Source organism: Poecilia mexicana, unplaced genomic scaffold (genome assembly GCF_051168715.1).
Source record: "Poecilia mexicana isolate PSO_F unplaced genomic scaffold, ASM5116871v1 scaffold_5, whole genome shotgun sequence".
Lineage (NCBI taxonomy): Eukaryota > Metazoa > Chordata > Actinopteri > Cyprinodontiformes > Poeciliidae > Poecilia > Poecilia mexicana.
In genome coordinates, this window is record NW_028263374.1 from 19,977,978 (window position 1) to 20,122,156 (window position 144,179).

General features: G+C 37.5%; 4 protein-coding genes across 8 annotated transcripts; 2 read left to right on the plus strand and 2 right to left on the minus strand.

Annotated features, from left to right (window-relative positions):
• Nucleotides 1–5,590: 5,590 nt before the first annotated feature.
• On the plus strand, nucleotides 5,591–12,114 carry tamm41 (TAM41 mitochondrial translocator assembly and maintenance homolog). Its single transcript, XM_014997015.2, has 8 exons — nucleotides 5,591–5,985; nucleotides 6,505–6,687; nucleotides 6,774–6,866; nucleotides 7,021–7,171; nucleotides 7,456–7,601; nucleotides 10,267–10,432; nucleotides 10,663–10,725; nucleotides 11,057–12,114. Exons 1-8 carry the CDS (start codon nucleotides 5,719–5,721, stop codon nucleotides 11,146–11,148), a joined length of 1,161 nt encoding a protein of 386 aa, XP_014852501.2. The 5' UTR covers nucleotides 5,591–5,718; the 3' UTR covers nucleotides 11,149–12,114.
• A 1,841-nt stretch (nucleotides 12,115–13,955) lies between these two features.
• On the plus strand, nucleotides 13,956–49,713 carry vgll4b (vestigial-like family member 4b). 2 transcript variants are annotated; one of them, XM_014997018.2, is made up of 6 exons: nucleotides 13,956–14,168; nucleotides 16,025–16,098; nucleotides 34,756–34,969; nucleotides 42,945–43,206; nucleotides 43,459–43,576; nucleotides 44,722–49,713. In XM_014997018.2, the coding sequence occupies exons 2-6, from the start codon at nucleotides 16,035–16,037 to the stop codon at nucleotides 44,976–44,978; spliced, it is 915 nt and encodes a 304-aa protein (XP_014852504.1). In that variant the 5' UTR covers nucleotides 13,956–14,168; nucleotides 16,025–16,034; the 3' UTR covers nucleotides 44,979–49,713. The 2 variants fall into 2 exon arrangements, with proteins under 2 accessions (XP_014852504.1, XP_014852503.1); XM_014997017.2 differs by lacking the exons at nucleotides 13,956–14,168; nucleotides 16,025–16,098 and adding an exon at nucleotides 26,409–28,692.
• A 146-nt stretch (nucleotides 49,714–49,859) lies between these two features.
• Nucleotides 49,860–119,179, minus strand: atg7 (ATG7 autophagy related 7 homolog (S. cerevisiae)). 4 transcript variants are annotated; one of them, XR_015762874.1, is made up of 20 exons: nucleotides 118,716–119,144; nucleotides 116,746–116,952; nucleotides 116,584–116,638; nucleotides 113,955–114,072; nucleotides 113,721–113,798; nucleotides 113,483–113,599; nucleotides 112,037–112,183; nucleotides 111,675–111,763; nucleotides 108,790–108,911; nucleotides 107,802–107,892; nucleotides 107,257–107,401; nucleotides 106,701–106,859; nucleotides 102,688–102,882; nucleotides 100,384–100,629; nucleotides 98,632–98,747; nucleotides 94,348–94,423; nucleotides 87,149–87,229; nucleotides 82,751–82,873; nucleotides 50,514–50,627; nucleotides 49,860–50,311 (listed from the first exon to the last, which is right to left on the minus strand). XR_015762874.1 is itself a non-coding variant. In XM_088005716.1 (19 exons), exons 2-19 carry the CDS (start codon nucleotides 116,915–116,917, stop codon nucleotides 50,595–50,597), a joined length of 2,163 nt encoding a protein of 720 aa, XP_087861842.1. In that variant the 5' UTR covers nucleotides 116,918–116,952; nucleotides 118,716–119,144; the 3' UTR covers nucleotides 49,860–50,594. The 4 variants fall into 4 exon arrangements, 3 of the variants coding, with proteins under 3 accessions (XP_087861842.1, XP_087861841.1, XP_087861840.1); XM_088005716.1 differs by having other exon boundaries at nucleotides 49,860–50,627; XM_088005715.1 differs by lacking the exons at nucleotides 49,860–50,311; nucleotides 50,514–50,627 and having other exon boundaries at nucleotides 82,688–82,873; nucleotides 119,132–119,179.
• Nucleotides 119,180–125,019: 5,840 nt separating this feature from the next.
• On the minus strand, nucleotides 125,020–133,911 carry hrh1 (histamine receptor H1). Its single transcript, XM_014973013.2, has 2 exons — nucleotides 131,614–133,911; nucleotides 125,020–127,684 (listed from the first exon to the last, which is right to left on the minus strand). The coding sequence occupies exon 2, from the start codon at nucleotides 127,529–127,531 to the stop codon at nucleotides 125,846–125,848; it is 1,686 nt and encodes a 561-aa protein (XP_014828499.2). The 5' UTR covers nucleotides 127,532–127,684; nucleotides 131,614–133,911; the 3' UTR covers nucleotides 125,020–125,845.
• Between the last annotated feature and the right edge of the window lie 10,268 nt (nucleotides 133,912–144,179).

A 144,179-nucleotide genomic window follows, 5' to 3' on the forward strand; every position in this document is an offset into this window, starting at 1 on the left:
TGTACTTCCAGTCTTTGTCATTTAAATACAATTATCCAATAACCTGCAGCATCACAGATGTTCTCTAGGAACAGATAAAATCAATGTGAATACATAAGATCCAGACACTATGTTACTTCCATAAAATATTCCCTTCTAAATGGAGTCCTTTGTCTCAATCAGGCTTACTGTGATAGAAACATGATTTGAGAACTCACTGAAAGTACAAATGTGTCATTTGTTCTGTAGCGTCTTCATCTGTGGATGGGTTGACTCCAAACAACCAAACACTTTAAGAAGTGTCTGTGTGCTGCATGTGAATCTACTTGGCTAAACAAGGATGATTTTCTGTTGATTTCTGAGTGTGTGGGTGGACGTACAAAACCTCCCATGGCTTCACTGGTGCAACTAAGATAATCTTTCTCATCTGGTGTCCATTGTAGTAGCAAATTTACCTGGAGTACCACATTGTTCCCATTAAATTGTAGAAATTTAACAATCTTTTAAGGAATTGCCCAAATGTTTTTTTTTTGTTTGTTTGTTTTTTTTTTTCATTTTGGTGCTAGTTTTAGGTAATGACTAGTAGTAGTAGAGAAGCAGAAAGCTGATTGGATGTTAATCTACTTGCTGTGCTGGGAGTAATTCTAAGAATTTACATCTTTATAGAACCTGAAAAGGCATTACACAGGTAGGTAGGGAAATATAGGACAATATTCATATAACAAATTGTTCTTCTTGTTGCCATTTTACTTTTATTCCTGTAGACATAATTGGTAATGCTCTGAATTAGCAAAAGCTTACAGTTTTTTATTTTATTTTTATTTTATTTTATTTTTTTTTAGCACAATAGGCTTTTATTCTAACTAAGGTTCAGCTGGGTGATTACATAAAATATATCTTTTTGAATGAATTACAGCATTGTAGATGGCTAGATGGAGCCCTGAGATTAAAACACCCACACACAACATGGAGATCTGAAGCAAATCTCCCATTAATCCAAACACACACACACACACACACAAATAGATTGAGAAAAAGTACAGTACTCGAGAGACTGATGCTTATATTTTTACAAAAGGAGGATTTATTAAGTTATATTTTAGGCAGAACAGAAAGTACTAGTTCAAACTTGCCATGGAAAGAAATGGAAGAAATGTTGGCTCACAGGAAAGTCATCAGAACAACAATAAAAAGACATTGGATAAGATTTTTTTTTTTCACAGGATGAGAAACACTTCATTGAAACTGTAAAATATACAAGCAAAATCTAATTCCCTGATTCTTTGAAAACGGATAAATAAGTAAAATATGCAATTTATAATGCTTAAATGGAACAATTAAATCATTGTAACAAAATTATATTTTAAAGCAGATGCGTAATTTATATAAACTAAACACTACTCCATAATGGTTAGGCATGAATGAATGAGTCGAGCAGTGTGCTGAGATGACATGCGTTGACAATATATGAATTAACGGAATTGATTTTTTCAGACAGCACTGCTCAAAGAGTCTCACATATTGAGCAGATTGTTTTTACTATTATTTATACTTTTATCTTGCTAAATTCAGAAAGGTTTAATAAGATACAGAATTATTCATATTTTCAATGTAAATAAAAAAAATAAAATAAAATAAAATAAAATAAAATTCTATTAAATTTAATTTGTTAAAATGTGGAAAAGGCCTCAAAGAAAAGGAAATTCTTTTAAAAAAAGGCTTTTGAATGAGTCTCTGAAAGAGACGTTTAAAATATTTAATTAATTTACCTCTGGCTTTATAATGTGACATGATTGATGCACCTACTTCAAACTTTTGAACATGTGATAGGTTGGTCAGTCCTTTGTAGTGATTCCTTCTTACTACTATTCCCTCTGAGTTGTAGAAAATCTGATCAAACTATAGAGTCCATCAAGAAACCAGCTGGACTGAGCTGGAGATACAGCTGATGAGCCAAGCAAGATTAGGCTGGATAAATGTTTGTTGTTGTTAGCATCATTCACTATGCTACGCTAGTCTACTTTTGAAATTTTTTCCCCATCATGCAAATAATGGAGAGTCTGGAGCTTCAGCTGAACAAGTTATCTATAGAAGTTTCTACTCGTCGTTTGAATTAGCTTGTTAAACACTCAGTCAGTGCTATGACATGTTCAAGTACGGCTAGTCTCAGAGTGATTTTTCAGTTGTTTCAAAATACAGAGGGTCAGAACTACATTTCTATGCATATGTGAAACAGGTTAATCAATGTCCTGCCAATCAGGATGTTCAACAACACAAAATTTCTATGCTGTATTCTCTCTGTTGTGGAGCAGAAAAGGCATCTTCTGTCATGTTTTTCTTTTCTTCGGGAGGTTTGAAGAAGTAATGCAGCACAGGAGTCTTGTGGGGTTAATGGTGCATTTTCTTTTGATGCTCCAACACTGGGCATGGGCAGCAATAGCCATTACCATGGCAACAGTAAGATAAAAGTTGAAAAGCTTCTCCAGGTTTTATTGTTGGGTGTACATGTATTTGTACTTGCATTTTATATCCTGCACATTAGTGTATTTATTAATGGATATGTGAGCTTTAATTATGTGTATTCTAATGGAATAATAGATCTTTAAATGTATTAAAATACGGAGCAACTGAATTGCAAAAACTGTAATTTCCAAATATTAGAAATATGTTGCTATGGATGTGTCCCCCACTCAAAACACAAGGAACACTTTCCAACACCTGTTGGAGTGTGTGTGAATGGGAGAATTTTACTGGCATAAGTCGTGAGCACACATTTTCAGTTAGCAAGCAAGATTTCATCTCTTTGTTCTCAAAAGTTGAAATGTTTGCTTTCAAAACTTCTCTTTCAAATATTCTAAAATCTTTGTGTTTGCGCTCTTATTTTCTCCTCGTGCTCAAAACTTCCTATCGATCTTAGCAACCTGTCCCGTCCACTGGATGTTGGGAGAAACAACTTCAACTTTCTGCTCCATGTTAAAACTTAGAGATAAGGAAAATACAAACACAGTATTACAAGTTTTGAGAACAAAGAGATGAACTCCTGCTTGCAAATTGAAAATGTGTGCTCTTGACTTATGGCAGTAAAATTCCCCCACAGGTGTGCCCCAAAGAACAGCTTTCCTTTCCTAAAAAATGAAAATTTGTTCTGCAACCAGTAAAATGGTGAATATCTATACTTAATCTTGTAGTGATCTAAAAATCTATGTAGATTATTCTTGGTACGTACACCCGCATCCACCTACATAGCTAATTTTAGTGTTTTTTCTCTCTATTGAGTCATTTTCACATGCCACCCACTCAGTCATTGTATGGAAGTGTGACTGCAACACTGCTTAGTTAGAAATCTGTATAAATACTGAATTTTTCAAAGTAATTTGCACACTTAGAAATTGTTTTCCACACAAAGCTTTCAAATATTAGATAATCAGTAAGAACATTTGGCTGAATTTCCTTTTCACATCAAATAGCACAAAATCTTACATTTGTCTTTAAAAGGTATAAAGTAGCTTCCTGCTTTACAATACAAAAAAGTGAAGCAGCCTAACAGACCATAAATAGTGTTCCAGTGAAGATTTTACTTACAGGCATACATGTCAAATTGACTGATTTGATTGATTGATTGATATGTTATTTTCAATTATTTGAGATGTTCTCTTTGTCCGTATGAGATAATAATCCGTAATATTGAGCCAGTTCTGAAAAAAACAATGTTTAAGAAACATAGATTTTAGTTTTCCTTTTTGACATCACTAAGGCTTGACATCATCACCTAGCGTTTCCAGAAATGGTGAAAGGTAAAGCAGATTTTAAAGGGTTTTATGTAAACTTCTGAATTTAAGCTAAAAAAAAATATTTAAACATGATCAAGTTTGTACAGACGCCCTGCGACAGACTGGCGACCTGTCCAGGGTGACCCCGCCTCTCGCCCAGAACGTTAGCTGGAGATAGGCAGCAGCAACCCTTCTGACCCCAGTAAGGGACAAGGGTGAACAGAAAATGGATGGATGGAAGTTTGTACAGAATGGGAACTCCTCAATCGGGCCTGAATCACTGATCCACTTTGGGATATTCTGCACCAATCCAGCAGGAATCATTTTGGAAGTCCTAACTGATCTAAAACAGGAAAGCTTCTGTAAAATTGAATGTCAGACATTGAGGAAAAAATGTTATGTCACTTTTTGTAAACTATAAAAATGCACATTAAAGTCAGACATCTTGATTTCAAAGTTTTTCCTACTTCTTTATGTAATCTTTCCAACTTTCTAAAAAACATAATGGTTCTGATAATTAATTAAAAGATCACAATTATGAGAACAATTATGAGCTAGTATACAAACTTATAAGAGGATCTGCACATAGTTCCACAGGCGACAATAAACGTGAGTTATTGTGGAACAAAATCACTAAACTGAATAACAATAATTCTTTTCATCTTCTTTTCCTGTAATAAGGTGTTCAAGAAGGGTGAGCTATGGTAACTAGATAAGATTCAGTGCCCTTATCAATATATATTGGATGAGAAGATGGCCCTCAGCAATTAGTCAGAAGATAATATTGATCCCACTCTTCACAATCCAATAATTAGCCGTAGACATATTACTGACAGACAGGAATTTATATTAATTTTTAATTCATTCAATTAGATGTGAGCAGTTGGCTAATGAAACTAACACCCGCAGCAGTGCTTAAATTCATCAGACATTTTTCTTTCTACACTGTTATTGCATTTTTACTTATTGAAATGTCATTAAGGATTTATTTATAAATGTGACATGTCCTCTGCAGCTTTTATCCAATATCTAGTTTCATTTGGTTTGACTAAATTTGTCCCTTATGGACACACACTGTTTTCAAATCAAGACTAGAAGTTTACAGGAGCAGTCATTGTCATTCTGCCAAATACTGTTCAATAAATGTAGAAATGCAGTGTTTTATGTGGAATCCAAACTGGAATTTGTATAGATTGTGGTTACACTGAAAAGCTGCATTTTTAGATTGTAACAGAAAATATTTACCCCAATCTGACTTTTCTCTTACCCAGGACGTTCTGTGTTGGACGCAGAATCACAACGACCCTCTCTAGCGCCTACTTTATATTAGTGCAATGAGAGCTGCTACTGAAATGTGGCTATACAATGGAGTAAATGCAAAATAAGGCATTTCTTTCATAAAATTAATTGGTTTTGACAACTTTAATAAAGAATTTTTGGAAAAAAAAATTATCACATGTATTATGTAAAAGATGATATTATATGTAATATTTATCACAAAAAGCCCATTTCATAGTTGAATACAGTGAATTAGTATACACAGTACTTCACTTTTTCCACATTTTCACAATTTGCTAAAAACAGACCAAGAGGTCACATCTTCATAACCATTCACAGTCTTTGCCACAATACTCGAAATAGATTGTATTTGAAATGTTTCTTCAACTTAAAAGAAGTCCAGCTGTGGTAAATCCACAGATTCATCAGACTCCTAAACTTAATAAAACACCACCCTCTGCTGGCCAGAAAAATATCAACTGTCTATGCACTATACTTATCCATTTTCAGTCTTGCCTACCACAAGTAACTACATTTCCCATCATCCGTCACATGCGCCGGCTGAATCTGTGACGCACATTTTAGTCGACGGAGAATCACACATCTTATCCGTCCAAGCAAACCTAATAGATGGAGTTAAGTGAGATAACCTGCTAATTTAAGACATAATACAACGCATATTAAATACTGTATGTTAAAGTTCTTCCATATGAGATGCATCTCTTATTTTACTCTGTCGGAATTTTGTTTTCAACTTTATTTGTGCGGTTACTTCGTCCATAAACCTGTCTGCACGCTTGTTGTGGATTGTCCCAACAAAATGACTCTTCCAGCTTTGCAAAACACCGGCGTGATTTACAGGAGGATCCTGTCACAGTTTCCTCAGGACATTAGCTTAGCTTTTGTGTACGGATCTGGTGTTTTTAAACAGCATGGGACCAGCCAAGGTCAAATGGAGGTAAGAGTTTCTGCACTATTCTGGTCATAAGAAGGTGACAGTTTGGTTAAATTGGGTAAATCTGTTCTAATCAGAGCATCAAGGAAGCAGCGTGGATGAGCATCTTCTTATCAACTCTACATAATGTCTAATCGTCCCTGTAAAGGTCTACAAGTTTTAATATATCACACATAAATTTGAATTTCATCAAAACATTGATTTATTTTAGTAATTCAGTTAAAAAGTTGAGTTTCGCACATGGAATAAATTCATTAGACAGAAAAAATACATCTTATTTTTCTGTTCATTTTGATGAACTTGGCTTAAAGCTAATGCAAACTAAAATCCAATTTCTTAGAAAAGAAGAATATTTGTCACACTGTCAACTGTCCCACTGACCAACAGTTAAGTCTTTTTGCTCTGTAAGACGCTTGACATACACTGGCTATTTTTCAAGAACAACTTAGGACAATGACCATAAAAGTCCTGAAGCCCATTTTCAGGATACATAGCTATTGTGTTGTCCTCTGATGTGTACAGAAAAACATGCTGGACTTTGTGTTTGCGGTGGACGACCCAGTGACATGGCACACCATGAATTTGCTTCAGAATCACAGACACTACTCCATCCTGAAGATACTGGGGCCCACCAAGATCAGCTCCATACAAAATGACTATGGAGCTTCTGTTTACTACAACACACTCGTGCCCGCTGATGGAAGGGTAACTCACAAGATCATTACAAGACTGACGTTTTTTAAAAACATTTCTTATTTTATCTGTTTTCTAAATGCTTCCCTGTATTTTAGATAATTAAATATGGGGTGATTAGCACGGACTCATTGATTGACGACCTCATGCACTGGAAGACCTTGTATGTTGCTGGACGTCTTCACAAGCCGGTCAGTTTGGATTATATGAGATTTCTTTTTGTACATGAAGCAAACCGATTGTTGACCAAAATAAAATCTACTTCATGAACAAGGCTTGGACTCTGGCTAAATAGTTTTGGCATAAATCCTGTTCTCAGGTGCTCGCTGTGTATTGTCCTTGTAGGTGAAAATGTTGGTACAGAACGAGAACGGGAAGCTCCGTGCTGCTCTGGTATCCAACCTGAAGAGCGCGGTTATGGCCTCCTTCCTTATGCTGCCAGAAAGCTTCACAGAGGAAGAACTTTTTCTGCAGATCGCTGGACTTTCTTATGCTGGTATGAATCTTGGACAGCTTCTTGAAGCTCAACCATACTTGCTTCATAATTTATAAGATTTGTTTTTCCAGAGCAGTTTTGATAATTACAGAGCGTTAAGTGTTCAGCAGAAGAGATATTCAGGTCTTTGAAAAAGTTAGTGCTTCTAAAGTTTTTATACTGATTTATATACTGTTGCATAGAATGTGCAGCATTGAAACATGTAAAATAACCAGGATATTGTTGACATTTCCTTTGCCTTTTATAGACTTGTTTTGAAAGATAATATATTTGTGACTTTGAAGGAGATTTTCGGATGAAGATTGGGGAGGACAAATCCAAAGTGTCCAATATTGTCAAGGACAACATTCAGCATTTTAGGATTCTTTACAGCAACATCCTCCGGGACTGCCCTCAGGTAGTCTACAAACCTCCACAAGGAAGACTTGAGGTACGGCAAGCTTAATGAAGTAGCAAAGCAAATTTGTCACCGCCACAAGAATTGCATTTTATCAAGATTTTTTTCGTACTTCTTAAAAGTATTCCCACAGCATGGTACTGCTATTGCTGTTTTAGTTTGTCCACCACACATCTTTCAAAAGTAGCTTTTTTCCATGCCAGTCTATTCCATAAAAGCCATATTTCTGGAGTGCTTCACTAATACGTACTACATCTTATCAACAGATTCTTCCACCTGAGCAGTGGATTTCTGCAGCTCCTCTAGAGTTAACATAGGCCTCCTGGCTGCTTCTCCAATTAACCCCCCTCCTTAGCAGGGTTTTTAGTTTGGCTGTCGGTGTTGATATGGAAAGTCAAAACCTAGTCATTGGTTCAGTCGGACTCGGAAGATTTTGTTTCTGGATCTTCTGTATGAATTGATTCTAAACCAGTCCAGATTTGTTCTGTATTCACTTTAAGGGTTATAGAGCTCCATAAATCTGTATAGTAGCAGATTTGTTGCAGAACGACTTCAAAAAGCCCTAACATGCTTATCTTTTACTTTGTTCATTGTTTGTCTAAATACAGTATTGTGCAACCCTAAGTAGATATTCTTGCAATTTTACTTGTTTACTCTCCACCTGCTGCCACTCCTTGTTGTACAAAAGAAACTGTCTCCACCTCCAGGCACCACACCACCTTGGATTAAACTGTCTCATAAGGGAATAGGAGGAGCGTTTAAGAATCTGGCACTACTGTGTATCTATTGTTTGCATGTGTGTTGGATCTTTTCAGTGAACATTGTAATACGTTTGCACAAAGTACATTCAGTCCCCAGCAGTATGCATCGGATAGAACTATTAATCATTGTCTTTGGGTTATGGACCAGGTTTAGCTAAAAATTAGCAAATGGAAATTGAAACTTTTGCTCTAGAGATTTTGGAAGAACCACATAGGAATAATCAAAAAACTAAGCAGGTTGCAACATGTTGGAGTCCATCATTACTTTGGGGTTAATATATTTTTGAATTAAGTCCTTCAGTTTTTCAATAGCACTTGGATCCAGTGAGCTGATTAAAGTTACTATCTAACAATGTTCTTTTTGTACGCATCAGTGTACATAATGATGGCGTTGCATATTAAGCTACTATTAAAACCTGAGTTTTGCTATTTCATCTTTTTCAGAGAATCCCCTGGTGTGAGGTCTGTTAATGAATTGCAGCCATAAAAAGAGTGTAAAAACATCTTTGGTGAATGTTTTCTGTAAAATGTTTCAGACAGAGCCTCCTTATGGGCTCTGTCTGAAACATTTATCTGCTGCATCTTACTAATTTAAATAAACAATAGTTACCACATTACTGAAATCTTTAAGGATTTAAAACCAATAGTTTTAATGTTTTACTTCTTACCAAAAAATATTCAGCTAAGAACATGTTCAGAGAAAAACCAGAATGTGCAGAACTGTACAGCATGTTCGCCTAGAAGCACAGACAAACAAGTTTTTCCTCCACAACCTGTGCATAACTGGAACAGTCAGATGTAATTTTCAGGATCAACAGTGTAAACTCAGAGAGTCACTGAAAACAAACAAAAAACTCCTAGTTCTGTATGAGAATATGTTAGAACAGGTGGTGCTTCTACTTCACATGAATCTCTTTTATTCTTTTCAGAAGTCAAGAGGGACAGGTTTAACAACAAGAGCTCAAACTACTTTTTATGTCTCAACATAATTAAATTGAGTGTTGTTTCAAAAAGCAACATTTTTGATTCAACACATTGAGTAATACCTTGGGAATATGTACTGCTCAGTGGTCACTTTTCTGTGACGCAGAAATAATATAGGCTAACATATGTGCAGTTACTAGGCAGAAAATATGAGGAAAAAAATGGTGTAGTTTTAAGACTACATAAAAACATTAAGTTTTCTCTTCAGTCAAGTCTAATTGGACAGCTTTTCATAAAAAAAAAGGTGGAAAATGCATAACAGTATGTCTGTTCTGCACCATGGATCATTAACTATAATACAGAATTTTTAAAACATGTTTTAGCACAAAAAATATGTTTTAACGCAGTAAATCAGCTCCATTTTTACACACCAACTACAACTTGCAACAAACATATCAGATCCTGCTTTATTGGTGTTCTATGAGAAAGAAACATTTTGGATCATCAAGAGACTGGTGTTGCACTCAACCTGACAAAGAAATGTTCACTGTTCCTCTGTCCTGCTTTATGTGCCTGTCAGATTTCAGCACCTTCTCACCAGAAAAGAAGAAAATAAGTTAAAAATAAAAAAACTGCTAAAGCCCGTCACAGTCATCCTACAGGTGGCTAGAGGTGAGATCAAGGTGACTGCTAGCTCTAGCAGGAAAAAACAGGTGGGTTCTTTGATGGGGCTTGTCTATATCTGATTATACTTATTGCAAATAATTCATCAATTGATTGGGTGGATTACTCGATTACTTGAAGCAACTTCAGTTTTACTGAAGCGCTTTTTAAAATAATAGAAAATCCAAAAAAAAAGTCAAATTTAAAACAACACTCCGATATACGTGAGACTTGAAAATATGTAATTGGAACTGTGGCTCCTAGCTAAAAACCTGTTATTCAGCTCAAATAATTCCTATTGTCAATCAAGATGTCTGCATCTCTTAATTATTCTAATTTGTGTTCTGTAGGTTGACAAAAGTCCTGAAGGCCAATTCATCCAGCTGATGGCGCTGCCCAGAACTCTTCAGCAGAGGATCACAAAGCTGGTTGACCTTCCAGGGAAAAACCGGGACGTGGAGGAGATCCTGCTGCAGGTGGCTCAGGACCCTGACTGTGGAGCTATGGTGCATCAAGGTATGTGGAAAATGTGATAGAAAAAACTAGAACCTGGTCTAAGATAGGCTCTAGTACGAGGATTTATACTGCTTAAACAAAGTAGATGAAATCAATACAATTGTCTTTCCTTAGACTGATGAGACAGGTGACTTTACTTCAAGAGACCACTAGATGAAGCAAATACTGTTTTTTCTGTCCTTTAAAAGCAGTCGTGCTGCTGACTGAGGTGTTCTGTTGCTCCTCCACAGGTATCTCATCTATTGTTAAATCCTCCAGCATAACACAGAGTATCAAAGGCATTGCTACAGCTGGTAAGAGCTCCTACAGTGTCTCTGTAATCTTCCTAATAAGCTAAAGTAATAGCACTACACTTTTGATAAAGCACTTTTTTACACTTTGTCCAGTTTAAAAGCTACAAGTAGAAGTTTAGTTTGGTTTTGAAAGATATGTTATCTAAAAAACAAACAAAAAAAAAAACTATTTTTGCTGAATCTGTTATCTTTCCTGATACTGATCCTTAACATTTACAGCATTTTTCACACTTTCTTTCTATTCTACCATTTTTTAGGCAGTATGTTTGTAGGTATTCTTTTTACCATGCGAAACTGTCTTGATGAGGATTTTGTGTCCTGGTCCCGTCAGGTTTATGGAAAACCGTCTCCTACAGCTCCAAAAAACTGATGAAGATGTGGAAGGGCTGGAAGAGGAAGCAGTCAGTCTCACAGACGTCCTGATGCAGATTACTAGGAATTTTTCACTTCTTAGTTATAGATAAATAATCCAGCATATGTCTTGTATCACTCTGTGTGTTTGGTGTGGAAGTCTCTCTGCACTTGTCCCGTCCCATTAAACCGCCGATGGCTGCAGAAGAAACCATTACATTTCCAGAACAAGACTGAAAATAGGTTTTATCGTTGCACATACGGCCGTCGGATACTGCTGAGAGGGTCACAGGAAAACTCTGCTGATAAAAAAGGTCACTGAACCTGTGTGAACATTTACCTCAATAAGTTTGGTTTCAGTTAAGTATTACATTTGTGTTTTTTTTTTTCTATTGATTGTGGGTTTCATCCCTGGCAATCACTTTGCCAAAGACTTGTTGAATTTGTATATCTTTCCTTGTGTTTTTATTAATTCACTGCAGTTTTCCAATGGGAAGCTGCATCTACTGGATTTACACTGTAATTATAGAATGATGCAGTAAAAATAATTTATAAAAAAGTTTATTAAACCAGTTTTTAAAACACAGCAACAAGTCAGCTGCTTAGTTTTGCAAATATGTTCAGTAAAACTGAAGCTCCTGATTTAAAATAGGAGAATTGTGACCTGACATTAATATCTCCACTCAGCATTTCAACATTGTGTTTCTGCCTTCTTGTAAAATGCTGGTTATCATTAATGTAAACTTAACTCTAGTTGCTCAACACAGAGGTTCTGTGTTTCAGAACCTCTGATTACACAGACATGCATTTTTTATTAATCATTTTTTATGTTGTGAGTTTTCAAAAAATAAAATCATGTTTAATTTGTTTCATAACAGTTTTTAGTGAAGTGCAGTGGAGACAGTAGGAGACAATTTTGTACTTCAATGGGATCAGGCATAATTGGTTAACACATTCACGGGAAAAAGAAAGTACACCCTGTAATAAGGTCAAGTATGAGAACATAATAAAAGTTATCTGCTCTTTGTCAAGTTTAAATATTTAAAGCTGACTTCAAACATATATGACAGATTTCTGCTTTTTGTTGTTTAACAAATTTAAAACAAAAATGACAAAAAAAAAAAAAAACGGGTATAGGAAAAAATATTTTGAGCAGCAACAACTTGAAGTAGTCATTTCTTTCCATGAGATAATCAGACTAGTGCCAGAATGTTTGGTCATCTTTTTCAAAAGTTTCATTTTACTGCTTCTGATTTTTTTTAGGTCCTGCAGAGCATTTTTAATTTGCTGAGGCGCGGACTTTGAGCCATTAACTTTCTTTTTCTGACATTCATTCAAAAACTGCTCATTTATTCTAGAATATAATTCAAGAATACCTACCTATGCAAGTTTCAATGTTTAGCTCCAGAGAAAAAAATGTAAACTTATTTTTTTTTCCCCTAACTGTTTTTTTTTTTTCCAATGACTGGCTTCTGCGGTTTGCATCATGAACGGATGATCTACAAAAGACACTAGACCAAGTCTGAAATGCCACAATAGCAAATGTGAACTTCCTACCCACTGGCAAGAAGTGGGTAGGAAGTTCACATTTACTGCTTTGAACACATTTAAAGCAGTGTTCAGCACAATTAATGTAATGAAAGCACTGAAGACAATGAAACAAAATATAAAACTGCTGTGATAGTGATACAGTTCAGTGAGTCATCTAGTTCAACCACTTGCGTTTGTTTTGTCCACCTAACAGCATTACATCGTGAGTCACACTTTACTAATGGACACCTGAGTCATCTTACAGCACAGGAAACGCCTTTTTCTTTTCTCTTTAGCTGTTTGTAATTCACCAGCTATTACTGTATGTTTCTTGGATGCATGTTTCTTGTTGGTCAACATTTTTTGTAGAACCATGTTATGCAACTGTTCTGTTAAAGACGGAAGACTAAGGTTGCTGGATGTTTTTGTATTGGCTCTTGTGACCTTTGCTTGATAGTGACTTGACTAGAGTGAGAGATAGAAGAAGACATGTGGGAAAGGTTACCAGGCCAGGACTTGAACCTGCGACATCTGCTTTGAGGACTAAGGTCTCCACACGTGGGTCATGCCCAACCCCTGCATCACCACAGCACCCCACATGTGGAACTGTGACAAGATTGATCTTAAACACCATCTCTGTTTTATGCTCATCTATTCTCATCTGACCAAAGCTCCTCTTTCCACATACTTGCAGGTGCTTCATGGCTTGTGGACTTCTTGAGGCTTCCTTAGAACAATGGTGTGCTTTGTGCCAGTTTTCCATATAAAACACACACTGGAGTACACGAGAAATAGAAATCCTACCAACAGATTTCACCCACTTGATCTCTACTCCTCATCTCTACCAGTTATGATGGGCATCTTTGTTCTGGATTTCATTTTTGAGTGTAAGGGTAAATTGGGTTGAATGCAAATACAATTCAAATATTGATGTTTATGGCTACATAAACACAAAAGTGGTAAAGAGCTAATACTCAAATAAAACCCCTTTTAAAGTCTAGAATAATATACTTTTAAATGTCCCACCTTGGTAAAACTACTTTCTCTAGATGTGGAACTAAAATAAATGTTTCAGCAGCAGATTTACACCTTTAGACAGTAAATGTCAGCATACTTCCTGCCTGGTTCTGAGCCTCGTTCCCTGCTGTTGAAGGAGATAACGTGAAGCCCTCCCTGGGTCATAGTAATGCGCACAGTGACAGCTGTGTGATGCAATGCCCCGCCATCATAATGTATGCTGATATCACTGCCTCAGAGCTCTACCAATCAGCGAGCTTCACTTTCACCACCTGCTAGGAACTGAATTCCATCATTCCAGGCATTCCTGCTCCCTCCCTCCCTGCCTGCCTGCCTCTCTCCCTTCCTCCTCCGCCTCCTCCTCCTCGTTTACAACCAAGTTTGTCCCGACAGCTCTGCTACTATTGTCTGTGCTCGTTTTCACCGCCGCTTTTTTTGTTTTCTCTCTCTCTCTCTGGGAATAATATTTATGATAAATATCTATTCTGTTTTATTTCTTACCTGGATATTATACTGGAATACAACCAAAGTGGCGATTGAAGGAGGTAGGTGTTTGGTAAATAAGAAGTTAGGTCTGACTGACTGACTGACATTGTTTCGGGTACGTAGGGTTGAGAGTGCGATTCACATGAGGCATTTAAGGGCACAAATTCAGTCCAGTTTCTGGGAATATTCGGCGTGGAAGTCGACTCTTTGCGAAGACATGTGCGATAGTGGGACGGAAACACTGTTCACGAAAAGGGTCGTTTGAGATTTCATTCAGGAGTTGACGCTGCTCTGGCGGATTCCCAAACTTTCCCATGTCAGTAGCTTTAATTTAGCCGCATTCTTTGGATATCTGTTGTAGCTACCTCAGTGTGTTGGAAAGCAGAGAGAGTGGAGTCCCTTATCACAAATCAAGTGCATTTCCTGGTTGCTGCTTGTTTCATTTTGCAGGATCATTGCAGTAGTATTCCTTCCTGGATAAAGGGCGCACTGAGTCAGGCTTGTATAAATATACCGAACCACCTGTAAGCCAATATTGGATTTCATTGCAGCACAGTTCAAATAATTAAAACGTGGGGCTATTTCTTAAAGCGCATTACTGCAAAAAGCAAGGACATTGCTATAATAATGTTGCCTGAGTTCCCCTTTTCTTGCAGGATTGAGGGAATGGTATCTTAGGAATGCCAGGAAAAAGGAAGAGAAGCACGCTGGATATTTCCCCCATTTTTTTAATTCTTAAATATCTTTCATAGCTCAGTCGGTTTGACATTGCAGACAAAAAAAAAATCCCCAATATACTCCAACCAACAGTAATTTAGGAAACTAATAGCAATAAAGTATTTGCAAGATTGTAACATTTCTGCTGTTGTCAGTCATGGTCTGAGTTAAATGCTGACACATTGAGTTAGGAAGCCTTTCATTGTTGTAGATCTGTTTTGCCAAGTGGGCACTTAATAAGTTGCTTATTTTTTATAACATGTTTATTCCTTTTCTGTGTGCTTAGGATCTTAGTGGTTGGATGGATATCACACTTGCATTTCTTTGCCTGCAAAGAGAACAAAAATACACAGACAGCAAATTTATGATTGTCTCATGTAAAGCAGGATTTAAGATGTTTTGTAAGCCATCAAGAGTTGTCGTTAAAGTAGCAAAATCAGAAGTCTGAATTTCTATAAAATTATGATAGTTGGCCTGTTACAAACACACCAGTGCATCTTATTTGCCGTTCTTTTAAGCTGACATGACATGGTTTTATAAAAAAACAAACAAACAAAAAAAAAAACTATTACTGGAGCTACAAAATATAGTGCATCACAATCTTTATTTCAATATTGTCTGCAAATCTCATTACATGTGATGTCTGGTAGGATACTGTACTGCAAGCAAATATGCAGGCCAGTAATAAAGTCATAGAGGGGTATAATAGAGCATGCTTTCAAACATTATAAGTTAAGGCTTGAAAAGCTAACTATTTATTGGGCTGATAATAGACTAATCGTAACTTGTCAAACTTGTTATATGACATAAATTGATGTCAATCAATCAATTACATAGTGTTTTGGGCCTTTTTATTGTGCACTTACTGTAGGTTATTGGTTTAAAAAATAACATTATCCATTAGATTTAGCCAAGACAACAAAGTCTGAGATGTCTTCTAACAATATGTACTCTAAACAAAATTGGGTTATTTTATGACGAATGGTTTTATATATTGTTTTGTATGCATTATCTGTTGTAAACAAGTTAAAACACTTAAGGTGTAAAAGTGTGTGTTTTTTTTTTTTTTACATTCAGAGACCTTTGGAAGAGTTTTGCCACCTAGTGACTCGACTTCCTCTCAAATTCACTGTCCTTTGTGTGTAGATCCAACTCTGCACACAGCAGTTTTGAAATTTTGCTCTCTCCTGTCTTTCAGGCATCCAAGCATGGAGACCCCACTGGATGTTCTGTCAAGAGCAGCATCATATGTTCATGCAAATGAAGAAGAGAGTGAGTACAATCAAACTAAGCTCCTCCTGCCTTTTCATGCCCGCAGAGGTGGAGCTCCACCACCTCTGTTTTACTCCCTTCCTCTCCTGTTAGGCTGTTTGAAAGTGATTTATATAATTAGAGCCGCATTACATATAGACAAAGTCCAGCAGTGGGCTCAGACGTAACCCTCTGCCTTGTTTTCAGCTCTGAGACAATAGGCGGCTTTGTGCCACTCCAGCTTGCAGTTTCAAGTTCACAGGCAAATAAGACCAACCGCCTTCAACTGCCATTAGCTGTGATGTTTGCTTTCAGTGGAATCAAGGCGGGGTGTCTGTGTCCGACATCCTTCCTTGTTCATCCAGGCTCCAAACTACCTGCATCTATACTCTAATTTGTGCTTAGAAGCATTTGAGAATGAAAAAGGAATGTCTCAGAGGATGATCAGTGGTTTGCAGCAGGCTGTTGGGAGGTCTCAGACCTGAATTAGTAGATGCCACTGATGTATGATGTGCTCTATTATAGGACATAGTTCAGTGTTTTTAATGGTCTGAGATGCAGTTTTCTGTAGTTGCTGGTGATGTTACACAATTCCTCTGTGCATGTTTAATATTATTACACAAGCTTGTAACAGGTGGATATTTTCAGTTGTTGTTTTATAAAACCTCTTATTTATGTTTTCTACATTTTTCTTAAATTTTGACTCACAAGAACAAAACAAAAGATGCTTTACCTCATAACCAAATTTGCTGTTGTATCCCTTTCACAGAGGAAAAAAAAATCCAAAAAGATGAAAGACTCCAAACAGCTAAATATACACTAGTATCGTGAAGACACAGTCTTAAGACCACCGGAATCCTGCATAATATATTTACAATAATTTTGAAGTCTTTTTAATGCAGATCTCCTGTCCTTAAAGGCAGATGTTGTCTTGCAACTTTTGGATGTGCTTCTGCTTAACCATAACCTAATTAAATAATTAGTTTATTGTGTGTTTTGATGAGGTAACTGTTTTCAGATTCAAGTTTGTAGTACCAGGGACCCATTTACAAACTGCAGGAAATTGGCCAATTGAGGCCTGAGCATCTGGTAAATTTCTGCAGTGATTCATGTGCTGTACCAAAAGAATGAGGTTGTGGGTACAAGTGGCTGAAATATTTTTTCTTCCCAGAATGTCCAGACTCTTCCTTAGAAATAGGGTGAGAAGCTTGGAGCTTCAGCATTAACTCAGAGTAGAACCGCTGCATCTGTACGTCGAGAGGAGCCAGTTGAGGTGGCTCGGACGTTTGGTTAGGATGCTTCCTAGACACTTTTGCTGTGTGTCACATTTCCCACCTGGAGGAGACCCAGAGGAAGTCCTATGTTTCTCGGCTGCCTGGGAATGCCTTGGGATCTGTTCCTAGTGGCTGGGGAGAGGGAAGCCTGGCCTGTCTGCTTAGGTGGCTGCCCCAGCAACCCGATCCCAGATAAGTGGAAGACAATGGACAGATGGGTAGTGTAATATTTTGTGGTTAAAAAAGTAAAATAATAATAAGTAATTACTTACAGAGAGATTTGTCTGTGTTTAACCCAGCAAAATGAGCTGAAAATCAACTGCTCTGGAGTTCTGATTAAGTTGTCCTGGGAGTCCTTCAGCCTGCTCCCCTGCAGTGCTTTTGTTTTTTTCCCCTCAGCGCTGATGCCACTTTTTGTCATGGGCTGTTCATGGCCTGTTTGTTTGAAGACAATGAATGAACTTGATTTGCCTGCACAATGGTGTAAAAACTAGAAAAACTAAGATGTGCCAACCTTGCCCATGAGTTAGTCTAAGTAAACCAGGCCAGCAGTCTTTTTTTTTTTTTTTTTTCTTTTTAAAGTCAACAACCGGAATGCGTTCATGTGCAGTCCTGGTAATGAGTTGCTGCAGAACAGGGAGAGGCTCAGATTTGCCTTCAGCTCACTGGGACTGAGCCAAACATTTCAAGGCCAGGATACCATGCAAAACTTCAAATGAAGAGCTTTTTTTTTTAATACAAGTTCTCTTTTAGTTGCTTTCACAAATGCTTTCTGTGAAAAATTTAATCAAACATGAATGTTGCATTGTTCTGAGATTCTACAGCTTGTCTGTACAAAGGGAAATTTACTAATGGCTTACAGAAAGATCTGTTGATTAAGACCAAGATCTTTTTGAATATAAGCTCTTATATCAATCGAAAACAATCTGTCACTATTTTGTAGTTTTTTTATATGTGTATATATAAAACCAGTCTTCTTTAAGGATGTTTTTCATACATGTTTTTAGTTAAAGCTGGATTTCAACATTTTCATCAGTTCAGTGACATCCTCTGTACTGATACATACATCACCCCTGAAAGAAATATATGTCCTGGAAGCTTTTTCACAGTCTTAAAATAAACTGGTTTTTGGCCAAATGCACCCTGATACTGCACACTGTGTACTGAAGCATGTGTCTTCAGCAGCAAAGTTATTTAGTCTGCTCTAATAGACCTGCAGGAGGAGTCAGAGAAGGGTTAGTCTGGCTGCTCTGGTGAAGAGAACTTAAAAATGATTTATCTTGTGGTCATTGTCCAGCATCTCTGTGTGGTTTTGACTGAGCCACGTCAAAAGGTGTATTTTCTTTCCTGACAGTCGTTTTTTAGTTTGCATAGTCTTGATAATTCCAGATGGACGGCAATCCTGGCTTTATCTTCTTTTAGATAACTGTATAGCCATAACACAGAGCTTTTTAGATTGAATTCTTTCTTTCTTTCTTTGAGTGTTACTTACGATACATAAACTTTTGCATATGTATTTTGCATTTCTGTGGCATATGAATACAAATGACTCTTTATCTTTTTCTTACTGCATTCTGTGGCATACACTGGCTACCACAGAATTTTTGTACGTCTAAGTAGTAATTGTAATATTCATCATAGATGCAAGATAATATTCACCACTTTCACAACATGTACAGACATGCTGTCAATGTTGCAGCAATAGTCCATTAACAAGGTTACTTTATATGCTGCATCCCTGTGGAAAATTACAAAAACCTTTTTAGAGCTAACAAGTTTGAATGTTTAAACTGATTGTAAAGATTGCATGCTTATAATTTAGTTCTTTTTTCATTTGTTTGTCAATCCAAAAAAGTAATTTGTCAAAGCATAGGAAAAAAAAATAAAATAAAATAAAAAAAATTGGGCTTTAATTATAGAGGCACATTCTCAGTCACAGTTAGCTACCTTTCAAACCGTCTGGAAGAAACACTAATCACAGGTCCTAAGTCTGGCCATCCTGACCATGGATGTACAGTAATTGTACTCTTACTAAAAAAGCAAAACAGGAAGTAAACTATGCCTTATATTTAATGGTGGATGTGGGAAATGCTTAATATGTGTTGTGGACCCTCCATAACAATTTTGGTGACTGCTTGGAAGATCTTGCTGCATGTGCTCCACCCTTCCTGGAAGCAAACCTGTATTTGAAGATGGTCTAGCTTTGTACTCCATATCCATGGATGATGCTTACAAGTTTGCAGCATAGTGTTTTCTTTTTATACATATATATTTTTTATATTAATTTCATTGTTGTCTGCTTGACTCTTCTCAATCAAGAAGAATGTTTCTGATTCCTTATTGTCAGACATTTCTATCATCCAGATACGGCGTTTTAGCCTATGTGGAATAAATGGAGTATAGACATTTTTTTTATGGGAACCAGAACAAAAAGAGGAACTGGTGCCAAGAGAAGGTGGTTGGCTGAGATCTCTGCGGTGCCCTCTGCTCCAGTTTGCAATGCTGAAATCATTCTTGTTTGTTTATGGAATAGACGCACAGTCACAGACACACACCCTTGCCGAACGCCCCCTCCTCATTGTTACAGTTTCCATGGTTTGTTCAAACACTGACAGGCTTTTCCTAACTTTTTGTGTGGGTGTGCTCCAACAAAAACAGGTTTCTTAAAACAGATCCTGGGTCTGTTTCATGAGGTAACACTGTGACGAGTCGAGAAAATGCCTTGGAACTTGTTTTTTCTCGAACAATTCAGTGCATGTTAGTTATCGGTGTTATTACTGTTATGACTGTTTGGCCTGAGGTGGGATGAAATATTTTGATTTACTTAGCTTCTTCAGCAAGGTGTAACTTTTCCTTCTAATCTGCACAGATTCAATGCAGCCCTTGTAATAAAACCCTTACAAGTCAATGTAAAAGTCTGTGCTGCAGATGCCAAGGTACATTTGTCTATCTGGGAAGACAAGTTTCTAGTTGTTGCTTTGTAGGGGGTTTTGACTGTAGATTAGCTTAATTTGTAAGATTTGCGTGGTGCATTGTTGAATGAATGAATAACCTCACTTGTCAAAACAAAAGGAGAAAGAATAGTAAATCATTGAAAGCAATCTTGACCACCTCTTTACTTTCTTTTTATGCTGCATTAAACAACCATCGTCAAATATAATATGAACAGGACAAATGTATTGTAGTTGACATTTATTGCACTTAAAGGAGTTTTTTCCAAAATGCATCTTATTTACAACAATATTTGAGAAACAATAAATTTGCAATGTATTGTGTACCTCTGGCAACAGTGATGGTCAAAAACAAAAACACAACAACCTTAAATAATTCACTCTGTTTTCCAAAGGATGGACATTAATGGGCGTAATCAGTGGAGGTGTTCTGTCTCCTGCAATAATGCTATAAGCTGTGCTAGGCTAATGGTTCTGCTACCTAACCTGATTGTTTAGTCATGGTAGTATTCTCAGCACCTCCTCCAAGTAAATGAAATGTAAACTTTTTTGCACCTATGATTTAAAATAGTCATCTTCCCCCCCTTATGAACTTATGAAACCATACAACACATGCAAATCAAATCAGTTGCTGTGCGTGTATTCAGCTTTTTGAATTACATCTTGACCTATAATTTATGTTAAGAACCAGTGGGGGAAAAGGGAAGAGTTATAAAGTAATTAGCTGGGTACAGCATGGAGTGTACTGGCACACAGTGCGGCTTGTGCATCTTTTATGTGTGTGCCTACAATAAAAATCTAAAAAGGCTGCAAGCTTTATTATCTTCAGGAGTACTAGCACTAGTACTAGAGTATTGCCTTTTTTTTTCAATCTCCCATGTCTCTTCAAATATAGTCTTGTACAGTCTTGTACAAAATTATCAGCTTTTCTTTGAGGGTCAGAGTCTGCTGCAAGAAAAGCTTATTTTATTTTTCTTTTTTTTATCAGTTTTTTGGATCTCAGAGAAAAACCACATTGACGTAATACAATTGTCAAACTACAGGAAATGTTCTGCTCACTTCTGTAGTGCATATCTCTGGGAAAGATGAGTTTTATAAATCAACAATACAGCTACTTGCTTCTTTATTCATCATACTTTCAAATTCATGATACAATTGTGCAATAATCAAGCTCACATTAATTAGAGTTCTGAGAAAGTTATGGATATGTTTAAGTAAAACAACATAAAAATTTACACATTCAGACAAGCACACAACTTGCAAAAAGAGTAAAAGTCAGAGGATTTTGTGATTAAAGTTAGTAATTGTCTTTCCTGCTTATTAAACAATCTGTGCCCTTACTGGCCACAGATGAGCTCATATTGATGAACATACACAACATTACTCTGTAACATCAGGCCTTTCCACAGAAATAAGTAACCCTCCCTAACTAACCACGAAAACGTCCTCCAGCATCTCCAGTACTTGCTGCCGTACCATATTTATTTGTTGTTGTCATCATCCCCGTGGCTACATTTCTCCCTCTGTGCCTCCACAAGCATGAACTGACTCATCTGTTCTGTGCATATATTCTCATGTACACAGACAGGCACAAAGTGGAGTGTTTACATTACGGTCAACAGTTTGTCGGACAGGTTGACAGGTGTTCATTAAGGCTCCAGGGGCTAGAGGTCAGCATGGTTACATGGCCATAGGTCAAAGGTCACACTACGATAGTTACAAGTCAAAAGAAAGGCCTGATCATGAATATCAGGCCTTTCAAAACAATACAACCTAAAGAGTCTTGAAAAGTTTAGCATATTTTCCACTTGAAATATTTTAACAATAGGAAAATATTCAGAAAATATTTTTCTATTTTCAGAAGAGAAAAAAGTAAAATATTTATAAATCACAGGTACTGTGATTTATAAATATCACAGTAGGTGTGATGTTAATAACATCTGTAATATTACTGCTTCGTATTTCAAGAATCGATGGTTAACTGATAATATATGTAATTATAAGACCCTGACTATAATTCACCCATTTCACAGTACAATTTTCCTGATGTAGATGTTTGGCTGCAGATAAAATGATATTAAAAACCATCTGAGGAGAAGTTGGAATTAAACCTTTTTCTTCACATATTTTTAAAGAATGTGCCATAGAGGTCAAACCTTTGGCTCCTGGTGCCTTTCTGCTGTTCAAGTGAAATGATTCATTTTCTCAATTTCCATCATACCACACATACTTTACATTCCTTTACTTTTGATAGCACTCAACAGAGTTGAGGAGGATGAAATGAAACGCCATCATGGTTAACCTTTGTGGTTCAGATAAGATATGCCTGCTGTCTACAATTTCCAAGTTATGTTTTTCACTATAATGAGATGTTCTTTTGAAGCAAACAGAAGAGTTTCCAGAACACTCAAAATAAAGCAATTTCCTCCTTCAGAAAATGTAAATATTCATGCTAAAAGTATGTTGGTCGGCTCTGATGAATGTCATACTTCTCACAAGGTGAACTCTCTGGTAAGGTTGTGTCCTGTGTGGAGACCCACAGAATAGAGTTCTGATGACACAATGCTTCCACTCCCCTTCAAGACTCACTGACTTGAATAAATAATGAGCCACCTGGAGTCAGCTTGCCACCAGCTAATTGTTAGCATGAGAAGAATGTTGTTATAGGTCAGGGTATCTGATGGGAGCAACAGTCATTTTCCATGACCAGAAATAGGATCTCTTTGGCAAGATGTGCTTGAGCTGCCTGGCCATCCTTAAATTAGCTACTAAACAGACCTACCTCAAGATGTTGGTCACAAAGGTGGAGTGTTTAAAGCCATTGTCGACGTTGAAAATAGAAAACACATTTCTTTTGTTTGTAGTGTATAAATCTGAGTCACTATCAGTCACTAGTAATTTCCACAATTTATATCACAAAGTTAACATTATTGACAAATCCAGGATTCTCTTGAATTTAATTGCGCAGATAGAGAACTTTTAACCAACTTGAATATCAAAGTGAACTTGACTGGATTGTTGAACTGGAATCCATATTTTCAGATGACATGTTGTGAATTTGTGCTGTAAAAATAAACTGCATTTCACTGAATTTAACAGAATAAATGGATCTGAATATAATTGCTAGCCATGTCAGATTTTTATTTGTACAAAAAGTTTGAAAGCCATGTACTTTTTCTTTGACTTCACAATTTTGCACTACTTTGTGTTCATCTATCACATAAGATCACGATAAAATACATCATAGTTAGTGGATGGGAAGCGAGAAAATGTGAAAATGTCTAAGCTGTGTGAACACAAGCGCTGTAGCTGGTTATACAATATGTCTATAAAAGGAAACAGAGATACGATGTTAGTTTAGTCAATAATTGCTTATCTAAAAAGGCAAATACAGACAGGGCCACAACAAAATCTCCATTATAAATAAACAGAAGAAACACAACTCAGACGATGGAAGAAAAATGTAAGTGTGATTCATATGGTTGTTTAAATCCTGCTTGATACGTAAAAGAATAAGCTTATGTTATAATCATTTTAAAAAGCTCTGTTATTGTTTCAGTACTATCTGATCTAACAAAGGACAAAGTCCCAATAGATGAAACTGTCATGAATATTAGATTTGTAAGTAAATGATTTACAAGTAATTATTTCAACAATGACTACCTTTTGTATATTTTTTCTCTTTTGATGTATCAAAAGTTCAACCAGAGATGTAATTTTGTAAACGTTTTGTTTGATCAAGATAGCCATTGAAATAGTTCTGTCAATGATTAGCTGTAATATATTAAACCGAGTCCATTTCTCCTTTGTTCAAATCAGCATTTAGTTATTCTTAAAACATGTGGTAACCATTATTACTGTCATATCAGCAATAAATCTGGCTGAATTTGAGCCATTTTTACACTGTAAAATGTAAATTCCACTCTTTTTCAATTCTGCATGCTAAAAAGCACATACTTCAAGTTTAACAACAGCACACAGAATGAACCATTTTTTTCTTTGTGTTTAAACAGCTATTGGCTGAGTCTTTGAAAGGCTTCTCTGTCTTGTACAAGTCTAGTGACGACACTGTCAAAGTTAAAGACTCCTGTCGCAAGCTTAATAATAAACAGAGCTTTACTTGCAACGACAAACACACATGGAGAAAACAAAGATGGGAAGTGAGTGACTCTGCTTCCACCTGTCACCTGTCGTCATTGTTTTGGTGTAGCAACATGATACTTCCTTCTCCGTGTGTTTGCGCTCAGGGTCGTTTCAAACAAACACCCCCACGAGGTTTCTTTAAAGTCCAATATCCAATTTAAGCAAAACATTTAGATAAATAACAGCAATAATCCAGTTAGACTCTGTGAAATAAAACTGCTAAATAAGAACTTCTACTGTTCTTTGCTTACAGCAAATGTACGTCATATTAAACGTTTCACAGCCACATTATTTGTGGAAGAGACATGGTTAACAGTCAGAATGCAAAAAGCTGAGACGACAGATTTTTGACTTCGATTCATTTTGTCACCACGTAAACAAGGCTGGTGTGGCGGTACCGCAATGCAGTTGTTTGGTAATCAAGTGTGTGACCTTTGATCTTTGCTAGTTTGGCATCTCCTCTTCCTGAGTTGTTTCATAGGATCGCACTTTTATGTAAGATAATTTGAAATGTAACTTTTTTTGGTTGGAAAATCAAATGCTGAAGGAAGCTGGACATTATGGCCTTTCTTTCCATGGTTTATTGATCCACATGTTGGGCGTTTTGCAGCTTATCTCATTTTGTTCCTCATAATTTATTTTTAATGTTTCTCTTGAGTGGATGTTAGATCCTAGATCCAGAGTTAGTTCATGTAAACTGGGTAGAAACTGATAATGCTGATCTAAGTTAAATTGAGAATCGCAAATCTTAAAAAGATGAACTTGTGACTAGAGTGCAAGTTACATGACTTTGGGTTCACATCTCTGTTTTTAAGTCAGTCAATGTTTTTTGTCACAATATCAGCGTGTTAATGATGCACAGGGATGCTTGTGCTGTTATGATCCAGACACACATTCCTGAAGAAGCTTAGACCTGTTCAAAGGCCGTACGGAAACTGTGCTTCATCCTTAATAGTCCAATAAATAATGAAAAGAAACCAGCAAAAAAAAAAAAAAAAACTGGTCCCATGTAAGAAAGTTAGGGTTTGGGTTAGTCATTGGGTAAATTGCATCAGAATATTTCAGCTTGTAAAAAAAACTAACCCCCGGCATAAGTGAGGGCATGTCATAGATTTGGTCTGGCTAACGGGCAGCAATGTTTATTTGATCTGACATCATGGCAGCAAGCTTCTGACACCTCTGAGTCGGTCCAGAGCAGAAAAGGTTCACCATACCGTAGGAAAAGTTCTGCTTTAGCACCTTGTTTCTTTGGAAGCAGGAATTGGAATTTCACCAGCTGGTTGTGTAACTGTTAATCTTCTTTATGTACTTCATTCATCTTACAACCTACCAGGCCAGAACAAAGGTGTTGCATTACAGAAATTTCTTGCTTCATAAGCCAATTCTATGACAGTCTTTTTTTGAGATGAATCTAAGACAGATGTTCATTGTGAAGTGAATCAGGTACCTGCAGGAACATAAGCATGGGGGTGGCTTTTTGTGTAGTAATCAGCTGTTATCTGAAAAATTTGCTTTTGTATTTTCCAAAGGCTTCTTTTGTCACGATTAAATAGTTCTGGTACAACAACAAAAAAAAAGAAAGAAAGAAAGAAAAGCTGCATGTGGAACAGTTAACATTTTTAATTATCAGAATGTTTTACTTACTTTGTGAGAAATATAGTCTTGATGATATGGAAAAGAGAGTCTGGGTCATATCTCAGTTCCCGGGGTTTTTAGACAAATGGCATAAAATTGTTTTAAGTTTTCCACTGCATGTCAAAGTTTCCTCAAAACAGGTTTTCAGTTTTATATCTGCACATGATATATATACTAAAAAAGCAATGCTAAATTTAGTGGTTGTTTATTATTTATGATTAATGTTGACTAAAACAGTGCTGCAGTCCTTTCTCAATTATCTTTCTTAAACAAAACTTGTATTAGCTATTCATTTTTTCATTCAAGTCAGACTTGACCCTGATCCTGATCTGATTATGAGACAGATCCCAGACTTCCTTGACATGATACCTGATAGATTGATGGACAGCTTAGTTTTGCTTTGTAATTCTCTAACGGGTTGACATTAAAATACTACAGAAACCTCTTCAGAAATTGCTTTAAGGTGAAGCTTACAAGACGACTCTAATGGTGAAGAACATCTATTTGAATTTGTCTGGGGAGTTACTGGATACCTGGAAGGACTAAGATTTTCACTTATACGGGTTTTTTTATACAAGCAATCCTTGAGTAAAAAATGTTAAATATAGTAATTCTTAATTAATATAAGGGCATTAGGAGATACTTATGAGTGTGAATGCTTGGTATTTGCTTCCTCCTTGAAAAACTGCCCAAAGTTTACAGAAAACATGCGACTTAGCTTTTATTTTTATTCTTTTATCGACAAACTTCCCCAAACCTCCTTTTTTTTTTTTTTTTTTTACTACTACACAATCAAATCCAAGTTTACTAGCTGACTACAGAGTTCAGCTGCAGTCCTCGTACTTTGCAGGTGCCCTACTAACCCGCAGGACACCAGCTGTAGAAGAAGTACTAGAATTAAATAGACTCAGCCTGAACTTGGCTCTTTTTGTGTTTGAAACTGGAAACAAAGGACACCCAATTAGACAAGGACCTGAGCTTTGAGCAACCATTAGAAAGGGTCATGCCACGAGGGAGGAGGGGAGATGCCTTTGTTTTCATGTGTACGAGTAAGTAGTAAGGGGGTAGTTTTTTTATTTTTTTATTTTTTAAGAGGTACTTTTTTACTTTTTAGGAGGTACATTTTTACTTATTTATTAACTCAACATCATCATGCATATGTTATGTTTGCAAGGAGGTCTTCCTGGTAATAAGCTGTTTTTCCTTCAGTCTGTGTATACATGTCATGACAAATGCATGTTTGTGTGTAAACTCATCTGGGGCTAAAACACTCCCAACTCAGTGATTCTCCAGTTAATTATGAAAATGTTTTCCTCCACCTTTTCCCTATGCTATAATGATTCAAAGAACTTACATTAAAACTTTTTTTAAAAGCATTTTTTCTCTTTTTTCCCATCTCCTTTTCAGACACCAGGGGGCAGAAGAGGGTCAATCTAAAAGTAAAAACGAAGCCCAGTGGCCTAGGGCCTAGGATTAGTTCAGGGGTCTTTTAAAATCAATAAAACAAAGTATTATTCCTTATATTTAAACTGCATTTTCCGTTTACAAGCATGTTAGAGTCTATGAAAAGCACTGAATGCATTTCTTATACTGAAATTTCCCTTTTTTCCTTTTTTGCTTTGCTTTTTTTCACCTTCTAAAGAGGATAATATATAAAGTTCCTCAAATCTCATTGAATGCAATACATAGATGTAGAATCTCCATCTACATGCTACAATTTAAAAACTGTAGTTGAAAGAGTTAAACATTTTTAAAATAAGATATCTTAAGGGCGGATCTTTTTGTAGTTGTAGGGCAGTTTATCACATATACGTTTCACAACTCCCATGTTTCTTAATTCATGTTGTCGCAAAAGTGACCTCGCATAATAACCAGTAGTGTGATATCACCTTTCATTGCTCTGTTATAACCTTTCTATGTCTCTGGAAGTGTCTGTACGTAAGTTGTACTTCAGCTATCTTTGGCATGCTTAATATTCACTGGTAGAACATGCAGCTAGCTTTTAGGAAATTCTTTTCACTATAGCTCAAATGTTTTGTGGCTGTAACCCTCTGAGTTTCTGTCTCCCTGCCTTGCCCTGAGTGATTCTTTTCTTTCATTTTTTTTTAAGGGGCTGATCTTCCGCATTAAACATCTCTGATATTTGAGGCGCTCCAGGGATTTTGCGAGCATGCCCAGTGCGCTCCTCTCAGCAGCACTGGAAACCACTGCTACAGCATAGGAGTCATACCAAGCATAGCCTGCGTGTCAGTGCAGTCGACTTACAGCTGGCTGTGAGGACAACTGACGCTACTTTTTCGCTTATTTTTTTTTACGCTCTTTATTGCCGCAGTACATCAGCTCATATTTAGAGGAGGGAACGAAAAATACAGTGAACCCATTTAAACAACACCGAGGCCACTTTTTGTTTTGTTAACGGTTTTTAAGAGAAGTAAAGTTGGAGGCTGGGCCTTTAGCTTTTTGACCGTCGCTTGAAAGAAGGAGAAAAAGCTGGTCTTTTGTGTTGTTGTTTTAAATGAAAGCTCGATAAATGCATCTAACGAAGATGGACCTGTTGAACTACCAGTACCTGGACAAAATGAACAACAACATCGGTATCCTCTGCTACGAAGGTAAACACGGCCGTTTGTGGGCATTTTTAATAGCTGTTTTTAAAAACTTCATACTAGCTGCTGATGCTGTTAAAGCGGGAGGTTGAGTTAACGACGGAGTTGGTCGAAGTTTTCTGATCGGTTCTTTGCTGGCGAGCTATTTTATGACACAATAATATGTTTTGTAAATGTTTAAACCCCCGGGGAAAACGGGGGTTCTTCTTTAAGTGTATTTTAGCAACGGTAGCTAACGGGTAAGTACGTTGTTTTATGCGTTCTTTGAGAGCAAAAGTTATTTTTTACGGGCTGTCTGATTTATTGATTTTATTTTATTTTAATTGAGGTTCGTTAATGAAACTCAGATTGGGCGGAATAACGTTGCTTATTGTGTGTGGTGATTTATTGTTGTTTTACAGTAGTTTCAGTTGTAGTGTAGTTTATCAGTTTGAGATAAATCAGATTCTGATGTTCGTTTTTCTGTTCTTGTTGTCATATTTTCTACAGAAATATGTTCCTATCTTTCTATTTTCTCTGGGATAAAGGTTAGAGGTATGTTTGTCCTGTAGGTGAAAAGCAGGAACCTTAAGCAGTTTAATTCTCGTCATATCCAGAGCTGGATTAACATCTTTTGCGGCCCTGGGCGCTAAAACTCGCTTGCCCTTAAACTAACCACTTATGCTCAGAAACTCAGTTTTACTTGAAGGCACAAAACATGTCAAACCTTTCCAACTGAAAAGAATACCATATTATTTATACCTATGATTACCAATGGCCAAAATAACCACTTCTTTATTCCAGGTGAACTTTATTATGATAAGCCAAATTCACAAAGTAATTACAGTAAAAATGATTTACATACATATTTTTTACTTCTAACTCTGGTAATTAGTAGTCTGATAGTGTTTTTGAGTATCTATGTAACAACAATAAACATCCATGATTGATTTCAAATTACTCTTTACCCAGATACGTAATCTTGGTATTGTTTAAATGTTTATGTTAGGATCTTTCAAATTAAATAAGTTTTGACGCAAAGCTGTGGGATACCTCAAACTAGTACTTTTTCAATTGGTAAACATATCAACAAACGACATATTTTATGAGGCACTCTATTTTAAGTTTTAGGAAAAAGTAGATCAAGTTTACAAGGAATAATTTGAGTGACCTCCTGTTTGTAGACATTATTTACTGTAATCACACAATCATATTTCTTTAAAGTTCATTATGGCAAGTTTTAATAAGTTACAAAGTTTAACTTATCAGTTGTTTTTACAAAAAAAAGTGGTCCAAAATGACCAACCACACCATTATGACATGGTGAAAGCCAAAAGTGACCAGTATCCAGAACATTTAAATCATTAAATGTGGCTCAGCGTTGCACCAGGAAACTGTAGACATGCCTCAGTAAGTAAAGGTACAGATCTTAGGCCAACCCCGACTACACATTCACCAATCATGATGGTGTATTTTGATATTTTGACTGATAACTAATCAATATCTCAGGAGCCTTTTATTAAATTCCACATGGTTGGTTATCCTAAGCCTGCATCATACTTTATTTTTGTCATCCATTGCAGGGGGCGCCCCAGGTATTTGCCCACATTGCCCCGTGGTAGATAATTTTAGTCATAAGACAGCTTCTATGGGGTTGATCATGCAAGTTCTTACCTGCCTTGTCCCTGAGTTGTTCTGCACCATGAAAGATGAAATCTTCTATTTTGACATATTGGCTTGTGGTTTGAACACATGACAGAAATTTTAGACTGCTTCTCAAAAACGTGCTTTAAAGATGTTGCAGATAAACCTGGCACTGGTCAATGATTACTGTGTTTATAAAGCTTCATTTGCAATGTGTCTCAGAAAGCATTTACTTCAACTTGAATCCAGTTAATTGTTTGCTGATCTTGGTGAACTAAACTAAAATCTGTGTCCGTCATGTGCCTGCTGATAAGAAAAAAGATAAAAGAAGTGGCTAATGACCTTGGTGGTAAACGGCTTTTCTTTCAGTTTCTTTAAGTTCAAACACATTGAGCCAAGGAAAGATTTGGAAGAACTGTGTGATGCTGTGGGTGTCCTGACTTGTTATTGTATGCATGAGCACACCTACTCAAACACATTTCCTGGCAAACACACACGCATGCTCATACTGGTGCTTTGTCTTTATAGCCTTAGATCTATTCTAAAGCTATCACATTGTTGTGATTGTCGACACTTCTTTACAATCTCAAGCATTGCAGTGTTTATTTAACACGTGGAGCCATACACTTTGAGAAGAATGTGAATGCTTAAGTTTGGGTCTGTTATACATTTATTATGATTGTTTTTTTGCTTTTATTTTTAAGTTTGTTGAACTATCCTTCCATTCATACCATAAAGCAGCATTTCTGTTCTTTTGAATGAGTCAGTAGTTTTGTCTTTAATCACCTTCTGGAACTACATTTACTATAAGTTGTAGAGCTTCATTCAGTTATCCAAACATTTAATCTGAGTTTGATGTTTATGCTCCACTGATTACTGTAAATTTTACTTTCAGCTTGTAATCAGGGTATTTAAAAAGAGTTTTCATTTGTTGAGGCCTCAAGACTTGTTAATTTAAGAGAAGAGACTCAGTAATCTTCTGAGTCTGATTAATTTCAGTTCTGAGTTTCGATGAATTTATTTATTTATTTATTTTTTAAAGATAGGCTGCTTTGCACAAATCTGTCAGGTCTTGTACAAAGTGATATTTAACCCATGTTTATCCTTGGTGACAGCCTTATGTTGTTTACATGCAGTGACATTGTCAAATGATGCTCTGCTATGAGTTCATGAAAACCCAAAGGAGTCATTTGAAAGTATCTTGTCACTGCTGGATATCAAGTGATTCTCTTTATTTCCAGCTAGTTGCTAGTTTCTGGCTTTTTTGAGATCTGACCTGGCCATTCCAGTTTCTACCAATTCTGATTCTCTTCCTCCTAAGTCTGAAACATACTGCAAGTTTTCCTAGATGGTGGTTTTTGAATCCAACTTGAAATGAAGATGATCACGATTATCCCAGTTCACAGTACCAGTGGACTCTATACCAAATCACTCTTTCATAGTTTATTTTTTATTTTTAATGAAAGTAAACACCATATTCTGTTTATTGGTGTGCTGGAAGGCAGAACAATATCATAGACAAGAAAGGCTGGCTGATTTTAATCTCTTGACTAGTACATCTTGAATTTCATATTTGTGCCAAATTATAAACCTATTGCTTCCACTTAATTTCACAAATGACATTTTTATGCTAAGCAGGTTTTAGTCATGACTCCCTGATTGGATGCCAGTGTTTGAATTGAATGATTACCCTACAAAATGTAGGCACTAATTTTTATATTCAGTTTTTCTGGCCCTTGTTGGCCAAACAGTGACAAGAGGAATGTAATACAGAACTAGTGATTATACTGTTGAGCTGGAAACAAAATAGTTGCTTAAATTGTACCTCAGAGCACTTTTGTCAACTTCTTTGAAATACACTTAATATTGGATTTAAAAGTTCAGCTTACTGACCCGAGAACATTATGTGCACTTTTTATTAAGGACATTGTAAAATATCTACATAGTTAGAAAATAAATCAACCCAAAGACTGAGTTACAAAGAAACTTTGTCAAAAATAACTATTTTGCTGTTCAAGAAAAAAAAAACAAAAAACCCAGGAGACTAAAACTTTAAGAATCCAGGAGGGATGACAGTAAGCTGAGAGAGAAGAGCGGAAGGAGACAGACGGAGAGAGAGAGGTTCACCTCAGTTTGTAATCCAATCTCATCCTGATTCCAAGCCGTTTGAAGTTCTATCAAGAGAAAAAAGCTTTGATCATGTAGACCTAATGAACTGGGAGACCAGGCGGGGGGGGATGGAGTGGAGTTTAACTTCAGAGTGCTGTCTTCATTCTACTGTTTTAATGGGAAAAATATATGGCAATTTTAATAAAAACAGACCACACTGAAAAACTGGCAGTTACGCAGAGCATTTTATCCCAGATGTAAAGTGTATGCTCCTGCTCGTTTTTATATGAATCAGGGAGTGTTTTGTTCTTTTCATTCTGTAATGGTAGGAGGTGTTATTTTCTTGTTCCCATCTGTCCTTTGATTCAAAGCTAAATTGCTAGAAATTGCACAAACTGTTTTGCTCCTTTGTAGCATTGTTCTAATGTCATCGTGTCCCTCTGCCTGTGTCTTAATATTATTCTGCCTGCTTTTATCAGCAAAGAAAATACACTGAACATTTTCACTGTTGAAGTTCTGGGATGAAAAAAGGGGGCATGGAAGTTGAAGTGTTTCATATTCCGAGTGCAAGTTGATTTATTTCGCATGTTTCAATCTGGAATATTTTTTCTACTATGAACATAAACTGAATTTGTATGGAGCAAACCACAGATACAGAAGAGCCAAAGGTTCCTGAATTCAGTATACAAGTAAGTCTTGCGATAACTGAAGTATAATTAAACTTTAAATTAAACTTAGCCAATCTAATGTTGGCGCCTACTTCATGAACCATACTGACATTTGAAAAATGTTTATTGTGGCCGCCAGGCACCGGAAATATAAAATAATTGTAAGACAATAAAAGTTGTGATATTTTTTTAACCACATATTGGATTAAAGTTTTAATGATTGATTTCAACAGTTAATTAAAAAAAATGTAATCAGACATTAATAATATGATCATAATTGTATCAAAATTCAATATTGTCACTTATTTAATGGAATTATGAAAATATAGGTTAAATTGGCACATTTGTGCTTATTTTAATTTATTGAATTGTGTTGCTTTTGACCAACTAAAGAGAAGCACTTTTTTTTTTTTAAGAATAAGAGTTTAGTTGGCAGCATTTTTTTAACTCCCTAAAATGTTTTTCTCGCTTTTTTGGAAAACACTCGCCACTTTCCTCTGTGTGAAATCGTGCTCAACAATAAGCGTCTTTATCTGCTGGATGCTGATTGGGCAGTGCAGTGTCACACTCTTCCTCCTTTATTGCTATCCCTCTGCCCTGCCAAAAAACAGTGATGTCACCCTTGTTGCCATGGTCACAGAATTGCAAGCAGGAACATGCCAGAGACGGGGGAGGAGCTGCTGCTATGTTTCTGAGGCCATGCAAAAACTAAATATACATGGAGTTGTGCAAGACATTTTATTGGATGTTTTATGACCTTGATCTTGTTAGTGTATGTGCTCTGTTGCCTTGAGTGATCCAGTGATTCTCAGATAAGTTGAGCCAAATTTCCATCATATTTTATGACCTCTTTTTGCCACCAGCTGTGTGGAATAAGCATAAATATTTATAGCAATTTATTTCAAACTGTTTAACCATTACAAAGCTGCCCCTCTCCCTTAATATAGGTTTAAAAGTGTTTCTACGATTCCCAAATAAAAAAAATAAAAAAACTTTGCATGGGATTTGATCATTTTAGTACTGTTTTTTGATAGAAGGTGGTTTAAATTGAAGGAGAACGGTGCAGGTGAGAAGTTTCAGTATAAGCAGCAACCTGTCAGAAAGGGAGAGTTAATGCAGACTTTGTTTTGTTTGGGGTGAATTCAGTGAGATGCGTGAGGCTGAACGAAGCAGTGGAAAGTCCCCTCGCTGAGACTGAGCCAGTAGTAGTTTTCCTTATCCCTTCTTGCTTGAACTCCCACTCACTGACAACTCTGTAGGCCCTCTGTACCAGGACAAGGCTGCGGATAGAGAAATAGTTCACACCACACACGTGTATATGAAGTCTCTCCACAGCTATTTCCCCCACAACGTTGCTGACCAGATACGCTGCTGATGCCAGGGGTTTATGCCTCGCTCAGCAAACTGAAGAAGTCAACAACATCCAAAATTTCAGCTTAAACAAGGTGGACAGAAAAACTCTGTCTTCAAGCTTAATTTGCAGTCGACCTGTTTGAAGAAGCAATATAACATTTAACATTTTGGACATGATTTATGTCACTTAGAATAACTGCTGATTATAAGGTTGGAAGTATAACTTTTGTGCTGTTTGAAATTGCAAAAGTCACAGCCATTGGTGAAGTTTTGTCTCTAATTCATATGTACATATTTGTCTTTCTTCCCTTTGCAGGTGAGGCAGCGTTAAGAGGGGACCCCAGATTCCAGTCCTTGTCGCTATCCTCGTCTTCCTCCTCGTCGTCCTCTTCTTCCTCAATCTCCAGCCACAGGACTGGCCCTCCTCCCATCAGCCCCACCAAGAGGAAGCTCAGTGGGGACCAGGGGGACAGTGACATGGATGACAATGAGCACGTAGCTAAGATGAGTCGCCTGTTTGCTGCACAGCTGTGAGTACATACTAAGATATGCTCATATGATACGCTCATATAAGATTTTGAATGTCACTATTGGTCTTTATCTATCCTCTTTTTCACAGACTCCATAGATATTGGAGTTAGTTAGTGGAGTCGCCTCATATTTACCAGATTGAGTTTTGCCTGTGCTTGCTAAGTGTTTCTGTTGGCTGGGTGAGCTGCAGTACGGGGCCGTTTTCTCAGAAGTCCCAGTTTGGACTCCAGGATTCTGTGCCAGGTTTAGTTGGTTCTGCAGAGTAAGATGCCTCTTAAAGGCTGTGAAATAGTCGAGTGCATAACAGAAAGATAACTCATGTAATATTTCCACATTCCCACTTCAGACTAGGTGGCCATCAGCGCTGAGTCATTCATGGAGACTAGCCACTGCTATTTATTACAAACAGACCAATAGAAAGAGCTGTGCACACTTGTTTCCACCAGTTAGTCAAGATATACACAATTGAAATGTGTAAAGACACACAGATTTTTGGACAATGCTAACTGCTTGTTTTGTGCAGACTAAACATGAAGCAAAAATGATGTAGGTTATATGAGAGTAAATAGTTTTGAAGCCGTCAGAAAATAAAGGATTTACAAAATCATTCCTCTTTATGCCAAAAAGTATATGCTGTTGGTTGATATGTTCATAAACCAAAAGCTCAGGGAGTTAGTTTCTTTACCTTCATTGCCAAAAGAAAAATAAAAAGAACATTTTCCATATCATTATTTGTTTGAAACAAGACCTAAAGGGAAGAGGCTATTTGACCCGGTTCCTGGAAGGGCTCATATAAAAATCAAGTGGTTGTCTTGATCTGTGCTGTTATCTCGCTTACTGTTAAGAATTATTATCTATCGTCCTCACTGTGTATTGTTCTCTTGTTGTTTGTCACTTTATGATCCACTTTATATGCACTCTGCGGTTGAATTTTCATGTATTTATTACCACATGCGCCTACTTGTGCATCATGAGTTGAACAAGTTGAACTTGGTTCTGGCACTCTGAGTCAAAGTACCAAAGGACTTATTGTTCTATCAGCTCTCATTTTGCCACAGTCACTTTCTCTTAGAGCTTAGTTTTTAAAAGATGAAACTGTTGTAGAAATGACATTTAGGGCTGTGCTACCATGGCATTCACAATTTCACAGTTTGTAATTTGATCTTGAAGTGAGTTGATCGCTCAGGGTATTGGTTAAGCTCCAACAAGTTAAAATTTCCACTTGCCTTGCTTCAACTTGGTAGTAAATATAGAGCTTTAATTGTTATGGAGATATATTTTTACCCTGGAGACCTTGTTTCCTTTCACTCAGCCTTAGTCATTTGCTCTGAAGTTTCTCTAAGGACATACATTCCCTGGTAAAGTCAACGGCTGACTGACTTGTTGAAACCAGCCGCCAGAGTTAGCCTCTGACTTGAAGGCAGTGTTTACACTGGAGTGAAGAATGATGGGTTCACTAATTCACACTAAAAATAGTTTGTGAAAATACTTTTCTTAAAAACACTGCAGGGTGAATACCACAAGCACACATGCATGCACACAGTTCTGATATGCAGAGGGGGCAGCTCAGCTGCATGTTGCTGAATGTGTAAAATCGATTGTAAATCTTCTATGTATGCTGATAAATGGATGTTTGTGCAAACTAGGTTTTAGTTTTCTTCTGTATGTTTTGTCAGTCATATTTTCAATGGTGACACCGGTTCCATGCCCCAGAAATGTATTTAAAGTAGATGTAATAAGATGTTTTATTTATGCAGTTAGTTAAATTTAGTAGACCTACTAGCATGAGAATCTAACTGTATAATAACCTTGAGCAAAATATTTCTGTCAGTATTCACAAGAAAAATACTAAACATGGTATACCATGGTTTTTTAAAATGTAAAACAGGATTGCCAGAGTCATTCCTAAATCTGCTAAAATTACATGAACTTAAATTTTATGTAATAATAATCCTATCTGTACCATTTATTTCTGTTTAAAGAATTAAGCAACAATAAAGAGTAAGCCCTTGCTAGAGTTATGGATGGATGGATGGTACTACTTCAGTTTCCTGGCCATGGCTGTTGGTGTTTTTCTTGACCCTGTATATTTTTCGAACAGCTTCATTTGTTTTTGTTGTTGGCAATAACCAATGATAGTTTTGTTTTAGCCAGCTGACCATCAGTGTGCAGAAATAGGTGGGCGGGAAATCTTCTGATTTAAGAAGATGCCTAGTTAGAGGAACTTGTGAGGAAATGAAGGAACATTTTAACTTTCCTAAACTTTTACTGTAACTGAATAATAAACAAGAAAAAAACAAAGTTATTTAACTTTTCTTTGAAATCCAAAATCTAGCTCTAATGTATTTGTCCCAGCAGACTCGATCTTATTAGTACAGTTCCACCTTTTCATGAAGTAAAGTATATTAAAATCTTTAATTGAATTCAAACAAACCCTGTTTGGGCATTGACAGTTTTAGTGGCAGGCTCTTTGTCTGCACTGAGGCTGCATCTGCTTTAGAAGTTATTCACATGTAATGCATTCTGCTGCCCATACATGCATGTGCGTGTTCCTATTTGTGTGTGCATCTGTGCATCTGTGTGGGGTGAGGTCAGACAGCAGGGAATACTTTCTCATTTTCTCTGAGGAGTAGGAGGAGTCTTGAACAAAAGAAGCCTTATCCTGCCCACTGGAGCCTGCAGACTGGAAGCTTGCTGCAGCCTGTTTGCCTCTGCACCACTCTGGAGTTTCAGAGCCACCAGTATAGAAGTCTTCAGCCGTCTCATTTTTCCTTCAACTTTAGTGCCAGTAACACAGCCAGGTATTGTTTTGATTGGAGAATGTTAGATGAGATAGAGGTAGAACTTTGACTCCCAGTAGAACTGAATCCTAGATGGAATTACCGTTTATGAAAACATGATTTCTTTGCTCTGAAAACAACAAATAAAGCACGACCGTCAATTTGATAGTCTATTATTGAAGAAAATGTAGTTTTTCTTGAATTTCTGACATATCCACATTGTGTTTATGTCCTGTACCCCTCAAAACCTATCCATACAGCAAGAATACAGGCAAATCCAGTATGCCAGCATGCAGAAATACAGATGCCTTCTACTGGGAACTCCAGCACAATTTTTTTCTCAAGGATGTTACTCCAGAGGCTTTGTTGGAAGAAAATAAGAGGCCAAGGTTATGGTGTGTTTGTATGCGTGTCCAAGCCTGGGGAAGTCATTGTTATGCTCTTGTTTTACATGAGACTATTTATGTAATGAGCATGTGAGGGGAAGAGGGAAGGATCAGGTTTTTTCTTCCTTTTTTCAGCATGTGTGGCTTTTTGTGTTCATGTTGTTATCTTAGCCTTCTTGTGGTTGTTCCCATATTCAATCAGCTCCAGCTCTGATAACCAACCAGTTTCTCTGCTATCACTTAGCTACAAAACCTGCCAGATTTCTCAGTATTTATGCAGTATTAGGTTGTCAGAATTTACTATCAGCATCAGAAAACATGTGGAAACTGGTCTTTTTTTTTTTTTTTCTTTAGATAGACACACATTGTTGGATTAAAATACAGAAGTTTGTGTTGTTTATTTTATTAGAAAGGGTTCTTTATATACATTTTATATATATATATACATTTTATATATATATATATATATATATATATATATATATATATATATATATATATATATATATATATATATATATATATATATATTATATATAGCAATTGGTGAATTCACACTGCTTCCTGTTTTTTTATGTATCTCTGTCTTTTAGGTCTTTATTCTTTCCAGATGTTTCCTGTCTGTATCTCTCTTTTTTTTTTTTCTCTTCTTGAATTTATTCAGTAGGAAGTGAACATGTGCCCAACCAAATATTTGCTGGAAAGATTTTTCTGAAGACTTCAGAGCAGAACTGTGAGAAAAAGTGTAGAACTTTTATAGCCCCTGTGCATTTGCCGCAAGAGAAAGCAGAGCTTTTCCTTCAGTAGCTTGAGTTCTATCTCAAACTTTCACTCCTAAAACTTAAAGACAATTTTAGTTTTCTGCTTCATATACATGCTTCTAGTTTTGAGTTGTTGAAACCGGGCCCAAAACAGGTATTTTTGACCCTTTCAGTCATTGAAATGCACAATTGTGATCTGAAACTTGAGGTTGACTTAAAGACGGGGTTCCTTTCAACTGGCTCCTCTAAAACCTCTACTTAATGACAGATCTGAGCGTTTAATATTGTTCAAGATATTGTACCGTATCATTTATGTACTGAGGGCTTTGAATTTCTGGGTTTTAAATTAAGGGATCCTGCAGTGAGTCCCAACCACAGTGACTACCGCTAATGCCATGCTGCACAAACCCAAGACTTTATAGGACAGACTCAAAACAGATATTTGCTCTGTTTTGCTCTCCTGCCGAGTTCATTCTGATGTTCAGTTACACGGTTCATGAAAAAAGCCGAATTTAAAAGATTGTCATTACAACCTTCACTTTGAGAGTACAATAGAGCGTTGCTGTCCTAATGTGTAGTAAATGTCGGTTATAATTTGTCATTGGGTGTTTTGTTTTTCTTTTCTCATCCATATAAACACGACTGTGTGTGTGAGAGTCACTGCGGTGTGGTAAAATGACATAAAACTGGCTGACATCCTCTTATTATACATTTAATAATAATCAGTTGGAATCTGTTTTTTATATCGACTGATTATTGGGTTAAATAGAATTTCCACAATTTTCTGTTGTAAACTTTGATGCATGCTTTGTATTTAATAAAAAACAATTGGATAAAGGTTATGGTTACTTTTATGAGATAAATAAAAGCAGTTTTGAATTGGGGGGGGGGTATTTTAAAAAGAACCTTCGGCACACTTTTCTGTTTGTGTCATAATCCTGAAAAAGATTAAAACTTTCCAAATCTGAATCAGTTCAGAATTCAAAGAAAACCAGGAAACAATATAGATCAGGAAAAAATGAATCGGTCCAACTCTACAAAAATATGCATGTATACGTTTATTTTCCAGAGACTGTTCCTTTTTCCCAACTAGAGCTTTTATTGTGTTTTATAATCCACCTCGTTTTATCTCAGGTCCTTGTTTCATGAACAGTTCTCTCTATCTGCCCTAATGTCCTCCTCCTCCATCCTCCCAGTGGGACCTTTCAATAAGAATTGAGAGGTGAGTAGTGGAGACAAGGACACAGGCTGGGCTTTAAAAGCCTGAACCCTGACATGAAGTGTGATTTAGTGGGTAGTCACAAGCCACAGAAAGACGAGGGGGCAGATTGATTCAGCAGCCATGCCATTCATTAGGCAGATTTGTTAATCCCCAGTCATTGGTTCCTGTGACGACTGCCCTGTTGTATGAGGATGTGGGCATGGCTGCTCCTTGGCAGTGATGACAGTCAAACTGTGACTCGTCTGTCGTCTTCCCTCTAGGCTCGGGTATTGGTTACATCTGGAGATAAAATAAGAGTTGCACAACACACCTATTCTCTACATGATTTAGTTCAAAAAGCTTCGACTTTTTTTTTAGCAGAAGGGAAATGGATATTGATGCCACTAATGAAAAACACATGAGCTTGTTGGTGAGCAGTGAGCCTGGGTTTATAAAAGTCCTGCCAAGTCTATCCCTCAGTTGACCCTCAGGAAGTTTGCTGCTGATTGTGAGAAAAAGAGAGGGGGCAGCATTAGGAGAGAAAAAGACTGGGGGGTCTCTTTGCTCATGTAAGCTCTCAGCACAAACGAAGGAAACTACCAACCTCGCTCGCGCTTTCATGAGCTAAAGGTCTGGACCATTCACATGCAGCTCCCCACTTCCTCCTCTCTCCTGTTTTGTGTTTGCTGTTGTTTGTGGAGGATGGTGCTGTGGACTCCAGATGCTTGACCCAGCAGTCAGGTTGCCTGGTCACATGGTCCTACAACTGTTTATCTGAACTTGCTTTGCATCCAAACACACCTTAAAGGGCTCCTCCTGGTTTTTCACCACAGAGTCTAATGTTTGCTCTCACAACACAGTGAAGCAATCTTCACCATTTTGAGGAAATGCCTCCACAACTTATTTGGAAAAGAATGAAGTTGTTTTCCACCCTCCATTATACTGTAGAATAGTTTGCAATAAATTAGATCACTTTTACTCAGTTGACCCTGAATAGCTTATATATAGAAAATAGAGTGAACACTTCTCTGTTAAAAGGCCAGTTTTATTGGGAGGGAAAAAGTTCCAACCTGCCATCAGATATACTGAAACTGAACAACTGTGAGTAAAGCTCAGCTGTTCTGTTAGGATTTTCCAGACGCTTTTTCCAGACTCAATTTTTCTTATACCTTAGCTTAAAGCAATGGTTAGTAGACCAGTTACAAAGGATGAGACTGTCCTCTTGTTCAAAGTCATCAGTCAGGAGAATGGTACAAAAAGACCCATATGTCTTCCGTATTCTTCACATGTCTAGACTAAGGAGAAGATGGATCGAATAATTTATTTCCTGGCCTGGCTAAAACCTGCCAACACTCTGCAGAAGAATGTTTCCATTTATGACGAAGCCCAACTTGAACTTTTAACCCACAGCTTCTTAGGATATATTTATTACTAAATCAGCCATGGACATCAGAGTAAGGAGAGTATACCTACAATCAAATGTAGTGGTAGGATCATGATGTGTGGGTGAAATTCCCAAACCTCACAATTTGAGAGATTTGGAGAACTTTGGCAATGTGGTAGTGAGCAGGTGGAGCCTGATGGACTCCAAGGAATGAAGACTGAATGCTGCAGTTATATCACAAGCTGCTTTAACACGGTGTTAGCATGCAGGCATAAACATTTCACTTCCTCCCTTTCTAAGAAAAAAAAAATGTTTGGGTTCTTTTAGTTGTACAGTATGTGAAAACATTTAATAAGGATGTGAATACATATGAAACTTGTGCTTGTCTGTGTAGAAGCGAGGAGTGTGTGTAGGTTTTGTATATAAATAAGCCCACCCCCTCAACCCCTGAAGTGGGTATGCAGGTGGAGAGAAATGAAGAGCTGGAAGGCAGTACAGTACGTTTTGCTCCCTCAAATTGGGCCTCAATGTCAGAAGGGAATGGAGCAACACAGGAACACACTCACACACACACACACGCACACAAGGAACAAGGACCACATATGACGCACTCACTGGAATAATCACTACCTGTTAAACTGGAAGCGAGTCTGCACAATGTCAGGTATAAACGCTGTGTAACAAACATATCAAAGTTATTATCACCAGAGCTGGAAAAAAAACAGGCAGAATGTGTGTTGTGTTAAAGTGTTGTTAGTGTAAAGTCTTATCATCAGTTCTGGTTTTCCAGGGATGAGCTCACATTTTGGAGAGAAGAGAGACCACTCTTTGTGGCCAGTTGGGCTTCCATGACCCAATTACTCAACCCACTGTTGTAGAAAAGAGGTTTAGGGAAATGGAGCTAAATCTAAAGGGGAGCGTTTCTAATGTGTTTGCAGATTTAATCACATGTTGACAGTAAACTTTGGCTGCAGTTTTTTTTTTTTTTATATTCAAGGGTATTAAGTGTGCTGGCTGCTCCCTCACTAGAGAGAGATAATACTGATTTTCTTTTTCTAAGGAAATCACTTTAAAGCTTTGAACTCGCTGCCCATTTGTCCCTCTGTGCAGAAATAAGTTTGGAATCCGTCCACGTTGGATAAATTTAGGCGACAGCTCCCCTTGCCTTGCTCACATGGAGACACTGTGTGAGAGAGGTTGTGATTCTACCAAAGGGGCTTATCAACACTCCAAGTTATCTGAGAGATTAGCGTTTGAGTTTGTGTCAGATCATTACTGTACTGTCATCTTTTAATCTGTTCGTTTCTCCTTGATTCCTCTTTCTTCACTAGTTTTCCGTCTGAGTTTTTTTTTTTTTTTGTATGAATCAACAAATATGTCAAACAATTGGGAAACTCACTTGTTGATTAAATAGAAAGTAGGTGTAGTTGCTAAGGTAAAGTGATTTCTTCTCGTTTCACAGGAAACCGACAGACTACCGCAGCTCCCCTGTTGTGAAGGACCATCGGCGGAGTCCCAGCGAGCGCATTGTTGTTCCTGTTCATCTGGGGGTCCAAGCCAACCACCTGTATGGCCACGGCCACCACCACCACCACCTGGCCTCGTTAGCAGGCATGGACCAGCCCTTGGCGCTTACCAAAAACAGCATGGTGGCGACGCCACGCAGCAGCACGGCATCCATGGCCTCGGTGGCGCACACGGTCAGCGCAGTGGAACGGCAGCAGGTAAAACGCGTGTCCTGCTTCTTCTGACTCCAACGCTGAACACTTTCTTAAATGGTTTAGTTACTTAGTCACGATCTGACTAATGTGCTTTTGTTAGTCTTGCTTCCTCTTTGGGGAATTTTTATTTTTTTTTTTTCTTTAACTGGTGCAGAATTATTCTGCTTGCGTTTTTCCATCCCACTGTTTCTTGCATATTTGCTGGACAGCATTTTTTAGAACTCTTATTGAACACAGCGCCTTTTGTTCTCTCAGAATCGTCCATCGGTGATCACGTGTGCTGCAGCCAACAATCGCAACTGCAACCTGTCGCAGTGTCCCGTCTCCCACAACGGCTGCTCCAACTTCACCAACAACCACAGAAAAATCAACAGTGAGTGCAAACACAGTTATGAAGAAATGTTTATTATCAAGTGAATTTGAAAAAAAAACAAAAAAAAACGGATTATTCAGCTTAGAAATTATGCAAGGTTTATTTTAACAAGCCAGAATTTCTTTTTTTTTTTTTTTTTCATGCCCGGTTAATATCTGGAGGTAATGAAAAACCCAGATTTGAACTAACCATGAAACACACCAGACTGAATGTTTAAGCTTTGCTTTTTTATTACTTGCTTAGTTCATTTAGATATGTAAGCCTACATTTTCAGTAATTTGAAGAATTATTTTAAAATACATGGGTAAAGTTTAACATGAGATATAATTTCCATTTCATCAATGAAATTGGTATTACTAATATCAGTAATATAGTAATATAGAACTTACTTTAAAAATTATCTGCCATCTTGAATATTCAAGATTTTACTTTGAAGTGTATTTTTATTTTGAAAGGTCAACATAATCCCTTTTTTTTTATCTCTGCTTTAGTTACTTTAGCAACGTTAAACCTGCTTCAGCAATTATCTGTTGTATGGAATATTAACTCTTTTGTTTTGGCTTCTACTTTAGAAAATAATATTTTATTTGATATATCAGTGCTTTTATTTTGAAGAGTAACTGCAAACTCTTCAAAGCAAACCAACATGTAGAACCGAGTTTCCTATTTAGAACATCTGTTTTCTTTAGACAACCAGTCTTCTTTCATTGCTGGTTTAGGCCAATTAGGAATTTGGATCATTCGCAGTTCACCGAGTTGCTCTCAATGAATCGCTATGGCAGGCAATAATAACTTAAACATTCTTGTCTGTTATTTCAACACTTAAAAAAGTCACTTCAAGCCTCCATGACTTTCTGAGAATGTTGTATTTTCTTTGCCATAATAAATTTAAAATGGCTGTTTTTATGATCCCACTGGGATTTCAATGATCTCATTGAGGTTAACGGGGAAATTTAAAACGGTCTTTTTGTGTATATAAAAAAAGCCCCGGGAAGTAAAGTAGATATTTCCAGTGACCTAAAATTACTTGTTCTCAAACTAATTTAAGGCAATAAATTGCCCACAGAAAATCATAAAGCGGAATATATGTGGGATGTTTCGCTTTTCATTATCAAATTGGTGACCGAGAACTGCTTTTCTTCCAGCCAACACGGACTGCGACCCTGTTATCGAGGAACATTTCCGTCGCAGCCTCGGGAAGAACTACAAGGAGCCCGAGCCCACCGCCACCAACTCTGTGTCCATCACTGGCTCTGTGGACGACCACTTCGCCAAGGCGCTGGGCGAGACCTGGCTGCAGATCAAAAACAAGGGGAGTCCCTCGTCGTCCGGCAGCAGCCCAAACTCCTCTCCCGACAGTCGCATGGTCAATCACAACCACTCCCCGTCTGTGGTCTCTTGAAGGCAGAGAGGATCCCCCCGCCCCCTTCTCATCCAGTCATCTCAGCTCCAAGGTCCATGCCCCTGCCATTTTGGTCTGTCACCAGCTCCCAAGAGGGACTGCCTGCCTGCTGGTCTGCTAAAAACAGCCAAAACCCTCAAGCCTGCTCAGTCACTGTGGATCACTCAAGCAATAAAGACATGCTCACCTCCCTTCCATTATCTGGCTCTGCCGGACAAAAATCAGTTCTGACTGAGGAAGATTCAAAAGCGGAACATGACTGGCGCGTCAGCTTGCTCCTTCCAGTTTTTCATCATCCCTGCATGATTGGCTTGGAGCTGAGCAAGTGTTTGTAGTTTTATGTACATAAGAAGAGGAAAGACTGTTTTAATTATTCACTTTCTTCTTTGGCTTTTTTTTTTTTCGTCTGTTTTGCTAACAATAGTTCTGTAAGCTGATTCTGTTCTGACATGCCTGGCCTTTTGAATGAAAAATGAGAAACACACCTTAGAACGCAATCACAGTCCACCTTACCATGCTACCAAAGAAACCTCAACCCCTGTTATTCAGTGCCCACCTTGAAAAGCACACACACACAGACACACACGCAGCCCCTCCCCTACACCTCACCCGTCTGCTGTACGCGAGCTCTGGCTGTTCGGCTGTTGTACATGACCTTAGATGATCGACTCAGTCTGATTTGCACTACTGCTTAAAAAGCTTTGGGTGGCATGTTAGGGTTGTAATCTGACTCTGAACACACCGGGGCTTAAAAAGTGTATATTGATGCAATCACATCTTATCTCACGTGTTGGAGCCCTGCATTGATTTCCCAATAACTCCCGTTTAAAGTCTACCTGAGATTCGTCGACTTCAACATGTGTGTGCAAAGTCTTGCATGCATTGTCATTTGTACAAATGTAAACACACTCCAGTTACGTTGGGCAGTTAGAAGCATGTTTGGTCACCTGCTACAAAGTACTTCTAAGCATTAGCTAGATCATGGCACTTTGCTTGGAGAGAAGTTAATTAAAAGCAGTAAACGGAAGGTGTGCGTTGCTGTCTTGAAGCCAGGCTTCTGATCTGTGATCAGTCTCCAGCAGCACCTACCTGCAGAATGTCTGTCCACGTCGTGAACTCTCTGAAGGCAGGATGGGGTTTTAACGGACTAGATGTGGGAAAGTCCAGAAATGTATCAACATCAAAGTGTCATCACAGAAACTGCTCTGAGCTTCCCTCTAATCTAAGCACTTCTCAGGTGAATTTATGTTCCACCGTATTTTACAACTTCTTGATGTTGTCTAAGGTTACGCTTTAAGAGTGTGAGAACAAAAGGACTGAAGAATAAGCAAGATGGAAATCAATGCCAGTAACTCTTAATTTATGGAGGGAAAGTTAAACATTGAAATTAAAAACTGTTCCTATTCCCAGTTGAACTTTAACGGTTCGTATCGAATATGAGACCCAGATAGAGGGTGGAGCTAACATTGCCCCTGAGAACTACCCGCCTGACGCCCCTTAAGTTTAATTTGAATGTCGATCTCTATCAAATGAACAAAACCAGAATTTGTTTTCTTTCAACATCCGACCCGAACGTTGGGCTCCACTGAACCGTCTGCTTTGATGTGTTTCAAAGGCGTTAACTGCTGACACTGATGAGGGGATAGATGACGCTGCACGTCACTTTGTGGTTTCCGAAAAGAAAAGAGGTGGTGGGGGTGGGGGGGCATGGCCTGGTTTTCTGACTGGGGGGGGAGGATTATCATAATCTCTTCAAAGACACCTTTTGTTTATGTGACTCTTAACACCGGTGTTAGAATTATACTTGGCTAACACCCTGCTATCTTTGTCCCCCCTCCTGCAGACTGTGGTTTAATAATTTCTAAGGTTTTAAAGGTAAATTAATGCTTTTACAGGTGCATGTATTTTGTTTTATTTTTTAAATAGCTGGTATCTATTAGGGTTTTTAGCATTTCAAGCTTAACTATTAACCTTTTTTTTTCATCGAGACGTTTGTTGTTACTTCTTTTGTTGTCAGTAACAGACATAGACACTATACACTCACTGCTGGGTCAGTTGTACTCCATGTTATTATTATACTTTTGTATTGTTTTCCATTAATATTGGTATGGTAACAAGCATCTATAGTGGGGCGGCCTCCGGACAGGCTCTGTTAGGTGATAACGACTTCTTTCTCTCAAAACCGCCCGGCACGACGACGCCTGACGTCTTCGTGTCGGGCTGGCTCTGGGTTCTGCTGTTGGTTTGGGTTTTAATCAGATGTTGATCCATCGCTGGTACAAGATGCTACAAACTTCAGTGTGAGACACCAAGTCGATCCAAACTGTCAGGTTTTCATCAGAAGCATCTCTTAGCCTAACTTTTGTTACACCCACAGAGTCTACCTGAGTACTAGGTAGTCTCAAAGGCTTGGATACATTTGGTGATGTATCCTCTAAAAACAATTCGTCTGTGTTTTATTGACAATTAAATACATATTGGAATTGGAGAACTAAACAGATTGCAAACTAGTTTTTTTAGCCAGCAGCTCTTTTAACCTCCCTCACCTGACATTTTATGCTTTGACTTGGTGTTCAGTGCTTTCTTTTCTCAAGAATGGCTTTGTTTCTCTCTCTCCGGCCTAATTGCATTATATTTTGTAGTACAACCTGCACCACGGTGGCATACATTCCTCCAGTTGGGAACTTTTACAGGCCTCAAGCATCTTCAACAGTAGCCAGCGTTCCCTCCACGCACCTCTCTTTTATCCAGCAGATTTGTGCCATAACATGTTCAGCAACATTTAGAGCTTTTGTTTGAGAGACCTAGACTTGTAGTAGTGAAATGGAGAATCATTTCATGTCACTGAGCTTTGAGTTCATAGATGAGGTTTATTACTGTTTGCTGTTAAGCAGTCGGTAGCGAGTATGGTGATCCTACAAGGTTCCAAAGATGGAAGGTGTCCTCTGGATTGTCCACACATTCCATCATCAGCTACCAAACCAGATGGGACGAAACAGAAACCCAGAACGATTTCATGAAAAGAAAACAGTTTTACAAGTTTTCTGTGACTAGCAAGGTGTGGCAGGCGGGCTGGGGTGGCGAAGACTGAGCTGCAGGAGCTGTGCTTTTGTTAGCGCAAGCTGTGAGTCACCAGACATTCACTTGGCACTTAAAGTCTACAGTGCAGCAAAAATGTGAGTCTCCCTACAGATTTCTTTGTCGCATTTTTAATATCACATGAATATAACCAGGGTATTTATAAAAACAATCTTTGGATGATTTTATTTATGCTTAAGGTAAAACAAGAAGAAGCTAACCCTTAGCTTCTGTCAAAAGGTAATCACTCTAAACCAGGGTGCTGATTGACTCATTTTTAATGCCATGGAAATAACCTGATTATTGTTTTAATTTGGCCACATTGACAACTCCATGCATGAATGGCCCTAGTAGGTCATTACTAAATCTCAGTTGGATTGAAATTCAAACTTTGATTAGGCCACTTCTTTAAAAATATTTTTTAACACCGACCTTTCACTGAGCCATCTTGGTACACTTTAAGTGATTGAGGACAGTAAAATTGAACATTTTTACATTTACTCCTGCTTTGTTTATCCGATATTAGAATTGGTTTGTTCTGGAATATTTAACTGGCAGAACCGGTTGAAGTCTGTAAAGGGTTAAATACTTTTACACAGCACCGTACTTTAAGGTCTCACGGCAACGCCTCTCCATATAAACCGACTGTAGCGAGCGCCTTGCTAGAAAACATGAGGGAAAGAGGCTAGAAGTCCAGAGGATTTTAATTTCTATCATTTACTTATCATTTCACTACCACCCTGTAGGTAGGAGGCGAGAGCTATGCTTTGGCATGCACTCCCTACACACTGTAGGAAAATCACTTAAAATACTTTTTTTTTATATTAGGTAACTATGAGACCATCATTACGCTGTGCGTAACGAATGTACAGAGAAAAAAAAATCGTAGGTATTTTTTTGAGGAACAATTAATTTGTTAATGATATGTAGCTATTTAATTGTTTTTTTTCTGTCCTTATATTGTAATCATTGCATTTTCTTTTTTTGTGTGAAAAAAGTTGATCTTTTTTTTTGTCAGTAGTTTTGTTTGTCTGGAGTAAAGGTTCAAGTGCAGGAACACAGTAAATGTATGAAACCACATTACGCCACACAGATGTGTCGTCGACAATCGCTACTTCCACTCATGCCCGTTCGTCTACATTCATCAGAAATCTGAGGCATTCGAACAAAAACATAACTTGGAACTATTTTTTTTTTCTATTTTTCTTTGACGAAACGATTACCATTAAAGTGTAAAAACAAAAGTCACTGGCAGTTACATCTAAAATGCATGTAAGCAACTAAGTCTTGCTCTACGGATGGAGGCTGAATCACATTTGAATCCTCTATTTTGATCAAGGGCACCCCCCCAACCCCCCAAATTAGCTGTGAATCCACCACCACAGTTTCCACCTTTAATAAATATTAAGTTGTACATTCAGCTGGCAAATCAAAGAGGAGTTGGTCTTCACTCTGATTGCTCCACATGTTCCAGGTCTGATTTCTGAAGTGGAAGTAGCATGTACTTAGTGGTAGTAGTACTCTGAACTGTAAGACATAATGTATCAAAAATCAACAAATTTTGTGGCTCTGTGTCTCCTACTCAAAAGGTTTTGGCAGGCCACCTTTTTTGTACGTAAAATAGCCTTGATGAACAATAAAGTGCTTTTAAACCACAGACTGCGTGTCTCTGTCCTGAAGCTCTTTTCATGTGGTTGTGTGAAGAGTTGGAGACACTTCTGCAACTAAACACACGGAGTGTGTGGAAGGATGTCGAGTGCATATAGTTCCATTACACAGAAACCACACGGTCATCTAAAGCTCTTTGATGTTAAACTGAGAGGAAACTTTTTATTACACTTTTTAGGTTAAACACTAACAGAAGTGAATTAGCTAAGCTGAAACATTATTCATTCACAATTTCTGCTTTGCTTTTAAACACTGATCTCATCACTGAGCTTTTTTTTTTTTTTTTTTTTTTTTACAGGCCTTAAGACTCAAACAAGTTAGCAGACACAGGACAGTGCAAAGTAAAAATAAATCAAACAAAAAACTTCTGAAATCTTAATTTGTCAACTTGATTTGGTTCCCGCCAGTCTACAGTCCAGCTGCACAGAAACATCTGTGTGCAGGTTTCCTCACAGGAATGATCTGAAAGCTGCTTTTCGTATCAGCTGCTCTGTATATGTTTGGGTCTCTAGTAAACAGAAGATGAGATGGACGGATCTGGCGAGTCCTCGGATGTGTTTTAGTGCCTGATGCTCTTCTTTTCCAGGCTGAATGAGCAAACAGATGTCAAAACCTTGCTGACAGAATCAACTAAACCCGTTTATTGTGGTGATCATAATTTACAATTTAAAGAGACAAGTCAACACTTAATTTTTGCAAACATGGTTTTACACGCCACAATAAGCCCAAGCTCGTTGTCCGCTTGTGAAGAATTAGTTTTACCATTACTGCTCAAGTGTGACGACGCACCTCGTGTCTAATGTACAGAGCTTGATGTTTGGTATTGTGAAGAATATTTTTGGAGTGAAATCCTCCCGCTGCTCCACCCCTTCAGATGCTCTCGTCGTCGCTCATGTCCCAGATCTGACAAGAACACAAACACAAAAGAAGTCTTTCAGAGATAAAATGACTAACAAGGCAAAACAAAGCAGCATTCAAGAGACGTCAGAGAAACTTCCAGGAGACTTTTTTCCTTTGAAAGCTCCCGCAGCAGCAGGTGTTTGGGCTTTAAAGTTTTCCTACTAACAATTTAATGTTACGTTTACATACTGGAGTCTCGAGTTGGTATGCTCCGTCTTCACAAACATCCTGAGTAAATAAAGTTCCGGCTTCAGAAATACTGTTTGCATGTTTTTATCACCAACTATATGTGAAACTGAAAGCTACATTGCAATAATACAGAACAAATCCAGTGCATCATCATGCAAACTAATGCAGAGCAAAAAGGGATTTTGGTCATGTACTACACAGGATTTGGATTTCTTCTAATTGTTAGAAACATTCAGAGCCTGGAGTGCTGCAGATTTGGAAAAAAGCTTTTCAAAAACATTAGTGAGAATCACTCCAAGTGGCTTTCTGACCAGGAAGTGACACAGAAACACAGAAGGACCGGCTTTTCAGGAGTGTCGGTAAACAAAAGTGGCCTTCTTATGCAGCAGATTCCTCGCATTCCCCCACTGTAAAGCGTAATTCACATACCTCCTCCAACACCGACTGGAATGCTGCACAGACTGAGACACATCTCTGACACACATATGCTGCATTCCTCGACTTCACTGCTCAAAGAGCTGAGACATAGCGTCCCAGAAAACTAAGGAATCCCCTACCAAAAACGAAAAAAAAACAAAAAAAAAAAACACCACTAATGTGGAGAACATCAAACTACAGGCTGAAAGAAACCACTGAGAAAAGATCATTTCTAGATATATGTCCCATTCTATGAAATACTGGCACACCTTTAATATGTCAAATAAAAGATACTGTTTCAAACTTTGTTGAAAACAAAACAAAAAATCCAAAAAAAAGACAAACAAAAAAAAACAAGAAGTGAAGTATTGTCAGACCAATAACATCAATAAAAAGCACAAGCTCATCATATTCAATTAAACAATTGCAATGCTAACAAAATAATCCCAATAACTTTAAAGTTTATGAGTTTGTTCTCCATCAGTGCTTCTCATTGATCTCGTTCAGGTGATCCATTAACTAATATATCACTGGGCAGAAATGTTTGCTTGTGTTGGACATCTACAGACTACTATCTTTTTCCCCCAAAAGGTCCAAGTCTTTCTGTCCACCCACTCATCTATCTGTAGAGTTACAAGTTAATCCATCATGCAGTGTTAGGACTGTGTGAGGAAGTCGGAGTTCCACGCATATACAGGAAGAACACGCCAACTGTTTGCAGAAAACCCCGGGTCTGTTATAGAGGTGATGAGAGTCAAATGAATGAACAGTTCCTCAGTTCAGTTGTGAGGTGCAACTTTTAGATTGGATGAATGCATCGTGTGCAAAGACCACAACATCAGGCTGCGTCACGATGCTGCTCAAGACGACGGCACAAAGAAAAACTGTTGAACTTTTAACTTCAACCTGGACTGACATGTTTCTCTCACTGTGAATCAGGAGAAACAAGTTAATTATTTCAATAAAATACATAAAACTGTTCCACTGAAACTGCACAAAAGCTGAGCTTGTGGTCATTTCAGTGATACAATACTGGACATTAATTTATCTAGCCACACAGAAGCTGCGTGTGCAACAGCCTCCAAGAAGGCCTCTTGGTAGATTTGATCGTGTTAAATCTGGGAACCTCATGGCGAGGGATTCTTGGAAACTACAGAACCTGACTTGTATTTACAACAATTCTTGAAACTGTCATGAGTATGAGGTAGATGAGAAGCAGCAGAGGCCCAGACGTGCACCAAGGTGTTTGGGTGTTGTTGCTAAGGCACACATGAGGTTTCTCTCTGCATCATTTGATTAAAGATGATCTCATTTCACTAAATCTTCAACTCAAACAGTCATACGTTTTAGTGCAGGTTTTACCACTTTTATCTCAGGCAGAAGAAAATGTGTAATGATTAACGCCGTTTGTTTGCTGGTTCTCACTTTAAATTAATATGAAAATAAGAAAAAAATTATTATTGTATGAATGAGATTAATGTCAAATTCCAAAGGGAGAAAATTTTGACGGTTTACAAATGTTCTTCCAAAACAATCTTGAGAAATGTTAAGTCTCTGAATTACTAAAAAGTAATTGTAACCGGCAGGACAAACAAAGGAATGCTAAGCACAAACTGATAGCTGGAAAATTTCCACCAAAAATTGACGTTAAAAAAAGAAAAAAAGAAAAAAGATAGACAGGATAAAGCTGTCTGGAAAAAAAAAGGAGCTTATTTGATTCTTACTAACAAGTCAACCTTGCAAAATCATTCAACATGAACTGGATTTTCAACCTCAGCCAATCAGATTTCAGCTCCTCATTGTCCTGCGGCGTGTTTGTGGTTTGGCTGCACTCAACCAAAAGAGAAATTACCGCACATCGCGCTGAAAGGCATCAACGTCAAGGAGCCAAGAGTCGCCCAACCTGTTCTGCCGCACATGAACGTGTCTTGTTTACATGCTGCATCCACAGTGTGTTTGTCAGAGCGAGTTTGAGGCCCAGAGTGGAAAATCAGAGAGTAATTCATATCAAAGCTGGACGCTCTGCATTTCTGCTCCACTGCAGCAGGAGAGCAACCATCAGAAGGACAGAAGCAAAGGCCGCTTTGAAAACCAGCGAGATTGGAGCCCCTCTCTGGATGGCTGCCGTGCCAAACTGAGGTCTTGTGTGTGTGTGTGTGTGTGTGTGTGTGTGTGTGTGTGTGTGTGCGTGAGTATGTGTGTGTGTGCAACCTTTTGTACAAAATGGAAAGAGGGTTAGAGTGAGTGGGAGTTTTAAATTAGGGAAGGTGGGTTGGGGAGGATTATGTAACATGAATAGCTTGAGTGAACTGAAGCCAACAACTTTACTCCAGCCTGCAAAGTACGACTGAATAGCTGGGATGTTTCTCAACCGTTTCCCTCCGTCGGTGCAACGATTAAGCAGATTTCTGCAAAGACAAATCAGCTCCAGCCAATTAGGAAGCTTGACAATTATACAAAGCTTAAAGTTTACAAATAGTCCTAACCTGGATGGAAAACACAAATATTATTTTGTCACTATGCATAAGTACATTGTTTAATACGCTTCTTCCAAAGAGACAGCATCTTATTTCAATACAATACAATAGGAAGGGCTCATGTGTTACAGCAGTGAAATCCTGCCTAAATACCTGCTGCAAAAGTCCAAGTTTCCATATTCATTAGCAAAAATGATAAACACTATGCTACACAGATTCATGAATCTAATCCCTTCTAAAAGTAGAAAAAATACATTTGAAATTGCATTGGCATCTTTTCAAGTATTAGTGTTTTCCAATAAACAGAGTTGAGATGGTTTGGACCTCAGATCAGAATGTCTCTTCAATGCCACTCCTAAAGCAATTCCAGTTCTGAAGGACAGGACCAGAAAGGTTTGGGACAAACCAAAGTGTTGCTGGAGAGAGAGGTGACTGGGGGCCTACCTTATATCAGGAACTAACCTGAGATCAGAAGAAGATGGATGGACTGATGAATAGATGGATGGATGGACGGACAGATGGAAAGATTTTAGAAATCGGAGCAGTTTTTAGAAATCTGCTCCGACTGGGTCTTGGCTGTAAAAGCTGCACATCGACAGGCCTCTCACCTTCACACCTTCACTTTATTGTGGATTTAAAAACAAAAACAACGGCACCGACAGCTGGATGTTTCATAACGCCCAGCTCGTAATCTCTGTGAGAAAGTGTTAGGACCAAGCGGGGCTCCGGCTGATATGATAATCCGGGCTAGTTGTTGAAACAACGCTAAGATCTGATCAGATAGAGGAGGCTTTAGCTGGAAGCGGCGGCTGCTGGAAACGCAGCCAAGCCTCAACTGCTGCTGCTGCTGCTGATTACTGCTCTCCCATAAACACAACAACAAGCCCCAGCATGAGGGGTTTCAGCAGCGTTTGCCACTCCGCAGGCCTGGAGAAAAGCAGCACTTTGAAAAAAAAAAAAAAAGAAAAAAAAAAAAAGAAGTAAAGCCAGAACTCCTTTTGTTTTCTTTGCTTTGAATAAACTTGTTCAAGAGGGGACCTTTGTAGGATCGTTGTGATTTCACTTCCACTGCCACTTTCAGGCAGATGACTCAGTACTGTGGCCCGTTTGGGGAGCCGTTTTAAAACCCGGAGCCCTCACACAGGAGTACATCCTATGTGCGGGTGGCCCCAGTGGGACTCCAACCTCTAAAGCCATTCAGCTAGGCAGCACTACTCAACCACTGATAGACTGGGCTATTAAAACCACATCTGCTTTACATATTAGAACTGACACCAAAGAACAAAGCGCAAAGTCAAGCTTTCATCATGGAGACTGGCTCCATCTGATATGCAATTAGAGGACCACACAGAGTGATGTGGTTTAGGGCTGCTGGGCGCAACAAGCACTAAGAGCTGCTAGTTTAAAAAAAAAAAAAAAAAAAGCAACAACAAAAAAAAACATGTATGTTGGGAAAGCCAGTCAGTTTGAATTGATGTTTGTTGTCTGGTGATTGTGTTTGTGATTTTTTTTCAGACCTAAATTAAGCAGTTAGTATCTGTCATTATACGCAGAGGAGCTCCTGATGCAGCAGACGTGTTTGTTGAGGGATGGAGGGATGCCCATCAGACAGGGAGAAGGAAATCCCTCCTTGGACTAAAACCAGGAATGTGGAGCTCTTATTTTTGTTTCCCACTTTGGTATTGCAATGGGGTCCTTGATTTTCAATCTGCCCTTCTTTCTATTTGTGGATTCTGCCAAAAAAAACCCAAAAAACATTCATGTGAAAAAGTACAATCAGAGTCTTCACATGGTCTGATATTTCAGGATTAGTCAATCTCTCTGGGTATTAGTTGAGGATCACTGAACTGTTAGTGGAGCGTTTTCCGTACAGATGAATGTGTTTTTCCGAGATTCAAACGTATAGGTTAGGATTTCCAAGTTGGATAAAAATCAACTCAAAATTGATTGAAAATACATCTCCTCAACACTGCCATGACATCTGTAGACATAGACATGCATTTGCTCTGCTGTTAGTTTGTATTTTATTAATTCAAGAACACACAGACAGTGTATTGTACGAGTAAATGCTCTGCAACCTCTTCATATTACAAACGCAAACTTCAATGCATTTTAAGGGGTTTTTGTAATAGAATAAGTAGAACATAAACTGTTTCATGTTTTACTGCAGTCACAGCAGCAAGCCTTTGGTCTCTACCAGCTTTGTGCATCTAAGATTAAAACTTTTACCAATTCCTATTTCCAATTTTCAGTCGGATTGCATATAGCATGTGCCTGTGGATCGAATTTTTATGTCTTGGTACAGATTCTCTAGTTTAATTCTGGACTTTGACTGGATCATTCTGACACTTGAATATGTGTTGATACAAACCACGTTGGTGTTCTGCAGGAAGGCAGACCTCACCCAAACTCTCAAATCTTTTGCAGCATCCAAAAGGTTTTCTTCTAAAATGTTCCTGATCGACTCCACAGCCAATATATTGCCTAACCTGAGTTGTTGGTCACTGCAGCTCTTCCAGAGTTACCATGGGCCTCTTGGCTGCTTCTCCGGTTTATTCTCTTTTTGCGAAGCCCCTTAGTTTAGGTTTGAAGCTGTGCCATTTTTTCCAGCTTTAGAAGATGGATTGAACAAACTTCAGCATGATGTCCGAAGCTTGAGATGTTGTTTTATAACTCAGCTCTCCTTTAGACTTCTCCATAACTTCATCCCTGATCTGTCTGCTGCGTTTCTTGGTCTTTATGCTGCTGTTTGCTCACTAATTATATACATTTTTACTGAGATGTAATCATAAACAGGTGGATTTCACTCACTAATTAATAGACTTCTGAAGCCTTGGTTCTTCTGGAGTTTATTTTGGGGTATAAGAGTAAAAGGAGATGTATACAAACGGTTCTGATTTTATTCTTCTACTTCACAATCATGCATTTACGCATGATTGTGAAGTAGCCACCACCATATATACATGGTGGTGGCTGGGCTATACTGTGAGGGTGTGCTTGTTCAACTGAATACACATGCTAGCACCACTTTTCTATATTTTATTTCTTAAAGAATTAAAAAAATATTTAATTTTCCTTCCTCTCCTCTACAATAAAGTCTCAACAAAGTACACTGATGACTGTAGTTGTAGCATGACACATCTATTACAACTTATGCCTCAAAATAACTTGGTCAGAGAATTTGAAAACTAACTTCTCCCTATTTTACGAAAACCCTCTGATTAGTGAGCCTCAGGTATTTATGATGAATGATTGTCAGTAATGTTGGTTTATTCATTAACCACAGTAGGAGGTTATCTACACCAAATATTTGTTCGATAATTAAAAAGAGAGTCTAAAACAGCTTAAACTGTTATTTCTATGACTGACACATCTAATAGTCATCAACAGAAAGCAGATCAAACACCACACAAAGGTGTCTGCTCAGGAAATGCGTTTCCTCTAACAAATGATTCACATCTGGGAGTGTGGATTAAAGAGCTGAAGGGGTGCTTCCCTTTTCATCTGCCCCCTCCGAATCTCCCGAGGGCGGGTTTTATTTCTAGGAGGACAGAAGACCCCTAAAAGTGGCTTCAACAATCACAGCGAGAAGCAACAGTCAATAAAAGTAGCTCCTGCACAGCTCACAATGGGTTAGTGGTTGGAAACCCTTACCAGTTATCCACATTGGGGGGAAAAAAAAATCCCAGAAAAGACTTACAACGGTTTCTTTTTTAGCTCCTCTCCTTTGCTTTCCTCTCTTTTGGGAAACCGCACTGCACTTATCATGGAATTACCAAAAGACACACTTAAAATTACCGTAACAACTACAACAATAGCAAGTGTGTGTGCATGTTTATGGGCCTTTGTGGTGAACCTGTACTGCTGAGCGAGAGATCAGGCCTCACTCCCACAATGACAGCTCACATATATAAACATCATATACTGGAACAAACAAATGATCTGTGGCTTCTGGCTGCAGGATGTAAATAAATAATGCAGCTTTGGGTGTGGCCTCCGTGAGGCGTCGCTTTCCGGCTCAGAGGAGGGCTCTGCCCTGAAACGCCGGCGCTTTGAAGTCGACTCAGAGCTGGGATGAGGTTTAAAAATCACCTGAGGTGTTGCTGAAGGACGACTTTAGCTTAGTTTATCAGGAGGCATGATTTCAAAGCGGCGAGAGAAGAGCAAAAGCATTTTTTACCATGTGTACATAATGATTTTATATTTTTTGTTTCAGACTATAAAAAAGTGCACTGTGAAACATTTTCTGACGTTTAATCTGAATTAATCTGTGAAAATTTCACTAAACATACTAATACATAAAGTGGAGAATGTTAAAGAACTGCTGTTGCCTATTTTTTTTTTAATGTGAACTAAAACTTTTTCAAAACACATTTGAAGCTTGAAAACAAAAGCAAAAGACGTTTTCTACACCAGAGAAATTACAAATGATACTTTAAATACTTTAAAATACTTTTAAAAGTGACCTGTGAGTTGTACAACAGAGCAACAGGGAAAGGCCAAGATTTTTTGTTTAATTACAAAATGCTGCCATGACATCAACAGAATAAATGTTACCAGAAGTATGTCTTCAAACTACAAGAAAAAAGCTGTTTAATGAGAAAAAAAACAAACTTGAATAATATATTTGTTGTTATCTCTTGTGTTGGTGTTGGAGTTCTCATAAAACTACTGCTTCATTTTCCAAATATTACGACTGTTCTGGTAACATTAAGATTTTATTCTCACAGTATTTAAACTACTATCATACGATTTTATTTATTGCTACAACTGTATTCTTGTAAAATCATGACTAAAAAAAAACAAACTTTTCCTGACCTTTTCATTTTGTCATAGAGTTGAATTCAAAGTCCAAATACATATTAGCTAGCTGTGAACAACGCTCATCATACAAGATGGCAGGCATTGTGAGTGATGACATCACTCTGAACTACGGAAACCCAAGGAGTGCACTGGTGTAAAAAAAAAAATAAAATCCAGATTTCCCAAAAAGCACATCTTCAAAAAACCAAAAAAAAAAATAAAAAATTGGTTAACCGATAAAATCTATTTATCAGTCAGTCCTAGCTCAATCCGCCAAACATTTAATTTAGTAGCTAAAGTCGTTCGTGGCAGAGAGATTACAAAACATCGCAACGTTTGTACAAAGAACATCAATCAGGAGAAGGGTATATCAGAGTTAAACAGCATTTTATAGAAAAGACAGTCATGTAGGGGTATAATGTGTCTGAACAGAGACAAAAACCTTTTCTTCCAGTGAAAATACCCAAGCCACAGTTTCAAAAGGCATGTTTGGTAAATGAATAAAATGCTGGTAGTTCAGTTCAAGTTCAGTTTTGACCCAAAACTATCAGCTGAAAACGATTTCCTTTAAAGCACAAACAAACAAAAAGCAACAAACTTTTGAACTGACCCAGCCATAGTCCAGAGCTCAGAGAGAGGATATCTGTGGGTCACACGAAGAGGGCTGCGGACAACAGATGTTCTCATTATCTTACAGATTTGGAGAGAATTTCAAAGGCAGCAAAGGTTGGAGTCGGTCAGTTTTCAGCTTTGTTGTGTAAATTTCATGGGGACCCATGTTTTGTTCTTCTGTGACTTCAGGGTCAGAAGCGAACACAGGACCAGAGGAAGTAACTTGGAGAACATTTGCAAGGCAGACTAGGGATGCTAACCGACTCCGAACTATGAAGATTGAATGTTGACCCAAAATCAAAAAAGTACATCAGGAGAATTTTAGCATTGGAGTGTGTGCAAAAATTCAACCAGGTTATTGCAGCTTTACAGATCTAAGTCACATAAAACCAATTTAAGGAAGATTCTTTTCTAAATGACTTATGATGGTCTCTCTCCCCCCGCCCCCAATACAAAAGTCTAGATTTCTAACAGGGATGTGAAGACTTATAAAAGCGACAATAAACCAGGGATCTAACACTAAGATTAAAAAGTGTTTCAGCCTCCTGGTTTGCTTTTGAAGTACCATCTCTGGCAGAAAAAGTTAATTAGCTCAAATGTCAAATAAAAAGTCATAGGTCATAGCTATGCTATGTATTGAAATTTCAGCATAAAATATTTGAGAAGCTTAAGCAAACTGAAGGATGCTCATTAAAGTCAAGAAATGGAAATACAGGCTGAGAGGGAAAAAAATATGAGTCCGGGAGAACAACAATAGCTGCAGGTTTATTATTGGATTTAAATTATTCCATTCTGGCTTTGAAGATATGTTGGTCTCTTGCAAAAAAATAAAACAATAAATAAAATGTAGAAAAACACATTGAGTGGTTTGATTTCCCAAAATGAATCCTCAGAGTTAATCTGTATAAGAAAACAATGTGTCATGTCCCAGTAAAAAGAAAGATCAACTGGGATTAAGAGCGCTAAACCCCATTTAGCTTCAGGATCATCTTTCAGTACCACACCAAAATAATCCCACAAACACGTGTGCAACAAATGAAGAGTGTAAACTGGGTGATGAAAGAATCTGAATTACCCATCGTCAGCAGAGGTGACCTCATACAATCGGGTACAAAGCCAAGAACTGCTGCAGTTCGTTGCAATCCTGAATTCCTCAAACAACCCTGCACAACAAGTCGGGCGTCTGCAGCAGGCTGGCTTCAGCAGCTTAGAGACGCCTTAAAGTGAAGTGAAAAGGCCAAAGGAAACCAGCATAATAATAAGCTACAACATGTGGCCCAAAGCTCTTCGCTTTTTCTTTCAAATAGGGAAAAGTTTCTTAAATATAATCGGAATTAGCAACATCCTTCCAAAGTGAAGGATTTTATTTTATACTGCTTGAGAACAAAGTTTACTAGCATTAATCTAGTTTTTTTATTATCTGTTAATTTTTTGTGCAACTTCACACAAAAAACAAGCAGGAATATAAAACTCATGCTAGTTATATACTCTGCTGATTTTGGATTTAATAAACTTAGATGTTTAAACCCAACAAGACTGATTTATCTAATCTTTCTGTATTGCATTACATCTTCAGTCTTCAGTAGCTCTGATAATTTTTGAGGTTTTGTTTTTTTCTTTTGTGTTTTGCTTTTTAAGCCTCTCTACTGTCCTCAATGCTGCTTGAAGCCATCCAAAGTGAGTGAAAATCATAAAACAAAAGACTCCAAACCCACTAATGGCTTCTGTTTAATAAAAATGTCTCAGGGCAGATCGTACAAGTCCACACAAAACACAGAGCTTGGGTTAATATTGCTTCACAGTAAAAAAAAAGCTCATTTGAGAAAGCAGTTCCAGATGCTTCGGCCCATTGGTTGTGTTGCTGTAGGTGTGTCTGTTTCTACATGCTGATGTGGTTCAGTAAACTGAGAACAGATCTCAGGATCGTTGATGGCTACGATCTGGATGTCACACACACAGCAGCTACCACCAACATGAACAGAGATGTGCTAATATGGACGAAGCTTTGATTTTTTTATTTATTTTTTGTTATATAAGCACAATTTACTAAAACAGAAAGACTTTGTCCAAATTTTAAAGCAATTCGTTGGTTGATCATGTGGCCCTCTTACAAATTTCATCCCCTTTTACTTTTGTGTCACATTTAAATGTATTAGATAATGCAAATTGTGATATTAGACAAAGATAATCCAAGTAAATAAAGCATGCAGTTTGGAAACTATGATTAGATTTATTAAAATAAAACAGCTATCCCAACCCACCTGGCCCCATGTGAGAAAGAAATCTAATGATTGTGCCAAACCCTGGGAGCAACAACTGACATCAAGTGTTTGTAAAAACTAAAATTGAACCTTTTACCTCCATGAGGGAGTTTTGATCCACTCCATTTCACAGAATTGTTGTAATGTAGCAACAGGGAGGGGTTGTTTAAACATGAAGGCGCTGTATAAGGCCATACCACATCGTCACAATCTCATTTAAACCCAAACTTTGACTATCTACCCAACAATATTCATTTTGACTTTTCTAAAACGGGACCGTGGAGGTTTGGATGGGTCTTCTATTCAATGAATGAAATCGCTATGTCTGATAATATTTGTCTGTTGATTTAATCAAGCACAGAACAATGAATCCTGACATGTCCAAACAATCTGACACAATGCCTCACGGTCTGGATCGTTTCAAGCTATGCATAATGTAGGAGGCACATGTAATCACTATATGTTAAAACTGAAAATTTAAACTACTATGTGCCTCCCGTTGACTCTAAATTTAAAATAATAATTCGCCCGGTTCCATTTCCTGCAACAATCCTTTTGCAATCCTTTTGTTCCCTCATTGTTCCAGGCCCACAGCTCTCGTGGGGGAACATGGTGTGTCATTTAGTGAGTACACGTCCTATTCACCGAAGCCTGGGACAGGAAGAGGGAAACAAGAAGGGTGGAGACAGGAAAAGGAGGAGAAGATACAACTTAACCTCCACATCTCTCCGACACTGGGTCAAATTAAACAAAACCCTGAACCGCATAATAGCCTCCCACCATACAGCAGTAAACCATCAAACACCGACTTAATAATATACTTAAAAGATAAGCTGTATATTGGATTTTTCTATCAGGATCTAAACCTATATCGCAGAAAGAATTTAGGGAAAACTATTTGATAAATCTTTCAAGTTTTACTGCAGCAAAAAGATGTTCTCTGTCAGGGGTAAGGGAAGTTAGGCTTCTCTTTTATTGTTACTAAAGCAGAGAAATAAGCAAAGTCAAATAATTCTGGTAATTCCAGCTCACCTAAAACAAGAAGGGACAGACGGCAAGAGGCTGGGAGCAAAATGACAACATTTCCATCATGCAACTGCGACAATGAAAACTGATTTCGGCACATCGATGTGACCTTGTAGAGCACTTAAGGCTACTGCTGGTGGTGTAAAATCTGAGCATTATTTAAAATACACAGCCTAAGTATCTTTTCTGACCCTTTCCATCAATTTATGACCACAGTGTTCTTATCGTCTGATTGCTATTTGAAGCAGGACGGTGATTCTCAAATAACATCAAACTGGTTTCCTAAACATGATAATGGGTTCGCTGCACTCCAATGACCTCCAGTCATCAGATCTCAATCCAATAGCACATTTGGGATGTGGTGGAACAGGAGACGCATCGTGGTTGTAAAGCTGACAAATCATCATGTCTGCAAGGAACAAGAGGTCTGAGGAATGTTGCTGACACTCTTTTAAATCGGCACATCAAATAGCAGCTCTGGAGGTTCAACCTGACACTAGCAAGACATACCTAACAAAGTAGCCAAGAAGAGGAAAGTAGCCAGGAGGATCAAATCCAATCAGAGCTCATTTTTGCATTTTTAAAACTAAAACAACGTTATAGGCCTGATTTTCTAAAGGCTTGTCCATAGAAAGATAGGTACAAAGCTGATCTACAAGCAACACACAAACAGGTCTGTGCAGCAAAATCACCAAAATTGCAGGCACAATAAATTTAGCGTGCTGGCCTTCATGAATACGTGAAACCTATGTTGATCATCCGAAAGCGCAAAATACTAGGAGGAGGATGTGCAAATGTATAGACTTTCTAAACCTGGGCCAGATTGCAAGAGGCTGTTTTTGCATCTACATTTGACACTTCTGAAAAGTAGGTGGAAGTTCTCACGCAAACATGCGTGCGGTCGCTGTGGCGAGCAAGAGGCATGGATACAATGACAGCAGTCAACGGTCAAATGTTTGGAATATTTAAAGTATACAAAGTAAGAATAAGAAGAGAGATTAGAAATATCCTTAATGCTGATTTTGAGCTGCAGGATTACAGAATAAATCCAGTGCACTATCACTTCATCAAAACGTTGTAATGTTTTGAGGATCTGCAGGAGAGTGGCCACTTTGTCCAGAAAAGGTGACGCAATTTCCAACAAATTGTGCAGGCTGGAGATTGCACAATGACAGAACACAACAGAAGTGTTGTGTTTTAACTTAACTTTTCTTTTCATAGGTCTCCAACACTCTCCATGAAACAGCGCTACATGCAAAATCCTCAAATAGAGTCGTCTGCACCGCAGTTGCTCCTGTAATCACTTGTGCAATCAATCTTTGTAAATCCCGTAAAACACGTTCACATACATTGTTTTTTTTTTTGTTTGTTTGTTTTGTTTTGTTTTATGCAATTTACCGCTCCTTAGTTGGAATCTTTGTAGGTCATATCTTATATGCATTTGACAAAGACAAGAAAACATTACCAGAACTTTTGCTAAACAGGTAGAGCTTCTTCATTGGAAAAATGGTTTCCAACAGGTTTTGGCTACAAAACTACTGTTCACGGCAGAAAATAAAAACAAAGAGGGCTAAAACAAGTTATCAGATGTGAAACCCATGACAGTGTAGAATCAGATAAGTCATGTTTTTTTTTTTTTATTCCACGCTTTACTTTCCTATCAAGGCCTGCTACCCTCATGACCCAGCATGGAACCAGACAAGAGAGTAGAACCAGGCCATCGATAGGCTCACCTTTCTCTGCACTACTTCAAACAAGAGCCAGTGCTCCAGGCGCTTTTCCATCCTTCACTCACTTTCTTTTCCCTGCCCAAAGGCTCCGTGCAAGTCCTGTCACATATATGCAGCAGCACTCCCCAAACCTCCAGCGTGGGCTTTGAAGTGCAAAGTCACTGGATTTCCCCTTCATTTGCACTGCTGCCCAAACCTGTATGATTGGTCACATGAAATTCACACTTTTTTCGTTTGCTTCTGAAGTTGACAGCATCAGGAAATTAACTCCCTTTGTAAAATGTGCATGTCTACACTTGCAGCTAATGATATATAAACGATCTAAGGGAATGTTTTGATGAATTGGGAGACCAGAGAGACAGGTAAATGTTTGTGATAAATGACAGAAGAGGGAAGCATCTTGAAAAGGGGAAAAGGTTTGAGAGAAAAGTCAGAGAGAGTCTTGCTGGGAGTGAAAGTGGCCTGACACTGGTTGAGAAAGGACAAGCCTGGGTTCAGAGGAGCTCTGGTGGGAACAGCATCAGCGCTCAGGTCCCAGCTGAGGTCGTGTCCCCTGGCTGTGTTTTCATAAACTCCTGAGTCTTAGGGTAATCAAACAAAGTGCCAGCATTCTCAGTATTCGGCCCAGAAGGCAAACTTTGGAAACAAACCACATAATAGAAAAATGACAACCTGGAGGGGATGCAGAACCTCATCTGGCTTCTTTTTCTCACCCATCTCTGACTAACGGGTCAGTTTCTCGGATTTTGTTTTTGTTACTTTAAGTTGGTCAGGCTCCATTAGCCCCATCATCTCCCTTATCCCCTCCTTCTCGTTCTCTCCGAGTTGTAAAGGCCAGCTACAACAACAAATTGAGTCCCTCTCGCCTGGGTGTGGCGGCCTGTGGAGATGCAGCTGGGTCCTGTTGTTTCTCCGGAGACAGTTCGTCTTCCTATTCAGGACAACTTTTTCTCTGCCTTCTAATCTTTTTCCCTAAATATTTGACCAGTTTTGTCTCAAACTTCCAAGCATTTCTTAGCCTTCAGGGAACAATGTTTATCTTCCCTTTCTCTGAACTGTTGAACTACAATTTTCTCACTTCAGCGTGCGAGTGTAAGTGCCATACATTTGACAAGACTTGAATATGTTAGATCTGCTGTTTTTCCTCTCCTATTTCGCGTCATCCAGCAGTCCACACCTCCCATTTCCCTTCCCCCTCACCACTCTAAGACCTTTCCTGGTTCCCTCTGACACATATCCTGTATAGAGTAACTCTTATCAACACTTTTGTGAGTCATTCAAGCATTTCACTTGGCTAGAAAAGCCTCAGGTGAAAAAAAAAAGAAGAACAACAACTTAGAGCTATGTTTTAAAGAGAACCTTTAGGCATAAGCTCCAAAGAGCTTTTGTTTCTTTAAATAGGGTCCAGATCATTTAATCCTCCTGTTACATTCTTACATGTCGTCATTTTTACAAGCACCCATCACAAAAATGTACTTCACTGCTGCATACTATTGTATGTTTCTCTATAAAAAAATAAATTAGAGAAAAAACATCAATCAAAATGTTCAAAGTTTGGGTAGAATTTACCTTAATAGCTCATTATTAACTGAACATTTTCTGTAACACCATACTTCCATGTGTTGTGATTCTCACCTACATTTGAACCAACTGACTGATGAAATATGAGAGATTTAAATCACTGAACATGCCACAATAACTCTAAGAGGCCTACTGCTGGCAGATGTTATGTATTAGTCATAAAACCATTCCTTGTAGCTAAAAATAGGCCGAAGCATACAAAATTACTGTAAACAGTCAAAGCAGATACAATCTGATGCATGTTCAGCACAAAACGTTCTGTGGCAACATTGATTTGCGTCATCCCCAAAAACATTGGGCAGAAAACAATCAAAAGTACAAACGTATGAAATGGTGCAACAACCACCAAGGCAGGAGAGATATCTGTGGTCTTATGAAGCTGGTACCATACTAACACGAACGCGGTTTTATGAACCACTGGTTAATAAATCAAGTGCATCAAGGAGGAAGAGTAGACAAACATCAATCTAAAAGTCGCATTACTTCTGCATTACGATACTGAAGTAAAATTAATTAGTAGTGATCCAAAAAAGTTACCATATTTTTGGACTATAAGTCACATTATTTTTTTTTCCGTTTGGCTGATCCTATGACTTATGTTTTTTTTTCCTCTTCATGACACATTTTTGACTAATCAGTTAAATGTTAATTAATACTGATGTACATGAACCATCTGAAGCCGCAACAAAAGCTAACCGTTGGCAAAATGACAAAAACTGGAAGAACGAGGCCAAATAAAAACATGCTTTCAGGAAAGGTTTGCATTTACGTTTCCACGCCCTGGTAGTGGCCAAGGTGATGAATATAAATGACTTTGCAGGTGGGTCTTCTTGGTGTTACCACTTCATGCAATTACCTCTACATGAAAATCTGCAGAGTCAGAAACTGCCAGCAGTTTCCGTGAGTTCTTTGAAAAGCAGATAACCAAACATTGCATGTGACTGGATCATAACAACATGAGCGAGGTCCCTTCACGTTTGACAATTTCTAAATAAACACAACAGTCCAGTGTAGTTTCTTTTATTTCTCTCTTAGTAGTGCATTTCTTGACTGATACAACTTTTAGTCCCGAAAAAAACGTTACTTTAGTACAAAGTAACAAATTGTAACATCTGCTTAAATTTATGACAATCATCTAATTAGACAAACTAAAATAATCAGTTATATGCATATTTCAGTTAGAACAGTGCAAAGTACTTCCAGGGCAATATATTGTTGAGTCTACCTTTAAACAGCACAGTAGGCTCTGAAAACACAACAATGAATCTTGAACAATGAAGCTTGAACAATGAAGCTTGCATTCAAACAAGAAATGTTAGTTTAATGTAAACTGTTAGTTTGTCATCTGTCTGGTTTTCATTTTTCATTCATTGAAGTAATTACAGTTGGGAGACGTTCCAAACAATTTTACTCAACCAGGAGTAGAGTTACTTCAAAATAACGTCACTCAACTGCATGTAGAAAGCACAGTGCTGTAAAACGTCTTCAAGTACTATATATTTTTATTTAATTTACTCAAGTACATGCAGCTACTTAGGAACCACTTGCTTATTGCGACAGGCAATATAAAATATCGCCAAGTCAAGTCTGATGTCTTTTTTCGTGTATCTAAGCAACAACAAAGCACTTCTGCAAAAAATTCAACAAATTCTTTATTTTGTTTCCTTTTGTGAGTGATCACTGTGCGCTTCTGTTCACAGCCACTACAAACTCCAGCTAATGAAGTGTTAGGAGCAGCAACTAACCAAATGGCAATAACAGATCAACTTCAGAGGCAGAGTGCGTCTCTGTGAAGCCAGTTCAGACCTGCCCTTCCTTTAATTATAACTATGAGACTAAGCCAACAGACATGTGGTCAGAGCAACTATTAAACACCAGTGGGGCCCCCAGGGGCACAAACACACACAAAGAAAAACACACTCACACATACATTTGCACTTGCATTCAAAGATAGCTTTGCACGTTTTAACATGAGTGACAAAAGGAATAAAGGAGATCAAATTCAGTTTTTTTTAGTACTTGTATTTTTTTTTTTCTAAAAAATAATCTGCCATCTAAAACAGAAGGTTTAAAAGAAGCTGCAAATCACAAACATACACATGGAGGTTACAGAACAGAAAGCAAATTGCTCTGTACACCAGTAGAGGAAGCAATCTTTTAATCTGATAATAAACAAACCAGGCATTCAAAGCCTGTTTACAGATTTATCAGAGAAGCCTGCGCTAGTAATTAATGTTCAGAGGGAAAAAAAAAAAAAAATCATCCAGTCACAAGCCATTGCACCACATGTAGACCATACTGGTAACCACAAGGCTGAATGGGCTTCAAACATATGTTCCTGAGCAGTGATCCAAGCGAGGCGTGGGCTGATAGTACACACAGAACTCACAGTTCACTTCATATCTATGCTTTAAAGTCACATTTTCATGCATTTTAAAAAAAATCATTTATAAAGTACTTGTGGATATTGTACATATCATAATATTTTTAAAATTAAATTTAAAAATACTGGTACTTTGTCCCCAACTGTTCTCCATTTGTGCATTGTCTGCGGCTATTGTTGCCATAAACTTTACGTTGTCTCTGTTTAATGTCTTCACAGAAATTACATCTTACCCAGGGTTTCGGTTTAGCCGTGTCTTTTTCCTGGAAGTCACCATTAGCCAAGGAGCTGCTGCCAGTAAATATGTATTATTGTTTTTAACCCTATATTCTGTGTAAAGCCGTTGAAGATAACACAGCTGGCACATTTTCATCCTACAGTCTGTACAACTGGCTCAGAGATTATTTGTTTAACTTTGTTTCTCTCGTTGCAATGTATAAAACTACTGGACACAAGATTTCTTTATTATTTTTCTGTTCATCACTTTGACTTTTTATGTCTATCCTTTTCACTTCTTTTATGCAACTCATAGCCACATCTGAGATCTGAACTGCGGAGTTTATTAATACCTAGAAATATTGATATAAATAACAAGCATAAAAATCATCAAAGGCTTGATGATATCAATAACCAACATGTGCTGGACAGAGCAGAGTCTAGTGAGCGATAAGAAAAGCCCTCTGCTAATGCTTAGATATACATGCGAGTGCGTCTGTGTGGATGAAAAAGAGAGAGAGTGTGTGTTTTCCTTTTAAGCCAGTGCCCATAGGCAGCTTACTCCTGACCAGCAAGGCAAGCCATAATCACCCTATACTGGATTCAGACATGTACATGCAGGCCCAAACACACACACACACACACACACACACACACACACAAGGCCAGCTAGCTCTTATCTCAGTCTTCGATGCAGCTGGACGGTTTTGCAGAGCTTGCCAAACCGGGAACAAACAGTCCTGCACTCAGGATTCAGGAAAATAGTTTTTTAAGGCAATAAAGTAAGTCAGACAGCTTTACAGAAATATAATTACAGATTTATGAAGGTAAGCAGAATTTTAATCCTAGAAGCTGTCTTTCGGTGTCACGTTTTCAGGCGTCTGTCTCAATTTCTTCAACACATTTTATCACACATCTGCTCAGATAGCAGTCTTTAATACACGGAGAAATGGTAGCCTGCAGAGGACTATCAAACAATAGTATTTCTGCACACAATGTGCATGACACACACTGATAACATTTACTTCCTGAGGTTTCACTGGAGTGATTTATAAGCTCCGCAGCCATAAACAGAGGGGTTCCAGGTGGAAACGTTCAACTCTATGGAACAGTCTGGTGAATGTAATTGGTTTAAGACTGTTGTATTTGCCTCAAAAATGACATGGTTTAGGTTAATAAAATGTTTGTTGTGATGAAGCATTCATAGTAAGGATTATGCTTAGTTTTATGATTAACTGAACATCACCTGCATGTGTGTGTTTGGGGGTAAGTGTTGCTCTGTGATGCAGGACTTCAGGTGGGGACTACAGCTCCAGGCAGAGTCTTGGAGTTGTCAAGGCACTCCGAATGGTTGCCACGGGATATTCAAGGAAACGTCAATGAAAGAATCAAAGCAACACTCCAGGCATTTTTATTTTTTTTAATGGATAACATTATAAATTGATTTAAAGCTAAAACAAAACAAGTTGATATAGCATCATACTTGTTTCCCTTGAACAACTGTGCAGAAAATAATATCCTCCAAATTACATCAGTGCAAAAGCAGTAGCACATATTAAAAGTCATATTCAAGGGGAGTAGCTTTTTTTGGTAACACTTTATTTGAAGGGGTGTGCATAAGACTGACATAACACTGTCAAAAACATGACATAACATCTGTCATAAACATGAACGAGTCTTTATGAATGTCTATGACTGTTCTCATGAAGTGCATTAAAAGTCCATTAAAAGTGCCAACTTTGCATGACTTTGTAAATAATGACAATCTAATGCAACGTTGGAAGTATAAGTCAAATCTAAAGGAGTCATGCCATCACAGGTTCAGAAATAGTCGTTAACAGCAAACCGACAGGAAGAAGAGTTGAGCTAAACAGGGATGACTCGACTACTACTCAGTCTGTCGCAACCTAATCGTCTGTCAGTCTGAGCATGCTGCCAGCTGCCAGGCTGGAAGGAGGCATCACTCTGGACTGACTGACGCCGGTGACGAGGAGCCATGTATAGGAACAGGAGCGCTGCAAGTTTTCCCATGTAGTGAGGGAAAAAAGGTCCCGTTTATGACCTGCGAAAATAACTCTTCCATGATTGATGATTGGTAATTCTGGATGAAGTCCTTTGGGCTCAAGATATAGGACAGCTGTCCTGGGACCCATACGTCACCTCTTTTCCTCACCTACAGTAGACCTCTTATCCATCTTCAGCCCCATGTGCAAAGGTATTATTAGCACTAAGTATACAAATAGAGCACTTAATGCAGTTTAGTTCTTATCTTCAGTAATTTTCTACACTGCCCTCATCTTTATCATCTCTGTATCACCAGCAAAGCCATTACAACACATTAACAGAGCAAGAAGTCACCAGATTACATTTATTACAAAACAGGAGAGATGAATCACAGGCATAAAAGCTGATGTTATTTTAACATGTACTGTCTGCGTCTTAGTTATATATAGATTCGACTGGAATTTTGTTGGAGGTAGCATCCTGTAATAAGGGAAACAGTGAGCAGCTATGTTAGCTCTAAGAGTCATATTACCTCAGCTACAGAGAGACAAAATGAGGAATGACCCGACTGCTCTCTTTGAACCTTTAATAAACAAACTTGGACAAGAATATCCACTCTTGCAGATGCAGTAATTTATGTGCATGTGTTGATGCAAAGGTCTAGGCTACCTAATAATTTGCTTGTGTGTTGTTTTGTTAAATAAAAAACATCTGAAAGTGAATTCAAGAGTTCTCCAACCCTTGATGAAGCAAAGTGAAGGTTTTAAACCAGAAAGAAAGTAGTGTGTGTGTGTGTGTGTGTGTGTATATATATATATATATATATATATATATAATTATCATCATTATTATTATTTTGTGTCTATGTACAAGGAGCTCTGAGGGGTCCTCCCTCTACTTTTGGCTCCCCTCAGATGAATAATCTCCTCCTCATATTTCTAATCTCTACTTCAAACCTATTCCACCCATAATGCAACATATTTACTATATGATTCAGTTTAAAAGCAAACAACAGAAAGCTGTGATAACCTGGTGCCAGGAATGTGCACACCAATAAACTAATACTTTGTTAAAGCACACTTAGTCATTTTGTATTCTCACCTGCCATCAATTACAGATAATCTAATTAACTGGAAATAATATTCACCTGTACTAGTAGCATTTTATGGACATTTGCTCATTTTCATCCTTGAGCTAAATTTATAAGCCTCTGTCACAAAACACTTCATGGTCTGATTAAGATGCCTTTCCTATTTCCATGTGTTTGTAAAAAGAGCAACACATCGCAGGGTGCAGAGCTCTGCCCACCTTCGTTACACCCCCGCCTCACCAAGCAAGGTAGTCACAGGCTATGCGGTTACTTTTCTTCATTGTAAACTGGGGCAGCTGAAGTTATAAACAGTTCCAAAAGCAAGTCGGTTCTGACTCAAAACCACCAGAATTCAGTTAGAAACCTGAAGACGGGGAAGGATTTGACTTTTCAGCCTCAGGGAAGGGTGCTGGGCACCACTTTAAAATGAATTATAGTGCATGTTTTGCTCAGAGGCAGAGTGGAGCTGCGCTGGTCTGAGATGAACAAAGCACAGAACACAGAGTACTGCTGAGCATGACACCCTGAAGCCATCAGTGTCCCGGTACGTTTGACACAAGATGAAACACATAACAAGAGCTGAATTAATCCGGGAGTAAAAGGCGATTTTAAAAAGCTGTCTGCCGTCTTTGCTCACAGTGAGTTTACTTTGGTATCATTCCGTAACAAGTGACAGTAGATAATGATGCTTCTATCAACAATGAACATATTTCAGTTCTCATCAACACATTTGAACGATTAATGCTCCCTGCTCAGCACCCTTCTCACCTGACTTTGGCTCTAGTCCCCATGTTGACCTCCAACCTTAAAAGTAGCCACACGGTGTGTGAACTTTTGAGATCTACAGCATGTTTGTCAACCCTCACTTTGACCTCAACCAAAAAGCCTCAAGCTAATAGCTAGTTGCAAATATATACATATTAAATATATACAATATTTATTTCGATACGCTCTCGAAATAAATATTGCAGATTCAGAACACAAGTAAAGAACAACACCATGCAAAGCAACGCTAAGTATTGAGGTTGAAAGTCAAGCGTCTGAATGTCTCAAAGTCACTCGATTTAGCTTGTGAAGAACTGGGGAGAAATAGACTATCTATAGTTTTAGTGTGTGTGTGTGAGTATGTGGGTTTGGGAGAGGAAGTGTGTAAAGAAAGAAAGGATCCAAGACGCTACATGTATGTACATAGCTGACATGCATCCTTACATATTTCTTTATAATTAGCTGTGCAATATATGTCGAGAAAGCATAGCTGAGATACTTGGACATAAATACACACATGCTATTCAATGACACTGACAGATCAGCACATGTATGTGAACTTATGTATTGATGGTAAAAAAAAAAAAAGATCAAATCCTGCAAGAGGACTGTAAAAATGTAGATAGGAGTGAATATGATTTATTTCATCACAATCTTCCTCTGTAACTCACAAATAGCTTTTTTGTAGTGAGATATGAACTATGATGCAGCTATATGTCATTATCAAATGACCTATATATTAATAATTGAATATTAACAGGTATTAACAGATGTGTTTTTTTATTTTATTTATTTTTTGATAAAACATCTTTAGACAAAAGATTAAATAAAAATAGCCCAACACGAAACCAAAGTTTATTTCCTGTTCATTAAACAAACAGCCATGGCAGCAATCAATGTCTTTTGAAATCATGAGGTCAGAAGCTCAAAAGAAACAACACCTTGTCTTTCTCAAAAAACCAGGAGCAGATGATCTAAAACCCACTCAAGAGCCTCAAAATGCATCCAAATGTTTAACCGATGAAGGTAGAGAAATCAGTAACCTAATGAAGAGGGTTTCTTCCCTGAGCCCATGACTAAACATGCACTTATAATGTTGCTTTTGTACGAGTGTGTTTTGAACAACTGCTAAAACACAGAATTTTATTCAGTTGCATTTCGCCAATTCACTGAACTGAACTGGATGTACGCAATTAAATATAAAATGGATCCGTTTCTCTTAAGTGCTTTGAGAAGGCTTTTGTTGTGAAGTCAACTAATAATGAATTAATACTAAAGCGTTTTCCCGCCTCTGGAGTGAAAATGTAAGTCAGAAAATTACATTGAAGTGCTTCGACACTTCAAAGTGGATGAGTGCATGCTGATGGCTCCCTGCATTGCACTGGGAGTGAATTTACTGATTATTTCACTGCACAGCTTAATATAGTGAAGAAGGATAGATGATGACAAAAAAAGAGTGGTGTGGTGTAAATGAGTTAGATTTTTGTTTGTTAAACCCTTTAATAGATCATTCAAAGTCTGACTGTGCTGAGATTAAAAAAAAAATCTCAGGATTTAAAATTGTCCACAGAATGCTGCTAATAAATAAAAAATGATTTCAGGCTGTCTGAGAAAAAAAAAAGCAATAGATTTGTAGCTTCCTGTAAGACTCATTATGATTGTTTGTGGAAATGAGGGGCAGTTATCAGGAACATGCAAGAACAGAAAAGAAATAAACAGGACTTTTTAAACACACACACACACAGAGCCACATAATAATTTCAAGGAACGTCAAAAGCAATAAACGGAAATCAAAATAAACTGTTCAAGGACAGCTGATTGCATTCAATTGGAAATGAAAAAATGTTTCTCCCCGTCTTGCCATCTTTGTCTCATTTGTCCCACAGGAGGGTGTGCGGCGCACTAATGAAAAAGCAGACTTAATATAATTTTCCTCCCAAAGTCCATCTGGTAATAATTGCAGCATGTAGCAACTGTAGCTGTGTTTGGATAAAGCTCCGAGAGACATGGGGCCCAGTGACGCTCGCCGAGTGAATGTGTGTGTGGGCGAGAGCAAAAGTGGGAATGAGAAGAAGAAAAAAAAAAATCATGTGACTAGTGAGAGGCTTCACTGTGACCATGCTCACAGTTGTGTGACTGCCAAGTGGCTGTGTGATGGGCCAGCATAACTAAATCATCTTTACTGTCAGTGCAGTTTTACGTAGAGAAGCAGAGAGCGGGTCAGGATGAGCGGGGGCGGTTAGCTGACCTCTGCTCCTACATGGGATTAATGTGACTCCAGTTATGATTAGTGGCATCTGATGGCTTACAGACTGCTTTGAAGAAGACCAAAACGCACACACAGGTGTCTATTTTTAGCTGATATTTACTGTCTATATGCAGACACTTAGCCAAAATGATTTTTTTCAGAAAGATTCAGAGGTTAAGTTTAGTTCAGGCTTATTCAATCTACTAATAAACAAATTATAACCTCTGAACATTTAACTTTTAAGCCACTCATATCAAGGTCCTCATATCAGAGCCTTATTCTCAATGGAGTACTTGACATGTCAGACTTCTCCTATACTGCTGTCAGGGGACAGATGATTTCACAACGGTTTCAACGTTATGAACAATAACATGTCAGTGTTATTTAAATCAAATTCAGATTACGTCTTTGTGTTTTTGTATTACTCAAGCCACACAACAATCCTGTTGATTCTGGTGAAACCCACAAGAGCAAATTAATTCTAGCAGAGGTAATAGAAATCTTCACTACAATTAAGGCATTGCTTATAAAAACAATCAGCATCTTTGTTTGTGTTTTTGGGTTATTGTTGGAGGGATAGTTAACCCTGATGCCAGAGAATTAGAAAGTAGCAATGCTGACTGAAAAGTCTCCCCTAAACATGTTAAGAAAATAAAAACATCAAAATGGACATTATTAGAAAAGTGGTTAATGATATACATTAACCACTAACAATGTGAAACAGAAATCTATAACGCACTTTATTTTAAACCTGTATATATAAAAGAAACCAACACTAAACTTAAGTACCGACACAAAATGGCTAACCCTAACCCTAAAACAGGGGAGTATTTCATCAGTGATCTCACAGTTAAACCTCCTTTCAAGATTTTTAAAGATAAAACCCTTTTTTATAGACCTACGGTATATGCTGCAGCAATACATTATAAACTACATCACTGGAATTAATAAATAGAAAGGTAATGTTTAGGGCGCAGTAATCTTTTGATTTAAAATATCCTACATTTGGTGGGATTCCATCTTGATCCCAACTACTCTGAACTTTTAGCAATCAAAAATAAACGTTACATTTTAATCTCCCCTGAGCTTTTTGTCGTTTGTGTTTCAACTTTGTTTTCAGCAATAAATCTGTAACTAATGACTTTTTAACAACAACTTTCCTTTATAAATAGTGTAAAGTAGGTCTAAAATTTGCGCTAAGAGTAACTGTGATGTGATTACATATATTAGCTTGAATAGGAGAACCTACTGTTCTGAGGTTGTGACATCTTATTTTTGTTAATTGTGGTTATACCGTAGGAAAAAAAAAATCTAATTTCAATCACAGAAAATAACAGGTGTTTAATAATTTAGGACAGATTTATCCCTAAAGAGCATTGCACACATAAAACACACCAACCAACAGCATACCTTCTTGTTTCAAACTTAAAACCTGTTGACAACACACCTTCCTGAGGAGTACTAGTCGTTTTTATTCGTCCCTCAGAACTCAGGCCTGTTAAAACGTTCTAATATAAAATGTTTAAAACACAAACATGTTGCTTTAGCTCCTCTCACTGACTCCCCATTGGTTTAAAGTAGAAGTCCACAATTTATTACAGCTAAAATTAATGGAAAATATGAGCTGTGGTTGAATTTAAACTAGGATGACTGAAATATATTACTGAGAATATTATTCTAAGTGCTTCATTTCCCCAAAAAGAGCCCCCCATGAAGGTTCAGAGTAACCTCAGAGCAAGTGCATCTTTCCAAGCAATTTTCCTGGTTATATTTATATCCAGGTAACATGTTTTTACCCTGATAGCTGCAGTGGAAAAGGAAGGGAGTATGAAAAGTCTATTACCAATTACATTTATTGGGTGAGGTCAGATTTCAAGATAATCAAAAAATCTTAATCTGAGAATTTAAAACAAAGAAGATAAAACAAATGTTTTCTACTTACATTGCACTAATGTGTTAAAAATCAATAATTCATAAGAGAGGCCTTTGTTTTATCAGCTGTTGTGTTTGTTTTTGATAAAATACCACAAGCTGCAAGGCTTTGGCACAGTAACATTCATTTCTTTTGTATAACTACAAGTATAAAGCTGTTCAAACCCAAACCACGAGAGAGCCATAATTTAATCTCAAGTCATCTTGCAGTGACCGTACATATCCACTACAATGTCAATTACAAACTGTAACCAATGCAAAAGTTAAAAATAGTCAGACAATTACCGTTGAAGTTTTACAACCCCAAAAACGAAAACAGAGAAAAAAGATGTCACAAGTCCCAAAAACAGAGCAAAGTGTGAGAAGTGACATAAAGTTGTTTCTCTGGATGGAGGGGGCTGACAACATGTACTCTGTTTGGTACATTTATAGTGAGATTAAAGGGCATATTTATACAAAATTACTTACTATGACGCAAATTCAAATTAATAATAATTTGTTTCTGTTTTAAGTCCAATTTTTACTTATTTGACCTCATCAAATTAAGTTAGTTCTGATCCAAAGTAAAGTCATAATTTCTAATTTTCATAGTTTTCCAGACTCAAATTTATTGATTTCTTCCCCAGTTTTTATGACATTATGTAAGTTTAAATGCAAAACAAATACCTTGTTGGGATTAATGATCTTTTTAACGACACAGTGCTGAGACTGGATTCCATTTGGCTGTGTTGAAAAAGTTTAATACACTGGTTTTGTTTGTACGTAGACAAACGTAGTCCATCTCTATAGCACTTAAGGGTTCTAACCCTATGGTACCTAATCCTAGTTTAAGAGCCACAGGTCCAGCTTAAAACCTTTAGAGATTTAAGAAGCTCAAAAAGATGACAAATGGACGTTTTCTTGACTCAACAATGAAGGACGTAATTTAAAATAATTTCCCCAATTACTGTGTCATGGGCTTCTGGCTCAATCAATCAATGGAGTCTATTAACCTTCCTTATAGTAAGCGGATATACTGTCCTGCAACTATCAGACAGAGAAGAAGAAAAGCAAATGTGGGTGCTGCGTGGCTCATAGAACAGGCGCACCACAAATGGAGCCTATAGTCCTCAATGTGGTTGTTCTTGGTTTGATTCCCTCTTTCCTGTCAAATTACTGTTCAATGAAGTTCATTAAAGGCTGTTAGTGCCAGAAAAATAATACAACATGCGAAGTTTGTCATATGCTAATTGAACATGCTAGGTACAATGTGGGCTATTTGAGATTTTTTTTTTTGGGCTATTTGAGATACCGTCTTCCTGATAAAGGGATGTTGACTGAATGTGTCACTATGGAAACAGTTATGTTGCCATGCAACAAAGGGAGTTGGGTGGAGGAGCTATCATGCGAGTCTATGCTAAGTTTTTCATAGAAATAAGTCTCACTCAGTTCAGGTGGTGCACTGGGATGAGCGAGTATCCCTCGCTTGCCACTCGAGTAACAAAACTCCTCTCACCATTCGAGTTACAACTGTCTCTGTGATTGCAGCGTCCCAGCTCTGGTTTAGCTAAAGACAAAACGCACATCAAACAGAAAATCAATTCTTGTAACAGACGTCTTATCTGAAGCAAAAACTATTCTCAAATTTCACATTTTTCCTGCAATTTAGAGTTTCTTTTGGTGTTGCATCAAGGGAGAACTTGGTGCTTATTAAGTATTTTTAAAGCACAACATGTTCTAGCAACTGGATTCAAATATGTAGCCAGGCGAAATGATTATGTTGTAAACCTGAATGCTTTTGAAATTCACTCTCTTTGGGGAAAAAACTCCCCCCCCCAAAAAAAACGACTGCTAAGAAAGAGATCATTTTTTTCTCTATAGTGCAATTTTGGTTACAGTTTCAAATAAAACTAGATAATGTGAGTTATAAACAATAATTCTCTACATTTGCAGTTTTTCATTTTATTCATTTTCCACTAAAATCGCAACAAAGGTCGTCAAAAATAGTTGTGACTAATTAATCAGATTTTTATGACATCCTTTTGATTAAGGCCTGGAATAAATGACTGAATATTTTTTAAAGCAGTTCAGAACCAATGCTCTAAATAATCTAATCTAACATAAAAAGCCATTTTTTTTTCTAGAATTCTTTTTCCAAAGATGGAAGAGAGAATGAAGTTGGTAAAGTCAATATTTTTCCATAATGAGTTCTTTCCTCACCTAAAAGAAAAAAAAAAAAAGAACAAGGTCCATTCTTTTTGTTACTTAGATTTTTACAGTGCAGTTTCAGGTCAGGTCACAGATATTAGATTTTTGTGGCTGAATACTCAGGTCTCATGAGGGCTAAGATGCAATTTGCTGCATGCAAATGTTTGAAATACATGCAACTACTTTGCCAGACTCATAGTAGATTTTCCACCCGGCCGTGCTCAGACCACAGTTTGAAATCCTAGCAGGACTGCTTACACAAAGGAGCCATTCACAGGGGTTTGTGCGTGACTTATGAGCATGCACACACGCACGCTCACGGACACACACAGAGACATACGCGCAGCTTTCAGTCAGTCTAAAATTTCACCAAACTTGAACTGCCCCAAAACCCCACGGTGACCGCGTAAAAAGTGGTTCTCATATTACAAACTCACCCAAAATAGACCTTAAGTACATAGTGGAGACATCTGATGACGTAAATTATAGTTTAGACCGGCACACACACACACGTTAGAGTGAGCAAAAACACACACAGACGCTCTTTCACCGTGCTAAATGCAGTTTGATGATACAGGAAAGAACAGAAAAATTAGTGGGGTATAATGTCCCACTTGAAAACAACCTACAGATATAGAACAATGGGTAATAAGTTTGACTTTCAATTATTGTTTCACAACAGGAAACTTGAAAATATAGGTCAAGGAAAAAACAGAAGCAAAAATCTTTGAAAAGGACAAGTTTTCATGTCAGTGAGGAATAAAAACTAGTGTCCTTTGCTGTGACTACGGAGAAAGAGTCACTAGAGAATGTTATCCAGTAGTTTGTAGAAAAAGTAATCAGTGTAGAGGAAACAGGCGCAAAGACCGCTGGCGCTAGTGGGCTGAGCAATCAAAACAATCCCTCTGTGTTCTGATTGAAGAGAAAGGGTTTGACGCCATACTCTTCAACACGCTTCGTCAAAGACAGAGAAGGGGGCGGGGAGAGAAGGAAGGAACAAGAGATATACAAAATGATAGGGAATGAAGTGGAGACGGACTGTAAATAATAAGTCCCTTATACTTAACTTCCCTCATATCATTCTTTTTCTGTTTTCTACCTCTTCTAATCACCCTCTTTTTAGTCGTCTTCTAATCTCAGCCTATTTTCTTGGTTCTTTCCCGCCTCATCCACCATTTATGTTTAATAAATCAGAGTCGCAGAGAAACTACATGGGAAATTCCCACACTGTGGCTGGATAAGACCCAGCCCCCACCACCCACGCTCGTTTTCCGCCTCTCCCTCGGCTCCGTCCGTCTGCTGTCAGAGGGGAGTCTTGAGGAAAACCACCCATATTCCACCACAGACTATGCTGGAAGTTTGCCGGAAATGTATCCCTCTTGTTGTTCCACAAGAATCAAAGTTGAGCTCAATGGCAGAAAAGTCAAACAGTAGGAGGTTAGAGGAAAAAGGTTCCTCAGCTTTTGAATAAAAAGGTCAATCTTCAGTAAAATATTAAGTCTGACAAATAATACAGAAAAAAATATATTCTTTGAGGTAGAGAAGCAATTGTAAGGTCAAAAACATTTGTTCCCATAGGTGCATCTATCCAAACAAGTCCTGTGAAATCATCTAAGTCAAAGCTACAACAGGAGAAACACAAAAAAAACCAAAGTATTTTTTATTGTCAGTGCTGATGTCTTGTTGGTTGTCAGTGGTGGTGGTTTGTTATTCAGACTCCAAGTATGTACAAAAGTAAAAAAGTAAGCATTTCTAATTTATGCATTTATCTTTTAATTGATATCCAAACAAAGAATCAATTGTCAAAAGATAAAATTTAGATGCTGATTTGCAGTTTTCTAGACAGGGAGAGCATTTGTTCCCCCTCCAATTCTAGACTGTATGCTGCCATCTACTTGTTTACATAACAGTAGCAAACATGTGCAAGACAGTGCAAGTGTTGGCACCTCACTAACCTGAATTTCTTGATCTTGTCGGTGTACAATTACAACCTCACTGAACTAAGACAAAGTGGTCTATAGAAGTCAACTAGAAGGATTTTTAATAAGACCAAAACAGAAGTTTAATGAGGAGGTTAGTGGTTTGTTGTTGAAGAAATACAATAAGATAAACTTTATAATGTCAAAGATATAAGGCAAGAATGTTGTGGTCTGTCTCTCCAACTACACATTCAAAGGAAGATGCCTATAAGTAGTGAAATATTTTTTCATACATACTGTACTTTTTTACAAAATCAAAGTGAGATGCCTCCTGAAGTTATTTTAAGAATTAAGAATTTGAAACTTTTCTGGGCGCCTTAATACAGATAATGTTGATAAAAGTATTTGCTCACATATAAACTGGAGCGACATCCACTTCCTGTGTCCCATGATGTCAGCTCACTCTTTGCAGCTACAACATCTCCAGTTCTTAGGAAGACTCTCTACATGTTCTACCAATTTGAATTTCTGACTATGCTTCCAGAAGCATGTCTACGATATCAGACACTAACACCAGAGAAGAATCCTTCATCTGGAAGGAGCTCTATCGCATTGAGATCAGGAGTGGTGGAGCATTTTAAGACTTCCTTTCCTTGGAGCAAACAAATTGGCCCAACTCTTGAAAGACATCCTCACAATTTCAACCCATCTGCAACAAACTTTGGTAACACTTTATTTGAAGGGGGGTGAATAAGACTGTCATGACACTGTCATAAACATGACATAACACCTGTCATGAACATGAATAAGCCTTCATGAATATTTATGACTGTTGTCATAAAGCGTCATTCGGTAAATTATGACACTTTTAATACAAAGTTGACATTATTCAAAATGTCTTTGTTATGACAACTTGACATTAACCAAGAAATCATTACTGATATAAATTTGTTATAAAAGTATTACTGATTGCACTTTAAAAATTAGGTAACTTTATGGTATTAAAGGTAAAGTTTAAACATGTTATGTCATGTTTATGACAGTGTCATGACAGTCTTATTCAACCCCCTTCAAATAAAGTGTTACCCAAACTTTATATTTAACACAGTGGAGACCCGCTCCATGAAGCCCCACTGTTCATGAGCTAATCTAAGCGTCACAACAAGTTGGAGGTCTGAAGCTACTGAATTTGAAGTTGAAGTTCCTAAAAGTGTCCCCTTTTCTCACCAATATTTCTAATCTTCAATTTGATCGATTCTTACACATGTGGTCATGTGTAAGAATTTATTGGTTGGGACGATTGAATTTATTGGTACGGAGGGGAGATCCACTACTTTCAGAAATGTAGAATATAAGTTATTTAGCTAATATGCAAATAGTTTGTTGTTGTTTTATTTCATCTGAACTGCATTTTGTTTGTACGGCCTCAGCATTCACTTGATCTTCATATTTAGAGATCACAACCAAACTGGAAAAAACCGCCTCAGATCTGATGGATAAGGTTTTTCGTCCAGGCTCAGCAACCTCTTTGTTATGAACGTCCATGTAAATCACTCTGGACAGGCATACAGAGATCCTGCTATATTACCCTCACAATACTGGATTTGTAGGGGAAACCAGACAAAATTTGACTCAACAACCCAGCCTTGCAGTTCAAAATGAGCGTTGTCACGTGAAGCAGTATCTGGGTGATCACATACCATCCTGAATCAGAACCATATTGGTTAATGAAGACTTCGCTTCTGCAATTAAAGCACCCAGTGATTAAGCTAGCAGTGTACATGTATACTACCCAATTACGACAGAAAGAACGATAGATGAGCTCTTTTCAGAGCATTTTAAATAATCTGATTGTAGGAAACGCAACACATAACGAAGGCATAATATCTCGACACAAAAAAAGTACTAAAATCAGTAATAGTGAAAACTTCATTTAGTAAATATACCCAATATATTTTGGCACAACATGCACTGTAAAAGACTTGGTGCCATCAGAGTTTTCTTTCTTGTTCATAGTGAGAACATAATATGGGCTGGACATAATAAATATGATGTGAACAGCTAACGTAATAGTATTTAGAAACAAGGTGTGCACAGTGCCAATAAGGGATGAGCATTATTTGAGTTTTTTGGTCATGCAGAAAAATATTTACCATTGTAACAATTTGTCATCCTGTTGCAACACCCTTGTGGATTCTTAAAATTATAAATGATTAAAATGAATCAGTTAAATTCTTCCTAAGATGAGTGGAACAAGTTTTGATGGAGTGTGGGTTTGTGATTTACCTCTGCAGCCTGAGTTTCCTGGTGCAGCAGAGTCAGTCCTGTGAGGTCTTCCAGAAATGAGTGGGAAGAATTAAAAACCTTGGACAGAAAGCTGAAACCTTCCCTCTCATAATGGTCCAGGACCTGCATGAAAGCAAAAAGAAAACATCAGAATAAAGAAGGAAACTTTTAAAGTCGGTTTGAAGTGAACTCGTACTAGTGAGGGATTAAACTTTGATTTGCTTCAATGATCAAAGTGATGTCAGTCTCTTACACTTCTGATTGATACAGCAATGTCAAAGTTGAAACAAAGATAAATGATTTCACTGGACATTATAAAAAAGAGGCTACAATAAAGAATACTTTAAAGTAGAGATGCACAATATATTGAATCACAAAGAACATTGGAATATCGATGTGTGATGCATGCTGCTGGATTTACTTTCTCTTCCTGGTATGCCCATACTTGACTTTGGCTTTTTTGACCAAGATGCTAAACTTATTGGAGATTTGGGGACATGAGTGATGAAAATGTGGGTTATTTTCAAATAATATAATTACTGTAACAATTAACAATAATGTTGCAATTATGGATTTTCCCCCTATAGCAAAGAACTACTTCAACCCAGTACAAAATTCACAAACTGGCCTGACAATATTTTGAAACATTATCATTTTCTTTAGGTTTATGGTTTGATTTAAGACGGCATAATACGTTTTTTAATAAATGTGAACATTTTTATCATGTAAAAGTATTGAGCAGTTCAGTTTTAAACAAGATGACGTGTAAAATGAACCTTTCTTCCCCCTCTGATGTCTTTGAAGTCACTGCAGTGTGTCTACCTTGATGTTTCATCAGGACCGACTTCAAATCCCCACACCATTGCTCCAGTATACACACACCCAGACACACACATGCAAGCATCCTCTGCCCTCTCGACTACCTTCCTAAGATTGGACAAGCCTTTCATGGACGCCTACGGAGCCTCCTCTGCAGGTGTAGAGTTACCACTGTTTGAGACATCTGCACACTGTGCTCAGAACTGCCTTTGTGTGTGAGTGTGCGTGTGCGTGCATTTGTGTGTTTTGCAGACTCAACCTGGCGTCTGGTCCCGGAGCCAGACACACCACTCACAATGCACAGTGACGTTCCCCTCATTCACCTTTTCAACCTCTCTTTTCTTTCCTCCATCTTCCATTTCTTTGATTCTCCATTTCCACAGATGGACCCTGCTATTTGAGACTCCAACAGCAGAAACCAACTTTGTTAAAATGTCGCTGCAGATAAGCCCACAGATTTCCTTTGATGATTTAGCGATCAAGTCATTCGGCACGTAAAAATTACCTTTAATATCTATATGAAAGAATGCACAGTGAAAAGGGATTTAATATCTCCGGGCAAAAACAGTAAAGCACAAAGCTAGGGACTCAGAAGGACCAACAAATTTGATACATCTGCAACGGGTGGTTTGTGAATTTATTTCCAAGGGCCTGTGTCTACACAAAACAGCACAAACTGATATATATATATGGTGGATTCACAAGAAGAGTGATAGTATTACAAGCAGCTGGTAGAGCATCTGCTAGTGCGTCATAAAAGTAAGTAAATATCTATAACAGAGACAATACTTTGTAGATGCATTAAAGATTACTAGCCAGCACTCAGTGTTTGATCATCATATTTCTTATTTTCTGCAGCTGCCCTTTAGGTAGGGTGAACTCCACATGATGAAGTATATGACTCGTACACCCACGTTCCAACACTGGACCCCTATCACATCTGTACGCCCCGCATGCCAGACAAACACAAAATTTAATTTGAATGGAAGATGTTGAATTTAGATTATTCATGTTCAACCATGTTTTTATGTCAGGAATCACCTGCTTTGTCACAGACAGGAAGCTGGCCAAGTTTGAGTTGATTTATAATCTCATTTGCCGTGTTCTTGTCAAAGGAATGGTGTTAATACGCTTCAGTAGCTGCAAATAATTAAGAACTTAATGGTTCATGCAAATACATAAGGCATTATAATTAATGCTGAAGAAAGCACAAGAAAGTTTCTCAAATTATTTTATAAAGGAAGCTAATACTTAACCTTAGCCAAGAGGCATAACTGATAATCAAAAGGACAATCCTGAGTCTTAATAGCCAAATAAGACCAAGGGACTCATCTTCATATTGATCATGTAAATCTGAATTAGTGGTAGTATTTGATGAATACTTTTTTTAATCAAATTAATTGTAGGGTCTATAGTTAATTAATTGCAACCAATCACATTTTAATCAAAAACCAAATATTGACAATATTGAAAGCAATATTTTCAATTAAAAAAGCATTCTTGCTGCTACTCTTGCATAAATAAGGTATATGAGCTCAACAACAACAATATCTGCTCTCTTATGCAAGTTATTCAACGATAAGATTGGTGCAAAGCGCTGTAATACCTATTCAGCTCTCAAGTGCTTCAGGAATCCCTGATCATTCACACAACTTCTTTGAAAATATATTTCTTTTGAAATGCGAACGGTGTGTGGAGATATTAGCAATGAAGAGAAAAAATAAAACATTTTTCCAAAAAATATTTTTCTTAGAAGACCGATACATTCTTAATTATACCAGGAAGTAGGACAAGTATTGTGAATATTTTCAGCAAAGGTGTCTAAAAGGTCTGAAGTCGACTTCTTTGACGGTGCATCGGAAAGTCAAAGATTCAATATAGAGCTCTACTTACACTGGCATTTTCACGACTATTTTTTTTTTACTATAAAATAATACTAAGTCATAGTTCAAGTGCAGAAATTTTACAAAGAAAAATGCAAATCATTGTGCAGAATAAAGCTTCCCATTAATAGTGGTGGCACATTTTGTTGGGTCTAAACAGCAGTAGTAAGAGATGTCTGGCATGGTTGTAGACAATGCCACGTCAGCTGTGATTTACTCTTTGGCTTGTAGTTTTATTGGCTTCCAGCCCCACAAGAGTTAGAAAACACACACACATGCACACACACACACACAAACAGAATGAAAAGCCCCAACTCTACAGGAACCGCTCCAGCCCAGACAGAGGCTGAATTGTTTTGTTTCCATAGTGACCTGGCAGCACACAGCTGACTGCAGCAGAAATACACACACAAATCCAAAGTGAACACAAAGACCAACGCACACACTCTCACCAACGCCATTAAAGGGAGCACACCGATATATGGACACAGGGGCACACAAAAGAGAGGAGAGATATGGGGGAGGAAGAGCAGGAAGCGAGGAAAAGGGGGAAGAAGGAGAAGTGAAACTGGAGTAGGCTGAAAAGAAAAGAGTGAAAAGGCAGATAAGCAAATGCAAAACAGAGAGGCTGAAGATGTGTGGGTGGGATTAAAACATATTTTACCGCCTTACCAAAAGATCTGTCCTGTCTTACTTATGTCCATTATTCCTGCCTATAGTCTCTACCCAAACCCTATCAGACCATATGAGCAGCTCTGTGCAGACCAAATAATCTCATCAGTCACACAGACAGAAACATGACACCTTAAGATAGGCTGGAACGCCATCCTTTTCTTTTTTTTTTTTTTTTTTCACTAGGCGTAGGTGGAGAAAAGTTTTGGAGCTGAAGCGAGCCAAATCCCTGCCCCCCCTCCATCTCTTAGCTTCTCTCTGTCTTCACATGAAAGTGATAGATCTGGGGCTTTATGACCTCTTTATCGACACAAAGAGCGCATTGAGATTGGGGGAGAGAAAGAGGCGAACCAGCCCTCTACTCATCACAACACCCTTTTTCAGTACTACATTTCCTCTGCTTGTAACAACCTCACCGCCACCACCCATCACTCTCTCCTGACTTTTTTCCAAACTGTCCCCGTCTCTAAATTGTCCATTCCTCCTGCAGAACTCTCGCACGTTTTTACAACTAACCACACAGACCAATGGTAAAGCAGTAAAAAAGCACAGAGAAATTTTCCCACCCCTATTTGGCAGATTTAGACTATCTGTAGTCTTCTACAACCCATCTACACACATTCACTCCTACACACTCACAAATACACACACAGCAGTGGTGGGAGCGTACGACACTTTCTGACATCAGTGAGCAACTGCTGCCTGATTGTTACCAGATGGTTTTACCAGCTTTCCTGTGTGCGTCTCTTTAGTATTCCTCAAGGAACAACATTTCAACACAGCTACACTGACTTAACAATGTGGAAATGGGAGAGCTGGGAATCCCCTCCAATTTTTGCTACGACTGCAATTTGTGTTTCAAAACAGTGTCGTCCCATAGTAACAAAATGTGACCTGATAAAAATATCAGGATCTTTGCATCTACAATTCAGTTGTTGTTTTTTTGTTTTTTTCCAAAACAAAGCCACGTTTAATAACCTTACAATTTGAGCAACAGAAGAAAAATCCCAACAGTGCCACTTACAACGGGTGAGCAGGCAGTGCATTTGTCGAAGGCCAGGCTGGCAGGCAGCACGTTGTCAAACCTGGACAGAAAGCCTCGGATCTGTAGAATAGGGGGGGGAAAACACACACAGTCAAGTCATCTAAACGAGGCACATGGGATAAATGTGAGAAAAATTAAGTTTTGGATGATGAGCTAAAAAAAGTAATAAATGTTCGAATCTGGGAATAACACCCCCCTCCTTATATTTCTTACAATTAAAATAAAACAATGATACAATGAAGTGAAAACAGACTTGATATAAAAACTTTGAGAATGTGTTTTTTGTGTTTTACAGCAAGGAAGAGAGCTCCCTCTGGTGGCGGAAAGATAAGTAGCAGCAGTCTTTTTAGTGTACTATTTTCTATAATCTTTTTTCACCCAATTTGTATCTTTTTTACACTGCAAAGCATAGCAGCTTCCAATGGTGTAAATGTAATTCACAAAAATGAGAAGAGATTAAATACTTTTATTACAAACAATTAAAACCAATCTCTTCTGCGCTGTAAATCGACCCGTTTAATCGAGTTAGCATAGTAAGCGTCAGGAGCCTTTGAGCATCCCTGGTTGTATTTGTTTGGAATGGGATCTTCATACATCTGACAGTCAGAGAAAATGTCAAAATTACAATTACTTTTGTCTCTACTGAAATTAAAGTTTTGCGTTCTTAATGTGATTGATAAGTTTTGAAAAAAACAAAAACATTTATAGCAATCAAAGAACAAAAATACAAGACAATTCAAGTGGAGTGTGGACAACAATTAGTTTTTTTTTTTTGTTCTATACATGGATTTTTATGATAAATTGGTAAAAAAAATTAATTTGAATTAGAAATTAGATTATTAATAAATAATTTTGGTATTGTGTTAACTTTTCTCTACTATGAGCTTGGCTGGAGACTGCAGCTGTAAGGAGGAGCTGTAGTTAAATAGGTGGCGCCATTTCAAGGTAAATGCAACTGTGGACTAAAAATAACACAATGGATGTGGAACAGTGATGAACAGTCTAGTCAAAGTTCCTATTTAAATACATATGAAGTGATGTTGCATGATTTTATCCCTCAAATCTGACTGCAATAAAATAGTTCTGGAGATCAGGCCAAAATTCCTCCAGGATAACATAAAAGATGCATTTCCAGTTGCTGCTTGGTGACAGAAACAGATGTCAAAGACAGACTTTGGCTTGGAAGGACAAATTGCTACTGTAGAATGGCTTATTCAGGTTATATCTGCCTAATAATAATATACACCAATAACTTTTATTAAAACAGTATATAAAGATAAACCAATGCATGTGCGCATATTTTGATCTTGGACTGTTTATGTTATGCTTTTTAAATATCAAAGACATAACCTACACATTCTGCTTCTCTGCTGTAAATATGTCTGAGCCTGCTTCTCTTTTCTGCTTTCCTTTCCTTCTTGTCTAAGCAAATGCTGCTAAGCATGCAGCAATCATGAAATTCAAGGACAACAAAAAGAAAAAAAAATTAACAAGCATCCAAATCAAACAGAAGAATGAAAAATGTTCAAACTGTTTAAATGAGAGACTGAAGTCCAATTTATCCCCTTTTGAATCCACTAATGGAGAAAATTCTATTCAACTAAACTGAAGTGAATAATATTAAGAGGTACATCTTAAAATCTGTGCTATCTGTGCCAGTATTATACTGGTGATTATCACTGGTATGATACATAAAGAAGAAACATCAGGTTATCACATTTGAACAACAGTCTCCTTCTTGAATTTTTTTTAATTATTATTCATTTCTTGTCCTTTGCATCTATTCATTTCTAGTCATTTGTATTGCAAAGACATATTCAGTGACAATTAGCAATGACAAAAAAAAGATTGTAGGACTGTCAATTTGACTGCAATAACAGTCACTGAATCCAGTATTAATGTAAGAGGCGAGCTCGCAGAGCAAACAAGTCCATAAATGATGAAAGGGTGAGCGGACAAGTGAGTCAGAGTGATGGGTGGGTGGGATAAGAATTAAAATATGTAAACCTGCAGAGCCTTCACAGATACTGGACACACATCCACTGCATGACGGAAGGTGGAGTACAGACACCTGGCTACTCTGCTATAATCTGTCTAAAAAGGTCAAAGCAGTAGGAATGTTTTGGTAAAGCAGGCTTCAGCATACTTATAAGTTATAAGTTTGAATTTGAACTTGTTCCACTTATGCATAACGTATTGAAAGATGTTCCATGAGATGTTCAGAGCTTAGAAAGTTTTAGAAGCTGACCCTATGTTCAGTGTCATCTCTGGTTAGAGTGATGCATTACTCGTTCTTCATTATGCTGCTTATTCTCCAACAAACATCTGAGATCTTCACAGAACAGCCGGATAAAACATAGACTAAACTGGAGACATTCACTAATCAGATTACTTTTAGGGTCATTTATTGCACTGGATTGTACTGTAAAATGTTAAAAGTTTTTTTTATTTAAAAACCTTCTTCACAAAATATGCTACTTTGCCTTGGTCTATGACATAGAATCATAATAATCCCTTGAAGTTTGAGGTTATATCTTTATAATATGCAGGGTTTCCCTCAATGTATTATAAGCCTGGCGGGCCACCAGGCTTTACTTGTGCCCCCACCAGGCTAAGCAAGGCTTTATAGTTGGTGTTCAGATATTATAAGCCTGGCGGGCCACCAGGCTTTACTTGTGCCCCCACCAGGCTAAGCAAGGCTTTATAGTTGGTGTTCAGATATTAGTCTCCCAGTCTGTCAATAACACGTAATTATCAAATGGTATTTTCAAATTTCCTGTTAACTTTATATTTTTTAACTCAAAAACATGACGGGCCGCTGGATGAATGACTGCCCTAGCACCCAACCACCGGGCTTAGCAAGTTTTCTGGGGGAAACCTTGATATGCAAAAAAGTTCAAAAGGTATGAATAATTTAGCAAGATGCTATAATAACTAAGGCATTTGGGGACAGAAATGCCTTATTTACGTAGTTCATAAAACATAAATTTAAAGAAAAATTTGGATTTCTACCTTTTTATCAATATAAAAAATATTCAATTAAGGAAACTAGACAAAAATATTGATTAGTAATTAACCTCAATTACTAGTGTGGGAGCGACAGATATTGAGAGTTAAACTACATTTTTAATCAGTTCTGTTCATCAGCTGGGAGAGATTCAACTCTCCCAGCTAACTAAGCATTAGCTTGCAGATAATTAATTGTCTTACTACTGAGAATGGCTTTCTCAGCTCCAATCAGATTTAATCTGCTTTCTTTAAACATATTTTCAGTTAAATTATTTTTGCCCGTCTGTCTGATTTAAATATTGTGGAGTAGCAGTTACTGGACAGGTATCATGATTCAGAAATCACATTTCCAGTAGATATGAAGTCCTGATTGAACAAAACAGCACAAAACTGGGATATTACTTTCCTCATACGTTACAAACGACACATTTATTGGGGCTCCGTCTGTTTTTTAAGCCCATTTCTTAACAGCTTTCTCGCTTATCAGAAAAAGCGAGAAAGCTTTTCCCCCGCATGGGAAGCAATATTCATGATGAAAAACAAAATTTGAAAGTAAGTTGCAGTTGCTAAAAAGTTACCTGGTACTTAAATAAGCTCTAAACTACCGGTGGCAAAAAAAATGATAAGCTGTAAAAGGAAAACTGAACAAAAAATATTTGAGATAAACAGCGTTTAATTTCTAAAACCGCCACAAGCTGTCACTGTGGCACCACAGAAAAAAAGAATAAACGGCCTCAGTCTGAATATTCACCATTTGTCATGCTTAATACATATTCTAATATTCAAGGATTACTCAGCGACGCTCCCAGGCATATTTTTTTTGGCACCTCTTCTTTTTGATAATAATCATCTCTATCTGCACACACATAGACAGTCACATTTGCAAGCCACTTTCCTTTGGGTTATTTGGCAGAAAAACCCTGAGCAGCAAAGGTGTCAAAGCAAATGGCAGGGATTGATATTCCCAGGATGATGAATAATGATGATGATACAAATGGAGGTGGTGAGACGCAGCACTCAGTTAGCCAAGAACATAGTTTGGATGGCACCAAATCATCCAATCTCCATATTTAGTGGCTCAGTATTGAGTATTTAATTATGATTTCAGCCAATTTTCAAGCTCCTTCTAATTAATAAGAGAGCTATTAGTTTGTTTTGTTTAACTATGTATTGTTTTAAGACTAAATCTGAAATAAAAACTACCTGATAAGCACCAATATAAAATATTGTGCATTTAAAATTAAACTCACGTGGAGTTTTAACACTGGAAACACAAAATAAAAGCCACCAAGTTTATAACATATCTGAACAGACCAGAGGGAAACAAGAGCATGTGTGTGTATATTCTGTCTGACAAGCACAGTCACTCTAAATGTCCTTCCCTTGATCTTCAATCTCGTTCATTAAGAGCGCCACCTCAACAGCCATCAATATGTATGAAACTAAATCAATATTGACACTCTCGTGCTAGAAAGAGGGAAAAATTTTGGTATTAGAGCCAAGGTTGAAGCAAAGACTTGACAATAATACAAACCAAGTTTAGAAGTAGTTTTTACTTCAAAATCCTCTCCTGGCTCAGACTCGGAGACACAATGGCTAACCACATGAAGGACAAACTGTGTTCAGATAAACCTCAGCCTGCAGGAACTCTTGTAAATTCAGGTGATGTACATTAAATCCTTACTCGCGCCCTTTAGATATTGGTGATTGTAAATGATGATGTTCAATTATTGCCAATATAGCAAGGCTGCCATTGGAAAGGCTTTTCTCTCCTAAAAGAACAGCATTATTCAGACTTACAACATTGCACAGTTGAAATAAAATAAAATAAAATAAAACACGAGACAAGACAAAATGAGTTCTGTAACATTTTTGAAAAATAATTTGAAGACATGTGCACAAAGACTCATTTCTTCAAATTTGGTGGTTTGGGCTCATTTTACAGTACAGTTACATAAAATACTGAATCACAGTCTCAGCACAATTTCCAAGTGTATTATATGACAACTACAAAAATACTGCCAGGATGCAACATTTGGTTAATAAAAAAAGGTATTTTTATAAGAGGCATTTATAAGAGGTGTTTTTTGTGATTTGTTTGCTTTTTTTAGTTAATCTCATGAATAAACATATGAATGAAAAGTACCACAGTAAAAGGACTAAGTATTGGAAATAGCATATTTTATCAAGTCTTATTTCAATTTAGTAAATTTTTAACCATGATGTAACTTTAATTTGGCACATTGACAGATACTTAAAATTTTCATTAAAAAACAACTAATGATAATAAAAATAATGCTTTTTTTCATCTTTCAGGACACAAAAGGACATATTATAAGACAAAAAAAAATCTATTCCTGAATAATCTGAAAAACAATTTTATAGAAAAAACAAAAACAAAACAAAACAAAGAGATTACCAAAAAAAAAAAAGCCTAATGGGAACAGATGAGCTTTCGGTTGTGATTTGAAAGTAGGGAGAGTAAATTTTGTGAATGTCTGAAGGTTTCAGAGTTGGGGAGCAGATAGAGAAAAGGTTCTGCTCCCCGCGGTGCGAAGCCTAAGTAGCTTTAGATGTGGCGCCGAAGGCTGTACATCATAGTAAAATCTCTTTCACTGTCAGTAAATGGGCTTCCGTGTCTTAATCATGGTGGCTTTGAGGCACCAGGAGTCGGCTCATTAATGATCTCGAGTCGTGTTTGATCTTTCTATTTATAACATTTTAACTAACCATTGAAACGATCCAACACAAAGTTGTGTCCATTGTGAGGAGCGAAAGATGTTAAAATATAATGAGGGTCGGCAAATGTGAGTGTGCTAATGAGTACCACATTGAAACATGCTGCTTTAATTAAGATGTTATGTTAAGGGAAATATGCTGTTTCAACTGAACAGAGCAAGTTTCACCACCATTCAGTCTCTCGTTTTATTCAGTGCAGATTAAAGCTTTTTCATTTGAAAACGTAACAAGATAATTGCTTCTTATTTTAAACACACTGATATATATGTATGTCACGCAAACAGGTCAAAACTTCATAAATATAAATTATTTCTAAAATAAAGTCTGTTTTAATTTTTTTATTGAGTATTTTTGACTTCTTCAACAACATCTATACACATTCATATCAGGTGTGCATTTTTCATCTTAATTTTGGCCCTTTGATGATGCATTCGAACAGCTGCTTTATTCAGCTGTTTGAACCGGTATTTCAAAGTCATATACAGGTTAATATGACTTTGAAATACGTTGCACAACTTCACAGATTTTATAATCAAGAACAAAAAGTTTGTCTCATTATTGTTAAACTCTCACTGTTGCATACACTTGTAGTGTGGCGTTTATAGACACTCATCATGGCCTCAAAATGTCAAATTCATTTTAGGTTGTTAGTGATTTGTTTACATTTTCATGGATTTTTTTGTTGTTGTTGTTGTTGTTGTTTTTAAAAGAGCTTTAATGGCTCTTCCAAGAAGAGTCAAATGCCCAGTTAGAAATATGTCAGAATCTTATTCACAGCTAAACACAGCATGTAAATAGCATTGAACTAAATAATGATGTGGGTGTATATTTGCATTTGAGCTGCATTAAATGTTGGCCCTGTGTACATATACAGAAATCTGCAATATTTTATTGTATTGCCAAAGAACAATTGACATATATAATTAAAAGAAACAAAATGAATAACATTGACGCTTAGAATGAGTGAAAAAGTTTATTGCTACAGTTTTCAGCCGACGTTGTTCAGGGATGCAAGTTCATGATGCGCGTACTTGTCTTCTTCAGCAAACTTGTTCAAATAATTAATTCGGGTCGCTCTTGGTTTATTCAGTTTTTACAGTATCTTAATACATTTCCAGCATTTCTTAAATTCTGTATCTGCAGTTTATTTAAAACTGTGACATGTTCTTGTATTTTGGATCTTACTGTACATTCTCCATTTTATCTGAACTATTGTTGCCATTATTTCTGTGCATCTTTGTGGTTTCCATTTGCATGCCACTTTGCTGCTGGATTTACCCACACAGGGACAAATAAACGATTTTATTATGTTATTCCACTTTTACACCTTGTCTAATTAAGGATATTGTACATGTGTCCATCCTGTTCAAAGTAGAGCTCTCTCTTAGTAACAAAGTGGATGAGTGTGAGTGGGTTTGTGCGTCTCTAACCTGATGAGGCACAAGACCGAGAGACGTGGGAGGCTCGTTCATTCTGTCGTCACTGCTGCTGGCCACTGCATAGCCCCTAAAAATAGAAAATACCCTCAGTAAGCTTATGTGTTTTCATAAATCTTAAACTTTCCCTGAAATAAAGCTTAAAAACACTCAATAAACTCTGAATAACAGAAAATCATTGAGCTCAGAAACTCCAATGGCTGTGGAAGAAAATTATGAAAACATAGAAGAATACTGAATGCATCGTTGATTTCACAAAACCATTGTCTAAATTGTGAGCTTAATCCATTCAAATTCAACTTCAAATATTTAAATGACAGTTCAAAAGTAAAGCAATACACTTTTAAGTGAAGGGATTTCAAAGAAATAAATAAAAAACAGTATTATTTGTAACAGATCTTTGAGACAATTTTCAAACAACTGCTTTCAGAGTTATGTTTGTTTTTTTGTTTGTTTTACAAAGAAAGTCAGATCCAGTGACCAAACATTTGTGTTTTCATATTTACAAACTTCTAAATAAAACTGAACTTTTGAAAAGGCAAAGCAAACGTCTGTGTGTCAGTCGTCCATGAAGATGAGCTATAAGCTGCAAGCAGGGTGCCCTATATAATCCATTACCTGTTTGTTGTTTTTGATTTTTTTTTTTTAAATCATGTTGCCCAGTGACCTTATCGCAATGCAGCGGGGCCCCCTACTGCTCCCAGCCACCAGAAAGGGATATAAAATATTAGTTTTTGGCTGAAATATTTGATTTTGAACAATCCATCAGAACATAAATTAAAAAAGTACACACACAATTGAAACCAGATGTTTACATACACTGTATAAAAATGTCACTGTTAACATAAAATATTACTAACAAATTTTGCTAAATGCCAGGCTTTGCTTATGTTCATCAAAATCAGAAATTTACATACACTAAGTTAACGTTTTAAAAATTTGGTAAGTCTCAGATGATGACGCCATTAAGCATTTGATTGGTTAATTCACAGAGTTTTAGTTAAATGGAGGCCCACTCATGGCTGTATCTTAAGGCAACACCACAAACACACTGCTTCCTTGTGTGACATGAGAAATCAGCAAAAAAAAAAAAATCAAGAAGAGAAATGTGAGCCTCTACAAGTCTGGTTGATCTTTAGGTGCAATTTCAAGATGTGCAAATCAAAATCCAGAACAAAAGCAAAAACAGATTGTCAAGATGCCGTCAGAAGCCTTTAAAAGAGTGTCAATCTGCAAAGTGACAAAAAACCCACACTGGAAGCCCACTCAGCAAGGAAGAAGCTTTTACTCAGAAAGCAACATAGAAAGAAAGCTTGATTACCGTTTGGAAATGAGCTGCAGTAAAAAGAGATACATTTTGAAGAAAGTAAACTTGAAGTGCTTGAAGCTTACAAGCCTAAGAACATCACCTCAGAGCCCCTTCTTCATTGTCAAGTCTCTAGCCGGTTAATATCAGGTCCAGTTCTAGCCAAGATGGGTGTGTTTCCATTGGCCTTGTGTTCCTCACTAAGTGGGCGTGAACGTGGGCAGGAACAACGTGGGGGAAGCGTCTGCGTGTCGTGAATGCGTTCTGTGTCCAGTTGACTATGTAGGCATCCTTCCACCACAACTGATATGATCCAACACTTACGGTCTAGTTGCAGATCTAAAGTGGTGATTGAGATGCTGCTGTTGAAGTAAATCAACAATGCTATATGCTGACAATCATACGACTTGTGAGCAATACCCAGAGTTTGGCTTGTACCACCCCAAAGGGGGTTCTAAAAAACACTCAGCATCTCCAAATATATACAAATCTGGCCGGGCTGATTGGGGAAGATCCAAGCCACACCCATGGAGAAGGAGCTGTGAAGAATGAGATTTCAAATCAATATTGTGGGTTTTTTTTTTTTTTTTTTTTTTTTTTGCTTTGATAGGAACTGGTGTACTTCACAAAATAGAAGGGATCATAAAAGAAGAGCATTGTGTGGACTAAAAGGAAATTCTCCTATGTAAACTGTACGTAAACTTTGAAAAATGCAAGAAAAAAAAACTCTAAAAGTAAGGTTATGTTTCTTTTCAGTCAATTTATGTAAACATCTGGTTTTAACTGTATGGGTGTTCCTCTTTCAGCCCAACATGCTTTTCCATGGTAGCTTTTTGCACTTCTGAGATGTTGGCCAAATACAAAGCAACACATAATTCAAACTTGGCATGAGCACAAAAAGACACTGAGCTTATTTGTGCTTTCAGATCTCAAATGCAGACAGAAGGAACACTTGAGCTTTTGTATGAGCTCCATGACTACGAGTAAACCTAACCAGTTTGAAAAAAACTTTTCTTCATGCGAACAACAATTATCAACATTTCACATTTCACACTGAGTTGACAGTGGTTTTACAAAGTCAGTGTCTGTCAAACTGCTTGAATACCTACGTGCCAATTATGTGCGTCTCGGAACTGAGAAATAAATATGCGCTATTGGGGACTTCTGGGGATAAAAGCACAAAATGAGCGGGTTAAAACGCAACAAAAAGAACATGCATTGAGTGCCAACTTAAAAGAAGTAGATCTTATTGGGAAGACTGAAGCAAGACACCCCTAACAGCAAAGACAGCACAAGAAAACTCATTCTGGTCTTTGCTCTTGAAGCTTTTCATTCTAGAAGGAAAGAGCAGCTGCATAACTGCATACTGTATTTCAAAACACTCTAAGATAAAATAGCCATCCCCTCAGGCCCAGCAAGTGGCCTCTTTAGCACAAACACACACTTGCACAACTCTATTCTTTTACAGAGACACACCAGTGCACATGACTACACACTCGATAGGCAGGAAAGCATCTCCTTCAACGTTTTGCAAAAACGACGAACTAGGTGCAGAAAATATCAAGCAACCACAGATCACAAAGAGAACTTAAGAGTTCACTGAACCTTGGTGTCAAAAGGGGGCAAAAAATGTAAAACAGTAGTGACACAAAATGACTGCAGCGCAGTAAAACATCAACTGTAGCGCTCCTCCATCAATAAGACAACGTCATCAAAGTTCACTTCAAATTCAAACGGCTGCTGGTGCTAAGGGCTGCTTCCTCGGGCAGTAATCTGTGCAATTCCTTGAAAAGTGCGTCATTCACCTCACATTCAGATGTAAAGGATATTAGAAGCAAAAGAACAGATTCTTATTTCTCTGTATCATGGTGTTTAGTGAGAAGATGGAAGAAAAATGCATCCCTCAAATGGGAAGAATGGGATGAAAACCCTCAAGTGAAATTACTGATTTGCTTCATGAATAGAAACAAGAGTAGCCATCTGGGAGCTTCCCAAAGGACAGCTCAGTGAGAGGGTGATCGACCGCTTGATGACAGCATATCAGGACATCATTGACCTGTATCAGGACATCATTGACCTGCACTACAAAGCAGGTTTAATGGCTTACTAAGGAGAAGCTTTGGATGCTGTAGATTTTCTGTATCACAAAGCTGCAGCATAAACTGTTTCGGTCCATCACTGTATACAGCAGGGCAGACTTTGATATAAGATAAAAACCATAAGAAACATAAATATATTGATCATTTCATTTACAAAGACTTGAGAGATATTTACACAAAGCCTTAAACAAAATCAAATAACCCAAAAATAAATGTAACCTGATGAACATTATGAGCCAATGTTTATTCTTCTTTGAAGTCTAAATCTGAACCGCAACAGATTTATTTCTGATTTACACAAATGAGGGCACGAGAACCTGAAACACACAAAGCTGATTGGCTCTAACCACGAACAGCAAGTCAAATTCTGAGAAGTTTTTTGTTTTATCAAAGCATTAAAAATGAGCACTGCCATGGGGCGACTGCAGCTCAGTGGGGAGAGTTGACTTTTTGCAATCAGAAGATTTTGGACTGGAGTTTAGTTTCTCCCTGTCACATGTTGATCTGCCCCTGAGAAAAAGACTTAATCCGAAGTCACCAATCTGTGTATCAGTGTGTAAATGTGTGCACATTAGAAAGTGCAACTAGGTGAAAGTGGCATAGTGTACAGCGCTTTAACTGCATTAACCATTTTTTTCTATCTGTAAACCAACACTATTATGATTTGATATGTATTTTTAGTTCAGAAAACACATATAAGGTCATATGAATGTATAACTAAATAGAGATAATCTTGTAATAATTTAAATTCTAGAATTTACTGATCATCTGTTTTGCGTATCGGCTGATGCTAAAGGTCATTTTTTTAACAAAAATATTTCCATTAGAGAACTAAGTGACCAAGTCACTCAGAATAATGTTGGGGACACGTACCCTTCACTGTGCTGCAGGATGGACACCATCAGCTCCACAGCCAAAGCTCCAGCGATCATGGCAAGGCCTGGTCTGCTGACGGTGCACTGCTGATCCAAGGTCCGATCCCTGGTCGACTATTCGCAAAAAACAGAGAACGAAAACACTAACTCAATCATTTTAAATAAAGCCTGACACATTCAGTGAAATAACAGCACCAGTGGAAATGGCTTTTAAGTAGAAGAAAATCGCCTTTGCATGACGCTCATGTCTGAAAGTACCGAGGGCAAAATCAGGATCACAAGCTGTTGAGACGCATTGGCAGGCGCTGTTGCATTTCCATCTCAGTAGGCTTTTATTGATGCAACCATGTTTTTATAAACGGCACCATTAGCTTGTCCCTCTCATTGACTGCAGGGTCATCTCTCCAGTCAATAGACGGAAAGATGAGCCATTAGTGTCTGCAAAAATTGCACTTTATCAAATAGTAATTGTGCTATAAACGCTGTTGATCAGCAACAGATGGAAAGGAAAACTTGTTAGAGTCCAGAGGCTCGTTTCATTTCCTTATGAAGGCTGATCGGTGTCACTGTAATGAGATATTTGTAATAACAGCCAGAAGTCTACAAAACAAAAGCGACTTGTATCAGCAATACATTATTAACATTTTTTTCCCTATTCATTCCCCAAAACTGAAACTCTTCTACATGTAAATTTCAGTGAAAGCAGCCTGTTGGCTCTAATTCTGATGATAATATTACTATAATCTGTGATTGGGGGGCGGTATTCGTAGAAGTCGAGGCAGAATAAAGCAGGTTTCTAGAAAATGGCTTTGACCTTTCATAACTGATGAACGCAGCTCAAACAATACTCACGTGAAAAGGTAATGAGGGAGGGTAAAAAAAAAAGACAAAAGGGTGAAAAATAAAGGCTGTCAGAGGACAAAAGCAGGATGTGGGTGATGGAAAAAGTAAGATTTTTCTGAAGTGTATAAGTTGAGTTAGGTCCACGTTATGCCAAAACGTTCGTAATAAATGTGTGATTTTTCTTTAAAGCAAGCGGAAACAATTAGATGGGCAAAAAGAAACTCTTATGTAGAAACTGCAAAAAATAATCAGCACTGAAACTAGTTACTGGACTGGATCAGTTTGGTTTAAAAATATTCAATCTGTCTTTTCTGCCCCCAGCAGATTTATAATAGAGTTGTAAAAATAAATAATTATAAATAATTCTCCTAAGTATGTTGCTGCTGGAATACAAAGGGTTATCAGAACGACTGCAATTGTGTTACTTATAACACATGAATGCACTTTGATCGAAATCATTTCACCAGAGCTCTGGCTGTTTGTTTAGGGTTAATGTCCTGCTGGAAGACAAACCTCCATCCAAGTTTTAAGCTTTATGCAGCTTCTAAAAGGCTTTCTTCTGGATTTTCCCTGGAATTATGTCATCTTGCTATAAAACCTGACCACCTCTCCTGGTGGTGGTCCAAGAAAACCACCGCCAGTTGATGCTGCAGTGATGCTGTTTGCATATTCAGGATGAAGCATGTAAACCAAACAATATCAGCAATACTGTTTGGCCTATATGCCATTTTGGTTGTGTTGGTCTATCGCATAAAACTCTAACTGAATACATTGAAGTTTGTGGTTATTACATGACAACATGGGAAAAGATCCAAGAGGTGTGACCAGTTTTCCAAGACACCGTGTGCACTGCTGCAGAATGTGTGTTTTATGAGGTGGTTGTATGGATGTTAAGAGCTTTTCTCACGTCTCCTGGAGCGACAACATCATTGCAGAAGTAGCAGCCCAACTTGTGCCCTGGGATGTTGGAGAACAGAGAGGATCCTGGGACACCGGGTGCAGCTCCGGCCGGAGTGGAAGATGATGAGGAAGCAGAGGAACAGGAAGTAGAGGAGTCCGTAGCCGTGGGAACACTTTGACTGACGGGAGGTTTCTTTAGACCATGCCGCATTACAACGAACGTGTCGAAGCCCAAAGCAGCATTCACCACGAGCTGAGGAGAGAAAGATGATGATGTGGTTATTCAGAAGTCTTTTTTTCATTAAACACAAGAACATTTTACACAAATACCGTGTATTAGAATTTGAAAAAATAGATTAAAAAAAGCTTGTTTCTTATCTATTGAAAACCTTGTGAAAGTCAGGGAAGCATTTGAAAAAAGGATTAGTTGTGTTACTTTTTCTTTGACATATATTGTCCAAGTTGGTAAAAAAAAAAAGTTATTGATGACATATACATATGTTATTTCTGGCTTGTGTGAAAATTCAGTGCCTCATTTGATTTGAAGATGGATGTACTTGGTTGAATCTCTGAGGACAAATAAGCACAATCAAGTTCTGTACAGGCATAATAATAAAAAAAAAAAAAAACATCTGATGACTAACAGATGATTCCTAGGAGGAGTGATAAGGGCAGCCAAACGGAGTCAACATAAATCAATGCATGACATGGCCTTTGGTTTTGCATAATTTCTAGGTAATGCTTCTAATATATTTATTTAATATTAGGAAACAAATTCCAATTTCTGCTCTAATCTGTGGTGCGTGGCGAAAATCAGATCCTTTATTCATCAGAACAATGCAGCTGACAGAGGACATCCTTTATTTCTACTATGACTGCCCACCGATCTGCAGCCTTCACATTTTAAATGTCCTTTTGTTTTCACTCCGGTGTTATGACAGTTCATAATGTCTTGGCCAAAGCTTTGCAATAAGAAAAAAAAAAAACAGATCAATTGTGTAAAAAGATATTGAAATAAATTTTTCTATTTAGTCATTTTCAATCTGCAGATATTTTAGTTTAAACCCGCACAAATTAAAAATTGAAGGCAACCAAAACAACTCTTTGATATAGTGGTCTCTAAGTTTAAGAAAGTCAGCTCTGTCAACTCTAAAGCTTTGCTTACTTCCAAATAATAACAAAAATAATAAATGGATGGTGGTGTGCATGGAATCAGTGACTCAGGACTCTTCTTCACCTCATTAGTTTACTTCTCTAACTTCAACTCAGTCTGTTAACTTCATGAATTTATCATTGCATGAATGCTTTCCGTTTCTGTGCTCTCCAATTTTGACTACAATAATCTGGTTTTTAGTGTCATCTAAAACACAAACACTAGAGAAAAGTAGCATATTAGTCAACTTAGTTAACATAAGCAATGCTTCATAATGTGCACTCCTCTAATATCAAGAGCTGATTTAAAAAAGCAGCCTCATCTCACAAAAGACCCAGTGACTGCTCAGCTGAGCCATCCATTAAAAAAAACTAATCAGCAAAGTAAACACTTCACTGTGCAGCAAAATAGGAGGAGCAACACAAGTTCCTGGCTGTATGCTCAATAGAACTGATTTATGATAGTAAATAATAATAATAGCAGTAATAGTAAATAATAGTAAGAGTCACACTTCGGTGTTAAGTAAATAAAAGCAAAATAATGACTGTCACTGCAACAATTTCCTTTGTTCTTCTAAGATCTCTATCTATATACTGCAAGTAATGGTCACAAACCCTGATTAATTACTGCGTAACTTGATTATAGAAATGCTGCAACCAAACCAGGAAATTACAACGTTGCATTTCGCACAAATTAGAATAGGTTTATTGTCAATCCAAGGTAATTCACACAGGCGTTCACATGTATTTTTCATAGCATGTTCACAACAAGTGGTGTTTTATATTTTAAGAGCCATTGCTGACATACAGCCATTGTAAATTCTTATAGTAAAAGGCTTTCTATACTGTGTAATATGGAAAACCCTTCGTCAGACCTTTGTGCTGTAAACAGCTGTTTCCTGTGACAACGGTGGTGGAAGAGAGCCACCCATCAAATGTACAATACGCACTAATGAGTTAAAAGTGGCCAAAAAGCCTCACAAAGCATTATGATAATTTGCTCAGTGTGCTCCACTGCAGGTGTCCACTTTGACGCTGCGTGTCATTATGTCAGTCATTGTGCGTATGTAAAATGAAAGTGAACTTTAATTGCTCCTGAACTTCAACCCGAAGCCACTGGTGTGAGTTCATTTCACATGCTGTACTGTTCCTTTCTTACCTTTCTCTTGCTGGCAGCTATAACAGTGGGCAGCCAGCGGCTCTCCCTTGTGTCCATGAGCAAAAACACCACATCGTGTTCTGAAATGAGCTTCTCCAGCTGCACCACATCTTTCTGGGCCTGGGAAAGCGTAGCCTGAGAGAAATTCACTGGGTGGCCAGGCATTGGGATGCTCATATTGTAGCCCTCGGCGCTCTGAAAGAGGAAATGAAAGCGGAGGCAACCTTATTAAGCCTTGGATGAAATGACTGCGTGTATAAACAGAGGCCAAGTACGTGATAGCCAACATTAGAGAGTGACTGGTCTGTGGAAATGAGCAGTGAAATAATAATTAGTGGCCTTGTTAGGTTTAGACATACAAGATGAAGTGAAGACTCCTTATAGCATGTCTGCGTGTAAATGCTAGTCTTGTCTTTGGCAAAGCAAGGCAAGGGAAGGAAGTTTTATTTCTATGGCATGTTTCAGTAACAAGTGCTTTAAATGATGAAAACATAAAACAATAATATTTTAAAAGGGATACATTGCAATGAAATAATAAAGTAAAGAAAAGTTAGTCTATGGACTAAAATTTAAGTTTTAGTCCATAAAACGTAAAGCTCCTATTAACTAAGGCTAAAACCCAAAGAAAATGGATTTTTAACCCTAACCCTAAGCCACCATCAGGGGGCTTAGGAACAATCCAGGAACCACAGAGGTTCAAGTTTCTCATAAACTTGAGAACACCAGCATCACCATCCACAGCGGACTCAGGTTTATAATTCAACTGACCAACAATAAGGCAACCAAGAAACGGACTCTTATCCGAACCCAAAGCCTTCAACTGTGTGCTGGGATTATTTGATAATCCTGCCAAAATTGGCATTTCTGGGTGATATTTCTCATCTTTCAATTTAATATCATTGCTTAATATTTCTTAAATCTTCCAAATATTTCACAAGCAATGTCTTCTATTGTTGTAGCGACGCCTCCTTCTTGCCACAGTGGCCGCAAATATTTTTGCACCCATTTTTCAAACACGCTAGTTACAAACGCCAAAACAGCACTCACAATGTGGTTCCGCCTTAATAAATTGCATTATAGATGGTAAGTTAATACATTTGCATCTCCTCCTCCCAGTTTTGCACGTTCTGATTTTCATGAAGGCACCTGTTATTTTGCTGATGCAATCCTGTTTGCGTGTTGTTTATTGATCATGTTTGCTATGAAGTTTGCAAACCGTTTAAAAATCAGGTTCTGTATGAAGATTAAAAGAAAACCACAATAAATTAAATCAAACATGTATCTAATTCTTTTTCATCGTCACTGTAGTTTTTCGTTGTATAATCAATCCACCTGGGGACAAAAGCATCTCAACTAAATCACTACAAGCCCAAATGGCATTGACACCAAATAAGACTGAATGTAAACATCTGACTTCAATTGTAAAAAGAAAAACCAAGAAATGTAGGAATAATGGCCTCCACTCAACAGCTACCTTTTAGAGTTAATTTTTTCATGTGGAAACGTCAGTGCGAGTAGTTTGGCAAATTAGAGCACTCCATAAAGCTTCAATAGTACCACCTACTGCTGTACTTTCAGCCCCCAGTGAACCCTTTCACTGCAATTATCCCTGAGTCTGTTTTTCAGACGTCTTCTGAGGCTTTGGCTTTTTTTTATAGTTTGATTGAAACTAAAAGTTAAAAGAAGTTCCTGCCAAAAGTCAAACAAAGTTGGTCAATTTAGCCCCACTTATTCTTTTTTGATTGCTGAAAATGTTTTCTTTTTATTACACACAAAGCTATATTTTTGACAACCGCAAGGACACAGGAAACCGTTTTAGCTTTTGATTACATGGTTTATCAAACAAAGTAAGAATTATTATGACAAAAAACCTAAGGCACACTAAAATATTCATAAAACCATTTATTGTTTTTTAACCGCGTTATATTCCACATATTTTTGTTATTTTAGACGTGACGATAGGCAATCCACTGTGTTGCTGCAACCAGGAGCAATGCTTCAAATTGTTTATTCTATATTTGTGATTTACTCAAATAAACACCTAAAACATTTCAACCTCTAAACAAAAAATTGATTTTTTTGAGGATTTTTAGCCACTTCTGAAAATTGTGAGTTAAATAAGCCTTGTTATCTATTTTTTCTTGCTCACTCATTTCTCCAAAATGTTTAGAAAAAAGACACATCATTGACTGTTAGGTTGTCTTGTACAAGTCAACAGTTTTGACTGGAAATAAAATCCCAGAGAGAAAAGCCAAGTCGCTGCTTGTTCATTCCGAACTCTGAACTACTACGTCTGGATTCGTCACCATGAAAGAATTGGAAATGTCAAGAGTAATTTCAAATGAAAAACAGAAAAGGGCAAGGATGAGGTGAGATATTTTAATAAGAAGAGCAGCTTTTACTGAATCAGTAGATTTTCCAGGCTTCTCTTAGCACACTTCAAGAGTAGGAGCTGCTAACAAAGTGTTACATTTACATTTAACTTTGACGCAAGTGTTGCTAAGCAGTCGGGTGGTGAGTTCACACTGTACAGATAGTAATCACATTCCAATAACCCCAATAAATATCGCCAGCTTGCAGGCAAGATAGAAAATGAAATTTCAGTGTGGAAAACGCTTATAGCGAAGACTTTATGATGACTCAATATTACAGGATTTCTCCATCAGCCAAATCACAAAATACTGGCAACTCCACCAGCTATCCCGACATTTTTTCACCATAGTCAAAATATAAAACCTGCTGCTCCCTTCGACACCAAGACCTTTTCTGATCCAGATTTTCTCACTTCAATTACTGGAGTTCTGTGCCTTCAGCACCTGATGCTCCCGTATTTGTAGAAAAACAACCCGATGGAAAAAAAAAAATAAAAGGAAAGAAGAAACCCTTAATAAAAAGGGAACACATGGATTCAGCTGCTGTGCCTGTAAACAGGCAGAGTTCTGTCCTTCCTATTCTTTTGCCCAGAAGTAGAGGAAAAAAAGAAAATTAAAAAAAGGACAGAGACAAAGGCTTGGAAATAGACATGATGGGGCGACACCTGCTTGCGTGTGCATTTTACAAAGCACATCACAGGTGACATTATTATCTCAGACCACTGTATCTCATTACTGGCAAAAACAATCGTGACAGTCGTGACTGCAATACAAACGAGCTGCAGGCCAGAGTTCAGCATAATTTCAGACAATCTGTAGACGGATGACGAGACATTCAAATTTGGGAAGATTAAAAACTCAAAGATGATTTTACTTAAAACATTGAGTCTGAATTCACAAAATTAAGAGAATGACAACATTCTTATCTAAACAGATTTTCAGAGTTTTGCTTAATAATCAGAGTATCTAATATCAGAAAAAATACAGCTAATGTTAGGTAACTGACCTACATGTGGTGTTTATGGCTCGTATGCATTAAATTATTTCAGCCACGTGTCAGACGAACACACAAGAACATTTCTGAGGCCAGATAATATATATTACATAATAACAGACAATGGGGCATTAGCCGCCTCATTAGGAACAGTTTACAATCAGCAAAACTTGTAAAATGCACACAGGTGTACAGAGATAATTAAAAATGATAAATATGCACACGGTCCACGCAATTCCAAGAGGCTTAATAATGAGTGAGCTCTATCGCACCCAATCTGAGCCAGTCTTTGAGTTATTGGCTGCCTTTTCATTTGCTAATCCAAAAAAAATCTCTCCCTCAGTGGAGCCAGTCATTAATTACTAAAGTAATGAAACCGGTCCATTAATATGCAGATAAAACGGCTTCTCATTTTCTCCTCATTTTGGACACTTTAGATATGACCGTTCAATAAGGGAGAACTTTAAATTACTACACTATCCAATAATTTGCTCTACGCAACGGAGCCTTTTGTAGAACGAGGCTAAAAAAAAAAGACTTATAATTACTAAAATTAGGAGATGACAAATATTTCCATTTGTTTAAAGATTTTACAAACGCTGACCTTGTATAGTAGGACATAACCCAGACATTACTGTTTGACTCACCACACCCGGAAAGATTTTAGTAAGGCGGTCAACAGCTGCTGTAGCTTTTGATTTCCCTCCTCCGAGGCAGTCTTCGAACTCATACAGTGGCTGTCGAACCGGATTGGAGTACGAGATCTTGGCGTTGTCAACAAACGTGATGTGTCGGACTCCCCAGCCCTAGAGAAGGACAGAGACACACAGTTCATCCTTTAACTACATCAGAAAACAGGACTTTCTGTCAGGCTTCAGTGAACGTTAGACGTGCAGAACATTTCCACATTAAAACTGAATTTGGGTAACTTTTTTGCACCATACCAAGCTCTGTTTGTGTTGACAATAGAGAGGAGAAGAGTCTGAGTTAACTACTGTCAATATCAGTAAAGTGTTTAAAGTGAAGTCATAAGAAGAAGCTATTTAAAGGGAACTTGAGAAATGTCTCTTGTTCATTCAGCAAGAGAGAGCAAAACTTTCAGCAAATAACAGCAAGGCTAGTTGGAGTACAGAAAGGCTGCTGTTTTTAGCCATGTGTACTTTCAACCGCTGATGTGAAATAATTTGAATTTGTCTGTCTTACCATGAGGGTCCGGGCAACATTGCAGCCCAGAGTCCCAGCACCAAGAAGGAGACACTTTGTGTTGACAACTTTGTCCAAGTCTAGAGAAGGAACCAGCCTCCATCTCATTAGCTTAAGGTTCAGGTCCACTGATGACTCTGCAAGTCTGCAGGAAGCAGAATGGAAAAAAAAAAAAAAAATCAAATGCCTTCAGATTATGATTACACTTTGAAAAGTTGAACAGAATCAATATTACAAGCATTTTATGCACATTAAACACTATATCCTACTTTCAATCATTACAACAGACCCATTTTTTTTCAACCCCAAAGAAAAAAACATATCCAGACAAGCATATGTTTAAAAACATATGTGGGCTCAGGGACTCTTGATGAAGAGTTTAATCAAGTCCATTATTATGGGAAAAGATGGTAATATCACCTAACTCAAGAATATTAATGAACTGGAGGTCTTTCCCTAAGATTATATTATATGGAGAGGGTGTTGAAAAGATTTTGGTGCATTGTCAGTAGCAATAGACAGTACCAGTTTTCCAAAGGTTTTACCTTTTAGGATCCATGCATTCACTCAGGTTGACCATCCGTGGTCCCATTGCTCCCTTTGGATTTTTCTCCCATCCAACACTTTTAAGACACACTAGGATAATAACAAGCAACACTTTTAAAAACAAATTTAGCCAAATAGTGCAATCAATTTTCGTAATCGATGAAAATAATGCATTAAAATTCATTTTAGGACTTTTAACATTGAAGATTGATTTATCCTATTAAACTGTTGGACACCAAAATGTAATGATGTGGTAATTTGTTGTTCTCTGCAGCCCCCTTCATCATACTTAGTGCACATTGCTCCTTATTTACTGCAATTGTTGCTATGGTGCTATGTGCTGTAGTGTAAAATAAGCAAATGGATTAATTGAAATGGGAAGCAGTGACATTACTTAATCTTTATCTTCAATCAGCTTTCTTGAATATAATTAGAGCAATGTATGTGACTTTTTTATTCTTTATTTCATGATTTATATGACAGCAACGTCTATTCTCATGCATATTTAAAAAAATCTGAACAAGGTGGATTGGTTTATCTTTTCAAAACGCCACCAAATATGCCGACGTACTCAGAACAGTTCAATTTATTTTGGTTGCTTGAACACATTCACAGTGACTTAATTAAAAGCTGTGAAGTGCTGACGGAAAAGGGTGAGGAAAACAAAGACGCCTCGTTGAAACCTAACATAAACCTTTTCCAGATCACAGAGCAACTCCTCTTCCAATGCCGCCATTACCATTTAAATTGTTTTCATTCCTAATTCGGCAGACAAAAGGATAACAGAAACGCTTTGTGAGATTAGATTGAAATGAGTAGTCTCTCAGAGGAATGAGAACCAAAACTTAAACTGCATCAGCAGCAAAGAGATAAGTTCACACCTGGCATGGACAGAGTTATGCGTTAAAAAAAAAAAAAAGGTGCGTTTGTGAAGATGCAAAGACATGTGAGAAGACAAATAGAGGTGGGCAAATACATTAGCATTACCTGAGTTATTGGGAAGCTCAGGTAGCTTGACTTGGAAGAGGACACTGTGCTGGATGGAGCGGTTTCCCTGCAGAGTTCGGTCTCTGAAACACAGCACTTCCACCACGTCCAGTTTAGAGCCCCTGACACACACAAGAACATCACTCATTCATTAAAGAGCTAAATGAAAGTTAACCCTTATTGCCTGTCTCACTATTTGTGCAAAACCAACACAGACGCTGCACTATTTTTTATGAAGTAGTTCAAAATGTTTTGGATTGCTGAGTAAAAACCAAACAGGCAAATAGTAGAGACATCGCAGCTACTTCTTAACAATTAATCATAGTTTTTGTTTGACAGTGTAGTCATGCATGGGAATGTTTTGATAAAACAATGACTCCCTCTGACTGCATGGAAACTACAACTAGGTTTTTACATGATGAGGCTAAACTCGATGGGAATTTCTGCTTTAAGCAATAAAAAACCTTTTCAAACAAAAGATTTAGTGATAAAAAAAAAACTAAGCCAAGCAATAAAAAAACCCATGTTGACAATTAACTACACACTGGGCATAAAAACCAGCAGTTTTACTTGTTGTTGTTTATGGATTTTTATGCCATTACCAGTTTGTTATAATTCGAGTTGCTAAACTCTGCAATTATGATTTGAATTAACTCATTTCCTCTTGTGTTTAAAAGCTCTAAGAAAGATAAATAAAGCAGAGTTTAAGCTGATTTGGTCAGACAAACTGAATATCACTTTACCCTGCTTTTCTTCCCTGCAATATTTCGTTCCAATACAAACACTGGTATCACCCTAAGTTTTTGGTCCAGGTTTATAAAAATGACTCACATTTAAATGTTTCTCAGGTCTCTCTATGATTGACAGAGGAACGGCCAAATGAATCATCTTGAGCAGAAATAGAAACGTGCAGGCATTATAACATTACTGGGACCTTTGTAGGTCAGCCACCTGTGACTACTGATATTCGGGTTCAACTAATTCATCTCGGCCACCTGTGAAACAGATTTCAGCAGCCTCACAAACTGGTGCCAACACCTTCAGGAGGACATCTGTGACTGGAGGAGGACAGCCTTTAAAATACTGCTTTTATTCTACCAAGGAGGAAAACCAAATACAAAATGCTCAATGCTTTAAAAATGTCTTGCACATATTGTTTGCTCATTTTTGAACCTGATGTACTCCTCAACACAGTAACATCTGAAGATAATGAGTGATTTTTCTGTTGCACAGCTGCAGGTAGTAAAACACAAAAAGTTAAAGTGTAATGGTTTGTCCTTGTAAGAGAGATTCAGTAAATAAGAATAAGTTAAAAGTTTCTCATTTAAAAAAAAAAAAATAATGAACGTAATCTGTTGAAATATGATGCAAAAATTATTTGATCTTGAATAAACTTATTATCAGAATGAAGAATAAGCATAATAACTCTGCACTTGGGCAAAGTTATAATATTTTGAAAAAATATTTTGTTCAATTATTTCTACAATTTCACATTATTCAGCATGGCTCCAGGCAAAGCCAGCGGCCCAGCAGGCTTCTGCTCGAAAGAAGTAAAGTTTTTGAGTGGTCTAATCAAAGTCCTTTGACAATAAACAACTGCTCTTTGTTACAGCTATTTTTTTACAGCACTGCAACACCTGCAGATTGCTTCAAGAATTTTCCCTCAACTGTGATCAGCTGTTTGTGTTTTAAAATAGAAAAAAAAAAAAAAAAATATATATATATATATATATATATATATATATATATATATATATATATATATATATACATATATATATATATGAAGTAAAAATTTCTTCTTTAATTGATGCTGTTTTTAGAAGCTATAGCACAAAGTATGATTTGTGATTTACACAGAAAAAAAAACACCTTCCAAAACATTCATCATTATTTTTAGAAAATGACGTGTTATAAACAGATTAATGGGAGAAACATTAATTCTGCTGTCAATATCAGTCCCACTGATACCACAAAGTAATGTTGCTCAATTAATATAGAGCACCACAAAGCACCTTTAATCTTGAGTGGCTCTACAAAGTGCTTTACCCGCCATTAGACGCAGTCTCAGGTAACATACATGAGTCCCAAGAGGTCGAGATTTAAACTACCCACTCCGCTGTAAGTGAATAATCCACTCGGCTACCTGAGTCACTACCATGCCATGTTTTCAAAATAGATCCTTTGAAACTGTTAATTAATTTTCTCGCAGTCCACATCAGTGGGTAGATGCAGCCTTTAATTTTTATGTTTCAGAAGTTCTTTGAAGTCTGTTTTATACATTGCGAATTCATTCATCTTATTGCTTAAAAAATTCCACCTTAAACTTTGAGACGTTCAGACAGACTTTCTTACAGTTAGTTGTATAATAAGAGCAAAGTTTCTGTTTGTGATATAGTAGATATAAAGATACAGTTACTTCTCTGGACACCTGCACTACCTCCTCCCTGATCTTTGTGTAAATATTTGATCCTTCTCTACCCAGAACTCATGTGCTACATGTCTGGCACAAATTAAACAACCTGCACCGACTTCCCTAAGGATTGCTAAGAATTTTATCCTCTGAACATTTCCTAAAATGTTCAATCAAAAATATTTTTTTACAACAACTCTGCTTGAAATCTGTGCTGCACTATTTTATTAAATCTGAAGAGTATCCAGCAGCTTTTCAATCAAGATGTGCTATAAATAGAAGTGAAAGTCAGGAATCATGGTTAATTGAAATATCTTGTCAAGCACATCAAACGTTTCATCATGCACTAGTACTTGTTGAAATTCACTGTTTCACCATGACTGTTTCAGCACACATTATTTAGAAGATTTCCTCATCTTTTCTCTGCAGGAACACATGCAAACACAGACTCGCACACAAACGTTTTGTTTACCACTGCTTGGCCAAGAGGACCAGGAGGTTTCTCAGAGGCCAGCCCGGATGTTGAGACAGCGTACACGGATCGTAGACGCCCACAGTCACCTGGAAAAATCAAAGAGGAGTGATTAGTCTCCCAGATGACTGTGCATCTCTGTATCTGATTTTGAGAAATAAAATGACAAAAAAAAAACATTCCCTTTTGAAAACGGTTTCAAATGTCATTTGATGGCCCTATGAATACCGCACAAAATGCCTTAAAAACTCTTTAAATCAATACTAATCATAAGAAATAAGTGCTATACATTTGTCTTAGAAAACATTTCAGAAATAAATTCATGACTGGATTTGCATAATATAATGTTTTTACAAAAATACCTTCTTAGTATCAGTAAAAAATGCCTCCCAGTCCTCAAGTAGAGCCATGTGAACAGCGTCATCAGTGTATTTCATCAGGAAAAAAGGTACTGCAGTGATCCCTCTCTTTATGCACAGGCTGTCATAGGCCTCCTGCAGGGCTGAGATCTGACAGAGAAATTATAGCACAAGAGTTAAATGTTTACATGTTGTCAACAGATACATCTGGCTTTTTACAAAATACAGCATGATTACTGGCTAAATTTACTTTTATATGTAAAAAGATAGCAATTTGCCAAGTACACCAAGACCCAATTAAAACAGATTTCCTAAACTGCCACTACCATATTTAATTGTTCAGAAATTGTCATGCAAATAAATATTAAAACATTCAATATTTTCAAGCCATTTATCAGCTAAAACATTAATAACTACCAACAAGAGTTAGGACATGTTCCCTTCCTTAAAAAAAGACATCTGTCATCTCTGATTGGTTGGATACAGACGCATGCTCATATGCAACTTATTTCTCTGCTAAAAAAAAATTCAAAGTAATATTCTGTGAGCTTAGAAGTTAATACATGCCAAAACATTAAAATACCTGCTACTAAGCCTCAAATATATCGCCTTCACCCTATTGGCGTTTGCAGAAAAATTAGATTTTGGAAGGCAAAACTTGTTGCCTAAATCTGTTTATTTCAAACAAGATAATATTTTGCATGACATTGTAATATCCAGTGTGTGACACATTGCAGTAGATGCCCACACCTGACACAGATTACAATAAGAACTACAAGTGAAATAATCATCACAATGACTTTTTAATATTGTGCAATATTTTTTATATTACCAAACCATGTAATTTTCCAATGGCAAAACATAGTGGGGGGGGGGAAGCTGTTAAACCTGTGTGTTTGATTTAAAAACAGAAAATCAAAGTTCAAAGTCAGAAAACAATCTGATATCTGTCAAAGTTTGGGGTCTGACTTGGAAAGTAGGAGGTAACTGAATCACCAAATTCCTAAACCGAATATGACTGCTGCTTTAAAACCTATGAGCTACAGAAATAAAAAGCTTAATTTTGACAGTTTAAATCATACTGAAACAGTAAAACACTTGTACAATCTCAAATCTTGAATCCTGACAAATACTTTTTATGACTTTCATTGCTAGCAGTAGTCCGCCTAACTACTGAGAAAAATTTCACTGGTTTTCCCAAATGCAAGTAACACATGCTCAGCACTGGGTGTGGTATCATTCTCTGTCTAATTGCAAAGAAGATGCTTAAAATATATTTCACAATAGAGTATTTAGAACTGTTAGAGATATTTTTTTTTTTCCAATTTGAACACAAATTTATCCTAAAAGTTAACTTTTTAGAAAAGGAGAAATACTTGCGCTACATCATAACTTAAAATAAGAAATGTAAGATCTTTCATTCAGTGAATAATAATTAAAAACGCCAACCTGTTTTGGAGAGAAAACTTCCTCTAGGATAACAGGCGGCTGAATAATTTTTAATGCTTCTGGGAAACAAAGTGCAGGGAAACAGAACCAGTAGTAGAAATGGTATTTCTTGAGGTCCTGCAAAGAGATGTCAGATGGACATCAAAATTATAAAGATGTCCATGTCAAAAAACAAAAAAAAGAAAATCACAGGATACATGAAAATAAAAAATGTATATGGTTATTTATAAAAACATACTGCAAAGGTCAGGAGAATGAATCTGCAGAGGACAGAAGGGTTCTTCAGTGCAGCTCCAGACTGTATGGCCTCCCATATCTACACAGGAAACAATTTCTCAATCTTCTTTTTTTTTTCTGTGCCCAGCTCAACTTTGTGACCATCTCTAACATGTGTTTCACAGACGTCAAATCCACATGAATGCATTTGAAAGCATATTTGTGTTTGTGAAAATTCCTTAAGGACACCCTTTACCTCTTTGGCCTCTTTCTCCAGCAGAGCCTTTTTATCAGCAGCCTTAAAGGCATCGAGTGTGTTGGTGTTATACAGCATACCAAGAGCTGGACAACAACGAGCCGGAGTCGGACCATCACTAACAACAAGAAGAAATGATTAATCTCTAAATTAAATTGTTGAAATAAAAGAAAGTGATCAGAAAGCAAAGAACATGTCAACAATACAGGACTCTCACTTTATGCTCAGTTCGAGAAAATTAAGTCATGTCAGACCTTTTGAGGTAAGTGTGTTGCTTTTGATGTGTCACCATTTTGAAGAGTGCATGGGTACGGGGATCAAGAGTGGGTAATTCACAGTGTTCTGCTGCGTCAGATAGGAGTAATTACTTTTGTCATGACCTTTTCTTTTTGTTTTTTATAGCACAGATCAGGTGACACCTGGTAAAGAAATTGTATTGTTCTGAGTGCCACCAAGTGGCCAAGTAATTATAAGGTAAATTAAATTTATCAAACAGAAAGTGAAGTACAGCGACTATAATGTGTCCTTAGATATCGTATCCCTTTTGTTACTTTTCCAAATCAGTCATAAATCAATTATTGATAAATGAACCAGCTCTATGACAACTGAACGAGCTCTAAGAAGTTGAAAACAGGTATGCACACCAATAGCTCATGTTGAAATATTTTATGTGCTTTAAAATGATCTGAGCAAACACAGTTTTAATGTTTCAAGAACTAAGACAAAAGGTAAACAAACCCATTCTTTCCCCTTTTCTTGTATGAAAAACATACATTGACAGAGCACTGAGTATAAACACAGTCTTGCGTTATAGTGTAGTATTATTCCATCAGCGTAATGCATTAACACATTCAACCTTGTGTGTATTCTTGGATCTTTCTCCTCTCCTCTCTCGACCCCATTTGTGCTTTGACGGGTTACAGGTGAGCCCAACTCATTGGCTGAGAGCGTCAGTGCGTTTCTGTGTGTGTTTAATGAGGTTTGTTTCAGGCGTCTGATTAGTTCCTGCCTTCTCATGTGTGATTTGAACACTCATTTTCCTTCAGCACCTGCATGCTATTCTTCTCTCCATCTCCAGTTTCCCACTCGAAGCGCTGTTGTGAATCGAGTGGAGGAGAGTGTTGTTCCCTAAAGTGACAACCCAGATTCGGTGAGGATGGGCAGCATTGCTGTTCAATCATTTTTCTGAACCGCTATACCAAATAAGGACTTTTGTTTGGTTCTTTTGTTTGTCATTCTCCTCATAACTTTGAAAGAGTATAAATTACTAACGCCCCACAGCATTTTATTGGTGCGAAAAGCTCATGCAGCTTGATGAAAACCCAGAGGACGGTCTGTTTGGCCACATGTGACTAGTGTAGAAGGTGTGTCGAGTCCCACTACACATGGAGACACTTGAATCACCCAGTATGACAGCCAAGAGGCTTCCTTTAGCCGATAAGGAGGTGAAGGTGAAACACAGCTACTTGGAATGAGAGGAAAAGCACCAGCATCTGCAGACTGGAACATGTGGCACTTGTTCAATCTATTTTTAAACTACAAGTAAACTGACTGACAGTTCTGGACCTCAGGCGATAAACTTCCTGTTCTAAGCTAACCAATAAATACATTTAGAATCTTGTAGCAATGCAAATTAACAGAGAAAGTGCAGCAAGCGTGTCAACAAGACCTGGGATTCTGATGGCGACTCATGGGAGCTGCAAGAAGAGAGTCTCATTTTCAAGAAAAGCCATTGTTTCATCAAGGTCAAGACTGTTTCTATATAACAAGTAATACTTGGTACAATTTTAAGTCCAGATATTCCATCCATACAAGTGCCACTGCTTGGTTCCCCGATAAAAAACAATATCTGTGCAATAATAATGTAGAATGCAAGAGATAAATTATGTTTTTATTGCTAATGTTGAGGTCTCCAGTTTAAATATGCATCAATTTGCCCTTAAAGTCTAATATTTTTTTTTTCTAAAATGCTCACCAGTGGTATAAACAGGTTTTGATCAACACTGTTTTATTGTATAGGTGGAATGTGAACATCCACGCCAGTCTCAAGTCTTTTACAGTCCCTAATAGGTTTCCTTTCAAAATTACCTCCATCTTTCTTACGATCACTGCTGACTCACTTCATGGACTGTGCATAAATAAGGCACCCCCACAACATGATGGTGCCATGATAATGTTTCACCATGGGAAGGGTGTGTGTAAGATGAGGTACACTGTTCGTTCATATTTTTTCACACAATGAGTTTGCATGTAGTGCCTGATCAGAGAACCTTCTTCCACATGTTTGATGTGTTCTCTGTACAAATGGATCATCTTAAAGCTTTCTTTCAAAGCTGGCATTCTGCTTAGCTTTTCATCTCTTCCATTTAGAGGATTGTAATTGACTTGATACAACTGGTTCACAAGAATAAAAACTCAAAAATAAAATAATTTCAATTGTATATCATTAAGATCGTATTTCCTCATTTTGTCCTTTTTAATTTGTGTTAGCCAAATAGCAAGATTTAATGCATTCACCATTGTGATACCACTTTAAATTAATGCATTTGATGTAATAAAAATGCAATATCAACAAAATAACTACCTCATATTGTTTAAAAAAAAACTACAAAAAAAGTGTATTACTTACACATCAAAGGCGCTGAACTCTAAAGTCAGACGAGTGGGCAAGCCGACAGGGTCACCTGTCAGGTTTAATACAGATCAAAAACTGATGAACTGTTCACTGGGTGTTTCAGTGAATAAATAGTCTTTCCTTGTTAATGTCCCAGGATGTAACATTCCCACTCACCATTATAATAGTATCCTTTGATGCACTTGGGGCTCTCGTCCAGTCTGTAATCATTGAGCTTCTTCTGGGTGAGCTGGTGCCAGAAGCCTGCCTCCAACGCGCTGCTGAAGGGTGCAAACTGCAGCTTGAGGTCTTCAGAGGATAATGATGCTCCACTGATGTGAGATGCCATCAGGACTTCAATGACAAATTTCTACAAACACTAAACTGAAGGAAAAGGGAGCAATACTTATTAAGAACAAAGAGCGATAAAACTATATTGACAATCATGTCTTTGACCAACATGATTTATTCATTTACACATAAAATCATTATTGCTGCCACTGTAGCCGTATAAGCAGGAACACTTCTGCATTTATTGTTTGTTTTGCAGATGAATTGTTAGAAATTGGAATACCAGTAGTGGGATTAATATAATCCTCAGCTACTGCCAAATACAAAATTATTCATTTTAGCAAGAGTTATTTACCTCAGGTGCTTTGACATAAAACCAAAAAAAGGAAACAAACGGGATAAACATAATACACAAATAAAACTTTACAGTTTTAAAAAGGAAATCTTTGTTCAGACATTTTTTCTGTACCTCATACACACAAATGCAATTTTCTGAGTTCACTTTAAGTATCGCAGCCATTCAGATATAATTTATTATTAATTGTTAATCACCTTATCGCAATAAAATTTTTATTTTGCATTTTTGTAAATCTTGGGTCTGAGAGGGTTACTAATAAATTAAATATAATACTTCCTGGTAAATGTCTATGTTTTTCCCCAAGAGGTGATCTTAAGTTTCAAATGGCAACTTTTCTAATTAGCTTTTGTTTTAAAATAAAATTACAGTTTGACATAAATTATTCTAAATTATAATTATTAAAAAATGCCTTTTGTAATCTTTTTTTTCTTGTAGTTTTGAACACACATCTTTTAACAGGCCAGTTTTTGACAGACCGACCCTGTGTAACACTGACAATGAACAGATGCTGTTCCATTTCATGGAAAAGCTTTTTCTCAACCAGATTTGTCCTGATTTCCCTTGCACAACACACCGGGCCTTGACATATTTCAGGTTTATGTCGAAAGTTGTCAGAACGTATGACTTTGACCAATCAGTCATCCACAGTATTTCCAGTGGAAAGTTTTGTGTCACGATAAGTTACTAGCTTCACTGTTTGAGTCTCAGCTGATGTAAAACAGAGAGATCATCAGAGTGAGCCATGTTGGGAAACAAACGCTAACAAAGATGAGGGGAAATCTCATTACAATATGGTTCTGCAACAGTAGAGGAAGAAACAGATGGGAGAACACAATAAAAGTTATGTCAGTCAAACTGCGACACAACAGTTTCCTAGTCTTTGAAGGAAACAAGCCCAATATGCTGACATCCTATTTCAGAACCTGTCAAAACGACCTATAGTTCATTTTCTGATACCAGATAGTCTTACTGTGAAATGGGGTACACTGAAGTCACTGTTTGTGACTGCAAATGGCTTGAAACTGGGTTAAACTTCCAGCATATGGAAATGGACATTCAGATTCCCTTTCAAAAATTAGTTAATATTTATAAGGAGGGTAAAGGTTTTAGTCTCTAAATTTGCAAAGAAGGCAGGAATACACTCCTCAATATCTGCAGGTCTGACTGGTGGTGGTTCTATACTCCACACATTTAATTATTTTATTTGCAAAACAAAAAAAAAGTCTTGTACTTTTTCACTTCACAATTTGTGTTGTGTGGCGTAAAAATTGTTGTGACTGGACAAAATATATTTTCCCTAAGCATATACTTTTTAAGGCTTTCCTTAATGAAGATAACTGCATCTTAAGCAGCTTACACGTGACTCATATACAATGAGATACAAAGAGTTACTTTTCGAGAAAGCACACAAATAACACAAACCAGACGATTCGGATTAGTTTTATCCACGAAAGATACATTTTAAAAAACAAAATTCCTCCAGTGTTTCTGTACTCACCCTCAGCTGCTACTTCCTGTTTCAGATGGTCACGTGAACGCAGGATTTGTCAATAAAGCGGTGCAGTGTGGGTAAAAGCAGCGCGTCACTTTTAGCTTAGCTGTTTGCGGCTTCCTCGGTGTTTTACGGCGCAAGAACCATGGAGTAAAAGACGAAGAACCAGAACAAGAACAAGAACACGCAAACGACGAAGCAAGAGAAAACAGACAGAAATCTGTAGGCGCCGTTTCTTTTCATCTCGGACGGAGAGATGAAGTGATAACAGAGGCTGCTAAAACACACTCAGTTGGTGGTATAAGCCCTACTGTTTAGTCTCAGCAGGCAAAGCCTCACAAAAACACATCAGTTATGAAACAGGATCTCTATTTTACTTTGAGGAAAATGCAGAAATATATATATATGAATCTTATTTTCACCTGTGCAGTCACCAGAAAGTAAGAGATCCGATTCAGACAGAGGGGGGCGTCTGTAAATGTTTCTTCCCAGAAACGGTTAGGGACCGTCTGTAAATGTTTCTTCCCAGAAAAACGCCACACTCGACAGCTTCAATCAAAAGAATAAATGTTTTTATTTAAGCATTGTTTTCAAGGTAGGATTACGTCCTGGTGTTTACCATATGCAATACAAATAGTTTATGTTATTTAGAAAGAGAGAAAGCATACCCAATTTGTAGTATATAATTTACATGTTGGCATCAAAATACACAAAAAATACCGATAAGTTTTACACATAGAAGTTTTTTCCACCATTAGAATTATTTCCCTTTTGCCAAAGTGTTTTCTGACTTGCAGATAGGCTCACATAAGCTTCAAAACTGCATAACATAGAGCCATTTTTCATTATTTTGTTAATAATATATATTTTTCATACCATACCGTTTTTGACCCAAACAGAAAATGTACGTCCACATCCCTAAAAGCAGAATGTGAAAAATGTCTTCCTCCTTGGAATGCACCGGTGCAGAAAGTTGGTATCATCCAAGTAACTGAGTCCAAAACTAAAATGGTCTCAGTTCAAATTACAGGAAAAACACAGTTCTTTGTCAGTAGAACATTAAACCTGCTAACATGTCAAAATAAAAAGCTTTAATTCCACATTATGAGATTTTCTCTTCTACACACATGCAGAAAGAGAGAACAGTGTTGTTTGCATGTAGGAGCTTGTATTGATACATATTGGCCATTTATTTACTCACCTAACAAATTAATGTTGAAATTTGGTGTTATGTTCACATTCTGGGAAGAAAAAATTAATAAATGCAGTCCCAGATGAAGGAATCCTGCAGCTGGTCCCAAACTAGCGTAACTGTCACTTTGTGTTATGTTTTCATTCGGTGTAATATCTGTAAAATGTCACAGGTGTAAAGTATAACTTGTCAGGAAAACGTTGACCTTTTTAGCCCAGTGGGACTAACATTAGCACCATACTGTCAGCGCTGTCAATTAGGAAAAGCTGAAGCACTTAATAAATGTCAAAAACCAGGTTAGGTCATTTAGAAACACTGTCAACTCACATTTTCCACATTCCTGCGATAAAACTGAGCTATTAAAAAGTTTTCTTTTCATATACGTTATTTATGACTCAAAAGAAATGTTCTCCACTCAGGTTAAATCCTGTATGACTGATGCTTTAATGAGTAGTTGTATGGTGAACACTAAGGCCGAGCTGAGCGCTGTTGGCACGTAAGAGCACAGCATTAAACTGCAAGCTGTGCGGGCGAGTCGTGTCTGGGGAGAAAAATCTCTGTCAAGCAGCCATCTTCACCCTCACTCTCGTGGCTGCTACACGCTGTTTGGTGCCACTGGCGGTGAAATTAGAAATAGGGTGTAGGAATATGTTGCTGTTTTGGCCAGGATAGAGAGACAGTGGAGAAGTAAAAGTGCTATTGTCTGCTCTCCAGCTTGTGGTGAAGGCTCCCTACTGGTTGTGAAGAGCCCAGGGCTTCTGTACTGCTACTGACGGCGCACAGGGACCAAAACTCAAACACTAGTCTTTAGGGCTAGTGTTTGACTATATATACATATTAAAAGTGTCAAAGATATAAATTTTTCTTTCTTTTCTGTCTAGGGTGGCATTAAACCGTCATGGCCTGTGTGGACGCTCACCACAAAACACTTCACTGCTGAAGAAAATATTTCTTTTGTTCATTTGTTCTTGGTGTTTGGACTTCAAAATCGGCATAAAAATAGTAAATGAGCTGTGTCACAAAGTTTACACTAATTGTGATAGAAAACTTCATAAGCATCTGACAAAAACACAGACACACATATAGAGATCTTTGCTTTTTCTGTTTGCTTCGTGCTCTACTGTCGTTGGATGGAGATGCCTTTTACAAGTCTTACAGAGGTGGGTGTTGGGGAATAATTGGTCCATAATTAGATGCATTAGTTAAGCCAGTCATTAAGAATTTATGATCTTTGCTCCATGTTTACAGTGATAATATCTGGAGTGAATAAAACCTGATGAGGAACTTTTGAGTTTACTGTAAATGTTTCCACCTAAGATGACACCTGATGGATGTTTTATTTTATACACCTACCTGTCCAGGTGAACACTATTTCCAGCTTAGTACTATCCTGGTCTAAACTGTTGGATTCGGATAGATTTGTTTGAATTTTACATGCAGCTGCATCTCTGAGAAAATTACAAGTCATTGCATAAATCACACATTCATGGTTGCTTTTCCCACAGGGCTGTGCAATAATATATTTTACACTTTGGATAATGATAAGGGAGAAGGTGCTACATAACATCATAAAAAAAGAAAATAGACGTAGAAAGAAATTTCCCAGCAGAGAGAGGCTCTGTTGTCATTAAATGTTTACTGTTGTGTCTGGTGAGAACTGTTTCTGTGATTCTGACGTCAGATTTGGCCAAAAATGTGCCTTGGCCTATTTTAGCAGTTGTTACTTTTTATTTTCCGGTTACTATCCTTTATCTGCTCATTGAGGGAACATGCCACAGCCCAGCTGTAACTACATGAGTTGGCACTGTTTGTTAAAATTAAAATTAAATCTTTATCTTTTCAATAAATACTTACCAGTCAGTACTACAGTATTTTCATTACTTAGCTTTAAATGAATACCTTTGTTTGTTTTCATGGGTCTTTTATCTTATGTTTTAGAGATGTATGTTTGACATGAAAGTATTTAAAATTTTAATTGTCTGTTTTCAGTGAATATTTGTAACAATTATTACTACATTATGCATTAATTTTAAATCATAATTTTTATATATGTGTATAGCCATAAGGTAGTATTAACAAAATTAGTTTTACATAATATAAAAAGGAAAATGGAAATAATTATATGGGTTAGGGATAAATGTCATGACAAAATTAAAATGTCTCTCAGCAATTGGAATGTAAATGAGCATATTTTAAAAGACAGAGCAAAGAAAATTGAAATAACAGGAAATAAATGTGTCCCTTTTTGACCCATGTTTTGCATATCAATTCGTGTGCATCTGTTTCTATTAAAGAGTTGATTTTGTTAAATTTATAAGCCAAGTTAAACACAGTAGCTTTCTAGTCAATATTTAATTTGACCTCTGGACACAATGTAATGTGTGTGGATTGTTCAATAACCAGAGCAATCCACACACAAAAATCAAAGCAAATTACTCCCTAAATGATGTTATGTATAAAAAATGGGAATGTTACTGTACGTATTGAACACAGTTACTTAAAACACTTTGCAGGAACGTCTTTCTTGATAACTGCATTTAGATAGCAACCACAAGTAATCCTTAGGTGTGATATCGACCCATTATTCTACACAAACTGTCATCAACTTGAAAGGTCCAGGGTTTCTATGCACTCCTTCAGTTCTTTCTAATTGGAATCAAGTCAGGTGGTTAATTGGGCAACTTTAGAGGTTTTACTTTCTTTTTTTCCTGAAACCAATTAAGACCATATTCAGAACATATTCCATGTTATTACCATTACCCCCCAATCTCCTTATTTGTGGATTGATTTGCTTTGATTTCTCTGTACTTGTGGATTACTTGGGTTTTTTGTCAATGTCAGGTGTGAATTTTCTGTAACCTACATCAGAAATATTTAAACTGGGAAAACAAAATGTGGTTTCTGAGCTGACATTAATTCTATTTAATTATGTTGAGTCTATTCACAAAAGTTTTCTGAAGACACAATGTTGAAATGTGAGTGTATACCACATATGAAAGGACAAGTTTTATTTAAAATCATGTTTAATTAATGAAAAAATCAAGGAAAATCACAGAATTACCAACAGACTTAAGTGTCATGTTGTTTCATGTTATTCATTTTTAACAACTTTAGAACACAAAATAAATTAAAACATTTTCACATAGCTCTAAATAAAAAATACTGCGGTTTGCTGTAAACTTGAACTCTTACTCCTGGCTATGAATGGAAATAGAAACGCATTATAAATAGAACCGTCATTGATGCTTGCTGTGATTTAATGATTTATTGACATGTATATACAGTAAGTCCAGAGTTATACGTTTAATTCCTTTGGATTGTATTATGACAAAATATTTTTGACTCATTTCATGTTCATTTGAAGGGATATTTTTGATTTTTATTTTTAAAGGGAGGCTCTATGGGGTTCTTATCCATCTTATAACACTCTACCCTCATTGGTATTCCTGGTGCACATGTAAAACAAACCTTAGGGGGAGAAAAAAAATCCAATGCTTAATTTCCATTACTATAAAATCAGTATAACTACAGCTTCTCTTAATATATTCTTTATTTTTAATTATTTTTTTTAGTTGACTATTAGTTCCTATTCCCCAAGGGTGCAATTATGACACAGGGGCTCATTTCTGGGAGCTACTCTTCACCAAACTATTCAAGTGAAGCAAATGTATATTATTTCACACAAGTCAAAAGAAATCTTTGGAGAAATTAGCCTCTCAAACTAACTTGTGAATATTTACAGCAAACCTGGATGAGAATTCAAATTTACCTTGCCTTCACTCACAAAGAGGAGGATAGTAAGAAACATGGGCGTAGGTTTGGGTAGGGACGGTAGGGACATGTCCCGACCAATATTCACGAGATATGAAAAAGTCCCGACCAATTTTTGCCATATTGGCTCAAAGAACGTGGATCTACGATCTTTGATTAGCAGCAACAGGCGGTGCGCGGAACGGAAGCTTCTTAGTTTGACATTTATTATGAGCCTCCGAGACCGTGTCGGAACGGTGCTGTCGGGGGGTGGGGGGAGGGGGAGTCAGTTGAATCGTCGGACGTTCTTTGATTAGCTGCAAAAGGCGGCGGCTAGCTGGGCACACGCGTCTCCTTCTGAGTCTCCGAGACCATGTCGCCACCAAAAAAGAAAAGGACAGACATTAGAAGTTATTTCGCTACGTCGGCTGTAAGTACAGTGAGTGGACCCATAAGTTAGATATCTATCACGCAACGCATTTGTTGTAAAGTCCGGTGTTTAGTAAGGTCAGCACTGAATGTGAGGTAGAATAGGTCTGTTAATTATGTAATATTTTTTCTTTTTTATTTTATTATTGATTTCTTCTTATCTGCAACTGTGTTTGCTGTATCCAGAGGATATTTCTTTTGATCTTACTTGTAACGTTTGCTGAATTTTGTAAAGGAAAAAGTAAAGTGTTCTTGAACTGATCTGCTGAGTATGACTGTATCTGGTTGTATACACAAGATGTATGATATGGTTATGGTTGGGGGGAGGGGTTATTAAGCCAATGTGGTTTCCCCCCCCCTTCTCAAAAATGTTCGGAGCTCTTGGGCATTTCACTGTGCTGCCGGGGGGGGGGGGGGGTCAAGGTCCCCACCAAAACTTAGACCGAACCTACGCCCTTGGTAAGAAAGATACTCAATACATTGCTAAAGAGGACTGTGTCAAAACATACATGGCATCATGGGGTCACAGATCCTACTTAGAAATAGCAGGACATCATGTCAACCGTTTGTGTATGGTATGTCACAAAACAAAATCTGTTCTGCCCTACGAAACAAGTGTAAAGTTGGTTAAATTAGAGCAAAGAGCAAAGCCAGTTTCTGATATCATATTCCAGTTTCAAAACTTCAATTGCATTTCATGCAGGCAGTGTTTTATAAAGTTTTAGACCGTTGTCACTTTTGCATTGAAGGTTATAAAGACAGTGGCCTGCTCTGTAACAACTTGCAACGTTGAGTTAAGTAAAGGCACCAAAAATAACTCAAGTCAGAAAGTGCTAAACAGAATAAAACTGCATGTTTTCCAATCAATATAAAATTCTTGTTCTCCATTGTTTATGTTTGGACTTGAGACAAAAGTTATGCTATTTCCTTTAAAAAGTCTTCTTAAAAAGTTTTAATTTATTTATAATAAAGCACCAATTCACCAATTCACAACAAATGTCATCTCAAGATACTGTAAAGACAAACAGATCGTAATCATAAATCACAGTTTAAATCCAAATAGATACATTATAGTTCAGTCCAAAATATAATGCAGTGCAGTTCAGTTTATCATACCAACTGGTAAAAAGTTAAGGAAGGCCATCAAATTATATTGAGTGATAAACTTTGCAGCAATACCTCCTCCTGAGCGACCAATTTACAACAAAAGACGATTGATTGCATTGAGTCATTGACAAAAGGAGAGAGTAGTGTTATCATGAGCTGTATGTATTTTTTTAGGGAACTGACTTACTTTAGGTTGGAAAAAAATCCATTTTCCGGCTGGCTCTGCTCTGCCTAGCCACTAATTACCACTCTGTGGTCATAACGTCTTTCTCATTACGTCTTTACGAATGTGACATTTTTCTCTGTTTACTGCAAACATGCATTTGATATTAATAACAACTCAACTAACTGTAAGATAATCCAACTTCTGCTCTTAAGAATGAATTCCTTTATCTCTGGACACAGTGCAATAATATCAGCAAAACAGACAAAAATAAATAACATTTTACTCTAAAAGACTCTGTAAAATGGTGAGTTACAAAAATAAAATCTGAGACTTAATGTACAAAACAATCTGCCACCGAAAATATGCTTTTACTTTATCAACGATTAAAAAAACATCCAAGACCATCAACTTTTTTTTTTGTATTATCTATTATTTTTGGTAACACTTGAAGAGCTTAGATTTCATGACTCTTTGCTCTTGCAGTCACATCAGTCACAAATTGATCTTGAGAATATTTTTGAAAACGCGTTTAAAGTTTCCATTGCAGAGTGGGTATATGAAAGGGTTCAGAGTGGAATTGATGTAACCAAGCCAAATGGTGAACATGTGAAGATCGTGATGCACACACTCTGGGCAGAAAGCCATGACCATGAAAACTATGAAATAAGGAATCCAACACAGCAAGAAAGCAGCGATTATGAAACCTAGCTGCTTGGCAGCTTTATGCTCCTTATGAATCCTCAGACTTTGAATTCGATGTCGTGATTGGTCTATAAACCTGTGCCACGCCTGTTTCAGAGTCACTCCATTATCCGAGTCTATTCTGGTGTCCTCGACTCCTTCCTCCGGCCACGGTAGCGCCTGACTGGGGTCGTAGCTGTTGCAGAGCACATCTGTGTACCTCTGCACGTCTGACACTGGACTGATACCGCAAACTCCACTCACAGAGTTTGTCACTGTGACATGGCATTCATTGAGAGAGGCCTGATGTTTGTTCTCATTGTTTCCACCTGAGCATGCCATATCCTGCGGCGCAGACGACTGGCTCAGGGGAAGCTCCGGTCCTGGCTGCCCCTCTTCAGGCGACAGGGAGCACGTTTTACCCCTCCGTGCCATTCTGAGCCGCTTTGTTGTCATGGAAAGAAGTGACGTCTGTTGGCACTTTACGCCTATTTTTCTGTGAGTTCTAAAAGAAGCAGATTTAGTTTTCTCACCATCTTCAAGTGAATATGTTTGAGCTAGAGTGTTCTGATCTAGCAGTCTGTCTTTTTTTAGTTGTTTGAGGGAAACCTCTGTTTCGTTCCCGAGGGATTTGGAGTCATTTTTTTTAGGGCTTGGGGCATTGCCTCCATTCTCATTTTCTCCAAATGAATCTGCTGGATGAATGATTCTCTCTCTGTCTCGTAGATGCTGCCTCACCGCCAAGTATATGTGTGTGTAAAACCACAACATCAAAATTGAGGGTACATAGAAGTTGAAAACAGCTGTTATCACCTTGAACCACGTAACAAAGCGAAAGTCTGTGTCACATTTGTTCTCCTCCTCAGGTTTAAGGTCCACATGTGTGAACGACCTCCATCCTAAAATAGGGATTATCCACATCATTGAAAGTAGCCAAGCCCCAGAGATCATCAAGCTCGCTTTTCCCCGTGTTCGATACTTTAGGTATTTCAGAGGTTGTCTGACTGAGCGGTACCGATCCAAACATAAGATAAACAAGCTAAAGATTGATGCTGTGCTGGCCACATAATCCATGATCAACCAAAACTGGCACACCGCTCGCCCCAGACTCCACTCATCCTCCAGCAGATACATCAAGTTCAGGGGCATAACTGTCGTTCCCACAATCAGATCCGCCACTGACAGGCTAACAATGTACAGGTTTCCCACCGTGTGGAGAGTTTTTTCTTTCTTCACTGCATAGAGGACAAGCAGGTTCATTATGATGGTGAGGAGCGATAAGAGGCCCAACGACACTCCAAGGAGAGCGTTATGGAGTGAGTAATGCAGGGTCTCGGTTTCGTTGAGCCTTGGATCATCACCATATGGATGGTTGCTCCAGCTTCTGTTGCTGTTGTTGACATAGTTGTTGGGGCTGAGGTCCAGGAAGTCTGCAAAAGGTGATAGACCAAATTCCATCATGTTAGGTGAGATGAAGTCTTCTGTATCCAGTCCCATTCTGGACAGCTGTTGGTTGTTTGGCCATTAGATTGAAGCCTTTTGTTTCTTGTGTCTCCCTGTGCTCCGGTTACAGCAGAAACAACAGCCAATCTTCAGTGCTGGTCAGTGTTTCCTTTGTCCCTTGGTGTATGTTGTTCAAAATTCAAATATCTGCAACACACAAAGCACGACAAATGAGCCTTCTGAAATGTATACATTGCATGAAATTTGTTGAGTTGATATACTGAAGCCAAATAGTAAACACTTTGAACATATCCTGGTGCAATTTTACTCCATCATCCAAAAAAGAAAAAAACATCAAACAGCTGTTCACCTAAAAAGACCAGGCCTTTTATTCAGAGCTGCAACCAAAAGGCCAATTGTTACTTTGGAGTAGTTGCACACATTTAAAGCTCATGTAAAAAAATTATTATATATTAAAATTATTATTAGTTGTGCTCAGCTGGAGAACTGGGCAAATTTGTTCATTTTCAAAGGGCAGCAAGATGGAAGAACGAAAGAAAACAAAACTCAAATGAATTTATATTTGTAGTTCGCCACATACACAACTAACATGTGTAAGGAAGTGCTCTGGTTAGACGACATTAGAAAAGTTACATATTTTAGTCCACATCACCCTAAATACAACATTCCTACAGACAAACATGGTGGTGGTAGCATTATGGTAAGGGGATGCTTTTTTTCCATCAACAAAAACAGGAGCGCTGGTCAGAGATGAATGGAACTAACCTGGCAGAAAACATGTAAGAGACTGGCCAAACTGGGGCAGAGATTCACCTCCCAGTAGGTCAATGACTGTAAACACAAAGCCACAGCTTGGTTTAGATCAAATTATATTCATGTGTTGGAATGGTCCAGTCAAAGTCCACACCTGAACATGAGAATCTGCAGTAAGACTTTCAGAAAATGTTGATCACAAACTCACTCAGTTTGAGCTGTTTTGACAAAAAGAAATCAGTTACATTTAGTCTCTGGATGTTGGTAGAGACATATCCCAAAAGACCTACAGCTGTAATTGCAGCAAAATTATTGACTCAGCAAGGCTGATTACAAATGCACCTCTCACATGGTGAAAATGTCACAATTATGTACTCTGTGTTTGAAGTTCAAGGTGTCTTTGTGTTTGAGGCTATAAAGCGACAAAACGGATGAGTGTGTGAGTGGTATGAATACATTTGCAAGAAACTGTAAGAATATAAGACACAGACCGTCAACAGGCTAAATAAAAACAAATGACTAAAATCACACAATCCTTCACACTATTTTAATGTATTCTGTCTTCTAGTTTATATCTTGTAGCAAATATCATTAACTAAATTATTTTCTATTTAATTTCAGTGGAACTTAAATGGGGTTTTGACCTCAGTCACAGACAGACAGAAATAACATATTGGTGTGCATTTTCTTGGATTATTTCAACAGCGAACTCGGCAGCTTTGAAGAGAGTTAAATCTGTGTTCATCTCTCTCTCATTCACTGTCCAGCTGGCTTTCTTCAACACTTACACGAGGAAAGGGCAGCGAGATGGGATTCCATCACCAACCCAGCAGCAGAAAAACTGAGCTGAAAAGGAGCCACTGCTAATACGTCTCCAGTGCCATATGATGGATGTCATGTCCCAGGGTTTTCAAAATCATATACAGCAACACTTCTGGATGATGAAGTGCTCCAAGTGATTTTAAAACATATTGCCGTGGTGCTGGAAAACACTCATCTGTAGCAGTTGGGGGTATCGATTTTTTATGAGAACGGACTAAAATAAGCCAGTTGCCATGGGTGCAGGTGACGTTGTTTGTTTATAGATTCAAATTTTTTAAATATTTTAATTGAGCTCCTTTCTTTTTGACATTTCTGTGGTCTTTGCCAATTTAAAAGCATAAATATTTAAAATCAGCGCACCATTTAATCAATTGGCATGTCAAATGCCTTAAAATACCGAACCTGCATTCAGAAAAATAATCACAGATTTTACAGTGCTGATAAGACCTACATTAGCATAATAATGTCATCTGTCGGTCTGTTTCTCTTCCATCGGTTTGTGTGTATACATGCTTACTCATTGATGACATAAGCAGCAGGAGGAGAAAAAGATCCTTTCTAAGGCTTAGTGTTCAGTGTGGAGGAAAAAAACACACACACCAACCCGCACTGAGAGCTGAGAGGGTTGGTGGTGCATCCATAACAACTCTCATCGTGGTTTCACATTAATGGAGAAAGCTTTTTACAGGGAGTTAAGCTGAACAAGCAAATTTTGTTTTTTTGTGTTTTTGTTTTCCACCATGTTTTAATTTGGCCCAAAACTTTTAGGGGCTTACATCAGAATCTGACACGGGAAACCAATTCCAGTTCAAAGAACTTATAAAATAAGTAAAACAATAAATTGTATAAGCAATGTTATTTTTATGAATAGAATAGAATAATAAAAATATTTGCACAAAACAACAGACTATTTACAATATGAGATGGGCGTCCAGATGTCAACAGAAATGTTATTTAAAATGAGAACAACTTTGCAAATAAATGTACAAACACCAGCATGTATGTAGACACTTATTGAATTTGTCGGGACCAGCGATGATAATATAGACTGTCTAAGGAAGGATCTATGATAACAGGTCTTTGTGCACTTAGGATGCAGCTGAAGGTGCTCTCCAGTTCACTTTATCTAGTCCAGAGGACTCCAAAGTGCTTTGGTGGTAAGCTACATTGTAGCAACCGCTGCCCTTGGCCCTCTTAGCACCACCAGCAGGCAAGGTGGGCAAAATGTCTTGCACAAGATGCATTGAGAGGACAAAGTGGGGATTCTGAACCGGCAAACCACCAGCTACAGGTCGAACTCACCTTCACCCCAACTCACCAGGTAGTCATACTTGGTGTCCCTGGTGTGCACGGTTTAAATGTGGATACAGAAAAGTTGGACTGGAATGCATAACTAGTTATGAATGCATAACTAGTCACTTTGACTGCTGCACAGGCACAACTAAATCAGTAACAAAATTTTGTCGGTATATCAAATTTCACTGTTGAGAATCAAATAAAATTGAATTTATTGTACAGATAATTAAAAAATATGAAATCCAATTTCAACAGTAAGACTACTAGCATAATTATCACATCATAGATATTTTTCTATTTATGATCACAGTAGTTTATATCTGTTTTTGTTTTTGTTGTTTTATATTTATATTTTGAAGACATTGAGCCAACGTTTGCTATAAAACTGAAAAGTGTGTTCATTCTTGAATAATCTAAACTACTAATTAAATTTTTTGAGGCTCATGCTTCTCTGCTGACCTGTTTCCCCGCCTCAGGGCAGCTGAATTGCTTATACCTTGGGCCAGCTTTAAATATAAGCATTACAGTTGATGGATGGATGTTTTTTCATCTTTCACCCATTTGTAAACAGAAGCGAAGCCACATTCCAGTTTTTTTTTAAGTAACATAAACATTTATATATGATACAATAACAGACTGTGAAAAGGGAAGCAGAGGCTGTAAACGTGCTGTCCCTCATGTCCTGATGACATCCCGTAAAGAGAGCTCAATAAAAATATTTAATTTAGCAATATCACCTGAAGCTTCCATAAATATTACTGGTGTTAAATCTGAGGTAAATGTTTGTGTATCATTTCCATCTCTATGTACCTGCCTCCGCAACACAAGCATTTAGGTACCGTCTTACTACAGACAACGAGACTATGTAAGGATATGAACAGCAGGGAGAATAAACCTGCTGTGCGCTGCACGTAGGCTACAATGCAATCATGTGTAAAGAATGCAAAATGTTTAATTTCATTACAGAAAGGAACACACAATAATTATTGCGTCGTTTGTCCTCTTGCAGCTCAATAGGGCGCATCTATCAAAAAATATGATCGGTAGACGCGCAGGAAGACACCTGTTGAGAAGCGGCGGTGATAATGTTACACAAGGAACTTTCTTTTCCTGCCAAAACATCCACAAAATGCGCATTTTCTCTACAATTTGTCAAAACCACTCCATAAAAAAGTTTCACTTTAAAAAAACAACAACAACAACAACAACAAAAAAACACAACTCATGCGAAGTGTTAGACTTACTGTAAGAGATATACGCTCAGTAAAATCCTCTTCCAAGCTGTTTTCCGCTCAGGAATCCGAAAATGAGTGGGAGACAGGTTTGAATTGGAAATGGATCGTTATCATCCCTCCCTCAGCTACGTCCTTCCTCCTCGTTCACGTCTCTGGGCTGAACTTTGGAGTTAGTATGATAAACCGGCGAACAGCAGCTCGTCAGGCTGTAGGAACGGGGGTTTTACTGGGAATGGCGCATAATCATTTGCAGTGCCATGATTCAGAGGATGATTCACTGGACAATTACGCGCAGACTGTGAGCAACTTCCTCATAGTAGCCTGTTAGACCTGGACTTTACTGTAAATAATAAAAAGAAATTGGATGCCTCCAGATCTCGAGAAATAACAGCGCTTATTAGAGGAACGTGAATTAATTTTCGTTTGTGCAAGAATTATGTTTGTCAGAATAACTGGAGGAATAATTTGCGTTTCCAAGACCACGAGAATTGTGCGCATCATGAAACAAACCTTCGTTTAGGAGTAACAGAGAGATCTCTTCAGGGGTTTCTAGTCAAACACTGATAACTGTTAAAATGTGGAACATGAGAAAAAATTTGACTAGAACTCAAGGATTTTTTAAAAAATGTATTTTAAAAAAGCGATGCTAAATGAACATCTTGTTCATATTCATATAAAGCCAGCGTTTTCGGACTCCGTCTGCTGGTAATTGAATGTCTGGACAACTAATGAGCAAGCGTTGGCAAATTTATTGTCACCTTGTTTTGGCACCTCGTAACAGCTCTCTGCCTGGTGCAATCATTACCTGGATACAACACGCGGTCATGCGTATTTTTTATTTTTTTAAGATACATGCAGAAATTTGCAGAGGGAGCTAAACATTTTCTTTATAATTGCTGAGAGACGGAAGTTTTCACTCTGACATCATGGTAAAGCGAAATAAAGAGGGCAGAACTTCCTTATTGTCAAGGGTTTTGCAAATCAGTGCATAATAAAAAAAAATGAATCTGGTCCATGTTAGGTTTTGATATTTCAAACCTCATGGGTCTGAAGCAGGGGTCTTCAAGTCCAGTCATTGAGGGCCGGTGTCCTGCAACATTGAGATGTTTCTACGCATCAACACACCTAAGTCAAACAATCAGGTTACAAGCAGGATTCTGGATAACCTGACTGCATAATGAGAGGTGATTCAGTCATTTGATTCAGGTGTGTTGGACCAGGGACATGTCTAGAAGTTCAAAGACACCGGCCCCTCTGGCCTGGAGTGGAAGAGAAAAGACACACAGCAGATTACACACTTTCACTATATTACATAAAAACAAACCAGAATGGAAATTTTATTGTGAAAAAAAATATGAGTGCATGCCATGATTCCAAAGAATAGAGATCAACAATTTCCTGCAATATTTTTTTTCTACTTTCCTTTTTTTTTTTTTTTTTTCAATCAAATGACTTTATTGCAGTCTGGCATCTACATGTCGGAGATTTTGACCACAATTTGTGTAGCTTCGGTTTTTTTTAGGTTTGCAGAAATATTGCTTTTTAAGCCAAATTGGACATTCATGATAGGAACCTAACCATTCAACCAAACATCAAAGGGTTACTGAAATAAAACATTGCGGTTTAATTTGATATGAGCCATATAGCTTGACATATGGATCAGATATTTGAAGGTCATATGTCTGTGCTTTTCAGACATTTCAAGATTTCATACGTGTTACAAGTGCTTTAAGGTAGCAAATCCTTTCAGCCAAAAGCCATAATAAAAAAAAAAATGGTCAGAGATGAGAGGTGACCTTTTCAGTTGTCTTTAGAGCTAGAACACTAGGTGTTGACTGGCAAAGTACTTGGCATGATTGGATTTGTGACAGTCTTCCCAGTAGGTTAGAGGTTAATACTATCACCTCACAGCAAGAAATTTATAGATCATCTGTGCACGACTTTTGGTGTGAAGTTGGCATGTGTGCAAGCATTCATCCAGACATCCTGGTTTCCTCCTTTGGTCCAAAGACATCCAGGCTGAGTTAACTGGTGAGCCTTAATTTACCTTGCAGGTGAAGGTTAGTATGCATGGTTGCCTGCTGTGTCTCTGTTGTAGCACCATCACATGGACTGACAACCTGTTGTGTAACTGGCTTCTCTCCTGCAGACTACTGGAATAAACACTGACGCCCCTGCAGCTCCAGCAAAGAGAGTACAAAAAGTGAATAGATTTCTAAGACATCTCTGCTGCTGCTGCTGGGAAAGCATCAGCATGTCTCTATTTTAAGGAAAACAAAACATGCAGAATGTGTAAAAAAAAAAAGAAAAAAAGTGTATTGTCCAGATCATCTAATATACATTTTTTTTCCCTTTTGGTAGCTTCTGATCCAGATTTACAGGAGTTTTAGTTGGATTACAGTATAAAGCAACAATCAGATGATTGTAAAAGTTATTTTTTAATTGATTTCCAAAGAGAACAGATGAAAGGAACTTTTGGTGTAATTAGAAGTTCATAGCATGTGCATGAACATTGGAGTTATTTGAGCCAAACACAGGTAAACCATGACAAAGAACTCACAAACAGCTTGCATTGTTATGTTTTTTATTTCTTATTTCATCTTGTAGATCTACTTTAAATAAACATTTTTATTAGGAAAACATTTTTCCTTGTAGATATGGTTAAAAAAGCAATGACTGATTTATATATGTTCACATTGATTCAACTCTGGCTTCCTCCCACTGAAAGTTTTGTCTCTTTAAATTATTTTTAGTTATAATGGTGTATGTGGTGGTTTTTCCTGTGTGTCTCTGTAATGGACTGGTTCGTTACGCTCCCCCATGACCCTGTACAGACAAGTGGCGACAGTGCATGAATGGACCAATAGATTGATGGCAGTAGTTGATATTCCACTTCATTTCTCAAAATAAGTAAAGTGTAGGGATTTCCACAACTGTTAAATTTCATTTCAAGAATTTAAAGACCGTATCAAACTTCTTTTTTTTTTTTTTTTTTTGCTAGGATGTGTAAGCCTCCTATGATTTATTTTCAATCAGATTCAATCTTACAAACTATTCAGCAAGATTATAAACATAAATGTTTTTTTGACCAGAAGCATTGGTCAATTTGTCATTTTAATGTTTTGTAGAAATGTGATTGATTGAATTTTGAGATTTAAATTAGTGTCAAATGTCCTTATTTTATGTGAACTAGCAACATCTGTTTCCATAAATGATTTTTAAAAATGACATGAAGTGATTCTGAGGGAGAAAGGCCATCTGAGATGTGACTGCGATGAACCAAACAGATGCAGAACATTTGGACAATCATGCTGTCAGTGAAAGATTGTAAATGTAGAAACAGCTTTCTTTCAGCTTCTGCCTCATTTTCTGCCATTAAGGCTCATCTCCAAAACTCTGAAAGAGCATTGAATCAATTAAGCTCTGTATTTCTTCAATATGGATGTTGTAGGGTTCAATCTTTGTCAAAATTATATTTATGTTATGTTTAATTACTGGAAATTAGCCAGTACTATTCTGCACGCTTTTTCTTTTAACAGTAACAGTAAAATATTTTCTTATTTTTTGTTGGATATAAACTATGTGCATAATACATTCAATATCTAGGAAGTCTTTATTATTGCATTTATCTTTCATTGAAAAAAACAAACATTGAATGGATACCAATTATCATTTATCTTTTCTCTGCACTTCACATTTACTATCTTGTGTTTGTCTGTCACACAAATTCCTATAAAACACATTTTAGTTTGTGGGTATGATGTGAAAAAAGAGGAACAAGTTCAATGATGATAATTTATTTTCCAAGGCACTCTCAGTGTTATTTGTATGTTTCTATGCTTTTGGCTACATTTCTGAGCCTGAATCCCATGGAAATGGTAGTGAAAGATGTGTTTTATGTAGCTTCTTGTTTAATAGTTTATGTAGAAATTGAATATTAAAAACAAAAATACAGTTCATTATTCTTTATTTTCTATAGATTTTAAACATCAGACCATTAGCTCGCCTATTAAATGCTTCCATTTTTGTTTCTATTTAAACTGACATAATATATTACTATACTCACCATCATCAAACAAATCAATAGCTATACTTTTTTTTATTTTTACTCATAACCACTTAAAAATCTATGCCATCTCATCAAACACCATCTTTTGTTAAAAGTTTGCACATTACACTCAACGTGGTTTTGAGCAAATGACAAAACAGTTGCTGTAAAAACCAGAAGTCCAGAAGTCTCAGCAGATATGGCATTTGGTAGCAATGTTTTCTGTTTTTCAGTGGGAACAATCTGAGCCAGCGGAGGCGCTGACTGACACACAAGAAAGACACTGACAGAAATATCCCGCATGGTTAATAATGCTGCCCCACTGCTACTCATTGTGCAGCAGTGGGATGATAAGGCTCCTAATGACCCTGCTAATGGGCTGATTCTGAAAATTATTCAGAGATTCATCTCTGAGTCTTCGAGACTGCTAAATGGGAGCTCAGACTGCAGACTAGCAAAGCTCTTCTGTGTTCATAACCTGGTGACCTCATGGTGCCTCATAAAATACTGCCTGTATATTCCAGTGATGTAAATAGGTCTCTGTTATACAACAAGTCTTATGCATGCCATAAATGATTCACTATCTGCAAAAGAGCAATGCATGTCTGAATATGATGAGTTTGTCACAAAACACGCAATCCAAATGTTGTATTTCACCAACATCAATCGAACGTCATTTTAGAATAAAAAAAATAACTAGTGGATACAAGAAGTTATGGACAACCTTTTTACTAGCAGAGATTTGTGAAATATGCTCAGAAAACAGAGTTTTGGTCTTTGGAAAAGATCCAGTAGATGGCTGAAATACAATCATCTACTAGATGATTGTATGAAAAATACAATCATCTACTAGATGATTGTATTTCATCCAGTAGATAATATTATAATAAACTATAATATTATAGTTTATTACCCCTTGGAATAAACTATAATATTCCAAGGAGGCTTGTTTGTCAGAGTAAAAGTACCTTGTTGGAAAAAAAACAACCTTTAAGCAGGTATTAAGCATACTTTTCATCAGTGCACTTCTAACACATCTTCTTATTAGTTTGTAATATTCTAATCTTAAATATGTTTCCATTTGCTGCAAGCTCAAAATCATCATATTTAACAGAAATAAGGACTGGGAATTGTTTTATTTAATGAACTGAGTTACTGAATAAATGTACTTTTCAATATTTCAATATACGCATGCACTTACTTACTCATTAAGTGTGTATATACCTGCTGGTGTATATTCAACGATTTTGGAAACACTATGCCATATCTGCAAAGCAAATGACGGCGGAAAAAGAATTCATAAAAACGACAAAGAGTTATTTATTGTGTCAGTCCATTAGTTTGAGGTCAGCCAATCATCTTGACCTTAGAAGTTATTGGTTTTGTGAGTTCTGTTTGTATTCCCAATGTGTAATCGAGCACCATTTTAAACCTGACATGGACGGTTATATGGTGGAAATCAAAATGCGGTGCTACTTTGCAGCATCTGGGTTTCTGTATGCAGTTTGCTTGTTCCCCAGATGCCTGCAGACGCATCAGTCTTTTCCCACAGTGCAAAGACACGGGTGTTAGAATTTTAAGCTGGCCGCAGGTGTGAGCACGCATGGTTGTCAGTTTGATCCTGCTCTGTCGGCTGAACCTGACAGATAAGGTTCTAAGAAGTGCAATGTTTGTAAAAAAAATAAAAAATAAAATAAACATTGAGAAACAAAACCAAAATAAAATCACTCCAAAGATCCATGATAAAATCCAAGCTGGTCACATTTTGATGTTGTGTTTAAATACTGGATGAGATTCTCTCTTTAACCTGCATGCAGTAATTGTACACTTCACTCGTTAGTTAGAGTTTCTTTTTAAGTTGTGTTCTGCCTTTGACAGAATAGTTGATTTTGTTTAAAACAAATGCACTAAGAAGAAACAAAAAGAGCCACCAGACAAGTTGTCGAAGAAATTTCACTAAATGACTGTCACCACAATACTTTCTATTAATGAGCCATGCAGCAGTTGTGCAAGTCTCACATTCCTCGACATAATCAGTCTGTCTTACTCAGGAAGTTATACATTTTAAAGTGTACAGGTCCGATTACAGCCAGTTTCCTCAGAACATGTTGTTTGACCCCAAAAAATGGCACTAAACTAATGCTGTATATGTAGTAGTCGGAAGGAAAAATATCCAAACAGCATTTACAGTCAAGCTTTCTAACCTTAATTTGACTAATATGGCTCAGATACAGGGAAATTATAATACTGTTCCTGCTAATTATCTGTAAAATAAGGTGGTTTCTTAATTGATCAACTGTAAGCTAACAAATAACAGCCTTGTCTTCCTCAGTTGGCTGTTGACTCTTAATTCAAGTCACATCACGGAGGCATGAACTGCATCATGTTTAGGTTGTTCTTTCCCTTAAATCCTAGATTTGAATTGTTTTTAAATCCCATGGCCATGAGAACTACTGTGGCTCAGGAGAAATATGTGCTTAAGCCCACTCTTGTTTCTGCCACAGTTGATACTTGTATCAAAAGTGTTCACTCTCTTTTTCTTCTGTTTCTCTACTAAAAAGAGATTTTTCAAACCGAGTCTCTGCAGGTTCAGTTTCTTCACCCTTATATGATTGTTCTTTCCTATATTAGTGAGAAAGAAAATGGCTCTTTTTATTTTCAGTTGCGTACTTAATGAAATATGCAAGTATGCAAATCAATAGGCATTATGCACCGTATGTGGGAACAAATATTTTTAAAAAAAAAAGTACATTTAGTGAGCATACTGAGTTATTTTGGGGCAATCAGACGTCTCCTTTGGGGCTTTGGAGGCATGTACACACTGTGTCATCCTCACTCTGTTTGTTGCACCTGTCAGGGTGAGACAAATTACTCCTTCTGGTGTCTTGACTTTGCTGACCTTTGCAAAGCAATCATCTTGGTCTGCCCAACTTTAGCCTGAAAGAAGGTCAAAATCGAACAGATCGGCACATATCCACTTACATCTTCCTGCGAAAGCCCCACGTCACAGCCCAAAAGAGTGGCAGCTGCGAGTCAGTCTCGATACAGCCAGTGGCTCGAACCATTAAAAAGAAGCTTGGGGTTTATTGTTTTGAGCATAGAGAATGAGTGAAGTGTGAACTGTCACACATCCAGCGCTAGCAGCTGCATTGGTTACATAAAATGGAAATGGGCACTTGTTTTTTTTGGTGAAAAGTCACAGCTGAGAGACACACAGGACTCTTTATTCATCAGGTGAACTGATCAGTATTTTTTTTGTCTCATGTTGATGATGAATTGTTGAGGTTATAATCTATTTCTGAGGCACCAACAAAGCTGTTGAATGGGGAGGAAAAGAGAAACAAGGGATGGTTGAGTAAAAGAGATGGGTAAGAAGGAAGAGCTGGGAAGACGAAGGACACTTTGAAGAAAATAGTCAAAGGTTTGTCTTTGTGGATGCTGGAAAGTCACCGAGAAATTGTAAGTTAAGTGGAAAAATGTATAAAGGAGCAAGTCAAAACCAAGATGTTTTAAACTCCTGGATTCCTCAGTGAAAAAAAGCCTCGCCTTCAGTAAATACCCTTTAAGAAGTGTAGTGAAGCAGTTCTGTCTTAAAAGCTTAAATTTATTCATAAAAATTTAAAGTCTGCTTCTGGTTACAGACCCGGTTACCTCCTGTGGCTGCAGATGAAAAACATGCCACATCCACTGAAGTTGCAGAATTTTAACAGTGTTCGAAGATTTATTTTATATTAAAAATGAATCAAATCCATACATAAAATGCACAAAATGCTTATTTAATTTAATTTAATTTTTTTCAAAACGGAAAGGTCTCAATAGTATTTCCACTCTGCAGTTGTTTGTAATTGATGATTTAATCTCTGTTTGGCTGCTTGTTTATATTTTTCTATTTAGAAATGTTTTGACATAATCAGCAACCTTCTGCTGACTGATGGGCTATAACAAAGGAGCAGTCCAAATGTTAATGGCACCGTTTTTAAACTCATGGCTGAGGAGTAAGTTATGAATTTTTATGTCAGTGTAGGTTTTAAAAATGAATGAAAATGAATGGAAGTCTATGCAAAGTCCTTTGGTAGAAGGACTTACTATGTGTGTGAACTTTTCCTGTTTGTCAGTTGTTTTTGCAGTTCTTCTGTGCTCTTCTAGTTAGATTTAGAGGCATGGTGTGAGTTTAGTATTGGTGAAGGTTATGGTTAGGAACAAACTAAAGCTTAATTTTAGGGAAAGTGTCTGGATAAATGCAGTTACTAAAGTGAATGGAGGTCAATACATAGTCCTAAGTGTATGTGAGAGGGGCAGGGTGGGTTGGGTTGCGTGCATACGCGTGTGTGTGTGTGTGCGTGTGCGTGTGCGTGTGCGTGCGTGCGTGTGTGTGTGTTTGTGGGAGTAAACATCTCTGATCTTCCATATTCCATTTAAGCCATTCAGCTCTTTTGGGAATCAGTAATGGTCTGTAATTATAAATGAGAAACGAAACAGCAGTTTTCAAAGCATTGTAATTAAATTTACAAAATTAAAACAGATGCCCCGAATCGAAATCAAACACTTATTATAGACATTAAATACATCATTTGAACTGCTTATTTCCACAAATTGGTTTCTTAATAGGAATTTTTTACTTATTTATTTGATGCCAATAAGACTGAGTATAATTTTTCTTTTCATAATTTCTTTTCACTGCAAATTTAAAAACTGTGCAATAACGCTTGTGTTTTGTGAATCAACAGTGACATCTGCTGGTCAGATCTGGCAATGTAGCAAATGTGTGTCACATTGGGGTAAATCCTTATCACAATAAAAGTCTGTTAGTTTAATGAATCGTGACCTTATGTAACGCCTCAGTAAACCTAAGGACACTTTGTTCACCTCCACTATTATTCCACTCACAAGTAAATAAAATACTGCCTGTATATCTTGGGTAATTACTCTTCAAGTGTGGAATTTGCTCTTCTGCACTGGGGATTTCCCTCTGCAACCTTTGAGGCACAAGCCCATCAAATGCAAAATGTCAGCCTGGAAAACAATAAAGATGCAAACAGCAGACTGTCAGTCACTGCATTCAGGCAAGGGAGTGCTTTAATATGCTGCCGGAAAAGTGATTGAATTTTTTTTTTTAAAATCTCATCCTCATATTCAACGCATGTCAAACTCTCCATCCTGTCATTCACCCCTCCTTTTTTGTTGCCAGGTGTTCTATCCTTAATCTTTCTCCTCTGTTTTCACTTGTAGATTTTGTAAATTATCATTTTATTATTACAAAAAAAAAAAACCATTTTGTTTATGGGGTTAGAAAGTACAAACAAAATCCGCTTAACATTTGTTGAACATGTGGTTTTGAAAACATTTCTATCCATTAACCAAACACAATTGTTTGCATGTGTGCATATTAGATTTGGTATTTTCTCCCTGCTGGAAATATAGCAAGAATATTTGCATTTGTACTTTAATCACTGAGTCATTTTCCCGTAGGAAACTGTCAGAAAGGACTTTAAGAAGAAGGTTTGATTTGGTTCTGACTATTTACTGGATTATTGTCACATGGTGCTTTTTTTTAAATGATTCAAATGATCAGATAAAGTGACGCCGGTATTTGTGTACCACACATGCTATGAAGCGCCAGTAAAGTAAAGTAGAAGAAGGTGGATGGTGAATCCAGCATGTGACTAAGACCCACCACAGTGGAGATATGAGTGAAAAAAAGAGAAGACATGAGTTCTCCTGCAGCGTCCTTGAATCGGACACTTAATCCCCACCAGCTCCACTGATTTAAATTTCACTTTCCATGCGGCAGGAAGCAAGTCTATTTACAAAGAGAAACATTTAAGGAATAATTTCAGCAGGTTATGTGTGTTGCTATTCGAATCCATTACAAACAGGATAGTCCATTTCAGCCCAATGTGAAATGATACTTCATTGCATCAATGAAGATGTATTTTTTTACTTCAAACTCACACAATAAACACAACAGATTCCAAAATATGTTTCCAAAACACATTCTGACAACTTTCTCAGGCAGATCATATGAAAGAGACCTTGAAGCTGCTCCCCAATTGGTTTTGAACATTTTGTCAATGCGTTAGCATGGTGTTTCGAAGCATTTTTAAAGCTGCATTCGATCAGTTTTTTGTTGTCAGTATTCATATCCAAACCCCTCTTCAGCGGCAGTCTTTTGCTGCTGTTGAGGCGAAGTGACTGGCGTTAAGTAGAATGACAGAGACCTACTTCATATACCCTCTGCATCATCTTCACTTTCCTTTTTATAAACCTCTCATCAGCCTCCTGCTCCCTCACCCTCTCGCTCTGAAATCCCCCCTCTCTCTACCCTCTTCCACTTAATTTTCTCCAATTTACTCCGGTTCCCCCCACCTCCTCTCGTCTTGCTCCTTTCCTCCATCCCCCCATCTCTCGGGCATTTTGCAGTCACATAGTCAGGCATGTGAGATGAAAGACTTATGTAATCTGCTTTCTCTATACCCACACCCACTTTTCTTTGTCTCTTTAGGCTTGTCTTTCTTTGTCTTTACCTTTTACAACGCTACCAATATAAAAACAAAATAGAGGCTATAAAAGTCAGACTCATCACTTTGTCCTATTGTGAATGGATCCTGAGACCTTAACTAGTTGGTCTGGACCCTTTATTTGCCTGTCAGTCAGACTGGTACATTTCTAAGTACAGGGATATTCTTGATCAAAATCTGTTTCAGTCTGGCAGCGATGAGACTGACATGGAGATTTACCTTCCTACTGGACAATGACTCAAACAGACACTCGACAGGGGAAATGTGGAAAAGTACTGGAATGGACTAGTCAAAGCCCAGACTTTGATCCAATTGAGAATCTATGGTCAGATTTGAAGATTGCTGTTCAGCAGTGGAAACCATCTAATTTGAAGAAGCAGGTTTACCTTGAGGAATGGGCAAAAATCCCAGTGGCAAGATGTGGAGAGTTCATAGAGACTTATGCAAAGTGAATTGTAGCTTTAAAAGTTGCAAAAGGCAACTCTATGAAGTACTGAACTGAATGAGGTTTTCTGTTATTCTGTCCTATTTATTGTTTGACCCATAATAAAAGGAATGTGAAATGTTCAAAGTTGTTGGGATGTTCTTAAATGAGGCAAATTCTAAAATAATTAATTTTTATTCCAGATTGTGAGGTAGGAAAGCACAAAAAACCCGAGGAGGAAGGAGTGATTACTTTCACAAGGTACTGTAAATATAAACACCTTTAAAAAAAAGATTAAATGCTCTCTTGAGTAAGCAGAAAAAGTGAGGTGTTTGCATATTTGGTAATTGCATCCAATAAATAGAGGGTGCTATGGGGTTTAGGGAGTATTACGTTAAATCCATTTTTAAAGATAGAAGAGGGCTCATCATGCAAGTCTGTCCATCCGGGAAGTCAATTCACATTCCTGCAGTTATAGGTCAGAAAAACCTGATCTGAATGAGAATCGGCTGGCTCCCTCTGGTTGAGCTTTCTCATTTAAATTTTATTCTCACAATTAAAACAAAGATCTTCGATTTCTTGTAACGCTATAGGAATCATACGGTACCATTAAGCAACAAAATAAAGCTAATTAAACAGCAAAATCTGTCCAGACTTTTAAATGATCCCCTCAAAAACATTTTCCTCAATGTTTTTAACTCAAATGCCTTCCTTGCACTTCATGGGCCAACTTAGCAGCATGTCAATCCACCGAGAAACAGGAACGTTTGTGTATCTTCCCGCCTTAAACGTCTTTATTCATGAACAGCAATGACACAGCTGTGTTGGCTGGGGTTCAGCTCCATCATGCTAATTTCTACAGTGAGTCATTTCTCATTGTTGCAGACAGACATGGCGCATAATGTAAAGCTGTCTGTGAAAGAGCCTAGGTGGTGCTCTAGCTTGAACCTTCAGGCTCCCCTGGAAGAGACAGAGTCACTCATCTGTTTCTAATGAAGAATAATGTACTACACGCTGCCCTCTCGAGCATGAGCACAAACACACCCATGCATTTCACACGGACACGTACGCTCTGGCTTCACATGGCTCCAGCAGTAACAACACACAGAGACAGACATTTAGAGAGCAGTACCTCCGCAAGCTCTCATCAGATTTCCATCATCACCTCATCTTTGTGTGCCCACAACATCAAAACAAAAGAGTCTTTGGTGATTTTTATAGCTGTGAAATCTCTTTCAGGGTGTGACATCAAGATTAATCAAGAATTGGGGATTTTTTAATTTAGAAAGCTTCTTGCAAGGACATTTAAGGTTATTTTAAAATTTTTGAGGCAAGTGATGCAAAGATTGCGTCCAGCAAATGTCTGTCCAAATGAGGTCTGAACCAACAATTTTCAGCTTGTTTGCTTAAAATGTGCTGTATTTTACAATTATATGTATCAATTAATGAGTGATATATAAGGAACATTGAAACTAATCTTAATGTGAGGATGATGGCTATTTTTCCCCTTCAGTATTTATTTGATGTATTCATTGAGTCCTTTCTGCCTATTGATTTCTTGAAAGCTTAATGCTGCAGCAAACAG

What these genes read in the sequence shown, in the direction of transcription:
- tamm41 (XM_014997015.2), top strand. Translation starts at nt 5,719, where the DNA reads ATGTTAAAGTTCTTCCATATGAGATGCATCTCTTATTTTACTCTGTCG. An exon ending in TCGTGCCCGCTGATGGAAGG is followed by an intron (nt 6,688 to 6,773) that starts GTAACTCACAAG and finishes CCTGTATTTTAG; the next exon opens with ATAATTAAATATGGGGTGAT. An exon ending in CTCCACAAGGAAGACTTGAG is followed by an intron (nt 7,602 to 10,266) that starts GTACGGCAAGCT and finishes TGTGTTCTGTAG; the next exon opens with GTTGACAAAAGTCCTGAAGG.
- vgll4b (XM_014997017.2), top strand. Translation starts at nt 28,611, where the DNA reads ATGCATCTAACGAAGATGGACCTGTTGAACTACCAGTACCTGGACAAA. An exon ending in GCGCAGTGGAACGGCAGCAG is followed by an intron (nt 43,207 to 43,458) that starts GTAAAACGCGTG and finishes TTGTTCTCTCAG; the next exon opens with AATCGTCCATCGGTGATCAC. An exon ending in CAACCACAGAAAAATCAACA is followed by an intron (nt 43,577 to 44,721) that starts GTGAGTGCAAAC and finishes CTTTTCTTCCAG; the next exon opens with CCAACACGGACTGCGACCCT.
- atg7 (XM_088005715.1), bottom strand. Translation starts at nt 116,917, where the DNA reads ATGGCATCTCACATCAGTGGAGCATCATTATCCTCTGAAGACCTCAAG. An exon ending in CAAAGGATACTATTATAATG is followed by an intron (nt 116,639 to 116,745) that starts GTGAGTGGGAAT and finishes TAAACCTGACAG; the next exon opens with GTGACCCTGTCGGCTTGCCC. An exon ending in TGGAGAAAGAGGCCAAAGAG is followed by an intron (nt 113,799 to 113,954) that starts GTAAAGGGTGTC and finishes TTTCCTGTGTAG; the next exon opens with ATATGGGAGGCCATACAGTC.
- hrh1 (XM_014973013.2), bottom strand. Translation starts at nt 127,531, where the DNA reads ATGGGACTGGATACAGAAGACTTCATCTCACCTAACATGATGGAATTT.